Source organism: Rana temporaria, chromosome 10 (genome assembly GCF_905171775.1).
Source record: "Rana temporaria chromosome 10, aRanTem1.1, whole genome shotgun sequence".
NCBI lineage: Eukaryota > Metazoa > Chordata > Amphibia > Anura > Ranidae > Rana > Rana temporaria.
The window spans coordinates 126984545-127090817 of record NC_053498.1 but is presented as its reverse complement, the minus strand read 5'-3'; the positions used below and the strand labels follow the sequence as shown (position 1 = coordinate 127090817).

At 46.1% G+C, this 106273-nt stretch overlaps 1 protein-coding gene across 3 annotated transcripts; it reads right to left on the bottom strand.

Moving 5' to 3' along the window:
- Positions 1-10400: 10400 nt before the first annotated feature.
- Positions 10401-94231, bottom strand: PRDM10 (PR/SET domain 10). 3 transcript variants are annotated; one of them, XM_040326239.1, is made up of 24 exons: positions 94135-94231; positions 67500-67683; positions 65743-65907; positions 65578-65637; positions 63246-63353; positions 56274-56538; positions 48897-49138; positions 46567-46770; positions 45200-45272; positions 42830-42947; positions 33547-33676; positions 32282-32512; positions 27693-27704; positions 22548-22895; positions 21400-21555; positions 19852-20031; positions 19654-19764; positions 19262-19462; positions 17075-17206; positions 16678-16848; positions 16252-16392; positions 16017-16161; positions 12479-12585; positions 10401-11511 (listed from the first exon to the last, which is right to left on the bottom strand). In XM_040326239.1, the coding sequence occupies exons 2-24, from the start codon at positions 67566-67568 to the stop codon at positions 11332-11334; spliced, it is 3549 nt and encodes a 1182-aa protein (XP_040182173.1). In that variant the 5' UTR covers positions 67569-67683; positions 94135-94231; the 3' UTR covers positions 10401-11331. The 3 variants fall into 3 exon arrangements, with proteins under 3 accessions (XP_040182173.1, XP_040182172.1, XP_040182174.1); XM_040326238.1 differs by lacking the exon at positions 94135-94231 and adding an exon at positions 94043-94128; XM_040326240.1 differs by lacking the exons at positions 27693-27704; positions 94135-94231 and adding an exon at positions 94043-94128.
- Positions 94232-106273: the final 12042 nt, after the last annotated feature.

Here is a 106273-nt window from a genome sequence, read left to right as displayed (position 1 = left end):
CCTTTCCTCCTCCATACACCCAGGTGCCCTTTCCTTCTCCCACGGCCACCCAGGGGCCCTTTCCTCCTCCCTCTCCTTCTCCCACGGGCCCTCTTGTTGACTAAATGGCCACCCAGAGCCCCTCGCCTTCTTAGTGAAGTGACAGCCGAGCCGGGGATGTGCCTGGCTGCATATGATGGGCACAAGTGGCTCCATTTGATTGACACAAGTGACTTCATATGGTGGGCACAATGGCTGCGTATGATGAGCACAAGTGGCTGCAAATGGTGGGCACAATGGCTGCGTATGATGAGCACAAGTGGCTGCAAATGGTGGGCACAATGGCTGCGTATGATGGGCATAAGTGGCTGCAAATGGTGGGCACAAGTGGCTGCAATTGGTGAGCACAATGGCTGCGTATGATGGGCACAAGTGGCTGCATATGGTGGGCAGAATGGCTGCATTTGACGGGCACAATAGCTGCATATGACAGGCACAATGGCTGCATTTGACGCGCACAATGGCTGCATATGACAGGCACAATGGCTGCATTTGACGGGCACAATGAGGCTGCAATTGCTTGGTGAGGATTAGTTTGTTTGCCCCCCCCCCCCCCCCCCAAAAAAACATTTTTGAGCACCAGCCGCCACTGTCACAGACACTGCTATAGAATTTTCCTTGACCTCCCGTATATATATTTTGCAGGGCTCCCACAGGTAAAGCTCTATATTTTTCCTGGAGCTGCCATTGATATACACAGTGCTATGCAGGGGGCCCACCCCGCCCCCCTTCAGCAAAGTAGGCTAGGGGCGGGGCTGGAGCCAATGCAGCTCTATATTTTCTCTCAACCTCTGTCCCATTGCTATGCATAGTGCTAAGTTACAACGGGGGGGCCCCCCTTCTCCAGAGCAGGTTAGGGACAGGGCTGGAGGCGGTGCTGCCGATGATGTAATTAAGCATCTTCCTCCGCCCGCTCGAGTCTAAAATTTTCCTGGACTGAACTGAGCGTTGCTGTGCGCTCTGATCACACTGCCGGTCAACTGCGCATGCGCAATGCATTCCAAACGCAAGTGCGATGCGTTCCATTAGATTTACGACAGTACACACCAGCGAACCCGGCATTCAGGGCGACGTGGATTTAGAGGAAAGTGGCCAGTCGGCCTCACATCCTCGCTCCGCTCGCTCGGCCTCCTGGCTCTTTTTTTAACATCCTCCAATCCACGGGGATGTTAAGGAAAGAGCCTGGATGCCGACCGAGGTTTCACTGGTGTGTACTGTGGTGAATCCATTGGAACGCATCGCACTTGCGTTTGTAACGCATGCGCAGTTGGCCGCCACGTGACTTCCGCAGCATTCTACGATAGGCAGCAGAATGTGACAATACACCTGCTGTCGCTGTGCGCTCTGATCACACATCCGGCTGTCGCTGTGCGCTCTGATCACACGGCCGGCTGTCGCGGCACGCTTTAATCACATGCCTGCCATTCTTAGATAATAAGGATGAGCTCCGGCGTGTTCGCAGAGTGATAATATAGGATACAAAGAGTATGTTCTAGGACTACATGTGCTCGGAGTTGTTCACACAGCATTGTGGGCTGAACTCGGGGAGGGGCGGGGAAGTCCCTGGGAGGAAGGGGGGTGTAGTCCAGATCCCTCCCTCTCCCCAGCATGCCGGTGTTCTGCCGAGCTGGTTCCTCCTATCGATATGGTTCCCTGTAGACTGCGCAGGCGCAATCCGAGCCAACGGAAATCTACGAGCGGGAACAGCTGCAGACGCGCTTGCTTCTGATGCCTGATTATAGACGCCACCGATGCTTGGTAATATACAGCGCTCTATACAGCAAAGGACGGATGCGATATCGAGCAGACCTTTTTTGGGGGATGGTTTTCTCAATAAAATACACGTCTCACACCTGCCCCTTGCTGTATAGAGCGGCGTGTATAATCGGGCATCGGGAGCAAGCTCGTCTACAGCTGACAATCTCTGTTGCTGTGCACTCTGATCACATGGCCGGCTGTCGCTGTGCGCTGCTCTGATCCTTCGGCCAGCTGTCGCTCTGATCACACGTCCGGTTGTCGCTCTGCGCTCATGTCTCCAGAATGTTACTTCCGGGTTTGCGGGCTGCGGTGCTGTGATTGGCTGAAGCAGCGATGACGTCACTCTAGCACATGTGCGCGGGAGCCGCCAGTCACAGCACAGCAGCTGAAAATAAGGCACGAGCGACCCGTTTCTTCAGTGCACATGAGCCGATGATGTCTGCGCAAGTGCAAGTGTAGGAGAAATTCACGGTACCTTCAGGTAAGCTTTATTATAGGTTTACCTGTAGGCAAAAGTGCTTATAAAAAGGGTTTACTACCGCTTTAACCACTTCCTGACAGCCGTACGACTTTGTACGGCCGGAGTGTGGTTCTAAATCTCTGGATGCGTGTGCCTGGCGATCGGCGGTTACAGAGAGAAGGACATGGATCTGTGTGTGTAAACACAGAGATCCACGTCCTGTCAGGGAGAGAGGAAACCGATCTGTGTCTCTTGTACATAGGGACACAGATCGGTCACCTCCCCCAGTCAGTTCCCTTCCCCCACAGTTAGGAACACTATGCAGGGTACACATTTAACCCCTCCCTCACCCCCTAGTGTTAACCCCTTCAATGCCAGTCACATTTATACAGTAATTAGTGCATTTTTATAGCACTGATCGCAGTATAAATGTGAATGGTGCCAAAAGTGTCCGATGTGTCCGCCATAATGTCGCCGTCCCAATAAAAATCGCAGATCGCCGCCATTACTAGTAAAAAAAAAAAAAAATTCTGTCCCCTATTTTGTAGGCGCTATAACTTTTGCGCAAACCAGTCGCTTATTTTTTTTGTTTTTTACCAAAAATATGTAGAATACGTATCGGCCTAGACTGAGAATTTTAATTTTTTTTGTTCAAAAAATTGGGCTATTTATTATAGCAACAAGTAAAAAATTTTTTTTTTTTCAAAATGGTCACTTTTTTTGTTTATAGCGCAAGAAATAAAAAACACAGAGGTGATAAAATACCACCAAAAGAAAGCTCTATTTGTGGGAAAGAAAGGACGTCAATTTTGTTTGGGAGCCACGTCGCACGACCGCGCAATTGTCAGTTAAAGCGACGCAGTGCCGGAAGCTGAAATTTCACCTGGGCAGGAGGGGGGTATATGTGCCCAGTAAGCAAGTGGTTAAGGGTTGTGCAGGTGCCAGATGCGCACGCACACACACAGTGCCAGTGATCATCATTCTGTCATAAGACAGCACAGATCACAAGCACAGAGCCTGTCAAGTGATTACATTTCAGAGCCCTACCCTTGTTCAAAATAGTTGAAATAGAAGAAAAACTAAGCTTTGAAAACTGAAAGTGAAAGAAATAGGCGCTAGCTAATCTTGAAAGCCGTGACCATTCCTACAAGAGGAGGCACGCCTAATCATTACACTACAGACACGCCCATTACAACACACTGTCAAAATGTTTATTTATTCCTCAGTCTCTGTTCACACTGGCGTGCTTACATCATGCCTCAGAGAGAAAAACCAAACAGGAGAGCGAGGGTAATAATTATGACGAGCAGGTATGCAAGCAGCAGCAGCTTTATTTTTTTTGCGCTCTGTGCGCACACAAAACTTACACACCAGGCGCAGAAAAAAATAAATACAAAAATCGAGCACACAAAAAAAGTGCACAGGGTGTACACAGTCTAAACAGAAAAGCCAGTGCAACTACCCATATACCCAGGGCCGATCCGCACTATAGACTCATTATGCAAGCCAATTAGGGCCCTGCAAAGTTGCGGAGGGCCCCCCAAATTATTAGAGGCCCCGCCTGTTGAGAAGTCATTGTTGGCTTCTCAACTCGCTGGCTGCATGGGAGGAGAGGTAAGAAGTCAGCACCCCCCCATTTCTTACTTTAATGTCAGATGTCTTTTCACCCCCTTCTCAACTTTAATGTGACAGGTCACTGTCGGCAGTCCCCCCCCCTGCCGCTCAACTTTAATGTGACATGTCATTTTGCTTAGGGCCCCAGGGAGGTCAGGATCGGCACTGCAAACACCACATAGATAGCAGAGCTCCCGGGTGCTCGATCCATAGTCACTGGCTGAGTAGCGCAATGAGGAAAAGATGATCAGCACTCCAGTTGTTGCTCTTTAAAAAAATCTTTGTTTTTATTGACAAGCCACAGTAGACAAACGCAAATAAGAACAGTTGACGCGTTTCAGCCTATAAGGCCTTAGTCATCATGACTAAGGCCTTATAGGCTGAAACGCGTCAACTGTTCTCATTTGCACTTGTTCACTGTGGCTTGTCAATAAAAACAAAAGATTTTTTTAAAGAGCAATGACCAAAGTGTGGATCATCTTTTCCTGTGCACACACAGTCTTCCTTGGAGAAAGGACGCTATCCCTGAACTCCCCAGACGTCCTACCAGCCAAATCCAGGTGGAATCCATTCATCGGGGGACCTACCGAAGCAAGGTGCTCCCAAATACAAAGGTTGGAGCACCCCTGACGGGAGACCCTATGGCGGGGGTGGGGGGGGGCTGACCTGACCAGAAGGCCATGTGTACTCCCCCGACCTTTAGGGTAAGTCTGGGAACCTACATTCCACTAATCAAAAAGTAAAAGAGTAAAGTACTATGTACAGTACATGTGATTAATGCGATTAAAGATTAAATAGTGGTTAAAGCGGGGGTTCACCCGTCTACCATGCCATCCAGCATACTAGCGTCAGCTACAGTATGCCTTTATTTTTTATTTTTTTCGCTGTACTCACAGTTTAATCCATTAGTTTAGTTTCAGACTCCCGCAGGGAATAAGGCGTTCCTATGAAGAGGGGAACATGATTGACGGCCGGCAATGGCGCGTCGCACTTCGCCGAAAATAGCCGAAATAGGACTTGGCTCTTCACGTCGCCTGCGCACTCAGCTCCTAGTCTGTGCGCAGGCGCCGTATAGCGGCGTGAAGAGCAGAGTCCTACTCCGGCTATTTTCCGGAAGCGTGACGCGCCATAGCCGGCATTCAATCATGTTTCCCTCTTCATAGGAACGCCTACTCCCCGCGGGGAGTCTGAAACAAAACTAATGGATTAAACTGAGTACAGCGCAAAAAAATAAAAATAAAGGCATACTGTAGCTGACGCTAGTATGCTGGATGGCATGGTAGAAAGTTGTTTTTTAGGGTGAACCCCCGCTTTAAGGGCTGGTTCACACGACAAGATCCGTGTTTCGGATGCATTCCTAAATGCACATTTTTGATGCGTTCAGTGCTCCCCCCCCCTTTTTTTTTCCTCATCTCAATTCAGGACGTGTGTACTAGTGCGTTTTTGATGCGTTTTGCTACGTTCCAGGTGTGTTCCATACAGAAAAAAAATGCAATTTGTTTTATTTATTTTTGCTTGCACTCGAACACACTACACTGGTCATTGGAATACATGGAAAACACTATGCATGCGTTTTTTGATGCGGATTAAAAAACGCACTGGACTGCCTCTGATATGAACCAGCCCTAAAGGATTAGTTCACCTTTACAGAAAAAAAAAAAAAATGTAAATGGGAACACCTTACACCCTCCCCATCCCCCACTTCCATAGTATATACCTTTAGCGATCCTGAGCAGTCAGCGCCCACGTAGCTGGTGCAGCAATCCAGGGATTTTAAATCCCTGACCTCTTCTCTGTGCATCGCTTTCGGGATTAACCAGAGCGATTCATTGTATTGGCGCTGACCATCAATCTGGTCCATCCCGGAAGCGCTGCACAGATAAGCGCAGGGATTTCAAATCCCTGGACAGCTGAACCGGCCGCGTGGGTGCCGACAGCTCAGGATCGTCGAAGGCAAATACAGCAGGGAGTATTGGGGAAGATTTACTAAAACTGATGCACTTAGAATCTGGCGCATCTGTGCATAGTAGCCAATCAGCTTCTAAATTCAGCTTGTTCAATTTAGATTCGACAATAAAATCTTGAAGCTGGTTTCTTTGCAGAGTTGCACCAGATTTTGCACTCTCCAGCTTTAGTAAATAAACCCCATTGTTTTACTTTACCTTTACATGTGTTCTATGAAGGTGAATTAACACTTTAAGCGAAGAGTGATTTCTCCCCAAGGCAGAAGAGGTCCTTCAATTTAAAGTGTTTGTTACCCTAACATTTCATATTCCTGATAGGTGACTGCTGTTCCATTTACTTTTATGAGAAAGTCTCTTTCTCTTTATATTGCTTCCTTTGTGTGAAATCCCTGGTGTCCCTGCCAGTTCCTCTGCTTTCCTATTAAACACTGACCACACTAAGCAGGGGAGCACATTGTGGTAAATTCTTTAGTTATGCTGGGAACTCTGGGCCATATCCACAAAAGAGATACTCCGGCGTAAGCCGTCGTATCTCTGGTTCTAACTTTGGAACTGATCCTCAGAAGCAGTTTTCCTAAGTTAGGCAGAAGATCCGACATCTGTAAGGGACTTACACTGCCGGATCTTAGGATGCAGTACCGCATCCGCCACTGGGGGCATTTCGAGTCGAAATGCCTCTTCTAGTATGCAAATTAGCACTTAGGGCGATCCTCAAAGCTTTTGTGCCTAGTTTTTTCGCCGTAAGTGTTAGTTTGCCTGGTGTAAAACTAGGGCTGCTTTTACAAAGTGTAAAGTTAGTCACACCTTGTAAAGGCCCATTCAAGCGACGGCATTTGGTATGCATTCCCGAGGGAGAACTCCACGGCAATTTGTAAAATCCAAACCGGCATGGGTTCCCCCCCAGGAGCATACCAGGCCCTTAGGTCTGTTATGGGTTGTAAGGAGACCCCCCCCCTCCGCCGAAAAATCGACGTAGGGGGTCCCCCTACAATCCATACCAGACCCGTATCCAAAGCACGCTACCCGGCCGGTCAGGAATGGGAGTGGGGACGAGCGAGCGCCCCCCCCCTCCTGAGCCGTGCCAGGCCGCATGCCCTCAACATGGGGGGGTTGGGTGCTCTGGGGCAGGGGGGCGCACTGCGGGCCCCCCCACCCCAGAGCACCCTGTCCCCATGTTGATGAGGACAGGACCTCTTCCCGACAACCCTTGCCGTTGGTTGTCGGGGTATGCGGGCGGGGACTTATCGGAATCTGGGAGTCCCCTTTAATAAGGGGGCCCCCAGATACCGGCCCCCCACCCTAAGTGAATGGATATGGGGTACATGGTACCCCTATCCATTCACCTGTAGGCAAAAAGTAAAATTTAGTAAACACACAACACAAGGCTTTTTAAAATAATTTATTATTCTGCTCCGGATGCCCCCCCTGTCTTCGTTATTAGCTCAATTACCAGGGGGGGCTTCTTCTTCCACTCTCCGGGGGTCTTCTTCCGCTCTCCGGGGGGGGGTTTCTTCTTCCGCTCTCCGGGGGGGGGGGGGCTTCTCCGGACTCCGGGGGGCTTCTTCCATCTTCTCCCCTCTTCCGCTGTTGACTCGGCGAACCCCGGTTCTTCTGCAGATGTCCGGTGCCTTCTTCTTCAGCGCTGGCTGCCTGCTATGTTTGTGTGTTAGCTCAATTAGTAACAGGCAGCCGGCGCGGTCTTCTGTGACGTCAGGGTCTTCTGTTCTTCTCCCCTCTTCCGATGTTGACTCGTCGCCTGTTGTCGCTGCAATGATGGAAGCGCGCCTTGCATCCCATTTATATAGGCATCACCGTCCCATCATGCTCCGGCAGGTACCCACGTGGTGGGTGCCTACCCACGTGCACCCACCACGTGGGTACCTACCGGAGCATGATGGGACGGTGATGCCTATATAAATGGGATGCAAGGCGCGCTTCCATCATTACAGCGACAACAGGCGACGAGTCAACATCGGAAGAGGGGAGAAGAACAGAAGACCCTGACGTCACAGAAGACCGCGCCGGCTGCCTGTTACTAATTGAGCTAACACACAAACATAGCAGGCAGCCAGCGCTGAAGAAGAAGGCACCGGACATCTGCAGAAGAACCGGGGTTCGCCGAGTCAACAGCGGAAGAGGGGAGAAGATGGAAGAAGCCCCCCGGAGTCCGGAGAAGCCCCCCCCCCGGAGAGCGGAAGAAGAAACCCCCCCCCGGAGAGCGGAGAAGACCCCCGGAGAGTGGAAGAAGAAGCCCCCCCTGGTAATTGAGCTAATAACGAAGACAGGGGGGGCATCCGGAGCAGAATAATAAATTATTTTAAAAAGCCTTGTGTTGTGTGTTTACTAAATTTTACTTTTTGCCTACAGGTGAATGGATAGGGGTATGATGTACCCCATATCCATTCACTTAGGGTGGGGGGCCGGTATTTGGGGGCCCCCTTATTAAAGGGGACTCCCAGATTCCGATAAGTCCCCTCCCGCAGACCCCGACAACCAATGGCAAGGGTTGTCGGGAAGAGGTCCTGTCCTCATCAACATGGGGACAGGGTGCTCTGGGGTGGGGGGGCCCGCAGTGCGCCCCCCTGCCCCAGAGCACCCAACCCCCCCATGTTGAGGGCATGCGGCCTGGCACGGCTCAGGAGGGGGGGGGGCGCTCGCTCGTCCCCACTCCCATTCCTGGCCGGCCGGGTAGCGTGCTTTGGATACGGGTCTGGTATGGATTGTAGGGGGACCCCCTACGTCGATTTGTCGGCGGAGGGGGGGTCTCCTTACAACCCATAACAGACCTAAGGGCCTGGTATGCTCCTGGGGGGGGGGAACCCATGCCGGTTTTTTCTTTGAAAAGTGGCATGGAGTTCTCCCTCTCAGGAATGCATGCTGAGCGACGCTGTCATTTTTTTTTAAAATTATTTGTTTTCCCGGCGCGGCTTTTTTTTCACCCGTCGCAACTTTAGTGTCCCGTCGCAATCCACAAAGCCGCCCGGCGTCAATTACGTCCGCGCGATGCACGTCGGGAAAATGACGTCACACGCATGCGCAGTACGGCCGGCGCGGGAGCGCGCCTCATTTAAATTGTAAACGCCCCCCGGAGAGGAGGAACGCCTTACGACGGCGGCACTTAACTTACACGGCTTGAAATTTTTACGTAAGTGCTTTGTGGATCAGGCACTTAGGTAAAAACTTTAAGTCAGTGTAACTTAACTGCTGAAAGTTAAGTTACGCCGCCTGGCTGAGGATTTGGCCCTCAGTGTGCTCTCCTCCAATGATCAGACTTGTCCCGACATTCCCACCCCCTGCACAGCCATTCACTGGGAAGCTCAGTGTACTGTTGCTTCTGCTCCCCCCAGCTCCTATGCAGCTGAGAACAGAGGAAATTTGATCATTTATAAAAAAAATAGGAAAAAGTTTATGTATAATGTTTTTTTATATCTTTACACAAATGATTTGCCTTTTATTTCTGTTTTTAACGGAATGGGTTTGTTTTACAAGGTGATCGTTTACAATCACTTTAAGACACTAGCGAAAACCTAAGGATTCATGCAGCAGGGTGGGGTTATAGTGGGGGCACCCATAGGCGTATCCTCAAAAGCTTTGTCAGTGTCCAATCACCTGAAGGTACAAGCCTATAATACAGAGTCGGTGAATACTTTGCCTGTGTTCTGTACCGTTCGATAATTCTAAACCTTTATATTACTTACCGTCTTAAAAGTCAGCTACTAAAACCAAATAGTAGCAATAAAATTCCCTCCTCCCCCAGTCATCAGTGGTCAGAAGCATTTAAAACTAACCTCCATCACTGCTGGGCAATGGCATTTTAAACATCACCACCCTAAATCTGCTGCCGCCGATCCTTTCCCTCCTGCAATCCTCCATTGTGAGAGAATGTTTGAAAACGCAAGCAGCGTTTAACCTTCTGATCGCATAGTATAGAGTCACATTGATTGTCTCTTTTCATTTGCCTCTTGTCTAAGACCCCTTTCACACTTAGGCAGTTTTCAGGCGTTTTAGCGCTAGAAAACTGCCACCTAAATGTGAAAGCCGAGTGCTTTCACACTGGGGTGGTGCGTTTGTGGGACATTAGAAAATGTCCTGCAAGCAGCATCTTTGCGGCAGTTTGGGAGCGCTATATACAGCGCTCCCAAAACGCCCCTGCCCATTGAAATGAATGGGCAGCGCTTCCGAGGTGCCTGAAAAGCGATGATTCGGAAGCGCCACAACACGAGCAATTTTAACCCCCCTTTTCTTCGGCCACTAGCTGGGGTTTTAAGTGCCCCGCTAGCAGGCCAAAAAGTATCGCTTAAACAGCGCTAAAGTGCCGCTAAAATGAGCAGGGCTTTAGCGCTAACGCACGAGCGGCCCCAGTGAGAAAGGGGTCTTATGACAGTGTGATCACAGGCTGTGTGTGTAAACGACGCTTCACAAATAAACATCCACCTTCCCGGCATTTTTCAACCCATCGAAGGGGTTTAAATCTACTTAAAAAATATATATATATATGCAGCTGGGTATATCGCCTATTACCGGCTGTACTGTTCACCATCAAGAAGAAACAAAGAATCCAACTCTCATGTTTGTCTTTTGTTTTATTTGAGAACAGGACACGGTATTCCTTGTCCTAGAATGAAAGACATCTGGTGAGGTCCATCTTCACAGTATCTTGCACTTTGGGTTAGAGCTCAAAGGCCGGCGCTTATGCTCAAATATGGACACGACTGTAAGAAATGAGATTAAAAAAAAAAAGAAAACCCCCCACAAAAAGTATTTATAGTCTCTGAAAGAAAACACAAGGAACTGAAAATAAATAATTAGACAGGGAATCGGGGCTGGGGCTCATCAGGGGGATTAAATTAGAGGATATTTATAGAATTCTTAAAATTGAGCTTGTAACATCTCTGCCAATTTCTTAAAAAAAAAAAAAAAAAAAACGAAGGCAGAGTGAATCTGCATTAAAAACACAAAGTACAAAGCATGAAGAAAATACAGGTGAGATTCCAGTATAATCCGAGGAACAATAATAGCACAATATGTACTTCAGCCTCGACGGGAGTGACCTTCCTATAGGGCCAATATGGCCATAGCATTGTCGGCCCTTCCGATGGTTTCCTTAACCTGCAGAGCGGAAGGAGTGCCGCTGCTGTCCAATAAGGAATCAGGGAGAGCCGCTGCTGTCCAATCAGGAATGACTCTCTTCTCCATCTAAGAAGCCACTGCTATCACTTTGTGCAACACACAGAGAACCAGAAAGTCAATGGAATGAAACAAGCCATGCCTGATGACCATTTACAAGCAGTTCTACCAAATCTCTGGGGAAACTCCAGAAACGAATGCCCTGTGCCGGGTTCTGCTTACAGTCAAACATACAAAATGTTCATAGCAGAGGTGGATTACACAATATTGCCGTCAGTCTGGTGGTTGATTCAGGACAACCCAGAATTTGTGCCGTCAGTCCAACGTCGCTGAGTAGGATATGAATACACAAGGGTCACTATCCCAGTCTCACGGTTTAGAAATATGCACCTCGTTGCTTCCGTTCATGTTGGTGGCAATAATGTACTGCGCTGGAGGATTAGTGTCTGTATGCTCAAGCTGTTCCGAGTTGGTGGAGACTTCTTCCGTCAAACTGCCATTCTTCTTCATATCCACATCACCCTGGCTCTCCGATATGACATAATGTGTCTGAGGGGATACAGAGAAATGACGTAAACACATGGGGTAGGTGGATATACACCACATGACCAAAAGTATGTAGACCTTCAGGCATCTCCAGTGAAGGGTAATCTTAAAGCAATTCTAAATTTACATGTTTTTTTTAAATAACAGAATGTTATACTTGACTGCTCTGTGCAGTGGTTTTGCACAGATCACCCCCGATCCTCCTCTTATCGGGTCCACCACCAGCGCTCCTGGCCCCTTCATCCGCTGCCAAGTTCCCTGATAGCAAGCTGCTTGCTATGGGGACACTTGTGCAACCTCCGCTCCCTCGCCACTGGCTCCTGCTGCGGTCTCTGTGCCAATGTAATGAGAAAGAGCAAAGAAAATCTCTGCTCTTGTGCACATCGCTGGACTGAGATCGGCTCAGGTTAGTATAAGGGGGTGGGAGGAGCTGCAAGCAGAAAGTTTTTTTTTACCATAATGCATAGAATGCACTAAGGTAAAAGACACCTTCTGCCTTTAGAACCACTTTAATTATACAGCGTACAAAATACAATTTAAACAACTGTGCATATCCAACTGCGTGGTAATAGTTTGGAGAACACCCTTTTCTGTTCCAGCAGAAAAGACATGATTTGATCAGTTTGGTGTGAAGGAACTCAATTGAGTTGCACAGAGCCCTGGCCTCATACTGAACACCTTTGGGATGAAATAGGACGTCAATACCGAGCAAGGTCTTCTCATCCAACATCAGCACCTAACCTCAAAAAAGGGCACAAGTTCCCACAGACAATTACAAAACTTGTGGGGTTGCCATAACAAAAACTCTTCTTTGAAGGCTTTCCATAAGATTTGGGAGAGGGCAACTCCAAATTAAGGCCTATGGCTTTGGAATGGGGTGTCCAACAGGATCATATAGGTGTGATGTTCAGGTGTCCACAAACTTTTGCACATATAGTATAAAAGCTACAACATCCATCACCACTCTTACCTGTATTGCTTTCACTTGACCACTAGTGACTGGAGTAACAGGAGTGCCCACAGTTGCCTCGGTGATGACATATTGCCCCTGCGGTAACATCATTTGGATCTCAGAAGCTGCAGAAAAACAGGAGATGGCGGTGAGACAAGAATTTAATCACCTCAATACCAATGTGTTACAAACCCCCTTCCTGTCCAGGCAATTTTTTTTAGTTCCCAGTGCTGTGACAGTTTAACTGACAATTATTCAATCATGAAACACTGTGCCCATTTGGGATTTAAATATTTTTTTAGACAGATGAAGCTTTGTTTGGGGTATTTAAGTACTCTGTTTTTTTTCTTTTATATAATAAAAAAAAAACATAATAAATTGAAGTTTTGGTTTACCTGTAAAATCCTTTTCTTGGAATACATCACTGGACACCTTCACAATCATTACGACTGAGCTATGCTGCCACCATCAAGTAACTAAACATTGGACCAAAAAAGACAGGTAATCCCTTTCTAGACATAACCCCTCCCATCTTGGCAAGACTTGGCAAGGCAATGCAGTGACATGTAGTCCCACATAAGAGGTCGCTTTGCCATCGCAGGTTTAAATCCAAGATGGCCGTCACCCGTGTGCTCCGCCCCACCTCATGTCATCACCAGCCGTACTGTGCATGTGCGTGCGGCCCGACCTGTATAGCACCCCACACAGGGCTGTTTGAAGATATTAGGGGGCCCCAAGCAAAAAAAACAACAACACTTTTCTAGTTGAGAAGCGGGGGGGGGGGGGGGGGGGGGTCGGCTTACCTCTATCCTGGTGTCCGCATAGGGGTCCCAGCAGGGAGGGCCCTTGCCGCACCGCTGCTTCCTCCTGTGCAGTCCGGTCGGCCGTGTACCACAGGGCATTCAGTTTGCTGTTCCCAGGGCCGGACTGAGAGCAAGTGAACACACAGTGTGTGCACTTCCTGTCAGTCCGGCCGGGAACAGGAACCTGATTCTCCTGTACCGCGCGGTTATGGTACACGGCCGACTGGACTGCAGGAAGCAGCGGTGCGGCAAGGGCCCTCCCTGCTGGGGCCCCTTGGCCAGCTCGGGGGCCTCAGGCAATTGCTTGGTTTGCCTGTCGGGTTCCGACGGGCCTGACCCCACAGCGTGTAATGCCAACCAGCAACACTACAGGTCATCCCACATGTGCACTACGGGATACAGGTACAATTGCTCTGGACGTAGAAGAACTGTTGGTAATGGATCCAGTCTCCTAATCCCAAATGGAACTCTTGAGAACCTAGATATTTTTGTGATAAGACTGCACAGATATGACCTTTACCTAAATCACTAGCAAAAAAACCGAAGCCTTGCCTAAATGGGAAGAGTTATGCCAAGGTGGGGATTTCCTGTCTTTTTGCAAGTGTTCAGTCACTGAAAGGTGCAGCACAACTCTATCGTAATAAAAATAAAAGATGTCCTGTGGCGCCCTGGGATGTACAATAAAGTAAAACTGCATCCGATACTTTCTGGTAAACTTACCAAATAGTCTTTCTTCATAAATTTAGACCAAAAGGTAGGGGGTGTCATACTCGCGTGTACAGACAGGAAAGGCGTGTATGTGTGTAATACTCGCATGTGTTGTAGACATTCTGTATGAAGAATACTTACACAGTCAGCATTTACATATGTTACTGCAACAACCAACACATTTCTGTAACCTCTGCGATGGCCTTTTCCCCCAACCCCAATAAAAGAGCTGTACCCTTATTGTGTGTGGAAAGTAGCAATCATTACTTCTAGAAAAATGCCAGCATAATTCTAGACCTTTGCAGTAATTTTTAAGAGATTGTCACATCAATGTCCTCATAACCACTTATTTATGAAGCTAAAAAGCCTAGATTCCCAAATATTGTTAGTGATGCTCATAAAAAGGCATGCCGCTTACTATAGAATAGAACAAAGTCATCGATCAATGTGATAAAGACGCAAGGACTATCTTTGTTTATACTTGCGATAGCCATGATTGGTTCACAACTATCACAAAGCACAGAGCCACACTAATTAGCTCTTTGAATTGTGCCTGTGATCTGCTCTGTCTAATGACAGCACAATCAGAGGCATGGTGCACACACACACACACACACACACACATAGTGGTGTATTTATGTTTTGTGCTGCCTTAGGCCTTACTAAACTTGTGCACGCCCCAATTTAAATATGACCCACCCATTCCTGTCAAGGCCACACCTCTTTATGTTTAAGACCCACCCTGAAATTTTCAAGTGGGGACACTAATTCTTAGGGCCTGGGGGGGATGGATTCCCTTAATTTGAATAGATTTCCTCTCACTTCCCGTTAGGCTATGGGGCAGGAAGTGAAGGGAAATCTCTGTAATGGGACAGGGATGGTAAAAAATAAACCGACAGGGGCTATAACCCTCCCTTACTCTATCCAAAATGAAAAAAAAAAAGTGTTGTCTATAGTTCTACTTTAAACACAAATTTCTGATAATTTTATGGAGAGGACTAAGAAAATATAACCATGCCAATGGTGCAGCAGAAAACATAGCACAGTGAGGAAGCTTTGTGGTCCAGGATGATAGGACAATCAAAATTAGAAACAGCACCCCCCCTCCTCACAGTTGCGGAATGCCGGCCACCCGCATACCGGAAGCAGTGTGGCCACTTTATGGGGGTGCTAAAATAAGTCCGCCCCATAAGACTGGCGCCACACTAACAGTGTAGCGCAAGCCGGTGGGGACTTATTCTGTGCTGCCCCCCTGCAAAGTGCTGGCCTAGGCCAGGATACAGCATTGCACACACACACACACATTGTACAAACGGGGACGTTTATAGATGTCCACTTAGAATAAGCTGTGCCGAGCTGCAGACCAACCACAATGGTCGGTCAAGTGATAGAAAAGATAAATGGACAGCCGCACTTCAAAAAACCTTGATAGTTGTCTTTATCGTAAAAAAGATAAAAAATGGCACTACAACTCACAGCAAAAATAGGGATTTACAACCTACGCGTTTCACACTATTGGTTCGTGCTTAATCATGGCTTACAATGGTCAGTCAGGAGGTGGTTAAAGTCTACTCTTTTGGCAATCAATTCTAGTTTCTGTTGTGTAAATACTGAAATAGCTTTTCTAAATGTACTTGTAGAATTTTGTTCAATCAGTTCTGTTAAGTGGGAAGATATACACTTGCTATAATCATTTGATCAGGGGCAGCAAGTACCCTGTTCAAGTATCTTAGCAGGAATGCTATGACCTTTACCGACTCCCTGTACTCAGATCCACAACCATGTGCACACTTCTGGGAAAGGCATAGAGTCAATTACAGGAGCAGCGGGATGATGAAATCCTGTCTACACACCTATGAATGATGCTACATTTGAAATGTAGACAATTACCGTACATTTATTCCTGATGCAAGGCAACATCTGCCGTTGGTTACCACACAGTGCACATCATCTTTAATTTTTGCACCAGCCTGTTAAAGAATCTTCAATGCTCCTTAAATCATTACAAAAGCTTGAACTTAGAGCACCACTCAATGCAGACTTACGATATCGAAAAGAGTTCCAGCCGCTTGACAGGTAGGTGTGCTGAACTGTGGAAGAGTTTGTCTGAGAGGACGTAGTCTGCATCTGTGAGGAGTTGACATTTTGATCGTTTTCCTGCGATGAAGGGCTGAGAGACTGGCCCCCTACCTGCACAGAATCAGGGGGAAAAAATGTGAATATTCTTAATTTCTCACATATGTGCACTGTGTAGCTATAATTAAGTCAAGAGGCAGATACCTGAGAAGGCGCCTGGGTGCCTGGAGCTGGCTCTGCCACCTGGATATGCTGCACTTGGATGGCATGTTGAGTGTAGGCCTGGGTTTCATGTAGCTGTCCCATATCCACTGTAGAGTGCTGTGTCTGGTGAGGAGATGAAGCCTGAAGACACAAACATGTCAATGTCACTTCAACCCTGTCCATGATTTATCACCATTTCTGATCGGAACATGACGAGTTCAGTTCCCTCACACAGCTGCCAGACTACACATTTTTAAGACATTCTCTTACAGGGTTGTCATTAGAAATAATTCCACACCTTATCCAAAACGTTAAATATATATCTTTGGCTGGCGTTAAACTTGGATGGGGCAACAGCCCCAATGAACTGAGATTTTTTTTATTATTATTATTATTTATGTATTGTGCATTGTATACAGATGTTACCTGGGCAACCTGCACCACCTGCAGCTGTATATGTTGTGATTGCTGCATGCCGGCCGTGCCCTGCGACACCGGGATGTACTGGATCCGCTGGAAATCTCCCTGCGCAGTGCGGTATTCTGTGGTCAGAGTCTGAGATAGTTCCGTCATGGCCTGCGTTAGAAGATCTGTGGTCTATGGGGAACAATAATCAGATCAGAATGAGACTTACTGAAAATCTTATGCATCTTACATCACAATGAGAGAATACAACGTTAAACTGCACCTGTCATTCAGAGAATACATGTTCTAAAATTATACAAAAAACAGACAGAGGAACACATTTAGCATTAAATAATTTTCAGATGAATTTCTAGTTCTCAGAATATCTACATTCATTCATTGGATAACAAACACTCACCACCACGGTTTCACCACTCGTGCCATCAGCCGTAAGAACACTGGGGTTTGTACTAATCATCGCTGTCTGCGTTGAGATAGGTAACAGAGCAAATTCTGGATGTTTCTTGCGTATGTGCTGAACCATCTTTGTCTACAGAAAGATTAGGAGCATGTTTTAGTGAATTTCCTCCCACCCACATAGCGAGTGTAATAACAATTTACGAAGTGCTTTGCAACATAAAAAGGGAGACAGTACAGTTACAAAACCATTCAATGCAATACGATAGGAAAATATTATGAGCTCAGTTTTAAAAAGAGTTTTAGAAAGGGTGTGAGATCCATACTGATATGTCCAATAGTAAATTAGTGATGAACAAGAAGACTGAAGGGGAGAGCCGAGGAGTAAGGCTACTTTCAGCTATGATTAAGCGCTAAGTTATAGTGTGAAACGCGTCAGCTTGTATCCCGTTTGCTGTGGCATGTATCCTGTGATCCTGTTTTAACAATAAAAAGCAATATTTTTGGACTGCGGCTGTCCAGACATCCCCTTTCATTTGCAAGGCTACTTTCACACCGGAGCGCTTTACAGGCGTCTGCAAAGTGCCTCTCCTGTCACTCCAGTGTCAAAGCCTGAGTGCTTTCACACTTGAGCAGTGTACTTGCTGGACCTTGAAAAAATGTTCTGCAAGCAGCATATTTGAGGTGCTTTAGGAGTGGTGAATACACTGCTCCTAAAGCAACCTCAGTGTGAAAGTGCCCTAAAGAGATCTGCATATCATCAGCATAGAAGTGGTATTGGGATCGGAATTGGAGTGTAAATAGAGTAAAGAAGGTGTCCCAGGACGGAGCCCTGGGGGACCCCTACAGAAAGGTGAGAGGAAGAAGTAGAGTAGTAGGTCATTCTAAAGGAGCGCTTAGATACATAGGAGGGGAAACAGAGCAGTGCCTTGGAGCCCAAGGGAGCCGAGTTTTCTGAGAAGCAGGTGGTCAACTGTGTCGAAGGCAGCAGAAATGTCTAATAGTAAGCATACTGTGCCAGATTCACAGTGAGAGTACGCCGGCGTATCTACTGATACGCCGGCGTACTTTCAAATTACCCGCGTCGTATCTTAAGTTTGTATTCTCAAACCAAGATACGACGGCATTTGGGTAAGATCCGACAGGCGTACAGCTTCGTACGCCTTCGGATCTTAGATATAATACTTCGGCGCCCGCTCGGTGGAGTTTGCGCAGTTTTCCGCATCGGGTATGCTAATTAGCTGTTTACAGCGATCCACGAAGGTACGCGTGTTTGTCGCATTCTCTTACGTCGTCGCTAGTCGGCTTTTCCCGTCGTAAAGTTACGAGTGCTATTTAGGTGGTGTAAAATTAGACCATCCATGTTAAAGTATGGCCGTCGTTCGCGCGTCGAATTTTAAATTTTCTTCTTGTTTTTGAACTATCTGTACATGAACACTACATTTTATCACTGTATTGTTCAGACAGCATATCTTCTCTTCTAATATGAGCAACCATACAAGTATTCTGGAGACAGTACAGACTTTTATTCTGTTTTAATGCTGAACACAAAGGCAAAACATAACTGGCCTGCAGAGGTGCAAGGGATCCACTTTCCAATGCATTAAATGGTATTTATGCCATATTAAAGTGATTATTTATTTAAAAAAAAAAACAAGACTTTACAAACATGTTATACTTACCTGCTCTATGAAGTTGGTTTTGCACAGAGCAGCCTGGATCCTCCTCTTCTCAGGTGCCTCTTTGCTGGCTCCTGGTCCCTCCCTCCTGTCGAGTGCCCCCACAGCAAACAGATTGCTATGGGGGCACCCGAGCCACGCTGCAGCTCAGTGTGTCCAGACACTGGGCTGCTGTTTTGGCCCTGCCCCCTCTCTTCCGATTGACAGCTGCGGGAGACAATGGCGCAGTTGCTGTGTATCAGCCAATCAGGAGCGAGATTTCCAGACGGCCGAGGGATTCATGGGCATCGCTGGACAGAGAGGGGGCTCAGGTAAGTTTTAGGGGGTGCTGCTACACACAGAAGGCATAGAATGCATTAAGATAAAAAAAACAAAAACTTCTGTCTTTAAGCTACAAATTGTGTCAGTCACAATTGTTTTCACAATCCATCTGAAAAGTAAAACTCAGCAGTTACCGATGGAAAAAAAAACGTATATAATAGGAACTGCAAGGAACAACCTTCACTCACCTTACTGCTGTATTGCTTGGCACAGTGGGGGCAACAAACCGGAGGCGTTGCTATCGTCCCTGTGAGTTGGGTGTGAGTACTAAGCATGGGATCTGGTTCTCCGGGCCCAGCCGGTCTCAGTTTCCGTATACTGGGAGGCAGCTCTGCTCCCGGGTGGTTCTTCAGGATATGTGCTTTCCTTTTGCTGGCGCTTTTATAGACCTGTCAAGATAAAAATAATCTCAACGATCTGCAATATAATTTAAAAATTATAGGTGGTACACCTTGGCAGTGAATATACTAGGGGAGCTGCTTTTTGATATATTATTTATTTTATTTATCCCACACTTATAGTATAATTTTCTTTTGGCGCGAAAATCACTTCTCTACACACCTTGGCAGTGCCCACTCACCTTCTCACAGTACTGGCAGTAATAGTCTCGGTTGGGTTTGATAATGGGTAGTGTCAACTCTGGGACTTCCTCAATCTTCATTTCCGGGTGTCGCTTTGACAGGTGATTGACCTGAAGCAAAAACAGTAATGGCTCAAAACACTGTCCATATACAAATAAAGCAACATGATGGCAGTGAGCTTAACTCTTCCTGCTTACCAGCATGCCTCTCCTCCGGAATCCCATCATACACATGCGGCACTTGAACATGAAGCTTTCGTAGTCTGTGGAAGCGAGACGTGGTTTGAAGGACTTGGTGCGCCCAGTGCGATCTGCCTTCTTGGCTTCTCTCTCTGGATTGTGCATTCGCTGCATGTGTTCCCTTAACTTGTCTTTTCTCTGGAAGAACAAAATCTGCATTACCCAAACAGCCATGTTTCCAACTACACTTAGCCCCAAGCACAGGATTTCAAAGCTAGTTTTTCACCTTTTTTATATAAAGCCAAAAAAAAAAGGAACAGTTATGAAACTGGGAGAACATGGTCAAATACTTTTTTTTGTGTGTGGGATTTATCCCTCACTGCTAGCTATACAAAAAGCATGCTTTCTGCCTGGGTTTTCAGGCAACAAGTGGAGCCATGATCAAATGCAGACATCTTTGTTAAGTTTGCTAAATATGACAAGCAGTGTCAATAACATGCCTGGGGTCCAGGCAGCGGATGGCTTTCAGCTCTACTTCCTCTAACAGGGTGAAGAAGAAACTTCCCATCAATACAATGTTCCTTACCAAGTCCTAGCTTGTCAATCAACATGTAGGACACACCTAGATCCAGCCTGCTCTGCACTTGACAGTTCTATGTGGAATGTTCATAGGGATTAATGCTACTTATTTAAAGCGTTTGTTAACCAAAGGAGAGATCCCGTTCCCTTGAAGCACATTAAACAGCACAGTGCTTGTGCCGTCTAATCTGCCCCTCTCCAAACTGTAATAAACCTGGCTGATGCTGCCACTTCCTGTGTCCCCCTCTCTGTACTGACAACGATAATCATGGCTGCTGAGCCCTGACCACCGTAGTCAGTGTACATCCTTGTCATCCACGGCACTCCTCTCTCCCCCTCACCCCCTGCCTGTCAGCTCGGTATCTGTGTCTCTGCTGCCCTCCCCCACCGCTAGTATAACAAATTATAAATGGCCACTGCTACCCTTTCTATTATAGCTAGGCTTACTCCACTTTTTAAGTCTTTTATAAAAAACAAATTTATGTAAATATCTTTTTATAGCGATCTTCAGGCCGGTCACATGAGTCGGTTTCCAGGGCTACTGCAAGAGGGGCTTAGCAGCCATGTGACCTCCCCAGCTGACGAGGGAGATCTCGGCCCCTTCTGCTGTAGCCCTGTATCAGAGATGTAAAGCGGCCGCGAGTCACGTGACCGGCCTGAAGCCCGTTTTAAAATAGGTATTTACATACCTCGTTTTTATAAAAGACTTAAACAGTTTGGTATGCCCATCTATAGTAGAGGGGATGAGCAGTGATTCATATATATGGGTTCACAAACACTTTAAACAAAAAAATAAAAGAAGACGCATGCTGCCTTTAGTTGTAATTAAAAAATAAACTATTCTGCGGAAAAAGCATGTAAAGAGACTCTACAACCTTCCTAAAGTGATCAAACCAATAAAATGCGGCTCATGGACATGTTTGAGGTCCCGGACTGGTACCTGATACCAACAGCAGTACACACACACACACACAGTCCATGTCTTACCTTGAACTGTTTTCCACATGTAGAGCAAAGGAAGTCTTTACGATCAGAGTGTCTGAGCATGTGTAGACGAAGTTTGTCTGGCCGGCAGAAAGCTTTATCACACTCTGTACACTGGTAAATCTTTTCCGAGTGGAAACTTCTAACATGTTTCTTCACCTGGATGATATAGAAGAGTGCAGCATGAAGGTTAGGAACAGATAAACACCATGGGGAAGATCCTCAAAGAAATTACGCCGGCGTATCACTTGATACGCCACGTAATTTAAAATTTCGCGCGTCGTATCTTTGTTTTGGTATCTGTGTTAGATCCGACAGGCGTACGCCTTAGTACGCCATCGGATCTTAGATGCAATTTTCCGGCGGCCGCTAGGTGGCGTTTCCGTTGTATTCCGCGTCGAGTATGCAAATGAGCTATTTTCGACGATCCACGAACGTACGAGCGGCCGTCGCATTTTTTTACGTCGTTTCCGTTCGGCTTTTTCCGGCGTATAGTTAAAGCTGCTATCTGGTGGCGTACTCAATGATAATTATGGCCGTCGTTCCCGCGTCTAATTTTGCGCAAGTCGTCCGTGAATGGGGCTGAACACCATTTACGTTCATGTTAAAACCAATGACGTCCTTGAGACGTCATTTAGCGCAGTTCGTTCGGCGCGGGGACGCGCTTCATTTAAATGAAACACGCCCCCTACCCGCTGCATTTGAATTCAGCACCCTTACGCCGCGATAGATACACTACGCCGCCGTAACTTACGGCGCGAATTCGTTGAGGATTCAAACTAAGCCAAAGTAAGTTACAGCAGCGTAGCGTATCTGACATCTGCGCCGGGCGCAGCGTAGGTACGTGGATCTACCCCAATGAGCGCCGACTATTAAGGTCAAGATATAGTGTATTGTTTATAGCATTTATGTAAAGTGACACAGTCAGAGAAAAACACAAAATAAAATGCAAATAAAAAAGGTAAACTGCACTTACAATGAAGTGACTTGATCAGGGCATATCACCTGTAAAAACCCCTCCAATGGAAGGCTAGGTCACACCAAGTGATGCTGGAAACAAGCAGCCATTGGGGTGATCTGGCGTTTTACAGAGCTGCCTGTCTGGTATACCGACTTGAAGTTCATCATTAAGTGGAACTAACAAACCTAACCTGAATGAAGTCTGTAAAGCGTTTTTTGCAGTTAGGGCAGCTGAAACAGCCATCGACAACATGCACAGCAACATGGTCTTTCAAGAGATCCAATCGGTCAAACGACTCCACGCAAAAGATACAGGAATAGGTCTTCTGGTCCAGGTGGAACTTCATATGGTTCTCCAAGGAGCTGGTGCTGATGAAGCCCTTGTTGCAGATGTCACAGGTCAGGGGACAGTTGCTGTCTCGCCCATGGAAACGCAAGTGCTGGTCCAGCTTGTCCTTCTCCCTGAAGGCCTTTCCGCACTGCAAGCACTTGAACGGCCGGAAGGACTTGCGTATAAAAAGGTGCTGCAGAGCGGCATTCTACAAAACAAGAGTCAGAATATAACCCGTCAGTCCATGTTCTTTTTAAAGTTTTTATTAACACAAAGAGTTTAAGGATTACAGTGTACAGAGGCATGAAGACTTGTAGTATATGTGTTAGGGCAATCCATATGGTACATCACAATACAGTTTGATAATGGGATATGTTGGAAAGTCATCACAATAAATGCTTGTTTTCCAAAAATGAGAAAACAGAAAGGGTGATGGTTGGGCAGAATGTAGGAGCAAAAATTCATGGACAGCCGCACACCAAAATCAACCTTAAAAGGTAGCCTTTATTGGTGCAAAAAAGGATAAAAGCACTACAAAACACAGCACAGCAAGCAGTGGGATGACGCGTTTCGCACAGAGATTCAGGGCTAGATTCAGAAAGAATTTACGTCGGCGTATCTATTGATACGCCGCGTAAATTCAAAGCTGCGCCGGCGTATCTTCTTTCTGTATTCAGAAAGCAAGATACGCCGAAATTAGGCTAAGATCCGACTGGCGTAAGTCTCTTACGCCGTCGTATCTTAGTTGCACATTTACGCTGGCCGCTAGGTGACGTTTGTCGATTTCCGCGAGGAATATGCCAATTAGGTAGATCCGCCGATTCAGAAACGTACGTCCACCCGGCGCATTTTTTTACGCCGTTTACGTTAGGATTTTTCCGGCGTAAAGTTACCCCTGCTATATGAGGAGTATCCTATGTTAAGTATGGACGTCGTTCCCACGTCAAATTTTGAAAATTTTACGTTGTTTGCGTAAGTCGTTCGCGAATAGGGCTGTATGTAAGTTACATACGTCTAAAGCATTGACGATTTGCGGCGTAATTTCGAACATGCGCACTGGGATTCTTTCACGAACGGCGAATGCGCTGTTCGTAAAAAACGTCAAATACGTGGGGTCACATTTAATTTGAATAAAAACACGCCCACATCATCCACATTTGAATTAGGCGGGCTTACGCCGAACCACATACGCTACGCCGCCGTAACTTAGGGCGCAAGTTCTTTATGAATACGCAACTTGCGCCCTAAGTTACGGCGGCGTAACGTATCCGAGATACGTTACGCCCGCAGAAAATTACACCGGGCCATCTGAATCTAGCCCTTAGTCATAGCTAAAAGGTCCTTTAACATGGGGCGGACTCCGGCTGCGATCCACTTGCTCAGCAGAGGATCTTTCTGCTGATCCCCGCTGAGCAAAGCGGATGACAGGTCTGTGTCCACTTCACTTATGCAGAACGGACACAGCCTGCTCTCATCCATGGGCAGCAAGATGTAAACGGAGGACCGCCTGTCCGTTTACACCCGACTGTCATGCGAAGCAATCCGACAGAGGCAAGGGGAACGGATCCCCATCCAACCGTTTTTAAGAGGATCGGATTGGATGCAGGCAAGTGTAAACGGGACACGTGTCTGTTTACATCCGCTGTTCCATAGAGGATGGAGGTTCTGATCAGATCTGCCTGAAAAACAGAGAGGTGGACCCAATGGGAACCTTCATGCCTGCTCTGCCCTACAGGCAGCAAGATGTAAATGGAGAACCGCCGGCCCATTTACACCCGACTGCCATACAAACTGATCCGATAGACGCAAGGGGAACGGATCCCCACCCATCTGTTTGAAGCGGATCGGATTGGATGTAGGCAAGTGTAAATGGGACGCGTCTATGGAACAGTTGATGTAAACAGAGGAGGATGGAGGTTCTGATTGGATCTGCCTGAAAAACTGACAGGTGGACCCAATCGGAACCTTTGTGTGAAAGGGTCCTGAGGGAGTGAGAGCCAGGGAGGGGTGGCCGTGGAAGTTTGGTGCTCTGGGGCACTTAGGGAAATTAGTATCCTGTCAACATTGGACAACTGCAATCGCTCAGTAGAAAGTGGGTGATCCATGGGTCCCAAAATTCCTTAAATTTGGCCATGGTGTCTGTGAATTTCACTGTCTGTTTTTTTATTTCAGAAGGCCCTAAATATTCTAGATTCGGCCTTGCTGAGTGTGGGTGTACAGGACAGCCATGCAATGCTTTATTTTGTGGCCGTCAGGACATTTGTCATAACGGTGAACTGGTATGTAGTTGGCCCTTTCGGTAGGAGATTACACACAAGAGTTTTCGACAAATGGGATTTTTCAGCATTGTATACAACTTATTATAGACCACCTTCTACAATTCCTGTATTACTGAACTGGTCTACCATGTGTGTGGAAGGTTCACAATTCCAGACAGCCCCTGAATTGGGTGAGCAGTCTGCATCAATGTCTGTGAAGGTTCTCATTTGTGGTATAGCTAGCATAACTGCGTAACTAAATTTCTTCCTGTAATTTTAAAGGTATTAAACCCAAAAACTAAGATCTAATACTTGCAGCTTACCAATCGCTAAATGTGGTGGCTGCATTATTTGTCATTATTTTAGGCTTTTTTTCCCTTTATCATCACCAGGTGATCTGGCCAGTAACACAATTCCTGTTTTAGGAAGTCTCCATTCTGGAGGTCTCCATACTGGATGGAGAAGCAGAAGAGACACCATTGTACAGAAGGGTAGTATTAGTAGATTTTGATTGAATTGACTAACAAACTCTCGCTAACACTTTTTAAGCAGCTACAGGTACTGTTTTTTCCCCTTAAAGGTTTTATATAAAAAAAATTAAAAACGGGCCAGTAAGCACCCCTGTCATTGGTTAAATGGTTTGTCTCAACCCTCAAATTTCCACTTTTAACAGTTGCCACAGTTTGGTCCATTATAGTCAGTCCTACTGACCAGAAAAAAAAGTTGGAAAAAAAACAAAAAAATAAATAAAACACATGTCATTTTGCTTATCCAAGCCACTTCTTCAGTTCTTAAAGTGTCACTAAACCCAAGACCCCGCATTCACTATATCTGGTCTCCCACAGAACATGGAAATGCAATTATTTTAGTAAATGTAAACGGCTAAATACCTTTTATCATCAGCAGTATATAGCAGTCTTGTGACTTCTATCAGTCTCTGGTTAAAGCTTGTAGGAGGAGTTTTCATTCTGCTCTGACTGTCTTATGAGGCTGCAGGACCCCTGACCCTCTATCTGGACAGTGCAGATTGGCCCTGTACTGATCACATGCACCCTCCCAAGAAAAAAACTCTCTAGCAATACACACCAAACTGAGCATGTGCAGAGTGCCTCTCAGGAGATGGATTGGGGACAGTGAAAGAAGGGGAGGGATCAGAGAAGACAGATTCAAACAGCCTTTTTACACAATGCTGAGGATTGACCCCCCTTAGGTTCCACAGTGAGTATAACAAACATGCTTTACTACATATACAGACTGATTTTACTGTTGTGGGTTTAGTAACCCTTAAAGAGAGTGTCAGGAAAGTATGCCAGCATTTATGTCCACACAGGTAGCGCAGTCACCTTAAAGAGGAGCTCCAGGATCTCCCCAAAAGTCAGCAGCTACAAATAATGTAGCCGCTGACTTTTTAATATAAGGACACTTACCTGTCCAGGTATCCAGCGATGTCCTCTCCTGAGACGATTCTTTAATCAGCTTCGGGAACAGGCGCCGCCATGGTAAAATTAAGGGAAACCGACCCTGAAGCCTTGTGGCTTCACAGCCGCTTCCTACTAAGCATGTGCAAGTCGCGCTGAACTTTTTGAAAGGTCCCGTGTAGTCATCTGGGACCTGTGATGTGTGGGAGCAGGAGGGGCCCCCCCCCCCAACTTTAGGCTCAGATCACCATGGCGCATCTGACCTGAAGCGGGGCCGGGTCACTGTCAAAACCAGGTAGCCGATCCCCCTTCCCCCCCAATTTTTTTTTAAATACAAACAAGTGGAACTTCTCCTTTTGGGTGAAGCTCTGCTTTAATTTAATCACCATGAAATGTGTCATGGTCAAGAAAAAACGTAGGACGACCAAACAGAGGGGAACAGCAGAACATGGAGAGTAATATAGTCAACCCATATGTACGTGGCTAGAGGGTCGGAAAAACTCAGAAGGCTCAAACATTGCATTCACATGTATTTCTAACCCACCATTACACAGACAGAAGCTTGTACATCAAAAAAAAAAAAAAAATCTAAACCAAGCAAAGTAACTTGGTATATGCAGGAGAGTGTAGTGAGAATTGGGAAGACTTGTACATTGGGAAGACAAAGCAACGTCTCAACAAATAGCCCAACACGGGATGGTGAACCCTATAGATCAAGGCTCAGCGGTCTTCCTACACCTTAGGGAAAAGGGACATACACTGAAACAACTATCCAAAAACAGGGATGGAGACACTCACGACACATCAATGTTCCACATAAAATGTCATATTTACCATCACCACCCCGGTGTTCTGACAAATTTACACCGTCAGAAGGTTTAACACCTATGCAGACCATCTGAAACAAAAGGATGGGACTTTGTAACTAGAAGAGGGCGGTTTAACGACGGCCACACTTTCCATCCTTTTTCTTGGACAATCGGCACATGCCTTTCCATGCTGGCTGAATTAAGGTGTCTGCGCTACTTACGTGAATAATAAATGCTGGGGTATGTGTATGGATGCTCAATTGAACTGAAGATGTGGCTTGGATGAAACATCTTCAACATTGCAGAACAAGTCCAGCTCAAAGTAATTAAGTACTACTGGTTTGGAACAATGTGATGGGTGGGTGGGTCATACCCTCCGTCAACGTTCAAGCCACTTTTCACAAGACAGGTACTTATAATGAAATGCCCCAGCAAATATTTTTCCCTCTAGGGTGAAATATCATGGAGTAAGCGTGTCATGGCTGCATCTGTTCCATGGTATTAGTAGAAGTCAACCTACCTGCAGCTCCAGCTGAGAGGTCAGCATGGGAGGAGAGAAAGATGCATTACATTTACAAAATGACTAGCCTTGGACAATGAAGGCAATGCAGGTCAGCAGTCAATAGACAAAATACTATCCCTTCTAACCTCAAGGTTTTACGTGAGGCGCAAAGTAAAACAAAATTCAGAATCAATAACCCCCAAAAAATAGCCGCTTCATGTCTGCATTTGTTACCATTTTGTTTTAGCGCTCCACATAATAGAACTAAAAATACGATTTTTATATTCACTCCCCTGGACCTGTACCGCATCCTGCCAGAAAATCTTTGGTATGTGGTTATAACCAAAGTACTGGAACCCAGGATTCAGCCCTCCGAAGAGAGGCGTTACAGGCAAAAACCTTGTGCTTTGGATACGAGGCCCCAGGTACCATCCACTTTGGCCCAAAGCACTTTGGATGGATCTGTCTTTATGGAGGCTATTTAAATCCAGCATGGATTCCTCCAGTGGAGCTCCTCAGAGCACATCTTCACTCGTGACCAACATCTTAGACACTGGCGAAAAAACTGGGGTGTTCCCAGTATGGGAGGGGTTATATAGGGAGGAAACTTCCTGTCTAATTGATTACACCAGTGTCCAGCACCTGAAGGTGGAATATAACCCACTTAGTCATTACTAGACTCTGTGTCCCGTGATGTACGATAAAGAAATTCATTTTTTTTTTAATCTTTCAAGGAGAAGTACAGCCAAAGCTCGTTTGGCTGCACTTCTCCTGTGGATCACAGGAGTGCAGTTTGTTTTGCCCTGTGACCCGTATTCAGCATACAGCGGGCTGAACTGTCGGCTGACATCACAGTCAGTCCAGGCTCGGGCAAGATCGCGACAATGGAGTTGGGATCAGCCCACATACCTGTCACTGAGAGCCTCCCGCTATGACACCTCCACAGCCTAGAGCTATAGTGGGGGGGAGGCAGAGCAAAGAGCGGCGATTGACAGCAGATCTTTGCTCACGAAGCTGTGAGAACCGAGCGATCAGCACTTTTCGATCGATCGGTTCTCTGTGTTAGAGGGGTCGGGGGACAGATACAGTATTGGACCGTTGCTACATCCACATAGGTATGACTCTTAAAAAACAAACATACTGTACATTTTAGGGGTATACAAGTCTTGTACTGTCAGGTTATACCGACACCTACAGGAGGATTGGACACTGACAAATAAAATATATGTACAGCGGCCCAGGATAACCGTTTCTACTACCAGCATGCCTCAGGTTTGTGGCTAAGCAGTAGCAAGAGCATAAATATAGCCACAGAGGGGTGAAACCTGTGTACCTCAATGGACTCCAAAGTAAAGGATGTTATGGCGAGTATAAAAAGCCTGTTTTCTTTTTTTACCCACTGAGGGAAACAGAAAGTCTTGTACTGTCAGGATGTCCAAAAGCAGTCCAACTGAGGGGTGGGCAACAAACATAAAATGCTGGCTAAAGGTTCAATCTTTCTCAGCAGAGCTGAAAAAAATACATTCATCCATCTGGGACACTAGCAAAACATGTAGGTATGCTGAAAACAGGAGGGGTTATCCTGGGCTGGCCCAAATAATTTTTTGTTTGCCAGTGTCCAATCCTCCGGTAGGTGGCAGTATAACTTGACAACACAAGACTTCCTGTGTCCCTTCAATAGACAAGAAAATAAAAAGATTTTGACAAAGTAATTCTCTGTGTGTTCAAGACCGCACTAACACCTGCCATCACAAACACTCATATTCCGTAATAGTTACCAGTAAAAACTGGGGGCACAGGATCACTATATTTCAATGCAGGGACTTTTGGAATTCCTACTTCAAAGAGCTCAAGTGGACATAACTTATATACAACTAATCACAAGCTCTGCCCTTACAGGCCAACACAATTCAGTATACGAAGAAACTGTGATAAAGTCAAGAAATACACTCAGTTTAAGGCCCCTTTCACATGGGGCAGATCGGCTCAGCGGACTCTGCTATCTTAGCAAGGGGGATCTCCGCTGAGCCGGCGGGTGACAGGTCTCTTTTCACTGTGCAGAGACAGACCTGTCAGAGCCCTGCTGTTCTCTATGGGAAGATCAGATGAAAAACAGACAAGTCTGTATATATCTGATCCCATCTGCTGGATGGATGGCCAATGTATCACCATCCATCCGTTTTGAGCGGATCTTGTCAGATCAGATGGCAGATGGGTGTCAGCAGACACATTTCCGCCGACATCCGCCTTCCCATACAAGTCAATGGGTGGCCCGCTCGGATCCGCCTGAGAAACAGACAGGTGAATCTTTGCGGGCCGATCGTGTGAAAGCCCTAAAGCCCTACTCTGGGATCACTACCTTTTGACCTAGTATTGAACATCTGCCTATCCATAAACCCATCTCCTAGAAAATGTTTTGTTTTTAAATTTGCAAAAATTAAGTTGTAGCTTTGACCTTTTTTTAGAGCTGTCAAATCCTCAGCTATTCTTGTGTGTCTGTGCAGCTGCCTCAAGTCATTTGAGACAGCTGAGACTACACTGCAGTACATGTCCCATTCCAGGTCAATGATTCCAGGTCAATGATTTCGGTCCTCGGTGGGCATTGTGGGCAGAGGCAGCAGGTAACTTGACAGGCAGGCTTAACATAGCAGCATTGTAATATTCACACCCACAAGACTTGCCATTCTGACAGTTTTACATCAGGGCTACAGGGGTGAAAACGAGACCGGTGCAGTGAGGGTATTGCATCCCATAAGGAGAAACAGGAAATGATGATGAAAGTGCAATGAGACAATGTCAGAGGATATTGCTGTATGTCTCACGAATATAGTTTTGTGGAAAACAGGTGCATTATAGTCAATGTACTGCTAAAATTTCCATTTTGACCAGAGTTGGGCTTTAAAGTCATATTGAAAGCTGATTTATTTTAATTTTTTTAAATAACAAACATGTTATACTTGCCTTCTTTGTGCAGTGGTTTTGCACAAAGCAGGCCTGATCTCTCCTCTTCTCGGGCCCCCTGCCCATGCTCCTGGACTCTCCCACCTGCTGAGTGTCATGAAGCAAGCAGCTTGCTATAAGGGGCACCAGAGCAGACTCCCTCCCGAGTCACTGCTCAGTCTGTATATTCACACACACAGTGCGGCTTGGTCCTGTCCCTGCTCTCTTCGGATTGGCTGTTCGACAATAGAAGGAGCCAATGCCTGTCTTAGCCAATGAGGAGGCAAAGACCTCAAAGAGCCGCTGCTCTCATGCATATCGCTGGATCAAAATGGATCTGAGGCAAGTACTGGGAGATTTGGAGGGGCTGCTGCACGCAGAAGGATTGTTTACCTTCTGTGCATAAAGGTAAACAACCTTGCCTCAGACCCACACAGGGCCTAATAGCTTATTTTTACAGCAGCCAGAATAACAATCGCAAGATCTTGGATATTCCCAGTGCTTTCTTTGACCTCTTGCCTTGAATAATGTTATAAGAATGCCTCTCTGCAAAATAAGCTTCCCCCATTTGAAAAAACCTGGGACCCATGGATCACCTATCTGACGGGGGCAGCCTCGTCAGATCTGAGGCTAGCCTCTTAGTGCCCTAGGAGAGGCTTGCTGTCTCTTCATTTTCTTCTTCTTTCATCCCTTTCTTCTTTCTTTTCCTACCGCTTTCTCTTACTACTACTTATTAAACCTTTTGATAGTTTGGGGAGCGACGTAGAGTGATTAAATTCATAGCTGGGATGACCCCTCGTATTAGATGAAGGCATCCCCCGGTCATGCAGTTTCTCTTCAGAGAATGTATTTCTTGTTATTAGGAATTATAGTCACAGTCCAAAATTACATTATACCGGTTCTTTAGCGGCCTCTGATGTAGGTCAGTAATGTTATCATGTGCCGGTACTTTTCTATACTGTATTGTGTGGTTTAATATCTGTATGGTTTATAATCTTAAAAAGGATTGGAAAAAAAGGTAAAAAAACCTTGAGCCTTTACAACCACTTTAAATAATTATAAATACTTTATTGATACCACAGAAGGTTAGTAGTTGTACACTTCCTGAAGCCTGTCTGTGTGTTTTATGTACCACCACTCACATTTAAAATGTAAGGAATGAATGAATGGTGTTGTAGCAGTGTGATATTTCTTACTACAGTAAAACCTTGGTTTGCGAGCATAATTTGTTCCAGAAACATGCTTGTAATCCAAAGCACTTGTATATCAAAGCATTTTTTTTTTACAGGGTATAAAAGAGAAGAGACGCACCTCCAAGTGTAGCAATAAGTTGCTAAATGTTGTACCTTCATTAAATGTAACCATATTGCTACACTTAGAGGCTCCTCTCCTTTTTTATACTCAGTTGTGACATGACGCTACTCTTATATCAAGACATTGCTTGTATATCAAGGCAAAATTTATTAAAACATTTTACTTGTCTTGCAAAACGCTCTCAAACCAAGGTTTTACTGTATTAGGTTAGTTAGAATAGAGTTTGGTTAACATGAAAAGACATGTATTGTTGCATTATCTGTAGTCAACTCAAATATTTCTTATTTGCCAAAATGAAACATTTAGCAAAAGCAAAGAGCAGCTCTAAACATGAGATGATTCGTTGCTCATACCCGAATACGCTTGGCTCGTCGCATGTCTTCAGGCGTCAGGACACTATGGGAAACGGCAGGTGAGGGCTGTACAGGAGGGACAGTAGTCTGCAGAACATGGGTGTCTGGCTGCTGATCGGTTGGATCTTGCGTCGCTGTACCCAGTGAGAGTTCGGACTGATCCAGGCCATTTATCGTATCGTGACCCGTCTCTTCAAACTGCGACCGCTTATTCTGGAAATGCAGGAGATCCTGAAAGAGATAAAGACAAAGTTGTAAGCTGGAATGTTTGTATGACCATACTGAAACAGTGTATGGTCTAGCATCAATAGAGGATCCGAGTCCTCCTTCAGGGCGGGTCGTGACTGATTGAGGTGCGATGTCAGAGAGACTTGTTTAGGTCTCAGATTGCTGCCTCTTTGAAAGCAATAGAAAGTCACTCCACAGGGAAATCTGGAATGAGTACAGAGGTGCGTTCAGGATAAACGTTTGTCACACTGATGCCGCATACACACGACCGTTATTCATGTCATGGAGGAAAAAAAAATGTTCTCGACGCGATTCCTCTCAAGCCTGCCTTGCATACACACAATCATGATAAAAAATGCTTGAGCAAAGCGCGGTGACGTACAACACGTATGACGGCACTATAAAGGGGAAGTTCCATTCGAATGGCGCCACCATTTGGGGCGATTATGCCAATTTCCCGTTTCATAACTTGCTTCTGAGCATGTATGTTTTTTCCCCCTCGTTAGAGCGTACACACGACCGTTTTTCACGACAAGAAAAAACAGAGCAGGTTCTAAAAAAAATGTATGCCCATTTTTCTCGTACAGAAAAATGCTCTGGAGCCCACACACGACAAATCCAACGCGTTTCAGGAGAACTGCCTTCCCCTTCTTTAGGGCTGACGATGGGTGTGGCCAGTGAAATGCTACAAAGTATGACCCTATCAGTCTCATGCTGGCTCTTGGCGATCTGATAGTATTTAAAGGGTCAGACTTGTAACATTTCACCAGTTCCAGTTTTGTTTCTGACCATACCCGCCGCCACAGCCCTGATGAAGGGGGAGGCGATTCCTCCAAAATGTGCTGGCTTTATTCATCACTTGTGAACTCAATTTTCCTCTATACTCACCCAACGTTATAAGCTGAGCAGTTTTATGTAAGTAGAATAAGGCTATGGGTAGGATGGGTAGGTAGATACTGCATGCATTACTGCTGCAATTTTTTCCAGTAACTGTACAAGACACTTTGAGCTGATGTTTTATGAGATACACTACTGACCTGATTCCCCAGACTGCACTTTTCTCGATTTTCTCCAGAAAAATCCATGCGCATAAATTTTGGGGGTCTTCCGGGTCTCCTCCCAGGTCCAAATTTCCTCTTCGTCCTTCCACGACCACGTCCCTTGGCTCTGCGATCGTTGAAGAAAATCAAAAATGATTACAATCACTGTTCAAATCTTGCCACTTTCACCTCTGTAGTATTTCCAAAATAGACCATCTCAACTCTCTCAACTCGAATAATGCAACCCCCTCCTTGTTGGCCTTCATCTACACAGGCTATCATCACCCTAACAACTGTTCAATGTCTGCCAATCCCTTCACTGGCTTCCGCTTGCCCAAAGAATACATTTCAAAATACAAACAACTCTACCTAGAGCTACATCAACCATCCTCTTCACTGTACCAAAGACCTCCTGCCTGTTGGCTCCCTCATCACCTCCTTCCATGCTCACCTCCAAGACTGCTCCAGAGCCTCTTCCATCCTCTGGAACTCGCCTACCCCAATCTGTTTTTTCCCTCTCCTACTTTGTCTACCTTCAGACAATCCCTGAAAGCTCATCTCTTTACAGAAGCTTATCTTGCCTTAAAGTAGAACTATAGAAAAAACTGTTTTCATTTTGGATAGAATAAGGGAGGGTTATAACCCGTCAGTTTTTTTTTTTTGGCCATCTGTGTCCCATTGCAGAGATTTTCCTTCATGTCCTGTCCCATAGCCTAACAGGAAGTGAGAGGAAACCCCTGTAAACTAAAAGGAAATCCTTGGGGACCTCCAGGTCACCAGAACTAGTGTCTCCATTGGAAGATTTCCCCTCTAAAGCCTCGTACACACGATAGGTTAACCAGACGACAACGGTCTGAAGGACCGCTTTCATCGGTCAAAACCGATCGTGTGTGGGCCCCATAGGTTATTTATCCATAGGTTAAAAAAAAGCCAACTTGATTTAAAATTAACCTATGGATTCCTAACCGATAGGTCAAAACCAATCGTTAGTAGGCACGTCCATCGGTTAAAAATCCACGCATGTTTAGAATCAAGTTGACGCATGCTTGGAAGCATTGAACTTCGTTTTTTTCAGCACGTCGTGTTTTACGTCACTGCGTTCTGAAACGATCGGTTATTTAACCGATGGTGTGTAGGCACGACTGACCATGAGTCAGCTTCATTGGTTAACCTATGACAACGGTCCTTCAGACCGTTGTCCTCTGGTTAACCTATCGTGTGTACGAGGCTTAATACTTTTCTGGGGACAACCCAAAAATTGGAATTTACTTTCAATGATAATAGTAGAAAAGGACAAATACAGAGGGAGAATCCCCGTAATGGGAGCCCAGACAGTAATAAAAACTGACAGTTATTCTAATCCCTGGGAGTCATACTTTATTCTAAACATGAATATTTACTTTATCCAATTTATCTCCACAGAGCAATTCACTTTTTGTCTGTATCATTTGCCTTTTAGATTATAAGCTCTCACAAGCAGAGCCTTCTGAACCCTCTTGTCTTGAACTTTATTGTAACTATACAATCTCCCTTCCTATTGTAATATGCTGTGCAATATGATGGTGACACAGTAGGGAAAATAATTATTTGATTTTGAAAAAGTCAAGCACAAAAATAGTGGGACTTTAAATATGCCTGAAATTTGTATAAAAGCTTGTACAAAATTGTATTACATTGCATATTCAAAAGACAAACATATAAAACAGGTATACCATACAGTGTAGAATGTAAACATAAAGGCCCGGATTCACAAAGCACTTACGCCGACGTATCTCGAGATACACCGCATAAGGGTAAATATGCGCCGTCGTATCTGTGCGCCGTGCCCACCAAACTAGATACGCCTGAAAATAGGCTTCCTACGACCTACGTAACCTGCCTACGCCGGCGTATCGTAGGCGCATATTTATGCTGGGCGCATTTGCCGCTCCCATTGATTTTCTATGCGCATATGCAAATGAGGGAGATAGGCCGATTCACGAACGTACTTGCGCCCGGCGCATAATATACGCGGTTTGCGCAAGTCGTACGTCCGGCGTAAAGTTAAGCCCCATATATGAGGCGCAACTCATGCTAAGGTATGGACCAGGGAACACAGCCGTCGTATTTTATGTCGTTTACGTAGTACGTGAATAGGGCTGGGCGTAGGTTACGTTCACGTCGTAGGCAGTGATCCGTCGTATCTTAGGGAGTAATTCCGACGTGATTCTGAGCATGCGCACAGGGATGCGTCCACGGGACGGCGCATGCGCCGTTCATTTTAAGTACTTGTATGGCACTCGGCCCATCATTTGCATGGGGTCACGCCTCATTTGCATGGCTCACGCCCACTTCCACTTACGACGACTTACGCCAAGGAAACACAGTGCAGATTTGGGAGCAAGTGCATGGTGAATTCGGTGCTTGCCTTTCTGCGCTACGTCGGCGTAGCGTATACGAGATACGCTACGGCGGCATAAATATGCGCCAATGTATGTGAATCCAGGCCAAAATTGGTACAGAGCTTACGTTCAGTTGATCAGCAATTGCATAGCAAGTTGATCTGGTCTAGGAAAAAAAAAAAGAAGAAAAGAAAAAGAGAAAAAAAAAAGAACAAAAGAAAGAAAAAAGAAAAGAAAAGAAAAGAAGAAACCATAAACCTATCATAAAAAAATCCATCATAATTAACATATAATTGCCAAATCTAAAAGAAGTTATTTAAACTCAATGGTTTGCTTGGATGGAAAAAAAAAAGGGGGGGGGGAATGATGAACATTATATTAATATATAAAAAATAAAATAAAAGTATGAGACACATGCATGTATGTATGTATCTGCACGTCATATGGATGTTTTCATGTACATATGTGCGCATATGACATGTGCGGATACATACATGTGTCACACTTTTTTTATATATTAATATAGATGTATAATGTCCCTCATTTCTTCCCCCACCTTTTTTTTTCTCATCCAAGCAAACCATTGAGTTTATTTAACTTATTTAGATTTGGTAATTATAGGTTTATATTATGATGGACTTTTTCTTTACGATAGGTTTATGGTTTCTTGTAGTCAGAGCCATGTATGAAATTGTACATGGTGCCAAGTCATGAAGAAGCGGGGGCTGAAGAAACACGTAGACCAGATCAACTTACTATGCAATCACTGATCATTTGAACTTAAAAGTGATTGTAAAGTCTCTGTAAAATGTAATAAAAAAAAATAACAAACATGTTATACTTATCTGCCCCGTTCAGTGGTTTTGCACAGGGCAGCCTGGATCTTCCTCTTCTTGGGTCCCGATTGGCTGCTCCAAGCCCCTTGGACTTGTCGAGGGCCCCAACAACAAGCAGCCTGCTAGCTGCAGCTCCGTGTGTCCATCTCTCACCGACTTTGATTGACAGCCTTGGGAGCCAATGGCACCGCTGCTGTATCTCAGTCAATCAGGAGGGAGAGTCCCGGGTGGCCAAGTCACTCGTGGACATCGCTGGACAGACAGGACTCGGGTAAATATTCTGGGGGGGGCTGCTGCACACAGAATGCTTTTTTATCTTGATGTATAGAATGCATTAGGATAAAAACCTTCTGACTTTACAACTCCTAAGCTCTGCACCAATTTTACTCTTGCAATCCTATACTGTCCGGTATACCTGTTGATATGTTTATGTCTTTTAAATATACAATGTAATAAAATTGTTCTCAAAAGGCAATTTAAAAACCTGCTACAATTGTGTTTGACTTTTTCTATATTTATGTTTGGGATGATTCCAAAAAACTTGATCAATTTTTATGAAATAAATTACAAATTAGTGAATAATTTGATCCCCTGCAGATTTTGTAAGTTTGCCCACTTACATACAAATGAAAGGTCTATACATTTTTATCACAGGTGTATTTTATACGCTAGAGACAGAATATCAACCAAAACGTATTCGGTGTATAAAGGACACCTGTCCACAGTGGCCCAGATTCAGGTACATTTGCGCGATATTTGCGGGGGAGCAGGGCAACGATTTTGCCCTGCGCCCCCGCAAATATTTTGCGCTGCCCTCGATTCACGGAGCAGTAGCTCCGTAAATTGCGAGGGCGCGCCGGGGGCGGGGGCGGGAATGAATCCCCCGGGGGAGGGAATCATTTAAATTAGGCGCGCTCCCGCGCCCAGCGCATGCTCCGTCGGGAAACTTTCCCGACGTGCATTGCGGCAAATGACGTCATTTGCTTCAAAGTGAACGTGAATGGCGTCCAGCGCCATTCACGAATCACTTACGCAAACTACGTGAAATTCAAATTTCACGTCGCGGGAGCGGCGGCTATACTTTAGCATTGGCTGCCCCTACTATTAGAAGGGGCAGCCTTGCGCTAAAGTTGCCGTACGGAAACTCCGTACCTGGCTTGCGCAGGGCCCGCGCAAGTTTGTGAATCAGTGGTAGTATGCAATTTGCATACTACACGCTGATACACAATGGGAGCGCCCCCTAGCGGCACACGCAAGAATGCAGCCTAAAATCTGCGAGGCATAAGAGCCTTATGCCGCGCAGATTTTAGGCTGCAGTCGGTGTAACGAGGTTCCTGAATCAGGAGCACTCGTTACACCGGAGCAAGTAAGCAATTGCGCCGTGTAACTTATGGTTACACGGGCGCAATTGCTTCTTGAATCTGGGCCAGAATCTCTATCTTTCATTCAAACCTCACCATCATGGGGAAGACCAAAGAGCTGTGAAAGGACATCAGGGACAAGATTGTAGACCTGCACAAGGCTGGAATGGGCTACAAGACCATCAGCAAGAAGCTTGGTGTGGAGACAACTGTTGGAGCGATTATTCACAAATGAAAGAAATACAAAATAACCATCGATCATCCTCGGTCTGGATCTCCATGCAAGATCTTGCCTCATGGGGTGATGATGATTATGAGGAAAGTGAGGGATCAGCCCAGAACTACACAGGAGGAGCTTGTGAATGATCTCAAGGCAGTTGGGACCACAGTCACCAAATAAACCATTAGTAACAATACACCACCATGGATTGAAATCCTGCAATGCCCGCAAGGTCCCTCTCCTCAAGAAGGCACATTTTCAGGCCAGTCAGAAGTTTGCCAATGAACATCTAAATGATTCAGAGAAGGATTGGGAGAAAGTGCTGTGGTCAGATAAGACCAAAATTGAGCTCTTTGGCATTAACTTGACTCTCCGTGTTTGTAGGAAGAAAAATGCCGACTATGACCCTAAAAACACCATCACTACAGTAAAGCAAAGAAGTGGAAACATTATTTGGGGCCGTTTCTTTGCTAAAGTTAAAGGCCAACTTTGCTGCATTGAGGGGCCAATGGACGGGGCCATGTATTTTTTTTTTCTTTATTTTTTTTGTGTATTTTGTGCGTGTACTCGAGAGAGGAGCCGGACTGCAGGAGTTGGGAGTAGGCAGGCCTCCCCCAGAGGCAATCTGCCACCTTTCTCCATGCCCCGGGTGGCAATGGCGGGTGTGTGAGGGAGTCCTCCCACACAGCCCACCCTACCTGCTCCGCTTTGAAGCCCAACGGGGCAGAGGGACTCCCTATAAGGGAGTGAAAGTATTTGCCCGCTCAACCAGCTCCGTTAGTCCTTCACCTCTCTTTTTTTGAGACCGCGTGGTCAAAGTGCGTGCATGTCAACCCAATTTCGAGTGCGTGTAAGTGTGGTGGTTTTTGTGGGAAGGGGGTGGGCGTACTTAGCGCAGGCTTACCTCGCATAGCACACCCACCGGGAGCCGGGCTGAGACCACCAAACCAAATTCACATGTAGCCGAGACCGGGATCCGAACCCCTAGCTGCAGAGGTGAATGGCTTGTCAGCGCAGTGCCAATCGCGTTGAGCCACCGCAGCTCCACGGGGCCATGTATTGTAAAACCCTGGATGAGAACCTTCTTCCCTCAGCCAGAACACTTAAGATGGGTTGTGGATGGGCCTTCCAGCAAGACAATGACCCAAAACATACCGCCAAGGCAAAAAAAGGGTGGCTCAAGAAGAAGCACATTAAGGTCATGGAGTGACCTAGCCAGTCTCCAGACCTTAATCCTATAGGAAATTTATAAAGGGAGCTGAAACTTTAAGTTGCCAAGTGACAGCCAGGAAACCTAAGGATTTAGAGAAGATCTGTGAAGAAAAGTGGACCACAATCCCTCCTGAGATGTGTGAAAACCTGATCACCAACTACAAGAAACATCTTACCTCTGTGCTTGCCAACAAGGGTTTGTCCACCAAGTATTAAGTCATCTTTTGCTTGGGGATCAAATACTTATTTTACTCACTGAACCGCAACTCAAATTTATAAAATTTCTATCAAGTTTTTTTTTTTTTCAGGATTTTGGGTTAATATTCTGTTTCTATCATTTAAAATACACCTATGATAAAACATTATAGACACTTCGGCCCGGATTCACAGACACTGGCGCATATTTATGCCGCCGTAGCGTATCTCCTTTACGATACGCAGCGCAGAGAGGCAAGCACTGAATTCACAAAGCACTTCCTCCCAAATCTGCGCTGGGTTTCTCAGGCGTAAGTGGAAGTGGGCGTGAGCCATGCTAATGAGGCGTGACCCCATGCAAATGATGGGCCGAGCGCCAGACAGATACGTATCGCCAACTGCGCATGCGCCGTCCCGTGGGCGCATCTCAGTGCGCATGCTCACAATCACGTCGGAACAACTGCCTAAGATACGTCGGATCACTGCCTACGGCGTGAACGTAACCTACGCCTAGTCATATTCACATCCTACGTAAACTACGTAATATACGTCGGCTTGTGTTCCCTGGTGCAGCCCTTTGCATAGATGCTGCTGAGTTACACCTCCTTTATGGGGCATAACTTTACGCCGGACGTATAACTTTACGCGCACTGCGTCGGACGGACGGACGTTCGTGAATCAGCGTATCTCCCTCATTTGCATAGGTTAATAGAAAATGAATGGGAGCGCCAAATACATCCAGCGTAAATATGCGCCTCCTCTCTACGCCGGCGTAGGAAAGTTACGTCGGTCAGATGAAGCCTATTTTCAGGCGTATCTTAGTTTCTGAGTCCGGCGTATAGATACAACGGCGCATATTTGCACTTACGCAGCGCATCTCGAGATACGTCGGCGCAAGTGCTTTGTGAATCCGGGCCTTCATTTCTTTGTAAGTGGGCAAACTTACAAAATCTGCAGGGGATCAAATAATGCCTCCACTGTATATAAATTATGTATAATAAAAATAATAATGACAATAATAATCTGGTTGCTTAGGTGCCATTTCTCTCAAGCTGTCCAACACTAACGAAGCCTGCAAACCAGGCATATGGTGTGTAGATGATATCACTGGATAATTATCATAATCACCTGCCCTAGTTTCCTTCTTGCTTATAACATCAAACAGAAAGAATCATAGAGAAGTCAAATCAGATGAAATGACAAGTGAATTACTACATAGATGATGTCAGCATGTAACAGGTGCAGCATGGCACTACATGGTACAAGACATGGATATAGAGCCGTTCTGTGACACACACCTCTATATGATTATACAAGACATAGGAGGATATCCGAGGAAACATGCGACAAGCACAGGACAGACATGAAGTGTACATGGAACACACATTAAACATACAGTTGTATTCAAAATTATTCAACCCCCACGGAAATTGATTGTTTTGGCCAGTTTGACATTGATTTTGATCATTCAGTCATCCTGCTTACAATTGAATCAAAGAGGCACGTGTAGGTCAGACAAATATAACATAACATTTATAATGAAATAACCACAAATGTCTTTTCTGTGCTCACATCATTATCAGTTTTATTCAACCCCCAAGTGACATTCAATCTTAGTACTTAGTACAACATCCTTTTACAGTTATAACAGCTTTTAAACGTGAAGCATAGCTTGACACAAGTGTCTTGCAGTGATCTACGGGTATCTTCGCCCATTCTTCATGGGCAAAAGCCTCCAGTTCAGTCACATTCTTAGGCTTGCACACTGCAACTGTTTCTTTAAGTCCCACCAGAGGTTCTCAATTGGATTTAAGTCTGGTGACTGCGATGGCCACTCCAAAATGTTCCAGCCTTTAATCTGCAACCATGCTCTAGTGGACTTGGAGGTATGCTTGGGATCATTGTCCTGTTGAAAGGTCCAACGTCTCCCAAGCCTCAGGTTTGTGACGGACTGCATCACATTGTCATCCAATATCTCCTGGTACTGAAGAGAATTCATGGTACCTTGCACATGCTGAAGCTTCTCTGTACCTGCAGAAGCAAAACAGCCCCAAAGCATGATTGACCCCCCGCCATGCTTCACAGTAGGCACGGTGTTCTTTTCATCATAGGCCTTGTTCTTCCTCCTCCAAACATAGCGTTGATCCATGGGCCCAAACAGTTCTAATTTTGTTTCATCAGTCCACAGAACACAATCCCAAGACTTCTGTGGTTTGTCCACATGACTTTTAGCATACTGCAGTCGACTCTTCTTATTCTTTTGAGACAGCAAGGGGGTGCGCCTGGGAGTTCTGGCATGGAGGCCTTCATTACGCAGTGTGCGCCGTATTCTCTGAGCAGAAACTTCAGTACCCACATCTGAAAAATATTTTCTCAGTTCCTCAGCAGTCACAAGGGGACTTTTCTCCACTCTACGCTTCAGGTAGCGCACAGCAGTCGAAGTCAGCATCTTCTTTCTGCCACGACCAGGTAGCGTTTCAACAGTGCCCTTTGCCTTGAATTTGCAAATGATGCTTCCTATGGTGTCTCTTGGTATGTTTAACATCTTTGCAATCTTCTTATAGCCATTGCCCTTCCTGTGAAGAGTAATCACCTCTTCTCTTGTCTTCCTGGACCATTCTCTTGACTTCACCATGTTTGTAACCACACCAGTAAATGTCTAGAAGGAGCTGAGTATCACAGTCATTTTAAAGCTGCCTAATTGGTGCTTATTAGGCTTTATTGCTGCTCCCTGACATCCACAGGTGTTTTCAATACCTGATTGAAAACACTTCAATGAACCTCTGTTCTTCAGAGTGGTAGTCTTTAAGGGGTTGAATAATTGTGTAAATGAAGAATTCACAAAATAAACATTGACTACTGTATTACAAAACCAATTGATGTCATTTTAGTTGCATATGGTTCTTTAAGAAGTCCTTGTAGGATTTCATTCTGAATACAATTACAAATGTACACCAAATTCCCTAAAACCCTTTACAGCATTGGGGGTTGAATAATTTTGAACACAACTGTAAAACAACTCAGGATATATCAGGCTACATAGAAGAAATGTACAGGTGAGGAAGGGGGGAGCACCTGCTGAAGAAGTCCAGCTTCTCATCATGGGAATTGAGGTGCTGTTGCAGTTGTTCAGAGCTCATGAATCGGCGATTGCATTCATAACACGGCCAGTTCTTCTCTTGCTCTCTGAGGACTGAAGGGCATAAAAACCACGTATGTTATACAGCACAATGTGCACAGATCAGGGTGCATATAAAGCAATGATTTTTTTTAAAAAAGTTTTTTTTTTTTTTTTATTTAAATCAGATTTTCTTAAATTAAAATAGATTTTGGGGGTTTTTATGAAATTTGTTTTATAAAAATGCTTTTGGAGTAAAAATCTATCTAAAAGATAGTTTTCTATTTAAGATGCATTAATAATTTAGTTTATTCAACATGACATGGTGCTTAGTTATGTAGCATGAGGTTGTATATTCTGCAATATTTACATTTTTGGTAAACTCATTCAACGAATCAAAGCTCTGTAAGCTGAGATAACATGCACTATATTGATGCATTCACACAATATCACAGTAACCATGAGATAAAACAAAGTTCAGGAATATTCCTTTATCCCATGGTTTTGCAAATCTATGTACACTACAAACTGTATGATTGAACCGGTTCTGATATCACCGTTTTACTAACCTGACAGATTATTATTCTAAATAGAAAACCTTAAAGGGGTTGTAAAGGTACAATTTTTTTTTTCCTAAATAGCTTCCTCTACCTTAGGGTCCTTTCACACGGAGCGGACCGTTTCTGTGTCCGCTCCGTGTGTCCGCCAGAGCTCAGCGGGGATCATCCGTCATCCCCGCTGAGCTGTCGTCGGATAGGGCGGTCCCCGCACACAGTGCAGAGACCGCCCTGCCTCTGCTCCGCTCTCCCCTATGGGGGATTGGATGCAGACAGACCGTCTGTCCGTCTGCATCCGATCCGTTCCGCCGGACGGAAGAAAAATAGGGTTTCTTCCGTTCGCAAAAGCGGATCCCGATGGACGAGGATGGTCGCGGACGTTAGCGGATGCTCCATCCGCTAACGGACGCGATCCCATAGGCATTCATTACATTGTAATGAACGGACGAACGGTCCGCTAGTGTGAAAGGACCCTTAGTGCAGTCCTCCTTCACTCACCTCATCCTTTGATTTTGCCTTTAAATGTCCTTATTTCTTCTGAGAAATCCTCACTTCCTGTTCTTCAGTCTGTAACTCCACACAGTAATGCAAGGCTTTCTCCCTGGTGTGGAGTGTCGTGCTCACCCCCTCCCTTGGACTACAGGAGAGTCAGGACGCCCACTAACACACAGCTCCTTTCTCTATCTGCAACGTAGAGAGCGTCCTGACTCTCCTGTAGTCCAAGGGAGGGGGCAAGCATGACACTCCACACCAGGGAGAAAGCCTCGCATTACTGTGTGGAGTTACAGACAGAAGAACAGGAAGTGAGGATTTCTCAGAAGAAATAAGGACATTTAAAAGCAAAATGGAAGGATGAGGCAAGTGAAGGAGGACTGCACTAAGGTAAAGGAAGCTAGTTAGGGGGAAAAAAATAAAATAAAATATTGTCCCTTTACAACCCCTTTGATTTTGTTTGCAAATATTAAATATTCTAACCACCAGCAAGAATAAGGTCTTACATTTAAAGAACACCTGTCATTTCAGATCCATCTGCTGCCGCCACATCCCTCACCTTGTTGTGTCACCATTAAAGTGAATGGGACTGTCAGTGAGCGGGTCAGAGGAGGAGCCGCTGCGGGACAGAGATGACAGTTGCTTTTTTAAAAAATTATGATTTAAATCTAGTTTATTTAAATCAAGCCTTTTTACTAGAGATTTAAATCAGGATTTAAAATGTACTTGAGTTAAATCAAATCCACCCTGGCACAGATTACATCAAGGTAAGACATAAGTGAATAGGTGTGTAAATTTAATGTAAACTGAAAAGGCCTCCTCTGTAAAACTTCTATTAGCCCCTTAAAGTTGAACTCCAGGCAAGCAGTTTTATTATCTAAACTGGCTGCCGCTGCTGTCAAAGTCAGCTAGCCAATCAGGGGAGAGAGGGGGCAGGCCCAGGGTTGGGGCTCTGTGTCTGAATTGACACAAGGAGCTGTGACTCTGCTCGGGTGCCCCGATAGAAAACTGCTTGCTGTGGGGGCACTTAACAGGATAGAGGGGCCAGGAACACAGAAGAGGGACCCGAGAAGAGGAGGATCTAGGTTGCTTTGTGCAAATCCACTGCAACAGAACAGGCAAGTATAACATGTTTAGTTATTTTTATCGGGGGGGGGACTAGACTTTACAATCACTTTAAGGCTTGAGAACCACTTTAAGTTATTTTATAGCAGCCATCTAGTTCCTCCCACTGAACAGAGGTCCATCTATCCCTAAAACATATAGATGTCAACTCACCCTTCCTCTCCTCCTGTGAGATATCATGAATCTTCTGATTAACATATTCTGCATAGGATGCAGCGTACCAAACCTATAGATGAACCAAAAAACATCATTTTTGTCAAGTAACTTTAAAAAAAAAATACACACTTACAGAAAAAACTACCAAATATTTTTCAATAATAGATACAACATAATATAATTCATAAAGCAAAACTCCAGCCACCATTGCCATTTGCGACTGTTGGTATACTCCTTGTTATGCTCTTTAAAGCCGGTTCACACTGGGGCTCAGCCGCCTGACGAGTCGCGTCTCATTTTATGCAATAGAACCGTTCTAATAGGAGCGACGCAAGTCGCTCTGACTTGGAAAAAGGTTCTTGTACGACTTTGGGGGCGGCTCGGGGCGATTTGCATTGACTTCTATACTGAAGTCATTTTGCTAATCGCCTTTGAAGATGTCTTCAAAACGACTTGCAGAGTCGCCCCCGAAGTCGTCCCGCCGCAGTGTGAACCGGCTCTAAAGCTTTTATTTTTGTACTTTATGCATAGCAAACACTCATCATAAACAAACAAATAAACAAAAGTGTAAGATTTTCCCCCATCTCTCCCCCTTGCCTTGTTTCTCTCCTCTTGGCTCTGTCCCTTTCTCATACTTCCTCCCACTCCTTTTGCATATCTGATTTTTATTTTGGTAGCCTTCTAACATTGTCAATGGCCATAGCCTACTCGAATCTGATCGTTTACCAACAGTTATATATAGCTACCGTTGTATTACACCAATGTCTTCAGTCCACTATTGGACCACAGTTTGCATTGCTTATACCTTTCAATAAAAACTTTGAACAAAAGTGTAAAGCCGCGTACACACGTCCGTTATTCCTGTCATTGAAAAAAAAAATGTTTTTCTCAACGTGATTCCTCTCAAGCTTGCCTTGCATACACACGATCATGAAAAAAAAATGCTTGAGCAAAGCGTGTGACGTACAACGGCACTATAAAAGGGGAAATTCCATTCCAATGGCGCCACCCTTTGGGCTGCTTATGCAATTTCCCCATCTCATAACTTGCTTCTGAGCATGCGCGGTTTTTCCCCCCTCATTAAAGCGTACACACGACCGTTTATCACGACGTGAAAAGCGACGAGAAAAAATAGGAACAGGTTCTAAGTTTTTAACGCCCATCCCATGTTCATTGTACCTTGTGGTCCTTTAAGTTACCATAACCCTGCAATATTTGCTTTTCTATCACTGCAATGTTAATTTATACTTCTATATCCTCTGGAAATGTTCTAGCACTCTCTCTTTTATGCTTTGTACTGTTTCAAAACGTAATAAAAAACATATTCAACTCATAATACAGTTGTGTGTAGTAATCACCAGTACCCTCAGTTCCTGCTTTGGTTCGATGTTCTTAATGGTGGTGTAATAGATGTGCTGGCCGTACTGATAGGCCACAAGATTCTGCTCCAAATGGTTCTGTGCTGGCCGGACAAACATCATCCAGTTACATAGACTCTCTTCAGACAGGTCAAACCAAAGATCCTCCTGAAAGGCATCCTGGGAGTCCAGAGGGTTACTGAGAGACACCTGCAAGAAACGAGTGACTGAATGAATGACACCTTTCTTGAATTCATAGAGTAGGGAACGGTTAAAACTCCTGTGAGTTTTTTCTATGCCATCTGCCGTCCATTGGAGAAATCTCCCTTCACTTCCTGTCCTGTAAATGCAACAGGATGTCAGAGGAAATCTCTACAAGGTAAGGGAAAAGCTTCTACACAGTCATCACCAGAACAGGTGTCCCCATCAGAAGTTTCCCTTTTCTGTTCTGGTGACAACTAAAAATGTTGCATTTTACTTCACTTTCAGTCCAAGGGACAGTGGTCATCAGGACAAATATGAGTCCTGAGAACGGACAGGGACATAGACAGCAAACAGAACCAACAGAGGATCTAATCTCCAGTCACTCTATCCAAAAAATGGCCTTAGATACACTATATTAATCACCAAAAGCCATCAATGAAAACCATTACTTCAAATATATTACAGTCATCTATTCCTTTCTTCCCAAACTCTTGCTGAACTTCAAAAGTTTTGCTTTCCAAAAGCCAGTGTTCATTATTCCCAAATGCCACCCAGCCAACTTCCTGAAAGAAGCGGTCCTCTGACCATGCAATTCTCTATCCACTAATTAATGTACTCAGTTAAACTTCCCAAGGCCTTCTACCCACCACCATCACTAGTATTCCCAAAAATCTACTACCCACCGCCATCACTAGTATCCCCAACACCTACTACCCACCACCATCACTAGTATTCCCAACACCTACTACCCACCGCCATCACTAGTATCCCCAACACCTACTACCCACCACCATCACTAGTATTCCCAACACCTACTACCCACCACCATCACTAGTATCCCCAACACCTACTACCCGCCACCATCACTAGTATTCCCAAAAATCTACTACCCACCACCATCACTAGTATTCCCAACACCTTCTACCCACCACCATCACTAGAATTCCCAACACCTACTACCCACCACCATCACTAGTATCCCCAACACCTACTACCCACCACCATCACTAGTATTCCCAACACCTACTACCCACCGCCATCACTAGTATTCCCAACACCTACTACCCACCACCATCTCTAGTATTCCCAACACCTACTACCCACCACCATCTCTAGTATTCCCAACACCTACTACCCACCGCCATCACTAGTATTCCCAACACCTACTACCCACCACTATCACTAGTATTCCCAACACCTACTACCCACCACCATCACTAGTATTCCCAACACCTACTACCCACCACCATCACTAGTATTCCCAACACCTACTACCCACCACCATCACTAGTATTCCCAACACCTACTACCCACCACCATCACTAGTATTCCCAACACCTACTACCCACCACCATCACTAGTATTCCCAACACCATCACTAGTATTCCCGACACCTACCACCCACCACCATCACTAGTATTACATAGTTACATAGTTAATCAGGTTGAAAAAAAAGACACAAGTCCATCCAGTTCAACCATAAAAAATAAATACAAATATTGTACAATCACATATACCCAATTCTATACCCATAGTATTGCTAGAACCTTCTACCCACCATCATCACTAGTATTACATAGTTAGCCAGGTTGAAAAAGGACACAAGTCCATCCAGTTCAACCATAAAAAAAAAATATATATATAATCGTACAATCCCATATACCCAATTCTATAACCACAGTAGTGCTAGAACCTTCTACCCACCACCTTCTACCCACCACCATCACTTGTATTGCTAGAACCTTCTACCCACCACCATTCACTAGTATTCCCAACACCTACTACCCACCACCATCACAATTATTCCCAACACCTACTACCCACCACCATCACAATTATTCCCAACACCTACTACCCACCACCATCACTAGTATTGCTAGAACCTTCTACCCACCACCATCACTAGTATTGCTAGAACCTTCTACCCACCATCATCACTAGTATTCCCAACACCTACTACCCACCACCATAAAGATTATTCCCAGGGCCTTCAAACTGGCTCCAGTGCTAAAACGGCTCTGCATTGCATCACTTTTTTCCCTCCATCTTTAAATTCCACAATCTTTAGTAATCTCCTTAATCTAACTGGCCCTTGCTCATCAACAAGAAAAAAAAAAAACACCCTCACAAACCTTCAGATGGATGTAGCCATCCTTCAGCTCAGATTTTTTAACTAAAGGTCCTTCCAAAGGTCCAAATTGGGTGCGTTTTGGTATACGTCTCTTGGAATACACTCCTCCAAGAAAGCGATCAATGTACAAGACTAAGGGCAAACTGGCTCGAGCTCGGGTCAATACAGGACGGTTCGGAATGGGATGGAGGGCCCCGTGTTTCGGGCACACTGATGGATGGGCGTTATTGCACTCTTCACACCCTGCAAGACAGAAAAAAAAAAAACCTGTAAGTTACCGATTCTGTTTGAGGTTATACATTGGTCATACTTTATCTGTCAGACATCCAACACAAAGTTCTATACACATTGTGCCCTTTGATAAGGACATTAATGTCAGGGCGGAGCCACGCACTGATGTCATCACGTAGAACATGACCCTGGAAGCACGGGTGTACGTTTTGTTTTGTTTGTTTTTAGCCATTGATTTTAATGTTTGTACCGAGATCTTTTATAGTGTACTGTGTGACACTATTTTAAATAAAGCCCATTTTGATGGTACCTCACTATTGAGCCCTTAATTTTTCCCTGGGTGATCCCATTGGATATTGGAGCCTTAGCAGTGCAGAGTGACTTGAACGGAGAGTGGACCTTAAACATACCTGGCGAGGAGCAGCGGAGGCAGCGGAGTGTGCAGTCCTGCATCCCCATCGAGTGGGTGGTTATGCTGTTTTAAAGCTGAGTTCTGGTAAGAGTTTATACTTACGCCCTTCCCTGGTGTGCCCCACGATTTTCCTCATCTACTCAAGCCGGTGGTGGATTTCCCTTATCCTCATCTCTTCAATCTTCTGCTTTGAAGCCGTTTTGAAGCTTGTGTGTGAACTTGGACAATTTATTCTATTTCCATATTTTTTTTGCATGATCCAATCACTGTGCGAGGACATTTTATCATCCAAAGTGATTCACTGAGAATTGCCTTCACCCATCGTTTACGGCAATTATTCCTGGTGTGTCAGCTATTTGGTCCCAATAGGATCATTGTACCTACTCATCAATAATTTTTTTCTCTAATGATCCAATTTATTTCATTTATTGATTTACTAATTACACACTTACTAGGTGGTATTACTAGCGCAACCCTTCTCTTGTCTATACACATGCCATCATCTTTTTACAGTTATAGGATAAGCATTTTGCTCAATGAGACCCCGGTTAAGGCAGCTTTCAGGAAACCATGTTTAGATCAATTCCCTTATATTCTTCAGGTTCTGGACACCTGTAAAAATCACTACCCTAAGCCAACTCTGCCCGTCTCAACCAATTCTCATCGGTGCAGCGCTGAATGGCTCCTAAATTTTGTTTCAGATAACTGGCAGTGTGCATTACTGACTCTGGAGGAGGAGCCTTGTGCTGACATCATTGCGTTCCGGAAAAGTGAATGTCCATGTAGGTGACTTAATTATACACGCATTTGTTTTATGTCAATGTGAGTGTAAAAAATCTTTAAAGTTTTTATTACAATATAGAGTGGCATCTTTCGGTTTATCTTGTATGATTTTCACCTTTGTTGGAGCCTTGGTATATTTGGTCTATTGGCGGAATCACAGGTGATGAGAGAGGCGCTTTGGGGGAAGTGAACTGGTGGTTCAAAGGGACTACAAAAACATTACATGACTTCTTTTGAATAAAGGGGGTCATGAAAAGTTGGTAACGAAGAACCCTTCTCTCACTTTGGAACTTATGAATAAGCACTTTATCAGGGTCCAATTGGACCCTTACATTGGACTTTATTATTTATATTATATTATATTATATATACATATATACACACACCTACACACACGTGTGGCATATGGATTATTTTCAACTTATTCATCATGTACACACAATCATAATGAATTCATATAAATGATTGGTGAATAAAGTCCATAAAATCAAATTAATAAAGTTCATGTGCTTCAAACCCCACGTGGGACGAAACGCGTCAGTTGACATAATTTCCGCCCGGGGGAACGCAAGCCAAGGCCACTTCTGGTTTTACATTGATTTTACACCGATTTTAATGTTTTTTATGCGTGAGGATTACCTGGAAATTTCTTTTCATTTCGTTTTTTACACAATAAACCAACAGAATTACGCTATATTGCCTTTATTGCCGTTTGTACCTATCCCTGGAAGTCTGCAGAGGACATCAATCGTAGCTGGAGACACGGCATGTGGGACCACAGAGCCTAGCAGTCCTTACATTCTAAGTGAATCCTGGATCTCTGATGGCTCAGTGAGGGCAACGCCAGCCACAGTTGGAGTTACAGCTTGTGGGACTACGAAGTCCAGCCACCTTCTCAAAGCGCATATGACTTCTGCCATGGGGAGTCCTGGATCTCTGGTGAGTGAGGGCACACAGAGGGGAGCACAGATTGCACCAATGTTTACTCTGGCACTTTATATCGCACGTTTGAATAACCAAAAGTCCCACGACAACGTTTTTTGAAGCAAATTAACTTTAATATTGATTTGAATTTATGGACTTTATTATTCACATTGTCACCAATCATTTATATGAATTCATTATGACTGATTCTGTGTACATGATGGATTAGCTTAGTATAAACGTAGCGCGCTTTTTCTTAACTACATATTTAAAGGCACATGCACTTTTGAGAGCAGCAACTTTTAACATTAGTGTTCATTTAATTTTATTTGCAGTTGTTGGTTTAAGCGCAGGAATTCGCAGTGTTTTTTCACTTATTTACTTACTAATTTCCACTTATTACTGATTTATTTAATATACATTTTTAGTTTAGTGCAACACTTTAATGCTTTATTTACATTTATTAGAAGTGATATCATCTTTTGTGTGTTTACAGCTGATTGTTTTAATTTTTCGAGCTGGGATCACACGAGTGTGCAGTGCTTTATTTTTATTGTACATTCACATCAGTTCCTGCCCTTAAGGAGCTTACAATCTAAGGTCTCTAACTCACATTCATACACACACACACATATATTAGGGCCAACTGAGACAAGAGCCAATTAACCTATCAGCATGTCTTTGGAGTGCGAGAGGAAACCAGAGTACCCGGAGGAAATCCACGCAGCCACAGGGAGAACATGCAAACTCCAGGCAGGTAGTGCCATGGTTGGAATACAGACGGACAGATTCAAACCACGGAAGTGCTAACCACTTAGCCACTGTGTTGTCCTCATTATAATTTCATATATAAATACACATACATTAACTTGTGTGTTAGTAAGAATCTTTATCGTTGTCAGTTAGAAATAACTGTAGTACAACTCTGATACAGGTCAGATTATAACCCTTTTGCTGCCAGGGCCGGTTTCCTGTTTTTTTTTGTTTGTTTATTTTATTACGCCTAAAGACTACATATCCCCACCCTCCACCCACAAGACACTATATATTTTTTGAAAGCGGACACCGTAGAGAATACAAATAGTGGTAGTTCCTTTTTTTTATGTCACACAAAACGACTTAGGAAATGCAAAATTTCAGTAAAAAGTAGGAGGTAATTTTAGGGCGCAAAAAATGCAATAAATTACCCAATGCTTTTTGTGAAATATAAAAGATGAGGTTGCACCAAATTAATAAAATACCAATCATGTCAAACCTTACTTCAGTACCACACACACACACTATATATATATATATATATATATATATATATATATATATATATATATATATATATATATATATATATATATATATATATATATATATAATGCTTGAAGGAGAAGTATCACCACCAAAGCTTTTTTCAATCAGTTTTTCAAGTGAACCAGATTGTACTATCCAGTCTCCTCTATGGAGCGGACATGTGTCTTTTTACCTGTCCACATCCGATCTGATCCTATCCATTAAAAACAGACAGATGGCGATCCGTTCCCAATCCGTCTGGTGGATCAGATTGGATGGCAGAGAAGATAGCGGGCTGTGTCTGTGTCCACTCAGCAGAAGCGCAGCGGACAAATTCCCTGCTGAGCAGACCGACTGTTTGTACCTGTGAATCACTTTCCCAAGTTAAAGGGGTTGTAAAGGTAGAATTATTTTTTCCTGAATAGCTTCCTTTACCTTAGTGCAGTCCTCCTTCACTTCCCTCATCCTTCCATTTTGCTTTTAAATGTCCTTATTTCTTCTGAGAAATCCTCACTTCCTGTTCTTCTGTCCAACTCCACACAGTAATGCAAGGCTTTCTCCCTGGTGTGGAGTGTCGTGCTCGCCCCCTCCCTTAGACTACAGGAGAGTCAGGATGCCCACTAACACACTTTATCTGCAACGTAGAGAGCGTCCCGACTCTCCTGTAAGTCCAAGGGAGGGGGTGAGCATGACACTACACACCAAGGAGAAAACCTTGCATTACTGTGTGGAGTTACAGACAGACTCTGCACATCACAACCAACTCTCATTGCTGCAAATTTGGTTATAGATAACTGGCATTAAGGTATAATAATATCTCCATCTTTTTTTTTTTTTTGGGCTGGCTGCGTGCTACTAGTTGGACACTGACTGCTTGGACTTGTAGTTCTGCATTGGCTGTGTGCCACTATCTGGACTGCTGGGATGTGCGGTGCTACCTTGATGAGTGAAATCATTGCTTGGAGTTTGTAGAGCCCGTGGATTCTTATTTTGTGATTTGATGAAACTTTGACCCACGTTTGTTACATTGTTCCCTCCATTCTGGTCCCAGCTCAATAAAACACACACTACACGTAAAACCTGCGCGTGCTCCCTCTCTCCAAGCAACCGATGTACAGTATTAGATTGCAGACAGAAGCCATCAAACAATATCATGTTGATTGCAAGCAATGTTCTTGCTTTATATCTTTGCGCTTTTTAATTTTTTTTATTCTATATAGTCAACACGAGACGCTCTGGATTATCTGTGGCCATTTCCGATACCTCCCCCCCCCCCACCTCCCAATAAAACCGGTTGCCCAACACTGATCTAAACTGCATTACAATTCACTATTTTCTAAGGCATTAGATCTTGTAGTCTCCTAGCAACATTCACTCCCTGGGGCGACTACAAGAAGATCGGGAGGCTCTGATCACCTAGAAGGCAGGCTGAAGGGGGATTGCATTAGGGCTGAAGTCCCTAAAGAATAAGCATCTTTATAATCATCAAATATATCTCTAACTTGTGCTAATCCCTTCCAGTTCCCCGGAGTGCAGACAACCCTCCTGAGGAAGACATGGAATGGAGACTCCACACACACCGCTGTGAGAGGCATAAATTCTATTAACAGTCAGTACAGCACAAATCTGCTCTCTGTATTAGATGCAAAACGCATCTTATTGCTGACTGAACGGTCCAAATAAAAGCTTTTTATTCCTCGCTTTAATGTGAATCTGTGGTTTGCCCACATAGAACAATGCAACAAGTTTGCTTTACTTTAGCTCTTCCCAGCAGAATATACTCACCTTCCCTTGGCTCCCCGCTACTCTATCCAGCCACATGGAGAAAAAGGAAAGCCCTGAGTAAGCTACACCTTGCCAGAGTTGTACTTTACCAATGACAAAGCCTCCATGTAAAGCAATGAATGGCTCAGCACTGTCATGTAGGCACATGTTCCTCAATAAGCAAAGTACTGGATTATTTGTGGCTTCTGTAGACAAATGGAATGGTAGGGGAGCAAAGGAAAGGTCTCCAAGCACACCTTAAGAATTTCCAGGCTCCGACCGGCCTCCTGCGACAAGCCGGCAGGCTCCGACCGGCCCCCTGCGACAAGACGGCAGGCTCCGACCGGCCCCTGCGACAAGACGGCAGGCTCCGACCGCCCCCCTGCGACAAGACGGCAGGCTCCGACCGGCCCCCTGCGACAAGACGGCAGGCTCCTACCGGCCCCATGCGACAAGACGGCAGGCTCCGACCGGCCCCTGCGACAAGACGGCAGGCTCCGACCAGGCCCCTGCGACAAGACGGCAGGCTCCGACCAGGCCCCTGCGACAAGACGGCAGGGCTCCTACCGGCCCCCTGCGACAAGACGGCAGGCTCCGACCGGCCCCTGCGACAAGACGGCAGGCTCCGACCAGCCCCCTGCGACAAGACGGCAGGCTCCGACCAGGCCCCTGCGACAAGACGGCAGGCTCCGACCAGCCCCCTGCGACAAGACGGCAGGCTCCGACCAGCCCCCTGCGACAAGACGGCAGGCTCCGACCAACCCCCTGCGACAAGACGGCAGGCTCCGACCAGCCCCCTGCGACAAGACGGCAGGCTCCGACCAGCCCCCTGCGACAAGACGGCAGGCTCCGACCAGCCCCCTGCGACAAGACGGCAGGCTCCGACCAGCCCCCTGCGACAAGACGGCAGGCTCCGACCATCCATTATCATACGTCTGCAGTCTCCAACCATATCCTGTATAATGTCTGCCGTCCCTGACCATCTCTCTGACAATCCCCTGTATAACGTCTGCAGTCTCTGACCATCTCCTGTATAACATCTGCAGTCTCTGACCATCTCCCGTATAACGTCTGCAGTCTCTGACCATCTCCTGTATAACGTCTGCAGTCTCTGACCATCTCCTGTATAACGTCTGCAGTCTCTGATCATCTCCTGTATAACGTCTGCAGTCTCTGACCATCCCCTGTATAACGTCTGCAGTCTCTGACCATCCCCTGTATAACGTCTGCAGTCTCTGACCATCTCCTGTATAACGTCTGCCATCCCTGACCATCTCCTGTATAACGTCTGCAGTCTCTGACCATCCCCTGTAACATGTTTTCTGTCTCTGACCATCTTCTGTGAATTGTATTTGCAATGCAACAGGTTCAATTTAAGGTCATCCCAGTACCCCAGTAGACAAACAGAGCAGCATGAAAGCAAAATAAAGTTAAGTAACAGAATTAAAGCAAATTGAACTAGTGCATCCTGCTGAAGTTAACTAGGACTAACACAGCAGAAGCACACACAATGAATAGACTGCTTCAAACCTCATCTCACATCAGCTTGCATGATATTGCCTGTCCTCTGTGACACCCGCTACTGTCATATTTTTGGCAATGTCTTACGGTAGGCCTCTCCTCTTCCCACACAGTGCTAATGGTTATCTAGCGGAAGGTGACCTTCTATACGTTACGAAAAATGGGCAAGGTTCATGCAAAATAGTGGGCATAGTTCAAATGGGCGTGGTTAGGAGGAACAGGAAGTGAGAAATTCAGACAAAGAAAAAAAACATTTAGAAGGGAAAAATCTAAGGAAAAAGGTAAGTGAACCAACATTGCACTAGCTTAAAGGAACCTATTTAGAAAATAAAAAACGACCCTTTACAACTCCTTTAAAAAGTAACAATGGTGAGAAGGAAGATTTAAAAACTTGACACGAAAACTTAATACAAAACAGAAACCCATCGACACACATCATTGGATGTACCATAAACTCACACAGATCATTGGGATCAAACGGCCGTGGTGGGTCAGGTCCCCATTCATCCGCATCAGAGTCCTCCCCTTCTTCATCTTCATCCTCTTCGTCATCATCATCGTCGTCATCGTCATCATCATCATCATCATCGTCGTCGTCGTCATCATCCTCATCATCATCCTTGGCTTGCGAGTTTGTGTTCGGACCTTCCAATGTAGTCATGTTTGTTGTGCTCTCCACACCCTCCACAGGAGGTAAGCTGCCATCGTGCACCGATAAAGATGCCTGAATATTACCGCAAATGAAAACAAAATGGATTACACATACACGTCACTAGAAACACTGCTTTTACTACCAGTGGCCAATGACTGACTTTGTTCCTCCCCCCCTCCCCTACAATAGACTACCAGTGAAGGGTGGATTTGAACAAATGCACAGGGAACAGAAGAAACTATTAGAAATAATAATAAAAAAGAAAATATAGAGAGAGAGAAAAAAATTTAAAATAAAAAGACATTTCACATTTTTAAAGGTTGGAAACAGATTGTTGGCTTTAGGCAATTTCCTCTTTATTGTAATAATGTTTTTGACATTTAAAGTAAATCCATCATGAAATTATAACAATGCTACACAGCATACAAACATTACCAAAATGGCTTCTAATTTGCACACTAAAGAGAAAAATAAAAATTAAAAAAAAGAGGTTCACATGCATTTTTTTTTAGCGGGTTTGTAAATATACAGACATGCACTACAATCCATTTATCCTTCCTTCCTATGGGTCCTCTTTACAAAAAATGCATTGCAGGAAACTGCATAGATGTGAAGCTACAGGGCCTTTTTTGCATCAAAAAACACATATACATGCATTTTATAATACATTTTTACTGTCTTTTCCTGCCTTCTCCTAGCAACATGAACATATGGCTTAGCATTGGTCAAAACAAAAATGCAAAACACAATAAAAATGCATCAAAAACATGCATGAAAAAACATAAAATGCGCTGCTAAAAGCGTATCAACCGTACATGACACAGATGAGAACCTAACCAAAAAGTATGCAACACTTTTTTTTATTTTGGATAAAAATCAAAGATTCAAACCAGTCAGTTTTTTTTATGGTTGTGTACAAAGACCCTACAAGTTTAACATAAAAACCCTATGGGGCTCAGTTCTCACTGATGCACTGTGAATTTGTTCTGTTTTTTCTTTTCCTGTGTGAGGTGCGAATTTACCACGAATTTCAGGAGTTGGACATTGCTGCGATTGATGTTCTAGCCAATGGAATCATAATGTGTAAAAAATAGATAAAAAATAAATAGTGTTAACTTCCTGTGCACTTCCTGGTTTTTGTGGAGAGTAATGTGGTGGAATTTGTACATACGTGAACCATAGCGGCTGCCCTGCTGCTTTATTAATACAGGAGACTGGCCACTCGGCAAAGCATTCTCTGACTGGAAGAGGTGGAAAGTGTGACATCACTGCCTCGCCATTCTCCAGCACATCCAATCAGAGAATGCTCTGCAGTCATTCATGTTGTGCAGATAACCTGTCTTCAGAGTGCAGCAAGGCAGCTGCTAGGTATGGGACCCACAATGAAGTGGAAATCAATGGAGCAGAAGCTACTTCAGTGATTTCCAGCTTCCAGGGCATCGGGCAGGTGTGGACCATTGTAACTGTGTATAACATATCCACAGCAGGAATTTGTCTTTAAAGTGGGGGTTCACCCAAAAATAAATTTATAACATTACATTCAGCCGAGTTGTCCTAATGACAATCGGCTGTTTTTTTACCCCGTACATACCTTATTTCACCGCCGCTTCCGGGTATGTCTTCTCCGGATAGGGCGTTCCTATCTGATTGACAGGCTTCCAACCGTCGCATACTACGCGTCACGAGTTGCCGAAAGAAGCCGAACGTTGGTGCGGCTCTATACGGCGCCTGCGCACCGACGTTCGGCTTCTTTCGGCAACTCGTGACACGTAGTATGCGACGGTCGGAAGCCTGTCAATCAGATAGGAACGCCCAGTCCCGCAGAAGACATACCCGGAAGCGGCGGTAAAAATAAGGTATGTACGGAAAAAAAAAAAAAACAGCCGATTGTCATTGCCGCGTACACACCATCACTTTATGTGATGAAAAAAAACGACGTTTTTCAAAACGTCACTTTAAATGACCGTGTGTGGGGGAAAACGTTGTTTTATGTCTTGTGAAAAACGACAAAAATAAATTGAAGCATGCTTCAATTTTATGTGTCGTTTTTCAAAACGTTGTTTTTTACTTCACAGAAATCGACCGTGTGTAGCAAAAAACGACGTTTAAAACGACGTTTTTACACCCGCACATGCCCAGAAGCTAGTTATGAAGCGAGCTTCAATGGAAAAAGGTGGTGAAACGTAACCTCGCTTTGCTAGAGCATTGTGAAAAAACGATGGTGTGTAGGCAACTTCGTCTTTGAAAATTGAAGTTTCAAAAACTTCGTTTTTTACTTCACAGAAAATGTCTTTTTTTTTCATCACATAAAGTGATGGTGTGTATGCGGCATAAGATGTGAAAAGAAGCCGAGTGTTCCACCTGCTGGATACATATGAAAATATTAAATATAAATTTGCAATATTCTGTATTTACCTGACAAATACAACCGATCCCAAGAAATAAAGAAAACACATAAAAAATGTATGTATGTATGTATGTATGTATGTGTATATATATATATATATATATATATATATATATATATATATATATATATATATATATATATATATATATATATATATATATATTCTCTTTAGTCCTTGCAGCACATAGGCCTGCTTTCTTCAGCTAGTTGCAAAACAGAGTTATCCTGCAGAGAGTTGGCTGACCTTACATGCCCCTTCAGCTGAAGGGTTAGACTTGGCACAGCTGGTACAACATTTAAAGCTTTTGTCTGATTAAAAAAGAAAGAACAAGAGCGCCGTGCCTTTAAACGAGGCTGCCTGGCCTCCAAGTGAAGCGTGGGATGATTGGAAAGATGATTAATTCATAAGCTGCTGCTGCCCCCCGAGGAGAAACTTGTGTACTGTTCCTTTAGCCATTCAATCGTCACACCTCCTGAGCTCCCATTAATCTTTCAGCACTACAGATGTGTGAGCCGCCGCTAAAATCTGCACTGGCGAGCACCGAGTCTTTTCTGTATTTGCAACAATGGAAAAAAGGTGCAGAGACTGCATGCTGTATAATTCACATATATGTAACTAACTGCACCCAAAAAATGCAGGCGGTGAGCCCTTTTGGTGTTTGCAACAAAGGCAGTTCATTAGAAGAAGGTGCATAGCGTCGGGCTGTATATTTCATATAATAAGCAACTAAAATTTGCAGCAAACCCGGGCAGCGAGAACGTCCTAAGCAGCTTATCGGCTGTAGGCTGTACTGATTTACATCATATGTAACAAGGTAATAAAAACATTGCCCATTATAGATATCTGCATCCACAGCGCCAAAAAAAATACATCAATCCTGGGGTTTAAAAGGCCCATTGTGACATACAGTGGATATAAAAATTCTACACACCCCTGATAAAATGTCAGATTTATGTGATGTAAAAAAATGAGACAAAGATATATCATTTCAGAACTTTTTCCTACTATGTGACCTATAAACTGTCCAAATCAGTTGAACAACAAACTGAAATCTTTTAGGTGGAGAGAAGTATAAAAATAATAATATATATTTATTATGGTTGCATAAGTGTGCACACTCTTAAAACTAATACTTTGTTGAAGCACCTATTGACGTTATTACAGCGCTCAGTCTTTTTGGGGATGAGTCTATCAGCATGGAAAATCTTGACTTGGCAATATTTGCTCGCTCTTCTTTGCAAAAACATTTCAAATCTATCAGATTGTGAGGACATCTCCTGTGCACAGCCCTCTTCAGATCACCCTGCAGATTTTCAATGGGATTCAGGTCTGGGCTGGGCTGTGGCTGGGCCATTCCAAATCTTCTGGTTAAGCCATTCCTTTGTTAATTTGGATGTATGATTTGGGTCGTTGTCATGCTGAAAGATGAAGTTCCTCTTCATGTTCAGCTTTTTAGCAGAATCCTGAAGGTTTTGTGCCAATATTGACTGGTATTTGGAACTGTTCATAGTTCCCTCTACCTTGACTAAGGCCCATGTTCCAGCTGAGGAAAAACAGCCCCAAAGTACGATGCTGCCACCACCATGCTTCACAGTGGGTATGGTGTTCTTCTAGGGATGTTGTGGTGTTTTTGCGCCAAACATATCTTTTGGAATTATGGCCAAAAAGTTCAACCTTGGTTTCATCAGACTTTAAACACATTTTCCCACATACTTTTGGAAGACTTCAGATGTGTTTTTGCAAAATTTAGCTAAGCTTGGATGTTTTTCTTAGTAAGAAAAAGGCTTCCATCTTGCCACTCTACCCCACACATATGAAGAATACGGGAGATTGTTGTCACATGTACCAAAAACAGCCAGTACTTGTCAGATATTCCTGCAGCTCCTTTAATGATGGCAGCCTCCCGGACTAGTTTTCTTCAATTTCTTCGTCTTTTTAATTTTGGAGGGACATCCAGTTCTTGATAATGTCACTGTTGTGCCATATTTTCTCCACTTGATGATGACTGTCTTCACTGTGTTCCATGGTATATCTAATGCATTGGAAATAATTTTGTACCCTTCTCCTGACTGATACCTTTTAACAATGAGATCCCACTGATGCTTTGGAAGCTCTCTGAGGACCATGGCTTTTGCTGTAGGATGCGACTAAGAACATGTCAGGAAAGACCTACTAGAACAGCTGAAATGTATTTGGGGTTAATCAGAGGCACTTTTAATTATAGCAGGTGTGTACTGACTCCTATTTAACAGTTTGAATGTGATTGCTTAATTCTTAACACAGCTACATCCCCAGTTATAAAAGAGGGTGTGCAACCACAATATTCAATTTTTACTACAATATTTAATTTTTACTACAATATTTAATTTTTACTACCCTAAACGATTTCAGTTTGTTTTTCAATTGAGTTGTACAGTTTATAAGTTACATTAAAAATTAAAAAGTTCTGAAATTATTTATATTTGTAAAAAAAATTTACATCACAGAAACCTTACATTTTAACAGGGGTGTGTAGACTTTTTATATCCACTGCGGGTATTACTAGATTTTAAGGCTGGGTTCACACTGATGCAGTCCGCCACATCGCATGTCATTTGTACAGGAATCGCTTTGCATTCCTGTACAAATGACATGCAAATTCAGTGCGGTGTGAACTGAGCCATACATTATGTATGGCTCAATTCGCACCAAAAATGTGCAGGACCTGTTTTTTTTGTCCCCACTGGAATCAGATCGCATGGGTTTTCAAACCCATGCAATACAATTCCATCCGATTCCACAGTTCGCACTGCGCTCTTCGAACGGATTTGGGGGTGTCATTAAACTTTATATTGACACCCGCAGTGTTCAGATTCTGATGCGCTGTGGGAACCGCACAGGAATCACTTGGGTTACCAGGAATGCATCAGTGTGAACTAGGCCTAAAGCAGAACCAGCTGCCTCGATAAAACCGATGTTACAATAGAAACTGCTCAGTGTGTAAATCAGTCAGCTGATCTGCATGATTGATAAGTGAATTCCTGTCCCCACACAGGAGGTCTAGAGATGGGGCTTCTCAGCTGCTGGGATGAGCTCGGGCATGTTCAGATATTATGCCAAACCCACCTGAGCTATCCTGCCAGGAAGTTGTCACTACAAACCACCAATCACAAGCAGCCAAGGCATTTTCCACCCCACATCCAAGGGGCGTGTATACACAGGGAAGTGGTCACTGTGGATTGCCAATCATTAGCAGCTAAGGCTTTCGCCGGCCCGCAGCCACATGTAAACATGCCCCTTGGCTTATGATTGGCAGTCCGCAGTGACAGCTTCCTTGCGGTATAGCTGAGGCGGAGTCGGATTTGAACTCACTTCAGCTCTTTCCTGCTCAGCAGGAAGCACAGGATTCATTGTATTCTGTTCCAGGAAATAGCCAGACACCTTGGCACCAGGAATTTGGGCTCAGGTCTCCGACTACTGAACTCTACATACCATGTAACAGCCCGGCGTTCAGCTAAAATAGTTAAGCTTGCCGTACATTAAGATTTTTCTTGCCAAGCGGAATGTGCAGTGCAGGAGCAGTGGGAGAGAAAGGACAGAGCAGGATTCGCTGGGCTTATAAAATGTGTTTATCCTGGATGACCAAGCATCAAAGGTAACTGGCATATGGGTAGTCATTTTCATGGGTATAGGGGGGGTCCGCTTTAAAGGGTGCTGTAGCAACTGCTGACTGGTTAACCTGCATGAAACACTGGAGAAACATATTGCCAGCACACCATAGATCTTTAAAGTCCATGTTTTTTTTATTAGTGAAAAGATCACATCATAGTGCAAAGTTTCAGGTCACGCAAGACTTCTCCTTCGTCGAGCATGTGCCCTGAAAAATCGACTTTTTGTTAGAATTTTGTCTGAAGCAGTGCGCTTCCTGTACCATGGCACTCTGTACTCTCATTGCTGTATATCTGCAATGCGAGTTCATCTAATGCACTGCTGCCTTTGAGTGATAGTCTTAACAGAGTTGTGTCTGTCACTACTATGCTGCTCATGGTTCTCCTTGCTGGAGAGGTATCAGTACCCAAGGACCTGCAGTGCAAGGATCCCTCTGCTTCATCCATTCTGTAGAACTGTGCTTCCTCCACCTCTGTCATTACTTCACTAGTCATCATGGGTGCAGTTCTGACATAAGAAAGTAAAAGTACTGCTCTTCGACAAAGATAGCCCCCTTCACACAGGGATATGGGCCAGCACAAGGCATGGTAGGGCAGTTCTTTGCCTGCCATTTTTATATATATTTAATTTAGTTATTTTTACCTTTAGTCCTATCACTTATCAACTCTATTCGGAAATTAATGTAAACCTCCTGCTAACCTACACAATTCGTAGGCTTACCTGTGACATAGGATCCAACGACATGGCTTGGGCGGACTCTTGGACGCTGCTGAGAACTGCCAGGTTAGCGGTGTTCATGCTTTGGGAAGCCGGAAGCAACACAGTCACCTGGAACAAAGACACCAACATGAGAGGTGATCAGTTTCATAACACAGGTAGGCTCATTCTGTTAGGCACAGGCTTATGGCCACAATACAGCACTCTGGAGTAAATCCCTTTAATGCATGACAATTATCTGTTTACTTTGTTAGCAGCAGCTTGGCATTGCATGCCATTGCTGAGCCTATATACTAGGACCCCCAGATCATTTTCCCTCCTAGATTTAACCCCCCCCCCCTCCAGTGAGTAGATTGCATTCATATTTTTGCCACCCAAATGCATTATTTTAAATGTTTCCACATTAAACCTCATTTGCCATGTAGTTGCCCACCCCATTCATTTGTTCAGAACTTCTTGCAAGGTTCGCACATCCTACGGAGAAGTTATTGCCCTGCTTAGCTTAGTATCGTCCGCAAATACAGAGACTGAGACCTCCAGGTCATTTATGAAAATAAATTAAATAGGATTGGTCCCGGGATAGAACCCTGTGGGGACCCCACTTTCCACACTGGACCATTCCGAGTACTCCCCACGTATCACCACCCTCTGAACTCGCCTTTGTAGCCAGTTTTCAATCCATGAACTGCCTCTATGGTTCATGCCGACGGACCTTATTTTGTACAGTAAATGTTTATGGGGAACTGTATCAAAATGCTTTTGCAAAATCCAGTCTTTGGGCCTTTTATTTAGATGGCAACTCACCTCCTCATAGAAGGTTAATAGATTGGTTTGGCATAGAAAGGGGACAGCTAAAAAAGGCAGGAGTAGTCCAAGTCTGCCCGTTTGTTTTTTTATTTTTTTTGGTTAACTTTTTTTGTCTGAGTATACATCTAGGTTTGTCCCAAGCATGTTTAAAGCCATTTACTGTTGACTGCTTTACTACCTCCGCTGGAAGTTTATTCCAAGCATTCACTAATAATACTTTCTAAAACTAGTTTTGAACTTTCTTGGTTAGTTTGAGGTCATGTCCCTGTGTTCTTGATTTTGGACCTGCCCGCCTGAACCTTATTCACCCCCTTGATGCATTTAAAAAATGTATCAATCAGGTCTCCCCTTTCCTTTCTTCCTCCAGAGTGTACATGTTAAGTTCCCCAAGTCGCTCTCAATATGTTTTATCTCCCAGACCCTTCATCATTTTTGTTACCCGTCTCTGGACTCATTCCATCTTATCAATATCTGTTTGTAAGGTCTCCAGAACTGGACACAGTATTCTAAGTAAGGTCTCACTAAAGATCTATATAGGGGAATCAATACCTCTTTCCTCCTGCTAAGGGCAGAGTACCCTATGTTGTGATAAAGGTTGGGCAGCACTCATATATATGGGATGGTAATGCTTCCAGTCTCATGAGATTAAGTTCTTTGGTTCATTCTCTAATGTTGGGGTGCTTGTCACTCTCCAATTTCTGGTATCAGCGTCCTGACGTATGCTTAAAGTCACTATACATTTAGCACTTGTCACTTTACCCAATGTGTATTTATTTATATAATTTGCTGCATTTCACTTTAGTTTATTAACCGGTTCCCGACCGCCTCACATCTATTTACAGGGGGCAGAGTGGCACCACTGCGCGAAACCCCTTACAGGGTTTCCTTTAAAAGCTGCCAGAGGGCCGGCGCACCCGCTACATGGTGGGGGACTCGATTTGCACTGCCGGCCACACTCGTGCACGAGCGCCAGCATGGGGATATTTGTGAGAAAAACACACAAATCCCTGTGCTGTCAGAGGAGAGGAGATAGGTAATTTGTTCCTAGTTAGTAGGAACAGCAATATGTTTCTGCTCCTACTCAGTCCTATCCCCATACAGTATCCCCATGCAGAAGCACCAGCACTTTAAACACACATTAATAGAGCAGCGCCACACCCACTATTTTCCCTGATTTTTTTCCTATGGACCCCATCTAGGTAGGTATCTCAATGGAGGCAGCAGCTCTCATTATAGTCCACATAACCATCTGTGCAGAACTCTCCAAAACGTATTTTTACACTTTATCATTTTTTCATCTAGTGATATAGGTGCATGGGTATATAGTTTATGATTTCATGCACTAGGTAGGATTGATTTATCTGCATGGATCACAGCATATTTTTTTCACGTGATTTTTTTTTTCCCCCCACTTCAAATGCAAGCTGCTTAGAGTTAGTGAAGGTTTTGTGTGAGATAACATAAGAAATAGAAACATACAAAAGTGACATGTAGCAAAGTTGTAGCAACATTAATACAGAAATGGTACCTGTTGGGTAGTAGCATCTTGCTGAACGTAAGCAACCTGTGGCTGATCTGTGAAGAGAGTCTTGGAAAGAAAAAAAAAAAAAAAACACAAAAAAAATGTATTTTAACCATTTGATTAAAAGTTATATTACAATATTCGTGTGCCTTTTCCATCTTCAGCAAGTACCTGAGAGCCATCCACAGGGTGGATATAGACCAAGGTGTGTTCAGAGGCGTCCACTGATGTGAATGATGAGCCATCGGCCGTGTACACCACCTGCTGCGAGGAGCGATCCTGGTCATCACTGTATACAATCTGTGCCACGGTGCCCCCATCTGGAACAAAATGCACCTGCAGGAAGCAACAGAAAAAAAGATGGAAAAATCAGTCAGTCATTCATTCTAGCAAGGATCTGGGATCTTCATGCCTTAGGAAAAACACAACAAAAACAAATACAATTCTCCTACTCCTGAGGTGCATGGATATACTACATATGTGAGCATTATATGTTGCTTGTACCCGTAGCCGAGCCCAGAAACAGCAGTGTACATTTTGCCTTCATGTGCTTCTTGATCGTCGATTGACAGCAGCGGTAGCCAATGGCTGCGCTGCTATCAACCTAACCAATGAAGAGCAGACAAGCCATTTGGAAAGTGACGCGGGAATGAGCCCACGGAAGTTCGGGGCTCAGGTAAGTAAAACGGGGGCTCGTGGGGGGGGTGGGGGGGGGGGCGGAGAGTGCAAGGTGTTTTTTCACCTTAATTCATAGGATGCACAAAGGTTTACAACCGCTTTAATCCCCGTACACACGATCCGAAAAATGCCACATTCGAATCGATCGTACGATAACCGGATCTTTAATACAGAGCTTTCGAGAGCAGATCAGGACAGTTAATCCGATATTATTCTATCTGACACGCACAATTTTTTTTCGTACAATGCCAGATCGTACGATTTTCATTTAATCAGTACAGCTGTCATTCGAAAATGCATTACAACACATGACATCACTTGCAAATTTGTATTCTGTCGTACGACAATTTTTGTGACTTTAGTAAACTCATCAGATTCGACGCGAGATTAGCATACAAAAGAAAAAAAAAAAACAGACGATCATTCGTCAGATAACTGGATCGTGTGTACGGGAGCATTGGGCTACTTTTACACAGAGGCGCTTTGCAGGTGCTATGGCGCTAAAAATAGCACTTGCAAAGCACCCTGAAAGAGCCGCTCCTTTCACTCCGGTGCGAAAGACGGTGCACTGGCAGGACGGTAAATAAATGTCCTGCCAGCCACGTTTGAGGTGCTGTAGGAGCGATGTATACCGATGCCCATTGAAATCAACCACCGCCGTTTTTAACCCTTTTTCGGCTGCTAGCGGGGGTTAAAAGAGCCCCGCTAGTGGCCGAATAGCACCACAAAAATGACGATAAAGCGCTAAAAATAGCGACGCTTTACCTCTGATGCCTGTGACGCCCCAGTGTGAAAGTAGCCTTATTGTCACTTGGGAGTCTGGTCTTCATTTTGGCAAATAAAAAGTCCCTGTGGTCAGCGATGACACCCGTCTTAACCAAAAATATGTAGCAGAATACATCTTGGCCTAAATTTATGAAGAAAATTAGATTTTTTTTTTTTTTTTATTAATTGGATGCAGAACATAAAGAATATGTTTTTTTGGGGTTTTTTTTCTAAATTGTCTGTATTTTTTTGTTTATAGCGCAAAAAATAAAAAACAGAGGTGATCAAATACACTAAAAGAAAGCTCTACTTGTGGGGGAAGAAAGAACATTTTATTAGGGTACAACATCACACGACCGCGCAATTCTCAGTTAAAGTAATGCAGGGCCGTATCGCAAAAAATGGCCTGGTCATGAAGGGGGGATAAACCTTCCAGAGCTGAAGTGGTTAAAGATGAACTTGTATCTGTAAAATGTCAGGCTCACCTGGGCAGTGCTGGGCTGATGCTCTTCTGTATGCGACCAGACATGAGGACCTTCCTGTTTGGCATCCATGTTGGATTTCTCTTGTAGACAAGGATTGCTCTTATGTGCAGGAGCTCAACACCCAGCTCTCACCTGTTTTCCGTACTTCTCCTCAAACACAGCTTACATAGCCTGGGCAACATGGCTGCAAAAAAAGAGAACAGGGTCAGTGTCCATATTCCACTACAAGTGAAATCACATCACAAACATAGAGATCAAAATATAAAGGGGGGCCGGGGTGATGTGCTGTAATTCTGGAGAGAAAACGGACATCAGCTGACCACTGGCTGCAAAGTTTCCATTTCTTTCTTACTGGCTTCTATGGATTTGTATAGGTACCCATAACAGTTTCCCACCTGTCATCAGTTTGATGCAATTAAAATTATGAAATCTGAATTCTGATTGGTTGCAAGAGATCACTACAATAGTTATACAATAGTTATATACCGTATTTATCGGCGTATACCGCGCACTTTTTTGCCCTGAAAATCGTGGGTGCGCGATATACGCCGATACCCACGCTTAGTTTGAATGCCTGCGCCGACATATACCGAGCGCAGTACACTCGGGTACATTCGGCCAGGCTCGGCTTCCCTCGTAGTCACGCTCTGTGACGTTTATGCGTGAGAAGCCGAGCGTGGCCGAATATACCCGAGTGTACTGCGGTATAGGGGACTGGGGACCCATAATGATAGAACACCGGACTGACAGGAGGAAGAGGAGCTCGGCCACACTACAGCGGCAACCTACAGGGAAGAAGGAGAGGTGAGAATAGAAAAACATAGGGACTGGGGGGGGGGGTGCTGAGTAAGAACATGGGTGTAAAAAAATTGTGAAGCGCTAACGTAGGCTTTTCGTGCGGGGGGGGGGGTGCTTGGGGGCCCCCCCAAGACCTACGGCCGGCCGGTAACAGGTCCCCAAAGTCCGCGAGATCAGGCGCAAAAAGGTGACTCGAGTATAAGCCGAGGGGGGCATTTTCAGCACAAAAAAAATGTGCTGAAAAACTCGGCTTATACTCGAGTATATACACAGTAATTTTAGTTTTTTAACCCCATTATGTTACTGGCCGATTAATCGATTATGAAAATAATAATAGATTCATTTCATAAATCGATTCATTGTTTCATCCCTACAAAACTTGTTTTCAATGGGCCAGATTCAGATAGGAGATACGACGGCGTATCTCCTGATACGCCGTCGTATCTCTAAGGCCGGCCGGTCGTATCTATGCGACCGATTCATAGAATCAGGTTCCGCATAGATCTCCCTAAGATCCGACAGGTGTAAGTGACTTACACCGTCGGATCTTAGGCTGCAATTCCAGGCCGGCCGCTAGGTGGCGCTTCCGTGTCTTTTTACGCATCGAATATGCTAATGAGCATTTACGCCGATTCAGAAACGAACGACCGCCCGGCGCTTCTTTTTTTACGTCGTTTGCGTTCGGCTTTTTCTGGCGGAAAGTTACCCCTGCTTAAGTGTGGCATATCCTATGTTAAGTATGGCCGTCGTTCCCGCGCCGAGTTTTGAATTTCTTACGTCGTTTGCGTAAGTCGTTCGCGTATACGGCCGGACGTAATTTCCGTTAACGTCGAAACCAATGACGTCCTTGCGACGTCATTTGGAGCAATGCATGCTGGGAAAATTTGCGGACGGCGCATGCGCTGTTGAATCGGCGCGGGGACGCGCCTGATTTAAATAGTACACTCCCCCTAGCCGCGGAGTTTGAATTCCGCCGGGGGATTTACGATACGCCGCCGCAAGTTTTGAGGTAAGCGCTTTCTGAATTAAGCACTCGCCTCAAAAACTTGCGGCGGCGGATCGTAAATCGGATCTAAAGATCCGCTAACCTATCTGAATCCAGCCCAATATGTATTGTTCTGTTGCGTCATGATATGCTTATTGCTCATTTCCCTTGGTGGGATCATTTCAGTTATTTTTGCTTTTTATACATTTCAATAAAAAAATAACCAAAAAAGATATAGAAAGCGATTTCCATTTTACATGAAAAGACTGTGGCTGGCTGGCTGGGACACAGCTGGGGCTTTCATTATCTCGCAGTCACTTTGCCTCGTATTGCGCTGTAATTAAAGACCACATAGACTTCAGACACCGAGCATATTCTCATTACGGAGAGTGAAGAGCGGATATTTTTAGTCCTCCTGTAATATCATTCTGGCTGAAAACGCTATATTTCATAGAATATCTGAAATCTCAATCCACGTGCCAATGATTTATAGGGAGCAGAGCCGCCCCCATCTGCCGCTCCTCATTGGTTTGGTGGTGGATGAGTCGGGTTGGTCGCACCTGCTTGTTGTATGGGGAGTGGGGGGGGCGGGATGCGTCAAGCCAGCATGAGCGTGTGATGACGGTCCAAGTCTCATGATCGGCTTTCTTATTATGCGTTTGTTTTTATGAGTCTAAAAAGACGGGACGGTTTCCAGGCGCTCCATCCCACATCTAGAGTTTGGATGGTTATCAGACAATTCACGTCACGAAAAAAAATTGGATAATATTACAAAACAAAATCTATTTAAAGGCCAATTCCGCCCAAAACTTTCATGAGCTTTATGTGGGTGCCAAGAGACTAACTCACAGGCTGACTTCCCACATCTCTTGGAAAGTTCAGTGGCAACAAAACCAAAATCGGCCCGATAATCCCTGACTGCAATCACACCAAATTCAACAGTAGTGGCATCACCCCACCCCCTATTCCATACTAAAGAATAGACCAATACCTGGAGAGTCCAGCTGTGATTATGGCCCCTCCGAGGGAGGAGACACAAACATTGTGGGAGGGGCAGAGACACAAACTACTGCAGGGAGATCTCACCATTGTGGGAGGGGCAGAGACACAAACTACTGCAGGAAATCTTATCATTGTGGGAGGGGCAGAGACACAAACTACTGCAGGGAAATCTCACCATTGTGGGAGGGGCAGAGACACAAACTACTGCAGGGAAATCTCACCATTGTGGGAGGGGCAGAGACACAAACTACTGCAGGAAATCTCACCATTGTGGGAGGGGCAGAGACACAAACTACTGCAGGAGATCTCACCATTGTGGGAGGGGCAGAGACACAAACTACTGCAGGGGTATCTCACCATTGTGGGAGGGGCAGAGACACAAACTACTGCAGGGAAATCTCACTATTGTGGGAGGGGCAGAGACACAAACTACTGCAGGAGATCTCACCATTGTGGGAGGGGCAGAGACACAAACTACTGCAGGAGATCTCACCATTGTGGGAGGGGCAGAGACACAAACTACTGCAGGGAAATCTCACCGTTGTGGGAGGGGCAGAGACACAAACTACTGCAGGGAAATCTCACCATTGTGGGAGGGGCAGAGACACAAACTACTGCAGGGAAATCTCACCATTGTGGGAGGGGCAGAGACACAAACTACTGCAGGGAAATCTCACCATTGTGGGAGGGGCAGAGACACAAATTACTGCAGGGAAATTTTATCATTGTGGGAGGGACAGAGACACAAACTACTGCAGGGAAATTTTATCATTGTGGGAGGGGCAGAGACACAAACTACTGCAGGGAAATCTCACCATTGTGGGAGGGGCAGAGACACAAACTACTGCAGGGAAACCTCATCATTGTGGGAGGGGCAGAGACACAAACTACTGCAGGAAATCTCACCATTGTGGGAGGGGCAGAGACACAAACTACTGCAGGGAAATTTCACCATTGTGGGAGGGGCAGAGACACAAATTACTGCAGGGAAATCTCACCATTGTGGGAGGGGCAGAGACACAAATTACTGCAGGGTAATCTCATCATTGTGGGAGGGGCAGAGACTAAAAATAATGAGGGAAATCTCACCATTATGGGAGGGGCAGAGACACAAACTACTGCAGGGAAATATTGTGGGAGGGGCAGAGATGCAAACTAATGAGGGAAATCTCCCAATTTTTTTTTTTGGGGGGGGGGGGGGGGGGTAGAGACAAACTACTGCAGGAAAAAAATAGGATTTTTGTACTCACCGTAAAATCCATTTCTCTGAGTTAATAGACGGACACAGCCTTCTTTGACATTAGGGTTATGCTTCTCTCCTGGTAGGAAGAAGCATAACCCTAATGTCAAAGAAGGCTGTGTCAGTCTATGAACGGAAGAGAAATAACATCAATGTGTGTGTGAATACAGAAACCTAATTACTGCATTTTCAGGGACTAGTATAAAAAGACAAGCCCCAGCTCTTTATAGAGCCTAATAGGATTGGTTTATAGCAATTATTGTCAATACAAGTTAAATAATACAAATTAAAGCTAATTGCCATCCCTCGGGCATATAACGCAGGTCTATTGCGTTACACGTAGGCAGCTCTGAATAAAAGGTGACCATTGTTGGATTCTGTATCATGGCCGACCCCCTATGCGTGATTATTATACATTGCAGCGTGTTGAGAGGCACACAAGCCTGTAGACTAGGCTCCCTGCGTCGGATACACATTACTGAGAGCTGTAAAAGAAGCAATAAGCAGCCAATTCCTGCAGGAGCCTCCCACGCAGAAAAGCTCCAATGCACCTGCCTTGGCAATTCATTATCCGGATAGAGAGAGAGCAGGGAACATGGCTGCCAGACCCAGGGATGATAGATCTACTTGAAATGAGGCTGCAAACAATTGTCCTGCAGCTTCCAACAGCCTTACAAGCGCCTATAGTATTGATTTTAATAAAAAGGAGGTGGGGGGGGGGGGGTACAAAGAGAAGGGGATCCAAGTGTTGATGTGAAGAAATAAACACCCCGTAGCCCCCAGCTCTGTGGCAGACATGGCAGCTTGCAATGTATTATGCCCGGCATGAGTCTGTTCTGTTCAGGGGGGGCACAGCAAACACTACAATATACTGATGACAGCTATAAACTCCCATAGCCAGCCATGTGGTGATGCTGTAAGGACAATACAGGGGCTCTGGGCACAGAAACTGCTGACTGCACGATTTAGAAAACAGATGAAAACAGCGCGCTTCGCATCTGGATGACATTTCATTCGCTCTGTTCACTTTGTATCAGAAAAAGTGTCTGTATAATAAAAGCCTTGTTTTCCCCGATTTTATACAAACATGGATTGATCCTGCTTTTAGGGAAGTGCGGGGGAAAGGGACGAGTGCGGGGGAAGAAGGGACGAGTGCGGGGAAGAAGGGACGAGTGCGGGGGAAGAAGGGACGAGAGCGGGGGAAGAAGGGACGAGTGCGGGGGAAGAAGGGACGAGTGCGGGGGAAGAAGGGACGAGTGCGGGGGAAGAAGGGACGAGTGCGGGGGAAGAAGGGACGAGTGCGGGGAAGAAGGGACGAGTGCGGGGGAAGAAGGGACGAGTGCGGGGGAAGAAGGGACGAGTGCGGGGGAAGAAGGGACGAGTGCGGGGGAAGAAGGGACGAGTGCGGGGGAAGAAGGGACGAGTGCGGGGGAAGAAGGGACGAGTGCGGGGGAAGAAGGGACGAGTGCGGGGGAAGAAGGGACGAGTGCGGGGGAAGAAGGGACGAGTGCGGGGAAGAAGGGACGAGTGCGGGGGAAAGGGACGAGTGCGGGGAAGAAGGGACGAGTGCGGGGAAGAAGGGACGAGTGCGGGGAAGAAGGGACGAGTGCGGGGAAGAAGGGACGAGTGCGGGGAAGAAGGGACGAGTGCGGGGGAAAGGGGGGAGTGCGGGGAAGAAGGGGGGAGTGCGGGGAAGAAGGGGGGAGTGCGGGGAAGAAGGGGGGAGTGCGGGGAAGAAGGGGGGAGTTCGGAGAAGAAGGGAGGAGTGCGGGGTAGAAGGGGGGAGTGCGGGCAAAGGGAGCAGTGCGGGCAAAGGGAGCAGTGCGGGCAAAGGGAGCAGTGCGGGCAAAGGGAGCAGTGCGGGCAAAGGGAGCAGTGCGGGCAAAGGGAGCAAGTAATCACCCGAATTTGCACAAAAATTGGGCGATGCCGATTTCTTAAAAATCGACCTCAAGTTCAGCAGCTCACAGCAGGAGTGCGGTGCGTCTCCATTCACCATAATCGGGTCCAATTTCAGTCTGAATCTTGAGCTGAATTTGGACCTGAAACGGCTGCACTTAGTGCACTTATCGGCTGCTGGTTTTTCAGCATGCCGGTTCAACAAAAGCTAGAAGTTTCGGCTGGCTGTTGTTAGACAGGCTGCTGTACACAAGTCGAATGTCGGCCGGTTTCTGCTGAACCAGTTGATATTCGGCCCACGTGTACCAGGTTTGAGGCTGACCATATACAAATCTGATTGTACACACTCCTTTACAGTGGCAGGAAAAAAGTATGTGAACCCCATGGAATGAACCGTTTTTCTGCAGTAATTCACCATGACATGTGATCCGATGCTCAGTCTAAGTCACCCACACGTGCGGGGGACTTCTTTCCGGCACGGTCCAGTGTCTGCCGAACCTTCAGCCAGGAGAACTCAAAGCGCATACACTGCTGAAGTCAGCGGCTGCATGCAAGGGGAACATCTCCTAAACCGTACAGGTTTAGGACATATTCTTTTTACCTACAGGCAAGCCTTATTATAGGTCAAAGTGAGAAAAAAAAAAAAAAGGTATACAACCACTTTAATGTATTCTAAACCTTCCGTGTGCAGCAGACATATGAATGACTCTGATAAACTGTCTGTAATCAAGCACTGTCACACACTCCTCCAAGGCTCTCAATGAAAATGAGAGGTGATAATCACTTCACCTAAAGATAAAGTGTTCCTATGGGGAGAACTGACTGAACGCCTCCCTCTAATCCCCTGGACCATGAAGTCACCAGCCCCCCCCGTGATTTATAGTACGTCTTCGGATTCATTGCCCGGTCCTGCAAATAGGATTGCGTCCGTGTTTTATCTCCTGTATGGGTTGCAGTCCTAGTCTCATACATCTTGTTCTTCCTCGCTCATCCGCCTACCCATACATTTTCACCAGTAAGGGCAGCAATTCATTCTGAAAAATCCTACAAGGGGAAAATGGCGCACTGAAAGGTTTACAGCTTGAAGAGTAGGAGCACCAAGATGTACCACTGCAAACGGGCAAAAAAAAACGCTTTTGACAATTTTGCATTGCTGCAGCACACTGATGCATGTTAGGCCCTGTACACACCATAGAATCCATCCGCTGAAAAATCTCAGCGGATAGATTCTATGGTGTGTACATTCCTGCGGATATTTATCCGTGGAAATTTCCCGATTCCAGCAGATAAAAAGTTGTAGACATGTCTACAAATCTATCCGCTTGAATCGATCCCAACGGATTGATCCGCTGGTCTGTACAGACTCACCGGATCAATCCGTCCGAAGGGATCCCCCGCATGCGTCGTAATGATTCGACGCATGCGTGGAATTCCTTAAATGACAGCGTCTCGCTCGTCGCCGCGTCATCATCGCGGCGACGGTGCGACACGTCATCGCGAGGGGATTTCGGCGCGGATTTCGATCCTATGGTGAGTACACTCCATCGGATCCAAATCCGCTGAAATCCTCGAGAGGATTTATCCGCGGAAACGGTCCGCTGGACCGTATCCGCTGATAAATCCTCTCGTGTGTACTAGGCCTTAAGGTGCGTCATGTTAACCACTTGCCTACCGTCCACTTTCACCCCCTTCCTGCCCAGGCCAATTATCTTTCAGCACTGTCCCACTTTGAATGACAATTGCATGGTCATGCAACACTGTACCCAAACTAAATTTGTATAATTTTTTAGAGACCTATAGAGCTTTATTTTAGAGGTATTTAATCACCACCGGATTTGTTTTTTTATTTTTTGCTAAACAAATTTAAAAATAAGACCAAAAAAACAAAAACAAAAACAAAACACATTTATTTGTTTGTTTTGTATACAAGTAATTTTTCTCTTTCACCGATGTGAGCTGATGAGGTGGCACTGATGAGCACCGATAGGCAGCACTGGTGGGCACTGTTGGGGCTGCACTGATCATCAGGACACACTGATCGTCAGTGCACATGTCCCGTGTGGATATGCCGGTTATCGCCTCTCCTCTACTTACACGCTATCAATTGTGTTCACTCCCCCCCCCCCCCCCCCCCTCTTACATCAGTGAACGCTGTGCTGGCTGTTATATTAACCTGATCTTCATGTAAACAGAGAAATTCGTTTTTTGACTTCTGTTTAACTTGGACACATTGCTAATAGCACTAGCAACATGTTTATAGTTTAAATACTAAAAATTGCACAGTTTAGCACAGGAAACAGCCATTTTAGGTGCTTTTTTAACCACTCAAGGACAGAAGGTGTTTTTCAGATTCGGTGTTTACAAGACTAAAACAGTTTTTTTTGCTAGAAAATTACTTAAAACTCCCAAACATTATATATATTTTTTTTCTAACACCCTAGAGAATAAAATGACGGTCATCGCAATACATTTTGTAACACCGTATTTGTGCAGCGGTCTTACAAGCGCACTTTTTTTGGAAAAAATTCACTTTTTTGAATAAAAAAATAAGACAACAATAAATTTGGCCCAATTTTTTTATATGTTGTGAAAGATAATGTTACGCCGAGTAAAATGATACCCAACATGTCACGCTTTAAAATTGCGCCCGCTCGTGGCATGGCGTCAAACTTTTACCCTTAAAAATCTCGATAGGCGACGTTTAAAAAATTCTACAGGTTGCATTTTTTGAGCTACAGAGGAGGTCTAGGGCTAGAATTATTGCTCTCACTCTAACAATCGCGGCGATACCTCACTTGTGTGGTTTGAACACCGTTTTCATATGCGGGCGCTACTCACGTATGCGTTCACTTCTGCGCGCAAGCTCGTCGGGACGGGGCGCTTTAAAAAAATTTTTTTGGGGTTTTCTTATTTATTTTTATTGATTTTATTATTTTTTACACTGAAATAAAAAAATTATCACTTTTATTCCTATTACAAGGAATGTAAACATCCCTTGTAATAGAAAAAATCATGACAGGTCCTCAAAAAGACCTCAGATCTCATATTTAGACTTAAATGCAGAAGAAAAAAAAAAAAAGAAGGAAAATTTGTCATTTAAAAAAATGACAACAAAAAAATTGTCTCTTTAAGACGCTGGGCGGGACTGACGTTTTGACGTCACTTCCGCCCAGCAAAGCTATGAGGACGGGTGGGGGCCATCTTGCCCTCAGTCGAGTCCTCACACACCAGCCGGCCACATCCGATCTCCTCCGCCGCTACCGACGGCTCCGGTAAGCGGCGGAGGGCGCGGGAGAGCGGCGGGAGCCCTCTCCCGCCACCGATAACGGCGATCTCGCGGCGAATCTGCCGTGGAGACCGCCGTTATCGTTTATAGGCCCGCCCACTGAAAAGATGGATACCTCGGTTGTGGCAGCAGCTGCTGCCGTTACCGAGATATCCACCTTTAAAAACAGGACGTATATATACAGTGGGCGAGCGTTAAGTGGTTAAAGTGCCAGTAAAAAATTGGTGTCGTTCGTAATTTTTAGGCATCTTGCCAGTAAATTTCACTTGGGGGGGTTGGCAACACTGACAAGCAGTTGGTTTTCATCTGATCCCCATAGAGGAGAGCGGAGATCTGACAGTTCGTTTTCCTGCACAGTGAGCAGAGACGGACCTGTCATCCGCCGGCTGAGCGGTGACCAACAGATCGATCCCTGCTGAGCATGCGGAGTCCATGAAAACAGACCAGCAGGTGTGAAAGAGCCCTTGGAGTTCAGGGGGCAAGCAAACAGCAGGACCGCAGCTGTCAGATGGAGTGTCCATGGGCTAGGTTAGTTCAGTGGCAATAAAGGATAAGTGCACTTTGTTCTACGGTCCATTTATCCTTTAATGAGTCCGGGATTGTGTGCTTCCGACAATACAAAGCCTCAGTAGTGGTGAAGGCACCGGCGGTGAATTGGTTTCCTTGTGCCAGGGATTTGCCCAGACCTGCCTAAGCAACCAGATTCCCGCATTCCTCAATGTGGTACAGTCAGAAAAAAAGGAAGACATCTTCTGATCAAGTGCTTTGGGCAGCAGAAATATGTTGCAAGTCATTTAAAGTTAGAGCTAAAAAGAAACCACAAAAAATGATTATGTGAGAGCTGCTAATATGGAAGTATAGCCACTGGAAGACAATGAAGGTCAGGTAGATGCAGTGACAGCAACGGACTTCAGCCGATCTCTTACCCCTGGTACTCAAGCTGAAGGATCAAACAGGAGAAGTATATAGAACTAGGGAGCAAATATATTGTTTCATTGGTAAACTACACAATTGCCATATTTAAAGTAAAAGAACAGCTGAACAAGCTTTGGCTGTACTTCTGTGGATCACAGGAGTGCAGATCATTGTACATTCCTGTGACCTTTTTTCAGCAGAGAGCGGGCTAAGGCTGCATTCACACCTGAACGCGGCGTATTTTACCGCGAATTGCCGCGACAAATTGCAGCGTTTTGTCCCGCGATTTGCCGCAACAAAACGCGGTAAAATACGCCGCGGTAACATACACAGGAGGGATGATCAACATTGTCGGCTATGGCCGAACACCGAAAGCCGCCTGAAAAAAGGTCCGGGACTTATTTTGAGCTTCAGGCGTTTCGGCGTTCGGCGTGGAGATGTGAACCATCTCCATAGCCGACAATGTAAAATCACCCCTCCAGCATATTGCAGGCTGCTGCGGCGTCGCGCTTCAGGCGTATGTACGCCTAGGTGTGAATGGGCTCTTAAGCATGCTGTTGGCTCATGTCACAGAGCCACCCCAGGCTCGGAAAAGATTGCGACCACATGGTCGTGATTAGAGGTCGACCAATATGGGTTATTCTCTGGCCGATGCCGATATTTAGAAATCTGGGCGGCCGATGGCCGATATATTATGCCGATTCTTTGCGGCCGATATTTTAGGTAAATTTTATTTTTTTTGGTGGCACTGGCTCGTGGCACTGGATGGCACTAATTGGCACTGGAAGATGGCACTAGCAGAAGGCACTGGCAGGTTGCACTGGATGGCACTGAAAGATGGTACTAGCAGATGGCACTGATTGGCACTGGCAGGTGGCACTGACTGGCAGGTGGCACTAATTGGCACTGGCAGGTGGCAATAGTTAGCACTGGTTGGCATTGGCAGGTGGCACTGATGGCTTTAGTTGGCACTGGATTGCACTGGCAGGTGGCACTGGATGGAAGGTGGCACTAATTGGCACTGAGCGAGGTGGGGTTCACCGCTCCAGGGAAAGTGCAATTGTGGATAAGTCCAGGTAGATGTGGGTGCTGGCAATGCACTAGGCAATGGAAAGTAGCAAAGGACGGATGGACGGCCGCACACCAAAGAACTCTTGAGTTGTCTTTATTGAAGGAACATGAGCAAACACCGCAAATACACAGCAGAAATCAAAAACAGCCGACACGTTTCACACTTAGTTAGTGCTTATAAGCACTAAGTGTGAAACGCATCGGCTGTTTTTGATTTCTGCTGTGTATTTGCGGTGTTTGCTCATGTTCCTTCAATAAAGACAACTCAAGAGTTCTTTGGTGTGCGGCCGTCCATCCGTCCTTTGCTACTTTCCACTAATTGGCACTGGATGGTGGCACTGGTATTGGCACTGGATGGAAGGTGGCACTAATTGGCACTTGATGGTGGCACTAGTATTGCCACTGGCAGATGGCACAGGATGGCAAGTGGCACTAATTGGCACTGGCAGGTGGCACTGGTGCAAAAAAAAAATGGCATCACCCCCCTCAGTACAGACCCCCTCTCCCTCCAGTATAGACACCCCCCCCCTGCTACAGACACCAGAGAGCGGTGTGTGTCCCACGAGTGCGGGCCCCTACTCCTCTGTGGGCGTAAACAGAGGGGAGGGCCGCCGCGCTGGGTGTACCAAGATGGCCACGGCTCCAGAGCTAGGCCGAAGCCCCTGTCTTTCCCGATGCTGTGACCGCGGTGGCAATCCGCAGTTTGCTGCCGCGGTCACAGCATCAGGAAAGGCTGCGGCTTCGGCCTAGCTCCGGAGCCGTGGCACCGCTAGCGGCCATGTAAAATATCGGCCCAATTTGGATAAAAATCGGCCGATGCCGATTTCTCCAAAACGACTAAATATCGGCCGATATATTGGCCTGCATATATATCGGTCGACCTCTAGTCATGATCCACCCACATGCCTTGGCTGGCATTCCCACCTCCTCCACAGCCCAGTGATCCAGTCAAAATGGAGGGGCAGGACAGACAGCAGTGACTGACAGTCACCAGTTCTCTGCTCACGGAGTTCTGAGAACCGAGCGATCAGCAGTGTTTGATCGCTCGGTTCTCAGCCTTAGCAGCGGCGAAGGACTGTGTTCCCAGTTTACCGAATGGATGCAAGCAAACATACATTGATGGACGCTGGTGAGGCTGCATTTGATGGGTGCTTCATTAAAAAGGTGGGCAGTGAAAAGAAGATAAAAGTCAGCGGTGAAAGCAGCAAAATTAGGTTTCGCCTAGGGTGTAAACATTTCTTGCACCAGCAATAGGGCTCATTTCATTAAAAAGGAAGAAGAGCTCCTTTAGTTGGCTACTGCATCTCGTTAGCAGCTTAACAACATGCATGGTTGGCTGACAACACTACTGTTGACTTGAAGGTAGTGGTTTAGCGTTGTCAGTCTAAAACAGGAAGAACTGTAACTGGCGGCCCCTAAAACACGACAGGTCCGGAGGCGCGGCCCCTAAAACACGACAGGTCCGGAGGCGCGGCCCCTAAAACACGACAGGACCGGAGGAGCGGCCCCTAAAACCCGACAGGTCCGGAGGTGCGGCCCCTAAAACCCGACAGGTCCGGAGGAGCGGCCCCTAAAACACGACAGGTCCGGAGGAGCGGCCCCTAAAACACGACAGGTCCGGAGGCGCGGCCCCTAAAACACGACAGGTTTAGGAGGCGCGGCCCCTAAAACACGACAGGTCCGGAGGCGCGGCCCCTAAAACACGACAGGTCCGGAGGCGCGGCCCCTAAAACACGACAGGTCCGGAGGCGCGGCCCCTAAAACACGACAGGTCCGGAGGCGCGGCCCCTAAAACACGACAGGTCGGGAGGCGCGGCCCCTAAAACACGACAGGTCGGGAGGCGCGGCCCCTAAAACACGACAGGTTTAGGAGGCGCGGCCCCTAAAACACGACAGGTTTAGGAGGCGCGGCCCCTAAAACACGACAGGTTTAGGAGGCGCGGCCCCTAAAACACGACAGGTCTGGAGGAGCGGCCCCAAAGACGACAGGTCGGGAGGCGCGGCCCCTAAAACGCGACAGGTCGATTTAAAATTGTGCACAGTCACTCAAGTACCATCGCTTGCTTTTACTGCCCCCTTACCACTCCTGGGGAAAGAACCACCAGGGGTGACTTTCACCATGAGCAGTGGTGGTTGTTTTTCCCCCATAAAGGAAACTATAAAATACAGGATTTTTGCTTGCACATGATAAAAGTCAGCACAGCGCAGTCATTTTCTCTCCCTCTGTTTCGCTCCGTGTTTTAGTCATCTAGTTCCCGAAAAACAATTACTTGTCAGGAAGCCTGGCGCTGCACAAAATGGCCGCCCGACTAAAGGTGTAAATGGCAGGATTACTTTCAGTACAGACGCTGTGAACACTGCAGAGCCCAGACAACATAATCACATAAGTGACCCGCATTACCACAAGATGGCACCAGAGAAATAACAATGTTTTATAGGTCTCTTCCCCGCGTTTCCCCCACCAGATGATAACGGCGGCGGAGAGTTTCTACTTCACATGCGAGGAGCAATTTATACAGCGTGGCGATGGTTAGGTGAAATTGAAGAGCACTCTGTCCCTGGACGGGCCTGTGAGGAGGCGATTACACACACACTGCATTATTACCGCTTTCCTAATTATAGGCATTCTGCAAGAGCGGCCATAATAATCGCTCTCTGGCTGAATCGATAATGATACAAATGGAAGAGAAAGGCCGTCACCAAAGAATAGAGTGCATCAGTCAAACGCCCACAATCACAAATAAAACGCAGAGAATATCGCACCTCGTTTAGTGTCGGAGGAGAGGACCGTTCCCATAGCAATTAAATGCTTTACCTAAGGGGTGGATTAAAAAAAAAAAAAAAAGATTTTTAAAAAAAAAACTGGTATGGATAAAGTGTGAAAGAGTTAGAACCCCTGTCATTTTTAGTACGATGTCCCTGCTTACAGGATTCACCATGGTCCTCAGAGAGGCAAAACTCAGGGGAATAGACAGGAAATTATCCAATAGGAGACACTTTCTCCAAAGATAATGGTCCAACAGGGGATTTCCCCCATCTTCTATGTAGAAAAGCAAACAGGATTGTGTAGATAACTTTCCCGATTTATAAAGGCTTTCCACTTATATATTCTCTAAGGCTGCATTCACACCTGAGCGTTTCAAAGTCGTGCGTTTTTGCCATGATTTTATACCGGTCACCAATGTAAAAGGCAGAAAAACACCTGTAATCTGCCCCAAAAGAAGCTCATGTTCTTGCTTTTTGAGCTTAAAAGGGTTGTAAAGTATTTTATTTTTTAAATAACAAACATGTTATACTTACCTCCACTGTGCAGCTTGTTTTGCACAGTGTCCCCTAACCCTGTCTTCTGGGGTCCCTCGGCGGCTGTCTCGGCTCCTCCCCGCAAGGACTCATCACCTTAATGTTTTTTTTCACCTTGATGCATAGGATACCTTTACAACCCCTTTAAGGCTTTTTCAGGTGTTTTTCTTTAGGTGACAAAACGTTCAGAAGTGAACAGGTGCCATTGAAATGAATGGGATTTTGCTTGTTGGGCGTTTTACAAGCGTTTTTATGAGCTGAAAACGCTCAGGTGTTCATGCAGCCTAAAATTCTGCTCATAATTTACATCGTCCTAAAGCGGAGGTTCACCCTAAATTACAAGTTTGGCTGTCTAAAACCAGCAGCCATTCTTAGCTATGTATCCATTTTATTTTATCGGCCTCCTTACCTTAGTACTCGGGCCTTTTGTGAGTTGTCACTCACTTTTCCCCGCGGGAGTGGGCGTGGATGCCAAATTTCCCCAATCAGCGCTATGTCTCCTGGGAGTGAGTCCTGAGAATCCCAGGAGACGTGCTGTGTTGAAATCCCGCGATATCTCGCGGGTCATGTGACTTGCTGGGACGTCAGCATTCGCCGCATCCAGGAAGGACAAGGAGCTGGGCTTCACAGTGCCCACAGTAAAGATGGAAACGTCCATCTTGGAATTTTAAAAGATATTATTTTCTCGCGATTTACAATGCAGCGGGCTAAAAGACTGGGACAGATGAGAGATTACCTTCACAAGGTAAGAGCGGCAGACGCCTTTTAAAAAAAAAAACGAAAACCCGCGGAACCCCCGCTTTAAAGCGGTAGTTCACCCTCCTTAAGAACAATGCAGCATAAAATCCGGCATAGTAGCGCGAGCTACACTATGCCGGTCTTAATTTTTTTATCCCGGTACTCACGGTTATATCGTGCATTGACGATTCTGTCTGCCGCGGGGAATGGGCGTTCCTAGCAAGAGGGAGGGTGATTGACCGCCGGCTCTGGCACGTCACGCTCCCCGAAGACAGCCGGAGTAGGTCTCGGCTCTTCACGGCGCCTGCGCACAGGCTATGCGCAGGCGCCGTGGAGAGCCAAGCCTATTTCGGCTATTTCCGGAGAAGCGTGACGTGCCACGGCCGGCCGTCAATCACCTTCCCTGTCCATAGAAACGCCCATTCCCCGGAATCTTCTATGTAGGATATAACGGTGAGTACGGGGAAAAAAAATTAAGACCGGCATAGTGTAGCTCCCGCTACTATGCCGGATTTAATGCTAGAGGGAAAAAAATATATATTTTTTTTTATATAGGGTGAACCCCCGCTTTAAGCTAGGTAATAATAGAGTAAGGAAACTCAAGAAAATGTGCAATTGTTTTCTCTTCACCATTCCTCCCAATGTCAGGGCACCATTCCTCCCAATGTCACCAATGCCGGGGCACCAATCATTCCACTGATACTAGTGATGGGACTCCATTTCTCCTACGGACATCAGTGATGGGGCCTTCTTCCCAATGACACCATTGGTAGGACACCATTCTTTCCACTGACACCAGGGATGGGGCACTATTCCTCCCAACAACACAAATGCTGGGGCACCATCCCACCCACTGAAACCAATGCTGGGGCACCATCCCACCCACTGAAACCAATGCTGGGGCACCATTCCACCCACTGACACCAATGCTGGGGCACCATTCCACCCACTGACACCAATGCTGGGGCACCATTCCACCCACTGACACCAATGCTGGGGCACCATTCCACCCACTGACACCAATGCTGGGGCACCATTCCACCCACTGACACCAATGCTGGGGCACCATTCCACCCACTGACACCAATGCTGGGGCACCATTCCACCCACTGACACCAATGCTGGGGCACCATTCCACCCACTGACACCAATGCTGGGGCACCATTCCACCCACTGACACCAATGCTGGGGCACCATTCCACCCACTGACACCAATGTTTGGGGGGCCATTCCACCCACTGACACCAATGCTGGGGCACCATTCCACCCACTGACACCAATGTTTGGGGGGCCATTTCTCCCACTTACCCCATTATTTTCTCCACCGACTTGCAGCACAGGGGTTTTTAATTTGCATTTTATTTTTTACTCCCACTGTCCCTCAAATAGTTTGACAGACAGGGAACCGGCCCTTTGTTCAAAAGATTCTGAGGACCACTACATATTAGATGATATTTGGAACCCATCATCAATAAAAGTCACTTAAAAAAGTGTTTAGTTTTACTATACAGAATTTGGATGCTGCATTTTTATCTGTCTTTATTCAACATTTAAAAAATTGCAAAGCAATGTCTAAATGCCCCGTACACACGATTGGATGTTCCGTCAGAAAAACCTTGGATTTTTTTGATGGAATTTCGCTCAAGCTTGGCTTGCATACACGCGGTCACACAAAAGTTCTCTGAACTTTCCGTTAAGAACGCAGTGACGTACAACACTACAACGAGCCGAGAAAATTAAGTTCAATGCTTCTGAGCATGCGTCGAATTGTTTCCGAGCATGGGTCGGAATTTTGCACATCAGGATTGCTACAGACGATAGGAATTTTTTTCCCATCGGAAAATTTGAGAACCAGCTCTCAATCTTTTGTTGGCGGAAATTCCGACAGTAAAAGTCTGATAGAGCCTACACACGGTCGGAATTTCCGTCCAAAAGCTCACATCGGACTTTTCTTGTCGGAATTTCCGATCGTGTGTACTGGGCATAAAGCCTCGTGCACACGATCCGATTGTTGGCAGGGGATTCTCTGTTGGCAGACTGTTGTCCTAAAATCTGACTGTTAGTACGCTCCTTCTGACAATTGTTGTCCAACTTTCTGCCAACAAATGTTGGATGGCAGGCTAGTAAATTTTCAGCAGACAACGGTCTGTTGTCTGATTTTCGTATCGTCAGTACACAAGTCCGATGCTCAAACACGAAATTAGCAGAAGGGGTCCAAAGGGTGGCGCTCAAGAGCTGAAATTCCTCGTATAACGTCACTACGTTCGTGTTTGTTGGCCGACAATTGTGTAACATTAGTATAGAAGACAAGATCCAGGCACTAGCCCTTTTGACAAAAATTAGACGTTCGATTGGCCAACAATCTGATCGTGTGTACGAGGCTTTATGCCCAGTACACACGATCGGAAATTCCGACAAGAAAAGTCCGATGTGAGCTTTTGGAAGGAAATTCCGATCGTGTGTACACTCCATCGGACTTTTGCTGTCGGAATTTCCGCGGCTTTAGCGCGGATGTAAAATGATGCAGAAAATTGACAAGAGATGGAGATATCATCCAAAAGCAGATTTGTAAAAAGGCAAAACTTTCAGCAGCGATATTTCCCAGAAAACAAAACTGAAATATTTATTTCCAGTTGTTATAAATAGCCTGTTTAAGTGCCCTTGAAATCTATATAAATTTGAATAGTCGCATTAATGGGATTTGGAGCTAGAATATCATATGGAAAATATTTCATAATGAAGTGCAGTGGTCAGCCCCACATAACGCCGTCTGCTGCTCTCTCATTCTCCCAGAGTACATTAAAACCGAGATCCACTTAAGCCAACGCACTAATGACCACGCTGATGTATTAATCCGTCTCTCGGAAGAGCTCACACAACTTGCTATAAGTGCAAAGTTACCATTATTCATAATTAAAGCGGCCTTCTTGCAATATTCAGCCTCTATAAATATCCTAAAAGAAAGGCTACTAAACACGGGGCCTATTTCTGGAGCAAAGGCCTGCTGCCTGCGCATGCTGAAGGTTACAGTAAGTCACAGCACCTCCAAAGACTGCCACTTAACCTATAATGGACATTAATTGAGTAAGTCCAGCGGATGGATATCGGGAGGGGGTGGGGGGGTCAGGCATCTGTCATCCTACAAGAAGATATGCCGCTGTGTTAAGTGCTGAGTATCTTGGAGATGTACACACTCCCTGGGAACACCAAGCAGGCTCTCGTCTGCATTTCAAAGCCATTGCCCTGTTGTATTAGGCCGGTATAGAGGGAGACTATAATAATGAAGCCATAGAGTAATACTGGCCATACACTCCACGAAAAATCGTCCGAACGAACGTTCGAAAAACAAACGTTCGGTCTTGAGCGCAAACGATAGCGCCATCATGTAATGACCGATAAATCGTACAGTGAACATAAATTAAAAAAATTTGGTTCGTTTTTTTTTACATATACCTAGTACAAAAAGTTCAGACGGTAAACACATTAAAGGGTCACTAAGGCCCCTTTCAGACTGGGGCGGGAGCTGCGGTGGCGGTATAACGCCGCTAAAAATAGCGGCGCTATACCGCCGGAATTGCCGCAGGTATCAGCCGCTAGCGGTGCGGTATTAACCCCCGCTAGCGGCCGATAAAGAGTTAATACCGCCCGCAATGCGCCTCTATAGAGGCGCATTGCGGGCGGTATTGCCGCAGTTTCCCATTGTTTTCAATGGGAAGGAGCGGTGAAGGAGCGGTATACATGCCGCTCCTCTCACCGCTCCAAAGATGCTGCCGACAGGAGATTTTTTTGTCTCCCGCCAGCGCATCGCCTCAGTGTGAAAGCCCTCTGGCTTTCACATTGAGTCTGCAGTGAAGGAGTTTTTCAGGCGCGATAGCAGCGCTATTTTTAGCGCTGTACCGCCTGAAAAACTCCTCAATGTGAAAGGGGCCTAAAGGAAAAAAAATGTTTTGCTGAAATGACTGTTTACTCCTTTTAAAAATGATTAAAAATTTAATTTAATCTATCATATAATGTGCCTCTAGTTTCACTTTCGGTTTTAAAGGTACATACATGAAGTTCCGGGTGAGAGGATCAATAGAGCAGGGTTGACAAATTTGCTTGGAATCTAGGAGCCAGGTAAAAAAGTTAGGAGCCAGAAAACGCGCCCCGTCCCGACGAGCTCGCGCGCAGAAGCGAACACATACGTGAGCAGCGCCCGCATATGTAAACGGTGTTCAAACCACATGTGAGGTATCGCTGCGATTGGTAGAGCGAGAGCAATAATTCTAGCCCTAGACCTCCTCTGTGACTCAAAACATGCAAACTGTAGATTTTTTTTAAACGTCGCCTATGAAGATTTTAAAGGGTAAAAGTTTGTCGGCATTCCACGAGCGGACGCAATTTTGAAGCGTGACATGTTGGGTATGAATTTACTCGGCGTAACATTATCTTTCATAATATAAAAAAAAAAATGAGGATAACTTTACTGGTGTCTTTTTAATTAAATTTTAAATTGTAATTTTTTCACAAAAAAAGTGCGCTTGTAAGACCGCTGCGCAAATACGGCGTGACAGAAAGTATTGCAACGATTGCCATTTTATTCTCTAGGGTGTTAGGATAAAAAATATATATAATGTTTGGGGGTTCTAATTAGAGGGAAGAAGATGGCAGTGAAAATAGTGAAAAACAACATTAGAATTGCTGTTTAACTTGTAATGCTTAACTTGTAATACCAACGGCCACCACCAGATGGCGCCAGCTCACATCTGGTGGTAATAACTTGTAATACCAACGGCTCACCACCAGATGGCCCCAGCTCAAAAAAAAAAAAAACATTTTTTTTTTTTTTTTTTTTTGCCCCCTTCCAATTCAAGTCGCCAGGACCCTATTTCTAGTCGCCATGGCGACCTGGCGCCCGGGATTTGTCGAGCCCTGCAATAGAGAATCACAATTTTTTTGCTTAGAATAAAGATCACGATGCTCGTGGCGTAAAATCTTTCACATTATACAGAAAAAAAATATATATATTGGGCTAACTTTACTGGTCTTTTATTCCCCCCCCCCCCCCCCCCCCAATTAATTTTTTACCAAAAAATTGCATTTGAAAGACCACTGCACAAATACAGTGCGACATAAAATATTGCAACAACCACCATTATATTCTTTTTTAGGGTCTCTACTAAAATAAAAAATTATATATAATGTTTGGGGGTTCCAAGTAATTTTCTAGAAAAAAATAAAATGAACTTGAAACCAACAAATGTCAGAAAAAGGTTCAGCGTTTAAAGGGGTGTTCCAGACTTTTTTTAAGTTTATTAAAAGTCCGCAGCTACAAAAAGTGTAGCTGCTGGCTTTTAATAAACAGACACCTACCTGCTCCACGGCTCCAGCTCCTCGCCCCCCCTCGCCTCGCATTTTTATAGCACTGATCGCTGTATAAATGTGAATGGTCCCAAAATTGTGTCAAAAGTGTCCAATACGTCCACCGCAATATCGCAGTCCTGACAAAAAAAAAAAAATCGCAAATCGCTGCCATTACTAGTAAAAAATAAATCATAAATCTATCCCTTATATTGTAGGCGCTATAACTTTTGCGCAAACCAATCAATATACGCTTAGTGCGATTTTTTATAACAAAAATATGTAGAAGAATACGTATCAGCCTAAACCGAGGGAAATTTTTTTTTTAAATGATATATTATTATTATTATAACAAAAAGTAAAAAATATTGTGTTTTTTTTCCCAAAATTTTCTGTCTTTTTTTTTTTTTTTTTTTTTGCGCTATAAACAAATAATCGCAGAGATAATCAAATACCACCAAAAGAAAGCTCCATTTGTGGGAAAAAAATGATAAAAATATAATTTGGGTACAGTGTTGTATGACCGCGCAATTCTCATTCAAAATGCGTCAGCGCTGAAAGCTGAAAATTGGTCTGGGCACGAAGGGGGTTTAAGTGCCCGGTAATGAAGTGGTTAATGAAAAAAAAATAAAAACACAGTAAAGTTAGCCCAATGTTTTTGTATAAAGTGAAAGATGATGTTACGTGGAGTGAATAGATACTTGAGGTGTCCTGCTTGAAAATTGCGCACTTGTGGAATTAGAACAAACTACCGTACTTAAATATCGCCATTTTTTTTTTTTTTTACAGATTACATGTTTAAAAAGTTACAGAGGAGGTCTAGTGCTAGAATTATTGCTCTCGCTCTATCGATCGTGGCGATACCTCACATGTGTGGTTTGAACACCGTGTAAATACGTGGGCGTGACTTGCGTATGCGTTCGCAAGCACGAGGGGATGGGGTGCTTTACTTTTATTTATTTTTCTTATTTATTTTACACTGTCTTTTTTTTTTTTATCACTTTTATTCCTATTACAAGGAATGTAAACATCTCTGGTAATAGAAATAAGTATGACAGGTCCTCTTTATTGAGAGATATGGGGTCAATAAGACCCCAAATCTCTCCTTTACCTATAAAAGCAAAAGAAATACACTGACTGAATAAATAAATAAAAATCTCTTTAAACCCGAGAACCAGAAGTGACGTCAGAGGTCGCTCCAGTCCTCCAAGGGCATAGAGCCGACTGGGGGCTTATCTTTTCCTAACTCGGCTTCCTGCTTATCCCCATCCAACGGATCGGATCGCTTCCAGGTTTACCAACAGCTCTGGTAAAACCCGGAAATGACCAGAAAGCAGCGGGGAAAGAGGGGCACCAATCCCGCCACTAAAAGTGATCCCAAGGCGAATCACTTCTATCCGGTGCGAAATCGCCCACGTGGTAGCTAGCTACTGTCATAACCCCGGGATTAAATGTCAAAGTAATGATGTAATATATCCCTTTCACGCCGAGCGTACGCATATATGCGTCCTCGGCTTTCAGGGGTTATACCGGGATGATGCCTGCAGCCGCAGGCAACATCCCGGTACCGTTGTTTAGAGCGGGCGATCGGCTTTCCAAACATAACAACCGATGCGGCTAAAAGCCGCTCGGTTGTTATGCCGGAGGAGCGGGAGGGGACATCCGCCGCCTCTCGCCGCTCTGACCGGGCCTCCCGTCCCACCGGGAGACCCGATCCACGATCCGGCGCCTCCAGCGTCTCGGCGCGCTCTGAAACAAAGCCGTAAACGGCTTTGATTCAGTGTCCGCATTGAAACCACGGAAGCGGCGTCATGACGTCACTTCCGGGTTTCTCAGATGCCAATGGCGCCGGATTTAAAAAAGTATACAGTAATCAGTATCGCCGTTTTCGGCGATCTGAATACTTTGAAGTGCAAAGGAGGGCTCGGGGGTCTTTTAGACCCCCGATCCCTCCATAAAGAGTACCTGTCACCACCTATTGCTGTCACAAGGGATGTTTACATTCCTTGTGACAGCAATAAAAGTGATCAAAATGTAAAAAAAAAATTTATTAGAAAAAATAAATAAATAAATAAGAAAACAAAAAAAAAAATTTTTTAAAGCGCCCCCCTCCCCGCGAGCTTGCGCAGCAAAGAAAGCGCATACGGAAGTCGCGCCCGCATATGAAAACGGTGTTCAAATAACACATGTGAGGTATCGCCGCGATCGTAAGAGCGAGAGCAATAATTATAGCACTAGGCCTACTCTGTAACTCTAACCTGGTAACCGTAAAAAAAGTTTAAAGCGTCGCCTATGGAGATTTTTAGTTACCGTAGTTTGTCGCCATTCCACAAGTGCGTGCAATTATAAAGCGTGTCATGCTTGGTATCTATTTACTCGGCATAACATCATCTTTCACATTATGCAAAAAAATTGGGCTAATTTTACTTTTTCATTTTTTTAAAATTCATGAAAGTAAATTTTTCCCAAAAAGTTGTGTTTAAAACACCGCCGCACAAATACCGTATGACATAAAATATTGCAACAATCGCCATTTTATTCTCTAGATTCTCTGCTAAAAATATATATATAATGTTTGGGGGTTCTAAGTAATTTTCTAGCCAAAAATATGGATTTTAACTTGTAAACACCAAATGTCATACATAGGCATAGGCATGAAAGGGATATACGGTGGGCGGTTGGCAAGTGGATAAAAGACAAAAAAAGTGATCTGGTGAGGAAAGCGGCAGGGTCTGAATCACTTTACACTTGATTTGTGAGCATCTCACAAAAAAAAAAAAAAAAATGCAATTGTTGTTGGAGGGGATGCCCAAAATCTGACTTGTATCTTAGTGTAGACTTCTGGGAAAATCAGTAGACCAATCACAAGCAGGAAATGACATTTCTGGGGGGCGCTCTGTACTCGTTCTGTGTACAGAATGTCTCCAGGTGGGCATATCGCATTTTTCAGCAATCTACAGAGCTGCAGATTGAAAAGAAAACCAAACAAACACACAAACAGGTGCACTTCCAGGGTTACACCACCTGAACTGGGGCACCACTACAGGGGCCCACCCCCTCTGCCCCCCCCACAGCACAGAGAGATGCACTTCTATGGTCACATCTCTTTCCTAGAAAGTGCACCTCTAAGATAGGATCAACCCCTGCCAACTGGATAGGCAGGACTCTATGGTGTCTCGCTGGATAGGCAGAACTCTATGGGGGTCTCGCTGGATAGGCAGAACTCTATGGGGGTCTCGCTGGATAGGCAGAACTCTATGGGGGTCTCGCTGGATAGGCAGAACTCTATGGTGGCTCGCTGGATAGGGAGAACTCTATGGTGGCTCGCTGGATAGGGAGAACTCTATGGTGGCTCGCTGGATAGGGAGAACTCTATGGTGTCCTGCTGGATAGGCAGGACTCTATGGGGTCTCGCTGGATAGGCAGGACTCTATGGGGTCTCGCTGGATAGGCAGGACTCTATGGGGTCTCGCTGGATAGGCAGAACTCTATGGTGTCTCGCTGGATAGGCAGAACTCTATGGTGTCTCGCTGGATAGGCAGAACTCTATGGTGTCTCGCTGGATAGGCAGAACTCTATGGTGTCTCGCTGGATAGGCAGAACTCTATGGTGTCTCGCTGGATAGGCAGAACTCTATGGGGTCTCGCTGGATAGGCAGAACTCTATGGGGTCTCGCTGGATAGGCAGAACTCTATGGTGTCTCACTGGATAAGTACATTTATTACTGGAAAGGAAGTGGGGGAAATCTGCAACAAGGAAACATACAATAAAAGTTGACAGAGATTCTAGCACTCCACTACTTTACAGAGGAACTTCACCAACAAGGTACCCCCCTGGCAGTGACATACCAGGGGCCCGTTATTATATTTTCATTAATACTCTGAATTTTCATGTTGGGCCCCTGGTATGTCACTTCTGGAAGGGCCCCTACACAAGATGATGGGCCTCCCAGTGCTGAGCTTATACTAGTTATAGGGCCCCATTACCAATATTGGAGCTCCTTGACAATCAGCCTATGGGGCCCCTTCAACAATGACATACCTGGAATGTCAGCTCTGGAGGGGCCCCTGGCCAATATTGGAGCTCCTTGACAGTCAGTCTTAAGGGGCCCTTCAGCAGGGACATGGGGGACCCATTATTATTGTACTGGACCCCTAGTATTATCACTAGTACAGTAATGTCAGGCCCCTGGTATGTCAGCTATGGAGGGGCCCCTGGTCAATATTGGAGCTCCTTGACAGTCAGTCTTAAGGGGCCCTTCAGCAGGGACATGGGGGACCCATTATTAATGTACTGGACCCCTAGTATTATCACTAGTACAGTAATGTCGGGCCCCTGGTATGTCAGCTATGGAGGGGCCCCCTGGCCAATATTAGAGCTCATTGAGAGTAACCTCTTAGGGGGCCCCCTTGGCAGTGATGTACCAGGGGCCCATTGTTTGTATTTCCACATTGGGCCTCTGCTATCTCAGATATGGAGGGGGCCCCTGGCCAATATCGGAGCTCCCTGACAGTCAGCCCTCAGGGGCCCCTTTAGCAGTGACATACAAGGGGACCATTATGATTGTAATCTCACTAGTACTCTGGATTTTTATATCAGGCCTCTGGTATGTCAGCTCTGGAGGGGCCCCGTGGCCAATATTAGAGCTCATTGAGTCAGCCATTAAGGGCCCCCTTGGCAGTGACATACCAGGGGCCATTATATTTTCACTAGTACTATGAATTTCCATGTCGGGCCCCTGGTATGTCAGTTCTGGAAGGGCCCCTACACAAGATCAGTGCTGAGCTTATACTAGTTATAGGGCCCCAGGCCAATAACAGAGCTTGACACTCAGCCCTTAGGGGGCCCCTGTGGTGGGGACATCAGGGGCCCATTATTGGAGCCATCACATTATTATCAGAAGTACTGTGGATTTCCATGTTGGGCCCCTTCTATGTCAGCTCTGGAGGGGCCCCTATCCAATATTAGAGCTCCTTGATAGTCAGCCCTTCTGGGCCCCTTTGGCAGGGAGATCAGGGGCCCATTATGATTGTATTGGATTTCTATGTCGGGCCCCTGGCCAATACCTGTGCTCCCTGACAGTCAGCCCTCAGGGGGCCCTTCAGTAGTGACAAGATTAGATTTCCATGTTGGGTCCCTGGTATGTCAGCCCTTAGGGGCCTATTATGTTTGTATTGGACTTCTAGTTTGGGCCCCTGGTAGGTCAGCTGTGGAGGGGCCCCTGGCCAATATCTGAGCTCCCTGACAGTGACATGTTTGTATTATATTTCTATGTTGGGCCCCTGGAATGTCAGCTGTGGATGGGCCCCTGGAGGCTCCCTGCTTGGACACAGCAGAGCCCACCCCCTGACAGGTGCCAGTGAGTGACATTGTAAAACAGAAGTGAGGGGCCCCCAGCTGTCTCCTCATAGGGCCCCCTGTCATCCCCGCCCCCCTGTCAGGTGTTTTGGCGGGAAGTCGCTCGGACAGGTCATCCCATTTCGGGGTGTGGGGGGGGGGGTCCCGGCGGGTTTCGGGGCGTGTGGCGCCCCCTGTGGCCCCTCCGAGGCCTCACATCCGGGTTCTATGTTGTGTATATTGCCCCCTCCCCCCTCTATAACGGGGATCCCCGGCCCCCCTCCAGCTCGGGGCCCCGTACACCCCCCTCCCGGTAAGATGCGGAGTGCCCTGGAAGGGGGCGGGGGATGGACTGTACCATTAGCGGGGCGATCCCTGGACTCGGGCCTCCATCGCACCGATCCCCACCCGGCCTCACCGACCCCCCTATCACCGGTCCGCCCCCCTCTCGTCCTCTGAGCCCCCCTCTCCCCTCCACAGCCCCGGAATCACGGCCTGGCCGCCATCATGGGCGCGACTACCCCGCCCGGAACCCCCCTCATCCCAGAGCGGGACCGCCGAGGACTCCACCATCCCGGGATCCGGGGGGCCCCAAACCTCCCCCCCGCCTCTCCGACCCTTCCATCACCTACCTGGGGGGGATCCAGAGCCCCCGAAGACCCGGCCTCTCCCCTCCGCCCTCCACAAATCACCATTTCACTGCAAATTGCCAACCCGTCCTCACCTCACAATGGTAGCTGCAGAGATGGCGGCCTGGGCCGGATTACCATATTCTGCCTAGCAACAGCCGCACGCCGTCCTCTGATTGGAGGGATCCGAGCGTGGGAAGGAGCGGCCTCTGTCCGGTGTAACCGTGACCGGAATATATCCCTCTGATTACCGGCTGTGCGGGGGGAGGAGGGGGGACCGATATGGGGGGGCAATCAGTGGTGTTGGGGGTACGCGGTGGGTATACTCGAGGATCTCACATACAGCGCCACCAATGGCGGCCAGAAGAACTGCAGGAGGAGGTCACGTGATGTCCTTCACAGCGTCTCCGCTATAGGACTCGGCATAGGGGCGCCCTGACCCCGGGGAGTGATTTCCTCAGGGGGGGGGGAAAGAACCCAGGGAGTGATGTCCTCAGGGGGGGGAAAGAACCCGGGGAGTGATGTCCTCAGGGGGGGACAGAACCCGGGGAGTGATGTCCTCAGGGGGGGAAAGAACCCGGGGAGTGATGTCCTGGGGGGGGGGGAACAGAACCCAGGGAGTGATGTCCTGGGGGGGGGGAACAGAACCCGGGGAGTGATGTCCTCGGGGGGGGGGGCAGAACCCGGGGGTGATGTCCTCAGGGGGGGGACAGAACCCGGGGAGTGATGTCCTGGGGGGGGGAACAGAACCCGGGGAGTGATGTCCTCGGGGGGGCAGAACCCGGGGGTGATGTCCTCAGGGGGGGGACAGAACCCAGGGAGTGATGTCCTGGGGGGGGGGGAACAGAACCCGGGGAGTGATGTCCTCGGGGGGGCAGAACCCGGGGGTGATGTCCTCAGGGGGGGCAGAACCCGGGGAGTGATGTCCTGGGGGGGGGCAGAACCCGGGGAGTGATGTCCTCAGGGGAACAGAACCCGGGGAGTGATGTCCTCAGGGGAACAGAACCCGGGGAGTGATGTCCTCGGGGGGGCAGAACCCGGGGGTGATGTCCTCAGGGGAACAGAACCCGGGGGTGATGTCCTCAGGGGGGGGCAGAACCCGGGGAGTGATGTCCTCAGGGGGGGCAGAACCCGGGGAGTGATGTCCTCAGGGGAACAGAACCCGGGGAGTGATGTCCTCGGGGGGGCAGAACCCGGGGGTGATGTCCTCAGGGGAACAGAACCCGGGGGTGATGTCCTCAGGGGGGGGCAGAACCCGGGGGTGATGTCCTCAGGGGGGGGCAGAACCCGGGGAGTGATGTCCTGGGGGGGGGCAGAACCCGGGGAGTGGTGTCCTCAGGGGAACAGAACCCGGGGGTGATGTCCTCAGGGGAACAGAACCCGGGGAGTGATGTCCTCAGGGGAACAGAACCCGGGGAGTGGTGTCCTTGGGGGGGACAGAACCCGGGGAGTGATGTCCTGGGGGGGGGGGGGCAGAACCCGGGGGTGATGTCCTCAGGGGGGGCAGAACCCGGGGAGTGATGTCCTGGGGGGGGGCAGAACCCGGGGAGTGATGTCCTCAGGGGAACAGAACCCGGGGAGTGATGTCCTCAGGGGAACAGAACCCGGGGAGTGATGTCCTCGGGGGGGCAGAACCCGGGGGTGATGTCCTCAGGGGAACAGAACCCGGGGGTGATGTCCTCAGGGGGGGGCAGAACCCGGGGAGTGATGTCCTCAGGGGGGGCAGAACCCGGGGAGTGATGTCCTCAGGGGAACAGAACCCGGGGAGTGATGTCCTCGGGGGGGCAGAACCCGGGGGTGATGTCCTCAGGGGAACAGAACCCGGGGGTGATGTCCTCAGGGGGGGGCAGAACCCGGGGGTGATGTCCTCAGGGGGGGGCAGAACCCGGGGAGGGATGTCCTGGGGGGGGGCAGAACCCGGGGAGTGGTGTCCTCAGGGGAACAGAACCCGGGGGTGATGTCCTCAGGGGAACAGAACCCGGGGAGTGATGTCCTCAGGGGAACAGAACCCGGGGAGTGGTGTCCTTGGGGGGGACAGAACCCGGGGAGTGATGTCCTGGGGGGGGGGGGACAGAACCCGGGGAGTGATGTCCTCGGGGGGGCAGAACCCGGGGGTGATGTCCTCAGGGGGGGCAGAACCCGGGGAGTGATGTCCTCAGGGGAACAGAACCCGGGGAGTGGTGTCCTTGGGGGGGACAGAACCCGGGGAGTGGTGTCCTTGGGGGGGACAGAACCCGGGGAGTGGTGTCCTTGGGGGGAACAGAACCCGGGGAGTGATGTCCTCAGGGGAACAGAACCCGGGGAGTGGTGTCCTTGGGGGGGACAGAACCCGGGGAGTGGTGTCCTTGGGGGGGACAGAACCCGGGGAGTGGTGTCCTTGGGGGGGACAGAACCCGGGGAGTGATGTCCTTAGTTAGTGTCACTGGTCCCAAAAAGTGTCAGTTGGTGTCCGATTTGTCCGCCACAATATCACAGTCTCACTATAAGTTGCTGATCATCGCCATTACTAGTAAAAAAATAAAAATATCCCATCGTTTGTAGACACATTGGGCCAGATTCAGAAAGATCAGCGGATCTTTCTGCTGGCGTAACGTATCTCATTTACTTTACGCCGCCAGCAAGTTTTTCAGGCAAGTGCTTTATTCACAAAGCACTTGCCTGTAAAGTTGCGGCGGCGTAGCGTAAATCACCTGGCGGAATTCAAATTTGGCGGGTAGGGGGGGCGTGTATCATTTAAATGATGCGCGTCCCCGCGCCGAACGAACTGCGCATGCGCCGTCCGTGGAATTTCCCAGTGTGCATTGCTCCAAAGGACGTCATTGGTTTTGACGTGAACGTAAATTACGTCCAGCCCCATTCAGGGACGAGTTACGCAAACGACGTAAAATTTTCAAATTGCGACGCGGGAACGACGGCCATACTTAACATTGGCTACGCCACCTAGGGGGCATGTTTATCTTTACGTGGCGTATCTCTTACGGAAACGGCGTATCTTTACTGCGACGGGCAAGCGTACGTTCGTGAATCGGCGTATCTACTCATTTGCATATTCTACGCCGAACTCAATGGGAGCGCCACCTAGCGGCCAGCGTAAATATTGCACCCTAAGATACGACGGCGCAGGTCGTCGTTGCTTAGGCAGGTTTAAGTGTATCTCAGTTTGAGCATACACTTAAACATACGACGGGCTTAGATTCCGAGTTACGTCGGTGTATCTATTGATACGCTGGCGTAACTCTTTGTGAATCTGGCCCAATAACTTTTGTGCAAATCAATCAATATATACTTATTGGGATTTTGTTTACCAAAAATATGTAGCAGAATACACATTGGTCTAAATTGATGAAGTTTTTTATTTTTATATATATATATATTGGATGTGTTTTATAGGAGAAAGTAAAAAAAATGTATTTTTTTTTCCACAGTTGTTGGTTGTTCTTTGTTTTTAGCGCAACAAATACAAACCACAGAGATGATCATTATTGGGGTATGTTCGCGCAGTTGTCAGTTAAAGTACCGCAGTGCCGTATCGCAAAAGATGGGCCTGGTCATTGAGCAGCCAAATCTTCCGGGGCTGATGTGGCATACTGGGGTTAATTTACTAAAGGCAAACAGACTGCGCACTTTGCAGTTGCTGCAGATCTTAGTAAATGAGGCAAAGCTTCAATTTGCAATGCTTATCAATCGCTTGCACGTGATTGGATGATGGATGACTCTGGAGTAAATAGTTAGTATATCAACCTCACTGTATTGTGTACAGATATGAGTCTATTCTGCTATCCAGCCACCAGGTGGAGGTCTCCTTTCATTGCTCTCTCTACTGCCTGAATACAGAGATCGGTAGCTTAAAGAGGAAGTAAACCCTCTTGTAAAAAAAAACAACCTGCAAGACAAAGGCATAATGAGCTAGTATGCATAGCATACTAGCTCATTATGAAGTACTTACCTGAGATCAAAGCCCCAGCAGCGGCCCTCATTCGCCTCCTCCGACGCCGCCATGATACCCGGAGTGACTTCCGGGTATCGCTGCTCTGGCGCTGTGACTGGCCGGAGCAGCGATGACGCATGCATGCGGGAGCCGCCACTAATGGCTTGATACCGTTAGTAGGGGCACGCTCAGTGTGCCTGTACCCGATGTCTATGGCGCATGCGCCGTAGATATCGGTGCCGATATTCTTTGCAAATATCTCCTAAACCTTTTAGGTTTGGGAGATATTTCTTGCACCTACAGGTAAGCCTTAATCTAGGCTTAACTTTAGGTTAAAGTGGTTGTAAAGGGTTTACAACCACTTTCAGGCTCGGTTCACATATGTGTGCTTTTGCGTGCCATGTTTGCTCAGGCATGTTTACATCACATGATCAGCTGTCATTGACTGGCACCTTATCATGTAGTAAGCGGTCTGGATCGACCCCTTACTCCGTTCTGTGATCAGCCGAGAGTCTATTGATTCTGGATACTTTGAGATATATTGTTGCTGGGGTGGATCTATTGTTGATGGGGGTATTTTTCTGTGGAGGATCCATTGTTGCTGGGAGGGATCTATTTTTCCTGGGGAAATCTATTGGAACCAAGGAATGGTGCTCAGAGGTGGTTAGGGGATGAAACCAAGGAATGGTGGTTAGGGGATGAAACCAAGGAATGGTGCTTAGGGGTGGGTACAGGATGGAACCAAGGAATGGTGCTCAGAAGTGGGTAGGGGATGGAACCAATAAATGTTGCTCAGTGTTGGGTAGGGAATGGAACCAAGGAATGGTGCTCAGGGGTGGGTAGGGGATGGAACCAAGGAATGTTGCTCAGAGATTGTTAGGGGATGGAACCAAGGAATGGTGCTCAGGGGTTGGTAGGGGATGGAACCAGGGAATGGTGCTCAGGGGTGGGTAGGGGATGGAACCAAGGAATGGTGCTCAGGGGTTGGTAGGGGATGGAACCAGGGAATGGTGCTCAGGGGTGGGTAGGGGATGGAACCAAGGAATGGTGCTCAGGGGTGGGTAGGGGATGGAACCAAGGAATGTTGCTCAGTGTTGGGTAGGGGATGGAACCAAGGAATGGTGCTCAGGGGTTGGTAGGGGATGGAACCAAAGAATGGTGCTTAGGGGTGGATATGGGATGGAACCAAGGAATGGTGCTCAGGGGTTGGTAGGGGATGGAACCAGGGAATGGTGCTCAGGGGTGGGTAGGGGATGGAACCAAGGAATGGTGCTCAGGGGTTGGTAGGGGATGGAACCAAGGAATGTTGCTCAGGGTTGGGTAGGGGATGAAACCAAGGAATGGTGCTCAGGGGTGGGTAGGGGATGAAACCAAGTAATGGTGCTCAGGGGTGGGTAGGGGATGAAACCAAGGAATGGTTCTCCAGGGGTGGGTAGGGGATGAAACCAAGTAATGGTGCTCAGGGGTGGGTAGGGGGTGGAACCAAGGAATTGTGCTCAGAGGTGGGTAGGGAATGGAACCAAGGAATGGTGCTCAGGGTTGGGTAGGGGATTGAACCAAGGAATGGTGCTCAGGGGTGGAACCAAGGAATGGTGCTCAGGGTTGGGGAGGGGATGGGACCAAGGAATGGTGCTCAGGGGTGGAACCAAGGAATGGTGCTTAGAGGTGGGTAGGGGCTGAGACAAAGGGTGACTCAAAAAGGTGTGTACCTACACCTAATGTCTGACTAAAAAAGCCCTGATTATCACCCTGTCACGTGGGCTTTTGATGAAGACAAGTGGCTACTTCAACACACAGTACACAGGCGTGGCCCACTGTTGTCGCCATCAGGAAACGTGCCCTGAGAAATGCCATGCAGCCATCGCATGTAGACAGGGAATGACGCCTACGAGCTCGCAGGAGATCAGCAGCACTGATCCGTAACAAAGGATAAAAATAAGGATTTGTTTTTAATGACAGTTGTTTATGATGCTCAGAGCAAATTGAATTCAGTGTTATCCAGGTCGGGTTTACATCTTTTTTTTCTCTGTCTCCCTGTGGCGGTTTGTGAACAGAACATAGAGCTGGTCTTCAGTGCCCGGCGCCTGTGCCAGCCATCCTGTGCCCAGTCATCAGCGTTATTCTGTAAGCTCTTGTTTCTATTCACAGGAAGTCAGCCAGCCTTAGTCCCTTCCAACAAAATTTGAGAAAGAACAACACCCAGCACAATATACGCCTGATTGCACAGCCACAAACGTGTCACCTCGTGGATGGCAGCTAAAATTAAATAACCGGCTCGGGGTATTTTTAGACTATTGGGAAAAGCTCAGAGAAATAACAGAGCCCAGTAGCTGACATCAAATAATAACGAATTACATAGGATTGAGGCCTTCGCTGCGCCTTTCTGTAATATTCGAATATTCTGATACCATCGGGCAGTCTTGTGATGAATGTATTTCTTTTAATGAAAACATCAAAGGGTCGCTCAGATTTGGATTCCTTCTCTGTGACGTCTTGGATGAGGAGAGCCTTACGTGGCAATTTTCACAGGTCTGACAGCTTCTTCTGACCACAAGACACTTTCTGTCAACGGGGTTGGTGTTTAGCAATGGCGGTAAAGCGTAAACGGTACATTTGCCCCTCAAGCTTATAAAATCCACCCCCTTCCAAGAGCAATTCTGCGATGTACAGGTGGAAATCTAAAGGGTTGATTTACTAAAAGCAAATAAATAGGTGGATTCAAATAGACCACTGGGATATGTACACGGGCGGCGCCGTTCGTAAAAAACATAAATCACGTCAGGTCACCCCCCATTAACATAAAACACGACCCCTCAGCATAATTTGAATTAGGCGTGCTTACGCCTGCAGCATTTACGCTACGCCGCCATAACTTAGCAGGCAAGTACTTTGTGAATACAGTACTTGCCTAGCTAACTTACGGCGGCGTAGTGTAAATACGATACGCTACGCCGCCGCAAAGATGCTTACGCTGCAGGCGTAAGCACGCCTAATTCAAATTATGCTGAGGGGTCGTGTTTTATGTCAATGGGGGGTGACCTGACGTGATTTATGTTTTTTACGAACGGCGCCGTCCGTGTACATATCCCAGTGTGCATTGGGGCAAAGTACGCCGCAAGGACGTGGACGTAAATTACGTTCAGCCCTATTCACGGACGACTTACGCAAACGACGTAAAATTTTTAAATTTCGACACGGGAACGACGGCCATACTTAACATTACTAGTCCAGCTATTTGATGGAATAACTTTACGCCTGAAAATGCCTTACGTAAACGGCGTATCTTTACTGCGACGGGCACGCGTACGTTCGTGAATTGGCGTATCTAGTGATTTACATATTCTATGCCGAGCACAATGGAAGCGCCACCTAGCGGCCAGCCTAAACATTGCACCCTAAGATATGACAGCGCAAGCCGTCGTATCTTAGATAGGTTTAAGTGTATCTCTGTTTGAGAATACACTTAAACTTAGGACGGCGCAGATTCCGAGTTAGATTGGCGTAAAACTGTGCACTTTGCAAAGTGCAGTTATTCCAGAGCTTAGTAAATGAGCAGAAGCTCTGCCGACTTCCATCATCCAATAATCCGCAAGCAAAATGCTATTTTTTTTTTTATCCTGGCACATGATTGGGTATTCTTTACAAAGTAAACCTTCACCGCATTTACTAAACTCTGAAGCAATTGCATTTGTAGGATTGCACTTTGCACAATAGCACTTTGCAAAGTACACAGTCTATTTTCCTTTAGTAAACCAACCCCTTATGCCGCGTACACACGGTCGTTTTTCGGCATGAAAAAAAACTACTTTTTTAAAAACGTCATTTAAAATCATTGTGTGCAGGCTTCACATCGTTTTTCGGCTTCTGAAAAACGACAAAAAAAAATTCAAACATGCTGCATTTTTTAATGTCGTTTTTTAAAATGTCGTTTTTCTGGGTGTAAAAAATGATTGTGTTGTGGGCTAAAACGACGTTTTAAACCCGCGCATGCCCAGAAGCGAGTTATGAGACGGGAGCGCTCGTTCTGGTAAAACTACCGTTCATAATGGAGATGGCACATTCATCACGCTGTAACAGACAGAAAAGGGCGAATCGTCTTTTACTAACACGGAATCAGCTAAAAGCAGCCCAAAGGCGAATAGAACTTCCCCTTCATAGTGCCGTCGTACGTGTTGTATGTCACCGCGCTTTGTTCATCATTTTTTAAAAACGATGGTATGTGGGCAACATCATTTTTAATGATGAAGATGCAAAAACGTCGTTTTTTGGACATGCTGAAAAATGTTGTTTTTTTTCATGCCGAAAAACGACCGTGTGTACGCCGCATTAGGCTCCATTTATACCATGCAGGTGCAACAGAACAAATGCGCTTTTCTGAGCGTTTCCACGCATCAGGTGTAGGACAGCCCATTCAATTCAGTGGGCTGCCCTACATGCAAGAAATGCGCAAAAGAAGTCCCTGACCCTTTGGCAAAATCACGCCGCAACAAACCACAAAATCACGCCGCACCAAACCACATGGTGCAGCAGCATTTTAGCAGATGTGTGCGATGCCCTTAACCACTTGCCTACCGGACACTTTCACCCCCTTCCTGCCCAGGACAATATAACTTTTGACTTGATATATCGGGACCGATTCCGAGTATTTACTTGTACTCCCGCAAATACCCCCGATGCCTCATCCGAAAATACCCCCCCGCCGCCGCTGCCGTTACTCCGCATCCCCGCTGCCGCCGACTGGTTAATATGGGCGGGGAACATTACAGCTTTCATTTGAATAGCTGTAGTGTTTCCTGCCGCGTATAGACACTCCCCCTTGCTCGGGTGATCTATCCAATCCCGAGCAAGGGGGAGTGTCTATACGCAGCGCGGCGCAAATCACTACAGCTATTCAAATAAAAGCTGTAATGTTCCCCCGCCCATATTAACCAGGCGGCGTCAGCGGGGATGCAGGTAAGGGGGACATGGCTGGATATGGGGGGAGACATGGCTGCATATGGGGGACATGGCTGGATATGGGGGGAGACATGGCTGCATGGGGGGGGACATGGCTGCATATGGGGGGACATGGCTGGATATGGGGGGAGACATGGCTGCATATGGGGGGACATGGCTGGATATGGGGGGGGGAGACATGGCTGCATATGGGGGGACATGGCTGGATATGGGGGGAGACATGGCTGCATATGGGGGGGACATGGCTGCATATGGGGGGGACATGGCTGCATCTGTGGGGGGACATGGCTGCATTTGTGGGGGGACATAGCTGCATCTGGGGGGGACATGGCTGCATCTGTGGGGGGACATGGCTGCATCTGTGGGGGGACATGGCTGCATTTGTGGGGGGACATAGCTGCATCTGGGGGAGACATGGCTGCATCTGTGGGGGGACATGGCTGCATCTGTGGGGGGACATGGCTGCATTTGTGGGGGGACATGGCTGCATTTGGGGACACATTTTAAAAAAAGTATCGGTATTCGGTATCGGCGAGTACTTGAAAAAAAGTATCGGTACTTGTACTCAGTCCTAAAAAAGTGGTATCGGGACAACCCTAGTCTTGATATACAAGTAGCGTCATGTCACAACTGAGTATAAAAGAGGCGGCCCCAAAGTGTAAAAATATGGTTACATTTAATGAAGGTACAACATTTAGCAACATATTGCTACACTAAGGCCCCATTCACACCTGAGCATAGAATTTTCAGGCAGAAAGTCGCACAATTTTGCCGCGATTTGTACCATGATTTTGTACAGGTCAAAAGGTCACCAATGTAAAAAGCAGAAAAACTTGCCTAAATCTGCCTAAAAAAAAGTCCCAGAACTTGTTTGAGCTTCAGGCGTTTTGGAGCTTCTGGCTTCAGGCATTTTGGAGTAGGGATGTGAACCTTCTCCATAGAGAATAATAGATTTTTTCCCCTCCAGCGTTTTGTAGCTTCAGGCTTCAAGCTACAAAAGGCTCAGGTGTGACTGGGGTCTTAGACGCGCCTCTCTTCTCTTTTTTATACTCTGTAGCTCCTGCTGGATTTTGCTTCTAATCCCCTTGTCAGGGCTCAAGTCCCGTGGGAACGGAGTTCCTGCACTTTTTTCACAGCAGGAACGCAGTTCCCTTTGCAGGACTAGAGCAGCCGAGCCGCCCGAGCCAATCCTTCACTAAGCGGCAATGCCCAGCTCGACTCACTGTCAGGGGCAGGCGAACCTTAGTAATCCTTTGTTACTGGGCACTTCCTGTATATGGATTCATCGGGTAGTGTGCGGGTATTCCGTCACTTCCTTGATGCCGCAATGTCTCCTGGGAGCAAGTTCTTTCTAAATCCTGCGATAACTCGCGGCAGACCTCCGCAATGTCTCCTGGGAACAATGACAAAAGCTCCCAGGAGACATTGAGGAAGTGACGGAATACCCGCACATTACCTGATGAATCCAATTATTTTTTTTGTATAATTTTTGGTTGAGGGCATGTCAGGGGGCGTGTCCTATGCCTACACACTTTTGCTAATAGGTGTCCCTCATTCCCTTCTCAAAAAGTTTGGAAGTATGATAAGGAGACACTGATATGCAGGAATGATGGGTACTGATATACTGCACTGATGGACACTGGTATACTGCACTGATGGACACTGGTATACTGCACTGATGGACACTGGTATACTGCACTGATGGACACTGGTATACTGCACTGATGGACACTGGTATACTGCACTGATGGACACTGATAGGCGGCAATGATGGACACTGATAGGCGGCAATGATGGACACTGATATACTGCACTGATGGGGCTGCACTGATATTCAGTGTTCTGTTTTTTTAGTGCGAAACATGTCACCATCTATTGTTCCTATCATACCTGACACTGTTATGATGCTGAAAAAAGGATAGGCACATATATACGGAGTTATACATGTGCATAGAGCAGATAATGAACTTTGAAGACGTAGTACATTTAAAAGTTTGGGATATTTAATTAGAAAGTACAAAAATTAATAGAAACACATAAATTACATAAATAAGGCCATAGAACAGAGGCCTAAAATTACAGAAACATTGGCATGACAGACCATCTACTGCATAAGAATACACCGCGTGACACTCCATGGCCCATATTCTCTCTAAAAATCCGCGGGCTGCGCTTAAGGCACTTACACTCCGCTGTCCCAACTTACAGGAGCAGGTGTTGTATTCCCCAAACACTTGCTCCATAAGTTGGGACGGCGGAGTGTAAATGCCCCGGCGTAGCCTGGCGGATCTCCAAGGGGGCGGCTTGTATTCAAATTAAGCGCGCCCCGATTCTAATGAACTGAGCATGCACCAGGCTTCAAAAAGCCCAGTGCGCATGCTCCAGGTCTCGGCGGAAAACGTCAATGACGCCGACGTGTGCGTCATTGACGTAAAGTCGTATTCAAGAACGACTTACGGAAACGACGTACCCGACGAAAAAACACAACGCGGACCCGACGCCATCCGTAACATGGCCTACGTGGGACTTGCGGAAATGTAATCCTCATAATAGCAGGACTAAATTTCCGTTTACGCAAACGACGTTAGCGACGGTTACGTGACGCCAACTCGTTCGGGAATCGGCGTAGAAGGATCATTTGCATACGCAAATGAGTCTTTCACGTAAATGCCATCTAGCGGCGGCCGGCGTCATTACATTTAAGATCCGCTAGTGTAAGTGACTTACAGATGGCGGATCTTAAGTGTATCTATGCGAAAATGATTCTAAGAATCAGTCGCATAGATACACGGGCCAAAAAAGGGAGATACGATGGAGTATCCTGAGATACTCCATCGTAACTTCTATGAGAATATGGCCCCATCTCCTGAGAACTTCAAGGGTTTTTTCAACTCAAGTGGTTGCGAGTCTCCCACTCCTGTTGATTCCCTGTATTGTATTCTTATGCAGTAGATGGTCTGTCATGCCAATGTTTCTGTAATTTTAGGCCTCTGTTCTATGGCCTTATTTATGTAATTTATGCGTTTCTATTAATTTTTGTACTTTCTAAATAAATATCCAAAACTTTTAAATGTACTACGTCTTCAAAGTCCATTATCTGCTCTATGCACATGTATAACTCCGTATATATGTGCCTATCCTTTTTTCAAATCTAGTTATCGGGACGTGACATTTCACTACTTTTTCATATCCACAGTACCACTCTGTGATGATCTGATTCATTATTTCTACTGTTATGATGCTAAAATAAAGATCCCAAGGAGTGCAGCAAATTGCGGACTTTATCCTTTGTGCATGCGGTCACAGACAGACTGTGTGCGGCGGCCTCGTGATGGACTCGCAGTGAGGAG

What these genes read in the sequence shown, in the direction of transcription:
- PRDM10 (XM_040326239.1), bottom strand. Translation starts at nt 67,568, where the DNA reads ATGGATGCCAAACAGGAAGGTCCTCATGTCTGGTCGCATACAGAAGAG. An exon ending in ACTGCCAGTACTGTGAGAAG is followed by an intron (nt 19,463 to 19,653) that starts GTGAGTGGGCAC and finishes TTATCTTGACAG; the next exon opens with GTCTATAAAAGCGCCAGCAA. An exon ending in AGGTGGTGCAGGTTGCCCAG is followed by an intron (nt 16,393 to 16,677) that starts GTAACATCTGTA and finishes TTGTGTCTTCAG; the next exon opens with GCTTCATCTCCTCACCAGAC.